The sequence below is a fragment of the Hesperophylax consimilis genome, chromosome 20, assembly GCF_061612785.1.
Source record: "Hesperophylax consimilis isolate HC1 chromosome 20, BYU_Hcon_1.0, whole genome shotgun sequence".
Lineage (NCBI taxonomy): Eukaryota > Metazoa > Arthropoda > Insecta > Trichoptera > Limnephilidae > Hesperophylax > Hesperophylax consimilis.
In genome coordinates, this window is record NC_142855.1 from 22,439,527 (window position 1) to 22,580,580 (window position 141,054).

At 37.2% G+C, this 141,054-nt stretch overlaps 7 protein-coding genes across 7 annotated transcripts; 2 read left to right on the forward strand and 5 right to left on the reverse strand.

Annotated features, from left to right (window-relative positions):
• Positions 1–58,928: 58,928 nt before the first annotated feature.
• On the reverse strand, positions 58,929–82,530 carry LOC149414351 (uncharacterized). Its single transcript, XM_089644145.1, has 11 exons — positions 82,483–82,530; positions 79,479–79,655; positions 77,577–79,012; positions 74,240–74,305; positions 70,866–70,974; positions 65,345–65,469; positions 64,839–64,932; positions 63,422–63,510; positions 61,373–61,541; positions 60,750–60,926; positions 58,929–59,129 (listed from the first exon to the last, which is right to left on the reverse strand). The coding sequence occupies exons 2-11, from the start codon at positions 79,635–79,637 to the stop codon at positions 58,929–58,931; spliced, it is 2,625 nt and encodes an 874-aa protein (XP_089500271.1). The 5' UTR covers positions 79,638–79,655; positions 82,483–82,530.
• A 477-nt stretch (positions 82,531–83,007) lies between these two features.
• On the forward strand, positions 83,008–87,694 carry LOC149414352 (uncharacterized). The gene is made up of 3 exons (XM_089643658.1): positions 83,008–83,039; positions 83,166–83,284; positions 84,348–87,694. Exons 2-3 carry the CDS (start codon positions 83,171–83,173, stop codon positions 84,447–84,449), a joined length of 216 nt encoding a protein of 71 aa, XP_089499784.1. The 5' UTR covers positions 83,008–83,039; positions 83,166–83,170; the 3' UTR covers positions 84,450–87,694.
• A 2,553-nt stretch (positions 87,695–90,247) lies between these two features.
• On the reverse strand, positions 90,248–91,569 carry LOC149414353 (uncharacterized). The gene is made up of 2 exons (XM_089643697.1): positions 91,486–91,569; positions 90,248–90,726 (listed from the first exon to the last, which is right to left on the reverse strand). The coding sequence occupies exons 1-2, from the start codon at positions 91,561–91,563 to the stop codon at positions 90,286–90,288; spliced, it is 519 nt and encodes a 172-aa protein (XP_089499823.1). The 5' UTR covers positions 91,564–91,569; the 3' UTR covers positions 90,248–90,285.
• Positions 91,570–92,693: 1,124 nt separating this feature from the next.
• LOC149414354 (uncharacterized) lies at positions 92,694–108,742 on the reverse strand. Its single transcript, XM_089644146.1, has 10 exons — positions 108,495–108,742; positions 106,758–107,557; positions 105,275–105,470; positions 102,204–102,335; positions 100,611–101,433; positions 100,354–100,402; positions 99,812–99,895; positions 97,321–97,449; positions 95,463–95,534; positions 92,694–92,919 (listed from the first exon to the last, which is right to left on the reverse strand). Exons 1-10 carry the CDS (start codon positions 108,630–108,632, stop codon positions 92,694–92,696), a joined length of 2,649 nt encoding a protein of 882 aa, XP_089500272.1. The 5' UTR covers positions 108,633–108,742.
• Positions 108,743–109,669: 927 nt separating this feature from the next.
• Positions 109,670–111,338, forward strand: LOC149414355 (transcription initiation factor TFIID subunit 10-like). Its single transcript, XM_089643707.1, has 2 exons — positions 109,670–109,969; positions 110,259–111,338. Exons 1-2 carry the CDS (start codon positions 109,778–109,780, stop codon positions 110,472–110,474), a joined length of 408 nt encoding a protein of 135 aa, XP_089499833.1. The 5' UTR covers positions 109,670–109,777; the 3' UTR covers positions 110,475–111,338.
• A 4,365-nt stretch (positions 111,339–115,703) lies between these two features.
• LOC149414356 (histone H2A-like) lies at positions 115,704–116,940 on the reverse strand. The gene has a single exon (XM_089644245.1). The coding sequence runs from the start codon at positions 116,352–116,354 to the stop codon at positions 116,001–116,003; it is 354 nt and encodes a 117-aa protein (XP_089500371.1). The 5' UTR covers positions 116,355–116,940; the 3' UTR covers positions 115,704–116,000.
• Positions 116,941–122,961: 6,021 nt separating this feature from the next.
• Positions 122,962–139,785, reverse strand: LOC149414357 (thioredoxin-related transmembrane protein 2 homolog). The gene is made up of 4 exons (XM_089644303.1): positions 139,394–139,785; positions 134,410–134,673; positions 131,476–131,610; positions 122,962–124,633 (listed from the first exon to the last, which is right to left on the reverse strand). Exons 1-4 carry the CDS (start codon positions 139,684–139,686, stop codon positions 124,501–124,503), a joined length of 825 nt encoding a protein of 274 aa, XP_089500429.1. The 5' UTR covers positions 139,687–139,785; the 3' UTR covers positions 122,962–124,500.
• Between the last annotated feature and the right edge of the window lie 1,269 nt (positions 139,786–141,054).

Below are 141,054 nucleotides of genomic sequence, written 5' to 3' on the forward strand. Positions count from 1 at the left end.
GGGTTTGGAGAGATTGGGTTAAGATTGGCATGAACTGAACGATGTCGTATATCATCAAAAACTCTAATTACTAGCTAATTTTAGTTTGCTTTTGTTTAACAGTTATGTACCAAAAAGACAACAAAATACCTGAAATATTTTTCAAAATAGATTCCGAGCATTCTTCCATTTTAAAAGGATGGTCTATATCGATTTCCGTATACGTCACAGCGATATTCTCTTCCGCACTTGTGCCTAGTTCTAACTTGATGATGGTGAAATCCATGCTTTGACGTAAGGACCTAGTATGTCTGTATTACTTAAACTTTATGACGAGGTTGAAGGATTTATTGAGAGAAAGTGGAAATATTTTCGCAGAAGATTTACAAAAAACCAAAATATCATAACCATCAAAATAGGTGGCTTCGAGCAGGGGAAAGATTTTTTCATAGAAACTACAGAATTAAGATAACAATTGTGGTATTTGTGACCAAATCTCAGTGTTGCCATTTCATTTTTTCCAGAGCACGCCTGGGAAAACATAGGGGGCCGTTTTCGCAAGATTTTGGTCGCTAGAGGCGCTATTGTTCTTTTTTTTTTCGATTATTTCTGGCTTTCACCCTTCAAGGGTGTTCTTGGCCATCATTTAAAATTATTGAGAAATGAAAGGTGAATTTAAATATTAATTTTATTTAAATAGGCAAATTTCAAAATTATAATGAAAATTGGAGTCGAGTTCAGACTTAGAAGAGATAAGATGTTGAATGGAGGGGAGGCAATTTTAGATAAGGCTTGATAGAAGAGAGGATATTTGTTTAGAGAGGGACAACCAAAAAATATGTGGTCTAAAGTTCCCACTTCTAGACCACAGAATGTACAATCTGGGGAGTCAACGATGTGAATTTTAAAAAGATGGGAAGGAACGGAACAATGTCCGATCCTCATTCGAATGAGTGAAGAAATTTCTTTTTTGGAAAAATGAAGGAATTGCTGAAACCACGGTTTTGATGGAATAGTCCTTTGTATTGAGGCATAGCAGGCTCCCTTGGATTGACTAGCAATGTGCCAATACTCTGCCCAAACATTGCGGGATCTATCTTTGATGATTGAAAAAATGTCAGATAGGGGAATGTGGTTTACGAGGGTAACAACAGGGTTGGACGCTCCTTGTTTTGCCAAGGCATCCGCAATATCATTACCCATGACACCAACATGTCCAGGAATCCAAATCAGAGTTACAGTTTTACCAGAGCTTTGAATGGAGGCTATCATCTCTCGAATAAGGCATACAAAGTGATCATCAGGATGAAGAAGAGGACTGGATTTAAGTTTTTGGAGGGAACTGAGAGAGTCAGAGAGAACGAGGGAATGTTCGAAATTATTTTTGATTATATATTTGAGAGATTCTATTATTGCGATGCACTCGGCTGAATATATTGAAAATTGATTTGAAATTGAATGAAATATTCTGTCATTAGAATTATTGTGGTAAACGTTAATACCTATACCACAGTTAGGAGAGTCGGGAGATTTGGATCCATCAGTAAATAAAAGAGAAAAGTTGGGCCATTTAGATAAAATAATGTCATTGAACATATTATTGACAGTTCGGGCCGGGAGATTGGAATGACTTTAAAAGGCTCGTTCGCATTGGTCGAGTAGTTTAGTCAAGTAGCTCGCTACTCGCCATTTGACTGACCAAAAAGCGTTCGCATTGGTCGAGTAGATTTCACGAGTGAAGTGTCAAATTGTAAGATGAACGGGCTGCAACGCAACAAAGTAAATAGGCTAATTAAGCTGATTGTAATGGATATTTTAGAAGAGGTGGAGGAAGAAATTAGTGAGACGAAAGTGTAAAAACTATGGATACGAAAATGGATTAATAGAAGAGATGCATTAGGAGCTACAAATTCTCTTCTGAAGGAAATGGCATTTGAAGATCCGAAAGAATACTTCGCGACTTTGAGAATGACTGAAAGCTGTTTTAATTTCCTTCTAATGAAAGTGCAGTCACAAATTCAACGCACGGATACCCTTTTCAGAAGTGCAATTCCCGCAAAAACCAAATTACAGGCAGTTCTCTACTTTTTTGCTACAGGATGTAGTTTAAGGACAATCACACATCTCTTTCGACTTGGAAAATCAACTGTTTCGGAATTCATTATAGAAGTTTGTGAAGCTATCTATGAATCATTAAAGGAATTTATCAAGGTAAGATTAAGAGCTGTTTCACACAGCTACAAATATAGTAGATGGCTTATTTCAGCATATCATTCGCCATAAATTCCCAATGGAACGACCACTGAAATAGCCACTAAAATAGGCCATCCCGCTATAATTATAGCTGTATCTAAAACGGTTCTAAATAAATTATAAATATAATTTGAGAAACATTTATTAATTTTCACATGGTTTAAATATTAAAATTTACATTAAAGTTATTCGATGTCATGGTTTTCATGTGTTTCAATTTCATATGTGTCTTCTGGGGGCTCATCTAAATAAATTACATCATCATAATACGAAGTATTACTACATGGAGAGTCTTGCGAATCATTTGATACTGGTGTGACTATCCTGGTGAATCTATTTTGCTCAGTTGAATTTTGAAGGTGTTGGCGTCGAATTCTGTTCATGTACAGTTGAATATATTCCTGGGTTTCAAGTGCCAATAGCAAGGGCAAAGATTTCAGTTGTAAGCCGACGTGTCTGCCGAAGACCTCAAACTCGTCTTCTTCTGTAGAGTTGGTAACCTCAGCTATCTCCTTTAGTTGACTCACCATACTCGAAAGTTGGGAAAGCCGCTTTTTTTGTAGGGGGTTTAGATACGGGTTCACGAAAAGAATTCATAGTAATTCTGCTTTCCTCAGTATCTGTATCCGTGTGTATAATGTCTTCCTGAAAATAAAGTAGAATGTTGTTTATATCGAATGTATACATTATTATAAATCTTTTTTCAGGTTCCCGCCACCACAGACTGGAATATCATTGAGAACGGATTTCGAAAAGAATGGAACTTTCCTGGATGCTGTGGAGCAATCGACGGCAAACATGTCGTCATTAAAGCACCTCCTGAATCAGGAAGTTTATACTACAATTATAAAGAGACAAACAGCATTGTCTTAATGGCAGTTGTAGATCATAAATATTGCTTCAGTTATATAGACATTGGATGTAATGGGCGGGTTTCTGATGGAGGCGTATTTCGAAACTGTAGTTTGTATCAAGCATTAGAAAACGGTATTCTGCCAGAAGGGCATGTACTAGTTGGAGATAATGCATTTCCCTTGAAAGAATACCTTTTAAAACCTTTCCCAGGAAATCGATTAACATCAAAGCAAAAAATTTTTAATTATCGATTGTCTCGGGCCAGAAGAATAGTTGAAAATGCTTTCGGTATACTAGCTGCCAGATTCAGAGTGTTTGAGAAACCGATGCCCTACAGTCCTGAGAAGGTTGTTTGCATTGTAAAGGCGTGTTGCGCTTTACATAATTGGCTCAGAGAGACAAAATTACAGAACAAGCAGTTGGAATATACAGTAGACAAAGACAATTTTGATTCAGGAACTGTTATCCCTGGTAATTGGAGGGTGGAGCCAGAGCCTCAAGGATTGGAACCACTACAAAGTTGTCTGTCCAATCGTTCATCCCGAAGGTCTACAGATCTTCGAGAAAGATATGCAGATTACTTTGTGAACGATGGATCGGTACCTTGGCAGACAAGAATGGTACATTAAAAACTGATGTATAAACGATAGAATAGAATTGAAATGTACTTGCCAAGTTGCTTTCACTTTCTGTTAACATTGTATTAATGTTTCTGAGGGATCCATCTAATAGATTGAACCATTTGACTGATGGTGAATATACTGCGTCAGTTCCGGCACCGGAGGGTTTTGACTCCTTTATTTTTTTTAACTCCTGTGAGTAGGTAGATCTGAAAAGAAATTATTAATGATTAATGACTCTGCTACTACTTTAACATAAATTTATAATAATACAGGCACTTGTAATATACCATATAAATAAAAAAAACTTCACTAACCTGATGCTTTTAATTTTCGCTCTTATCTCCCTATCACCAAATCCAGGAATATTCATCCCTTTTTCTAATTCAGCGTATGCTGATTCCCTGATTTGTTTGATCTTATATCGGGGCGACTTTATATTCCACAAGCATTCGTGTTGTAAATACAACGTCACGAATTTGACAGTAGCGTTTTCGCTCCAACGACAAGACATTTTGGCGTGTTTTGACGGCTACTAATGCTATACTCGCTATACCACTGCCATCTGTACACAGGCCGTGCTGTAGAAAACCAACTGACATTCAAAGAGTCCTGTTTTTCGGCCTTCGTGGTAGCTTTTTTCTATGCGCCAGTATGGATTTTGTAGGCGTCTGGAAAGTGTGTGCAACTGATTTAAGCAGTTATTTTACATTTTACATCACGTTTCTGCAATATTTATACTTCATTTTTGTAAAACAATAGGTTGGTGGTTATATACGATGGTCAAGGTAAGAAATTTTAAATATATTTACAATTTTAACGTAGTAAATAATGTTTTCAACAACTTACATAATGGCGGATGACGCTTAGCTTTGGATCTGTACAGATTATCATTAGAAATGGTGTAATTTACTAGATAATATAATATAATCTACATAATATAATATAATCTTCATAATAGTACTATGTAATAACATGTGTAGAGCTTTCTGAGAGAATAATAGGGTAATTCATAAGCCGCCACGTTTTTAGTAGGCACTTGGAATTGATACTTCGTTTCAACTCGATTGTTGATTTGTTTTCAAAGTGAAATTTGATTTGTTTTGAAAATACGTAATATATTTATTAGTGGATATTATTTTCAGATGCCTCATAAGTGCTGTGTTCCCGGATGCAAAGCAAATTACACCAGTTCTCTGAAGAAGGAAGGAGCGGTTACCATCTTCAAATTTCCAGCGGAGGAAGAACGCAGACAGTCATGGATCAGGGCCATTCCTCGCAAAAATTGGATTCCAGGTGCTTTCGCTGCCGTTTGCATCAATCATTTTGACAAAAAGGATATTATATCGCACCCTAAAAAACCAAAATTGGCCATCGGAGCTACACCAAGTATTTTTAAAGGTTTGCCAAGTTATTTAACAAAGAAAAAGGCACTGGATAGAGTGAATCCCGAAAATAGGAAGTTAAAAATAAAACACCGACACGAGGAACAAGTTGAACTTTTCTTTCAAAGTGACACAATAGTGAATTATAGTGATTTTGTTAGAAATATGCAAATAAAAATTAAACTCGGTGAGTGGAATGTAAAAACTATAAATGACATAACATATTTATACACCACAAACTTTGACAATGTAGATAAACATTTATATTTAAGTTCTCAAGTTGTAGTTGACCATAATCTGAATATCAAAGTATTTGTCGGAACAAATGAACTTTCTCATAGTGAATTGAAGTGGTTATTCCCCAAAACTATGATATTGAGTTTATGGTCACAATTAGAAAATTTGTTGGTACGATATCATAATATTAATATAGATGACAATGTTAATTATGAAGACAAGAGTCAGAATACTGTAAATAATCATTTATTAAAAGCTCATATTTATTTAAAGTCCGCACTAGACGCTGCCAGTAGTCTTGAATATGAATTTAAAAACTCTTTAGAACTACTTTTAGATCAGGTTAGTTTATTAACATCAAAAAGGAGACGATATAGTACTACCACTTTAATCTTTGCTTTCATGATTTACTCGAGGTCTCCTACATGTTACAGATTAATTAAAGATTTTTTTATTTTGCCACATAAAAGGTATTTACAAAGCATTTTTTCGTCGTTTGATGTTTCACCTGATTCTTCAAATAATTTATATTTTAAAAATATAGTAAAGGAGCTTTCGGAGCGTGAAAAGTTTGTTTCCTTATTGATTGATGAAATTTACATAAGTAGTTGTATTACTTATAAATCCAATAAACTTACAGGTTATGCATCAAATGATTCCTCAAAAATAGCAAAAACAGTGCAATGTTTTATGATCACTTCATGTTTTGGTGGTTTAAAAGAAGTCGTTCGACTGATGCCAGTTAGTTCTATTTCTGGCAGTGATTTGAAAACAATCACCTTAAATGTTTTAAATTTTGTTCAAAAACTTGGTTTTACGGTCACTTGCATTATTACTGACAATAATCGGGTGAACCAAAATATGTTCAAACAAATATCTCCCTTGGATAATTTTGTTAATCCTTTACACACTAATCTGCCAATTTTTATGTTTTATGATTTTGTGCACATATTTAAAAATATTAGAAATAATTGGATCAATTTAAAAGATTTTAAGAAATCATTCTCATATCCAGATTTTGACGACAACTCAATAATAAGACATGCCCAATTTCAAGATCTGAGAGATATATATACCATAGAAAGCAACAGTACAATTAAAAAGGCATTCAAATTAAATTATAAATCTCTTTATCCAACATGCTTCGAAAGGCAGAAGGTGATTTTAGTTGATAATATATTTCATTGTACCACTATTGCTGCTTTGCATAATATTGACGAATTTAAAGAAACGGCTATGTTTTTACAAATAATAAGAAATTGGTGGGACATTTTGAATGTTAAAACTACAATGAAGGGTAAAATAAAACGAAATGAATTTTGTACACCCATACTGGGGGTAAATGATGAGAAACTGTTGCATTTAAAAAAATTTGCTGTTTGGTTAGATAAATGGAACAATTTGCCAGGTGGTACTTTATTTTCAAGGGACACTTTTAATGCCTTATATGGCAGTGTTTTAACTTTCATAAAATTAATAGAATTTTCGTTTGCCAATTTTCCAATTTCCTATGTTTTGTCAGGAAAATTTCAAACCGACAAGCTCGAAGAGCGATTTAGTTTGTATAGAAGATTATCGGGTACAAATTACCATATTTCATATTCACAAATTGTAGAGTCAGAGAAAAAAATTAGAGTCAGAAAATTGTTTAGGTTTAAAAATATATCTGAGACGTTAACCGATATTAAAAACTCGCTTACACCTTTGGAAAAAGAAACTAATTTAGAAATAGATGTAACTGAATTTATACATATATTGAAATCTAATTACCTTGAAACATACGAAAATGACGAATCGTCACAGATTTATGTTTGTGGTTATGCAGCCCTTGGTGTTAGAAAAAAGATAGCGAGTAATTGTAACGCATGTATGAATTTGGTGTCCGATAGCAAAGGAACTAAAATTAACGATAAATATTTTGATTTTTTACAAAGAGGAGGTTTGATTGTCCCATCTGAGTCTGTAAGGTTTGTATATTTTCATTTATGTTCCATATTTGAATTCATTGTCAATGAAAAAGAGTTACATCATAAATTTTTGGAACATGGACACCAAAAGGACATATTATTAACATTAACATTTTTAAGCCTAAGATCTGGTTCTTTTTATGTAGATTTAGATTCAAAATGTATTTGTGGGATGACAAATCACAGAATTTACACTATGATTGTGAAAACTCTATCAAATATTTTGCTTAATAATTATAGCAAAATGCAAAACAATCGTATCTCTTCAAATAAAAAAAGTAATACAAGAAAACTTAAAACATATTGTAATTAGTTAATATTATAGTTAGTGTTCATCTTTATTTTTTATCAATATTATTGTTGATTTGAAGGATATTAGCAGTTTATCTATTTTACTTAATAAGTTATATTCTACGTTGCCTACTTTTGTAACATTTTATGTAACCTGTGTTTTGTTTCTTTATTTTTATGGACTCGGATATTTGTATGGTGGGTCCCCTCCAATGTTCCTATCCATATATTATAATACAAATATTGAAAATAATTGTATTCTGTATAGTGTAATAAAATATATACTTGTACGAAAAATTCTTTTCCTATTTATCCATGAAAAATTGTATTGTATTATGTATAATGTAATAAAATATATACTTGTACGAAAAATTCTTTTCCTATTTATCCATGAAAAATTGTATTGTATTATGTATAATGTAATAAAATATATACTTGTACAAAAAATTATTTTCCTATTTATCCATGAAAAATTGTATTGTATTGTGTATAATGTAATAAAATATATACTTGTACAAAAAATTATTTTACTATTTATCCATGAAAAATTGTATTGTATTGTGTATAATGTAATAAAATATATACTTGTACAAAAAATTCTTTTACTATTTATCCATCAAAAATTGTATTGTATTGTGTATAATGTAATAAAATATATACTTGTACAAAAAAATCTTTTACTATTTATCCATGAAATTCTAAAATATCTACTTCCCACAAAAAAAATATATTTTTTTACCCATAGGATTTAGGTGAGTATGTATTCATTAATATGAATCAAAACGATTTGCATAGGTAAAATAGGTAAGTATTTATAAATATGAAATATCCATGCCTTCACTTTAAATTAAATTCATTAGAACCTTTAAAATCAGAGCTGGAATGATGTTTTTGCTTCTTGGGGAAATAGGCCTCTTTACTTTGAAATTTGACTTCCCGCCAAATCTACAGCACGGCTTGTAATAGAGACGGCAGTGGCTATACTGATCACTGACTAATGCAGCCAGTGACAATAGACCATCGATAAACTCTATAAATCTGCCATAGACACATGATAAGGGACGCTACTCGCCCGAAAAAATAGAACAGAATGGATTGACTTGACTAAATCGCTGACTAAACTACTCTACTAAATTTATGGTGTTCGCACGTGTCCAGTTACTAAATTACTCGCTACTTGACTAAACTACTCGACCAATGCGAACGGGCCTTAAGAGAAGTCGTTCAAATATTCTAGCGATGGCCGTGACGCTTGATATCGGTCTGTAGTTTTCCTGTAAAGTTATGTCTGCCAGTTTTGATTTTATTATCGGGATGATAATTGTCTTTGTCATGACTTTGGGTACGTAGCCACTCTTTATGATGTCGGTGAACAGTGTTGCCAGAAGTTCCATAATCGCTGCCCCTGCATGTTTGACGTGTTCGGTGCTTAAACCATCATGCCCAGCAGACGTTCCAGATTTCATGTTACTAATGGCCGATTTTATCATGTTAGTTGTGACGATGGGATCGATATCGTCATAAGCAGTGAAATGTGAAACATTTGAGTCAATAGTCGGCGTGATAGTTGAGAAATGTTTTATAAAAATGTTTGCAATTAATTCTGGATTCGTCTCTCCGTGTATGTTGCACGAGATTTTACAACGCATGTTAAACAATTTATTTGACTTATTCCAAAATTTATTTATTAATTAAGTCACGATTATCTAGGTCCCCTGCTTTTTTGTCCATCTGGAGTTGAGTCGAGTTATTTTGTCACTGTTTTAGTGCTGTTTTAAAGGCAGCACGCTTTGCCCTTCTATCCTCTGCGACAGGACCCTCGCGCCGTCTCCCATTTATTATCCAAGTGAGCATCGCTTGTCTGGATTCATCGTATTTATCCGCTACACATTCATTCCACCCACATTCTTGCTTTTGTTTTTGTATAGTACACTTAGTAAACACAAAAATGGCACTGCTTCGTATAGCATTTACTATACTGCAGTAGAAGTATTTTATTTTGGCGTGTATAGGATTGCCACCATCCTCAACAAATGTTTTATTTGACTTGATTTTGACGAGATAGGTTTGCGAGTAAGAGTTATATTTTCCGATATCAAGTAGGTATATTATTCGGATTCCATAGTACTGGATCCCTCAACACAGATGTAAACACTTCCGTTGTTGCTATTCCATCTGTTTGTAAGATCAGCTCGAGAGGTCGGTGTTCTGTCCAATCAATATCGTAGTATATTTTCATATCAACAATTTGCTTCAAAAATTTTTTCGTAACTAGACAATGGTCTAACCACCTGGTAGAGCTGTGTGCGTCACTGATATTAGTGTAAGATTCCACAGGTAATAATTCTATGTCGGCCCATACATATTCAAATTCTTGACAAAAAGAGATTAGCTCTATTCCAATGAGTATATCGGGATTAGTGTTGAAGTCTCCGATAATAATTGTGTTAATGTAATTAAAAAAATTAATGTAATTAAAAGAGTCTTCGTCAGCAATTTATTAATTTCCTTTGATGTTGATCTTTCGGGGTGAAATTGGCGCTAAAATGTGATTTTTTATGACTTGAATTCTTTAAAATTATGTTGCTTTATTGATTATTAAAAAAAATGAATTACTAAAATTCGAAATGTTCAGGACTGGAACACAGGTGTGGACACAACTCGGTGAATTGTGACCAATACTGATGCATTCACTATTATTTAAAAAAAATGTAAGTAAAAAAAACTGAAAGATTATTAGTGCATACAACAAGATATTATAAGATAAATATTGTTCCAGAATCATCGCAAAGGGAAGTGCCTAAACAATTTTTGTATATTTATTTCGTAACGTCACCCAAGATATTGAATGAACAATTATTTAGGATAAAGTAAAAGGACAATTAAGTTAAGAATTAGAATTAAGAATGGTATTTAGCCTGGATTTAAACTAACACTCAACCTTATACACTTTATTTTAACAAATGTTTAAAAATATTGCGTTTGTAACTAAGTAACTTCTTTATTTTACTCGTCCCTCCTTAAATTTTACATGCATAGTGTTAATATTAAACTCCCCCACGTAAAGTTATAACATGCTTTTTCCCATTTTACCTCATTCCATAACCACTGGAGCGACAGAGAGAATAATGAAAAATAGCTTCAGTTGCTCGCCACCTTTGAAAGTTAATTTGGAAAAATTTCCGACCACATTAAAAAAATCATTACTCCATATTTGTATATGTAAACATATAAAAAAAATATACTGCTATGTAGCCAATAAACTCACCTATATTTCATAATTATTTTGTATTTGTATAATTGAAAGAGAGAAAAATTATAAAAAAATCGTAAACTTTGTAAATGCGCGAATTTTGTGCGTGAGTATATTTGAAATTGCCGCCAGTGAATATTTTGAATATTCACATTGAATATTTTCTACGTTTTATGTTCTCTATGACCTGTTCTACAACCACAGATCCAAATATATACTAGAAAATCATTTTTTTATATGCTGACATCAAGATAAAAATAATGCGTGAAAATTATTTTGTGTTATTTGGTACGTGAACCTGTTAAATTTGAATGAACTAAATTATGATATTTTATACATTTACCACAAAGAAGTGGTACTACATTAGGAAGATACATTAACTGTTTACAATTACCAATAAGAATAACAGCCCTAATTGCTTTATTTAAATCATTTGATCGTTTTATACAGATAGCCTATTTCACGATGTCAAAATCAGAGTGCTGCTTTTTAAATAATTGTGACTGAGAACTTGAGATTTTTATCCATGTTTTTGTGTTTCTTGATAGAACAAGAAACAAAGATTTTAAAAAAGCCCATATCATAGCAATGAGCTTTGCCAATCTTTCAGGATATACTTTGTAATTTGATAAAATCCTGTGGAATTCTGCCATTTTGTTTGGGAAAATACGAGATGACAGCTAGTTTAAGGTCAATACACACCGGATAAATTATAATAGCTAAAATGATGGTGATGATTAAACCTTATATATCAAACCTGTTGTATCAGCGTCGATCGGCTAATTAAATCTTAGTGATATTTTTTTTATCTAAAAGTTGGAAATCTAAAGAAAAATAGTGGAGAGGAAAATAATTGAGGGAACAAATAATTGATTTATTTATTTATTTACGCCCTAATGGACTTTTACATTAATTAAATTAAAATTACAGATGTATAATTACAATGGTAGTTATGTTGGTTTTTGTCAGTAAATCAATACATTTAGCCTCGCTCTAGAGTGATACTCTCAGTATCGCTCTGGTGAGAGACCACCATTCAGTTTTAAACATTGCTTGAAATGGCTTAGTTTTGTTAAGTGACTAGATCTAAAAAAGCCTCTTTACAGAAAAATTAACAAAATATATAATTAACACATAAAAATAAAACTAGTGTGATTTGAGATTTTCATGGCCAAAAGTATTAACATGATTTGTTTTTGGGGTGTTATGCCGTGTCGCGCTACCTCCTTCTATAACTAACGCTTCCCAAAACGTTACAGATACAAAAGGTACAGCGAGACGGCATTACACCTCAAAACCAAATCATGTTGATAAAACAAGTTATTTAATGTGTACAATAGCAGGAAAGAATGAGAATACCTATGCATTTTTTAATATGTATATTTTAATGATCAGAATTGAAATATACATATTAAATGTCCACCAAACCTTATCAGATAGAACTCGTACCTTTGGGTCCTTTGTCGTTATAACATTTTTATGAGATGTAAAAAGAAATGACTTGGTCCTGACATCCAGGCCATCGTTATTGATGTCCAAAGAAAGTTCATTAAATTTATAAATTATAATTTCACAACTAAAAACAAGAAAAGAAAAATAAAATTAAAAAAACCCTCAGTTATTCAATATGGAGAGTGGGGTGGTGTGATATGGTACCATACAATCATTGCATAATCCCATATCACACACGTCACATTTTTTTGTAGTTCGTTTGGTAATTTTTTAATTGAACACCACACACAATTCAACGTTCGCCCGCTATGGACCGAGAAGTGGTTGCCTTCCAGGACAGTACGCAGAATCTTTCCTTGAGCTATTTGGCCAATGATCACAGTCGGAGTCGGGTTAATTTCCCTGTGACAGAACAGCTGAAGGAGATTCCTCGCAACCTCATTCCTAAATGTTCGATTCAAAATGCATTTATTTTCCTTGCGGAGCTTTGAACTGTACAATATATACGCATTCTGCACCGAAACACTTAGTAGTCTCCTGAAAAGCTTCTTGTACCAGACCAGGTTTCGCTGTCGTTCAACGGGGTAGCCTGCCAAAAGCTGATCCTTTCTGTCAACTTCCCCCATTACCTTGTTATAGTCTAGTACAATTTGGGGTTTGTATTTCCAAGCACCAAACTTTTCAACTGCCCCGATTTCTGCTTTATGGTAGGTGGACAACATACTTACCAAGCTTTTGTCCAACCAAACCATAACATTGAGGTCCCCGCAGTTCGAGTATACGAGCTCACCTTCCCTCAGTTTTGATTTGAGATTGGACTTAAATATACTGGGCACAAATTCTCGGTTCAACCGCAATGTGCCCATGCAATCCATCCCACTTCTTTTGAGGCATCGCGCTAATAATGGACTATTGTAAAAATTGTCCATTATTAGCGTGTACCCTTTGTTAAACAGAGGGCTGGCCAAATCGTATACTATCTTTGCAGTGGCCCCAACTGGGCAGATATTGTGAGCACCAGAAAAGTTGGCCTGTGTCATGTCTTCCGTTATGTCGTCTTCCGTTATGTCGTCTTCCGTCATGTCTTCCTGGTCTGGATTTGTCGATTCAGTCTGACTGGAAATGGTCTTCCCCGTATAAATTTGGAATTTCCAAAGATAGCCAGACTTGGACTCACAAAGCTCGTAAGACTTTATACCCGAGCCTGCCGCTTTTATTTATTTATTTATTGCATCTCACTATACATAAAACACTTTTTTTTCACATAAAAATCAACCTCACTAGGACTAAGCCTGTATCGAGGTTAACAATTTACATTTTAGTGAAGCAAACATAAAAGTATCACAAACATGAAGTAATTTTACATAAATACACAAAATATTTCAAAATTATAGAAAAAATGAGTATTAGATGTGTTACCAGATGGGTAATTTGACAGTATATTGTAACAATATTTGAACCATAACTAATCATTATTCAAAATAAGAAGCAAAGTAGATAATATATCAGAATAGATAGAAAAACTGACATTAACACAACAAAATTTTTTGATGTCTTAGAGTGCTACGGATGTAGGCAATGGGTAGATATTCCGACTCATGACGCAGGCGGAATACTTGATATTTTTGTATCTAGGAATACTGACCCACCGCTAATAACCGAAGTAATAGACGTGGGTCTCTCAGATCACAGGCTTGTGCGTACCGAGGTAGACTTTAATCCTTCCAAACCTGTCTACAAAACGAAGACGACCAGAGCGTGGCGAAAGTTTGACTTTGCCCTCTTTGAGGAAGAACTGAAGACTTCCATCCTTGCAAAATACGACATAAATAGTAATGTAAATTCGACATCTGGCCTAGTAGAAGTCTATAATGATATTTTGACTTCACTAATAAACAAACATGCCCCCTTTTCGACCAAAACCTGTGCTGTCCGCAAGTCTGATTCCTGGTTTGACGCAGAATGCCGGGAAAAGAAGAGGGCTATGCGCCGACTTGAGAGGACATACAGGAGCGGAAAACTAGCCAGCCAAAGGGAAGCGTGGGTCAGTGTGCAAACTGAATATAGGGAAACAATTCGGAGAAAAAGAGCCGATTACTGGATTACAAAGATTGAGAGTGAAGATTCGGACCCCCAGCGACTTTGGAATTCGCTTAAAACTGTCAGAGGTGAGTCTGAAAACTCAACCACGGCACCGCTCAGTCCGAAAGATTTTTCCGACTTTTTCCAAGAAAAAATCGACAATATTCGGGCCACAACAGCATCTGCACCTCCACCTACGTTCACAACCTACAACGGCGAATCCTTTACTAAGTTCACACACACTACATCGGAAGAAGTCACCAAAATTGTGTCCAGTTCACTAAACAAACAATGTGCTTTAGACCCAATCCCAACGTGGCTTCTGAAAAAGTGTTTGAAACATATAGTACCATTCCTAGTTTACTTATATAACAAAACTTTTGACTTAGGCGAGGTACCACAACTGCTTAAGAAGGCCCTTGTCTCACCAATTCTAAAGAAACCCCAACTAGATTCTGAGGATTTAAGTAATTATCGTCCTGTGTCAAATCTACCGTTCATCTCAAAAATCCTAGAAAAAATTGTGATCAGGCAGATAACCGCCCATCTGGCGAAAAATGAACTGCTGTCAAAGTACCAATCAGCTTATAGGAGGTACCATTCTACAGAGACTGGATTACTGCGCGTGTTGTCAGATTTGATGCTTGCAAATGAGTCAGGTAAGCTAGCTTTGCTATCACTATTAGATCTGAGTGCAGCATTTGACACCATCGACCACAATTTCTTGATCGACAGACTGGAAAAAACTTTTGGACTGGGTGGTGAAATTATTAAGTGGATAAAATCATACCTCTGTGGCCGAACCCAATCTGTACAAGCGGGCGTTAAAAACTCTCCCTACGTGACCCTGACTTCTGGAGTCCCCCAGGGTTCAGTCTTGGGGCCCCTACTTTTCATTCTGTTCATCAACGATGTTGCCAAAATTATAGATTCATTCGGACTTCTTTCCCATTGCTATGCTGACGATCAGCAAATCTATTTCTACTGTGCACCGAATGAGAAAGACAAATTAAAAGATATTACTGTTAAATGCATTGGTGCCATAACAGAGTGGATGTCTTCGAACAAACTTAGACTAAATCCATCCAAAACAGAATTTCTCTGGACAGCAACAAAAAAGCGCCAGTCAATGTTAGACAAAACTCCTCTCATCACTTCTGGCTGCAACATCATCCCTAAAAATGGCATTAAACTCCTAGGTGTTCATCTAGATGAAGATCTTTCACTCAAATCCCAAATTAACAAAACAGTAAGCGCAGGTTTCTTTCACCTGCGTCAAATCAAATCTATAAAAAGAAATATTCCGGCTAGCGCCACAAAGATGTTAGTAAACTCCTATGTTGTATCACGACTCGACTATTGCAATGGCATATACGCAAGTCTCCCTAAAATATACACTGACAGACTTCAGTCAGTTTTCAATGCTGCAGCAAGGCTGATAACTGGTGTTTCCAAATATTCCCACATCTCACAACATTTGCGGAACCTTCATTGGCTTAAGTGCCCTGAGAGAATCCAATTCAAACTCTGCTGGATGGTTTTTAAAGCCGTACATAATATGGCGCCACCCTACTTGTCGGAACTCTGCATTCCAAACGATGTTAATGTTAGGCAAGCAACGCTTCGATCAGCATCTTCAACAGCCATAGGTAGACTTTCAGTACCTATGCGCAATCACAATACCAATTTTGGAGACCGAGCTTTTGCAGTAGCAGGCCCAACAGCTTGGAACAAACTCCCTTCATATTTGCGAAAGATCGACAGCTCATCTGAGTTCAGAGCAAAACTAAAGACTCACCTTTTCAACTTGTCGTATCCAGAATGATGACCTTTTTTTATTGTTTTATTCATCAGTAGTATTTCATTGCTCAGTCCAGGGGATTTTCTATTTGACTTTTTTTTTCACCGCTATTAACCGTTTATTACGCGTAAACAATTTTTTTTAAAATATTTTATAACTGACACCACGCGCAGAAATCATAACAATCGGTATTTGTAAATATAAATTAAATATGTATGTTAGTCGTAAATCTCTAGTTTAAGCCGTAGTTGTAAGTCGTTTTGTAGCGGTATTGTGTAAAAATTCCCACTTGGTCATAAAAATATGTATAGCTTAAGTCATTAGTTAAATGTCTTAGTTGTAAATCACTCGACATTAGTCTTAGTTATAAGTCTCTCTCTATCTATGAAACTTAGTTATAAACCAAAAGTAACGAAGTCTAAGTGATTAATACGTAAATTAAGTTGTTAAGCGCCCTTGAGGTGATTTTCTCACGAAAACGGCGCTATATAAATAATCCAATCATTATTAATAAAGACAGATAGGGTGACATTTGGTTTTTAGTAAATGGGACTTATATAAAATCTTATTATTTAAGAAAGGACAAGGATGAAAAAATATTAAGACAATCGTCTGTCAATACATAAACCTTAAGTAACTTTTTAAATTTAACTAAGGAATTGGGAGACTTAATATGATTTGGAAGAATATTAAACATAAGTGGTGCCTGATATAAATAATTTCTTTGACCAAAAGAAGTTTTAGTATGTACCGCCACAAAGTTCAATGTAGAGCTAATTCTAGTTGTACGCATTTGTTGTGTTCTTTCAGCAAATTTAATATTGATAAAAAATCGACAAAGTATTTGAGTGATATATAGCTGTTTTATGCACATAACATTACATTCCTTATAAAGTAGGTTGGATGGATAACAGAATTTTTTTTTGTACATCACTTTAAGGATCAATTTTTGAGTAATATTTAGTGGTTCAACATTGGACTTTAGACATGATCCCCAGCATACTATGTTATAAGAAAGTCGAGATTGGACTAAGGCAAAATAGTCAGTTTTTAATTTCTCTTTGTCCAATATGTGTCGAAGTTCTTTAAAAATAAATGTAAGTCTCCTGATATTCTTTGTTAACATATCGATATGATCATTCCATCTTAAAAAATTTATCAATCTTTACACCTAGATACATGATACAATCTACACTTTCCAAGGGGTGGCAATTACAATTTAGCAGACAATTATGTATAATTAGATTATGAGTGTCAGAAGGCTGACTTTTTGATGATATACTAAATGTCACATATTTAGTTTTTATTGTATTCAAAGTTAAGATGTTATTATTCAGCCAACTCTTTACTGCTCTTAATCCTAAGTCACATTTGTTAAAAGCATCTCTCCAGGTTTTACCCTCAAATATTAAAGCAGTATCGTCTGCGAAACTAACAATGTTACCTGGAATATATAAATTACACAAATCATTAATGTAGATTAAAAACAATATTGGTCCAAGCACACTACCTTGCGGAACCCCAAAAGAGATTGGTTTGCTATTGCTTAAATGATTATTTATCTCTACTTGTTGCGTTCTATCACTTAGATAGGATGTGAACCAGCCTAGTGCTGTACTATGAATGCCAAGAGAAGATAATTTTTTGAGGAGTAATCCATGGGACACCGTATCAAATGCCTTTGATAGATCTAAAAACACAGCCAAAGCTTTGTTTCCATAGTCTAACGCACTAGTGACTTTGGACAATACCCTCAACACTGCATCACTTGTTCCTATATTCTCTCTGAAACCAAACTGATTGCTAGAGAGTATTTTATATGTTTCTAAGAATGATACCAATCTCGACTTAGCCAATCTCTCTATTACTTTTGAAAGAGTATTGAGTAAGGATATAGGTCTGTAATTATTGACATCTAGACGATCTCCACCTTTAAAAAGGGGAAATACTTTTGCTTTCTTACAATGAGAAGGGAACATCCCGCTCTCGAAGCTAATATTTACAAGGTGAGATATGGGACCAGCTAATTCAGATACATGCATTTTATACACCATAACACTTAAAGAATTCCTTAACTGTTCACCGGTCCCTTTCATAAAGTTCACCAGGGTTGTCATTGGATATGTGGCTATATCTTCTGGTTTTACAATGTGTCATCCTACATCTCATCTCTCCTCTTCAATCCCTTTTGGTTCCCTGAAGGAACCACAAGGGAAGAGAGCCTCATCTCCCCTCTCCATTCCTCTTTGGTTGCGTGAAGGCCCCACAAAGGAAGAGTTTGCGAAGGTGGCTTCATATCTTCTCTCCACTCCTTTTTGGTTCCGTAAAAGTCCTACGAGGGAAGATGGCCTCATTTCTCCTCTCCACTCCTCCTTCGTTCTCCGAAGACCCCGTGGGGGAAGAGTCTACTCCCCGTTGGTTCCCCGAAGGCCCCACGACGAAATAGTCAACTCCCTCTTGGTTCCCTGAGGGCCCCACGAGGGAAGACGGCCTCATCTCTCCTCTCTACTCCTCCTTGGTTTCTTAAAGGCCCCATGAAGGAAGTTGAGTATGTTAGTATTTCGCAAATCTTTATAATGCCAGATTGGGTATTATACAGAACATAGCTTTAGTATAGGAATTAACAAGAACGGTTTGTTATAAAGCAAATTTGTGATTTGTCAATCATTTAATAATTTGAAACAACATAACTGTAAAAGTAATTATACAAATAATCGCATTCCTGACTTAGCTGTAAGCAATATACTATTGAAAATTACGCATAAAAATATTTCATTAGTACCAGAAGATGTTTATCGTAAAACACTGCTAATCTCGATTCTTACCAAAAAAAATAAATAACTTAAATCTAACACAAAGCAAATATTACAATTCAGAAAAGCGGATTATTCAGTTATAAACACAAAACTTAACGAAATTGATTGGGATCATAAACTGAACCATTTGAATACTCAACACGCAAGTGACGTATTCTACAACATTTTGAACAATATTAAAATAAATTATGTACCAACTAAACCGGCAAAAAGTTGTAATTATCCACCATAGTATACATCATCTCTGTTATAAATTAGGGTCCTTGGAATTAAACTCCGATATTGAGAGCAAACTGAATCACTTTATTTATCAATAAATATCCACTATCACATGATATGACTAGGCACTTTTTACAGTAAATTCTCTGGATACAGGCTAGTTCCTGTGGTTCTTTAGGAAAGGTGAAACATTTGGTTGTTTTTGAGCAAAAGAGCGTTTTTAAGGAAACCCAACCTTATACGACAAAAGACTGTTGACAACCTTCAAATTCAAAAGGGCCGCAAAACAGGGATCGTCTTTGCGGACACAATTTAATCACAAACAAATAGCAGAGGCGAGAACCTTTCAGAAACAATATAATCTAACCTTCATAGGAGTCACTAGTGGTACATAATGACTCTGAAAATTATACAATCTCTTATAAAAATAATTAAAGAAAAAAATAAATATCATAAAAAATTTCAAAATACACGTGACTACCAAACGTTTTCACTCTTAAGATCTAGACTGAAACGAATTGCACAACAACTCTACATTAATTATATACATACTGTTGAAAGTAACGTGAATGGTAATCCTAAACTCTTCTGGAATCATTTCAATAACATAAAAAAAAAACACAATCGTCTCTTCCAAAGACGATGCACCTATATGATAAAAAAGCAGAAAATGGCCAAGACATATGTAATATTTTCATGGAATATTTCCAATCAGTTTACATTAACGATAATAACCTACCTACATTCGACATACCAGAAAACACAAATAACATAAATATAACCATGGTTGTTTCTGCTATCGTGGTACGAGAACACGCCGTCAGATGGAATGCAGGAAAACACTTCTTCTTCTTGACATATGTGCCAGACGTAATGTGTGACACACAAGACTGTAAACAGGGCGGTGATCCCAATCCGTGGAGGCGTATGATGCCTTCCTTCAGTGGCGTGGAGGGGTAGAACGGGGCGTCTCTGTAGCCGTTGTAGCTGGTCCGATGCTAGTACTCGTCCTTGCTGTAGAGTCCGGGTCTTTCGTAGGGGCAGAGAGGTCCGGGGTGAGGCGAGGGTCAGAAGAAGAAGAGAAGGCGAGTAGAGTCAGAAGTCGGAGCGAGGTAGAAGGCAGAGCAGAGAGAAGTGTAGAGCTGGTGGAGGTTTTTTTTTGTTATTTGTTTTTGGGGTATTATGCCGTGTTGCGCTAACTCCTTCTTTAGCCAACGTTTCGGACAGCATTGCAGTGTCCATCATCAGGGCAGATGTCTTATTTGAGGTTGTGTTAAAATGTGAGCTTAAGTATGAGGTTGTGATACCTTAAGCTTAAGCTCACATTTTAACACAACCTCAAATAAGACATCTGCCCTGATGATGGACACTGCAATGCTGTCCGAAACGTTGGCTAAAGAAGGAGTTAGCGCAACACGGCATAATACCCCAAAAACAAATAACAAAAATACTTTTGGCCGTGAAAATCTTAAATCATACTGGTGGAGGTTGCTGGATATCTAATTTTTCAAGGGACTGTTGCCCGTTTTATAGGACCCCGGCGGCCTTCGCTGGCTGAGCGACGCTCACACGGGCCCGCTTTCTCTTTGATTCCTGGAATCGAAGCCCGTGTTTTGTGGCGCGCCCGCGGCTCGCCGCCGGGTTGGCTACCGCCTCTCGGCCGGTAATTTTGGGCTCGTGGTCGAACGCGACCACGGCCTCTCTTTGTTCAGACACGATCTTCAGAATCGCGCTTGGGGAACGTTCTGACGGCGAAGCACCTCGCACGCCACGACGGCGCACGGCCCCTTGCTTCGGGCCGGGGCCGAACGTTCCCTCTCGTATAAGCACGACTCTAATAATCGTGCCCGAATTAAATGATCTCATGATTGTACCAGCTCTAACAATACTTCTCTGCCCGTATACCTCTATCCAAGCTCCGACGTTTCATTTATTGATAACATTTTCATTTTACATTGCTTCATACATTTACATCTTTACATTATTACATACATTTTATACAATTTTATTTCTTTAGGACAGTTAGGATTCATTTAATTTTATTCCACAATTCTATATTTATCTTATTATCCTAATCGTGGGTGACCGCGGCCGAGCCCGGAGCAGTACGTCCGTCACAACATATAAATTTATTAATTCAAAATATATTTGCAGAGGATCTTATTTTCCTCTGCTCAAACTTAAACTGAAAGAAATAAAGGTCTAGTTTCCTTTATTCTTCAGTTTTCTCTAGGCTTACTTAAACCTAGTAATTATCTCACGACTGACTGGGTAGGTACGCATGTACCTACCAGTTATTTCAATACTGCCTCTTTTCTGGGAGGTATCTGTATTTAAACTAAATTCTGAAGGACATATTACAAAAATGAAGTTGTTCCACCCGCTCGTCGGCAACCAACATTCTTAAACATAAAATGTAATGCACTTAACTATCCTAAATAATACAGACGTGACTCAAACAATACAAATATTTTAAAGGGATTATTTTAAGGGAGATGAAACTTTATTTGGGGTTTTTATTAATATGGGACAGGGGTGTGAAAGGTATTGGCAAATATTTTTAGGCATAATGGTTTAACTAGGTTGATCATAAAATGGGGCGAACAGCTCTTGGGTGAAAGCCGCCGCCGATTGAAGTAAAATGCCACGAATTCTTAAATCATAAATGATACACAAACAAGACAATATTTTTATAAATATACCAGGCCAATGAATTGTTTTATTGTAGGGTCAAATGTGCAAATGTGGGAAACTACGCTAACTTAAAATACGAACTGTGGGAACGGGCCTGAAGGCTAAATTTTATTGAGCAATATGTAAAAGTCGCATTCTGGAAGATCCAATGGTTAAATTCACACGAGAACTAGTCTTAGAAGAAATAAATGCTCTTGACATAAACACGAGCGCGAGGTGTGATGACATTCCATCATGCTTTGTAGCTAATTGTGCCGAAACACTCGCAAAACCTCTCTGCATTATACACGGTGTCCGGAAATTCGTAGTACAAGCAGGAAACTAGTGAATCTACATCACATTTGGAGTCGATTTTGTAGTATAATTTTTTTTGATTTGTGATTTCGTTTTCGAGTAAATCGAGTCAGAAGTTGAATTTTTTTTGATCAAATTCTTATAAATTATTACTGAAGATCAAAGTACTTATGAACTTATGTATGTACCTGAATTTTATATGTATCAAAAATTTTATTAATAAAAAAAAAAAATTAAAACTATTTAAAAGTAAAATAAAAAAAGAAACCCGGATTTAAAGCATTATTTTGAAATCACCCTTCATTTAATGCGGTGTAACCATAAAATGTTTCTGCTATGCAGGGTTAAAACATCTGTTGTTTTAATCTCTGACATAATAACGTAATAACACTTGTACCTACTCATTTTAAATATATGCTCTCATAATGCTATGTTATTACTGTTATGTCTGCTTTAAATGTATCTAATGTAAAAAATAATGTAAATAATGTTATGTAAATGTAAATATTCGCAAAATATAGCTTTCTCTAGTATGCTGAGTTCAACTAACATATGAAGGAAAGAGACGCACGATAAGCAGATGTCCCATTTCTGTTAAATCGTAAGTAGGTCAGTTTTGGTTTATGGGTCGCCGCAGGTGGCCGATTATATGTGATTGTTTATACATTTGTTGAGGGTTTCTATGTTGCAGGAGTCGTGGTTCGCCAGAATACTTACACGGTGCTGCGGGGTCATTGATTCGGAGGTCTTCTAGATTCGCCGGCAGGACGTACGTGTTTTTCGCCGCGCGCCGTAATTTTAATTTATTAAATAATTTACAAGTTTACAAGTTTATCCTAATGGATATCAACGAGGAAACGAATGCGCTTCGTTTGCTAACGATGGCCATCGAAGTTCTCTCTGTTAAAGTGGACAATTTAACTAGTGAGTTGAATGTTGTTAAAAATATTCTAAAAACGTCACCACTAATTGTCGGTAGTTTGTACAATAGTGAAACTGCGGTTGCAGGTACATGTGTGCACACGATTCCCGTTCACGCTACAGGCGACACACTCGGCCCGCCAGCGCCCCTCGTCACCGCCACCTCACCGCCCCCGCTCGCTACTACCGCAGACAATACAACTGCAACTGCCGGGACCGGTGTCTCCGTTCCGTTCCCCCCGCACGTCGCCCCGTCTACTAAGCCGACTCGTACCTCAGATGACGCTACAAGTTTGGCCGTTGGAAAAATAATAACCCGCTCGCAGGCTGCAAAAGCCTCCCAAAGAGGGAAAAAAACGAGTAACGCTTCAGACAAGGGACAATCTTCTTCCGCTTATGCTTCATCCCGAGGTACTCCTGATGTGACACCCGTTGCGTCTACCTCCACAGCGCCTACCTCCACGCCATCTGATAGTGATGCGCTGCCCCCGGCCGGCGGAACTGATGTGGATGCACCGCCTCCGCCCGATGGAGCTAAAGCAGATGCACCGCCCTTACGTCAAACTCCAGGAAGTCAACCTTGGACTTTGATTAATCGTAATCGTAAACGGCGTCCCATCACCGTACGAGGTAGTCAAAAGGACCAGGAGGAAGTGAAATACTTCCATCTTTACCCCTTGCATCCAGAGACTACAGTAGATGACTTAACATCGCACCTCAAAACAATAAGTAAATCTGTCAGTATCTCCTCATTTAAGATAACAAAAATCAAAACGAGGGGAGAATATGCGTCATTTAAAATCGGTGTACCCGGGTCAGCGGTGGCAGAATTACTGCAATCTAAGCATTGGCCTAAGCATTCGTTCAAAGAATGGGTCAATAAGGTAATTACACCACGGCTACCAAATTTTAAACCTAGTTGACAGTACAATAGTTTTCATTTCTTTTACCAAAACGTTAGGGGACTGAAAACTAAATGTTCTCTATTTTATTCTAACGTTTTGGTAAACAATTACGATGTAATAGGGCTCACTGAGACTTGGCTGAACTCCAGTGTGTGCAACCAGGAGTTATTCGATGACAGCTTTCAAGTGTACAGAAAAGACAGAGATAGTGGTAGTGGCCACAGACAAGGCGGAGGCTGCCTTTTGGCTGTCAAAACTAAGTTTAAGGCCGAACACATGCCTGATCTGGAAGCTGACATCGAAGACTTGTGGATAAAAATTACAATCGATTTGTTTGTTACTTTTATATGTGTAATATATTTTCCACCGGCATCAACTCTGGAAACATATCAACTATTCTTCGACAAGTTTCACGAAAACGTGGATCTTCTCGGAGGAAGGAATATTATTGTTTTGGGAGATTTCAACATCCATTCAGCGCGTAGCGGCAAGGATGTTGAAAATGACCTCAATTTTTTATGCGAAGTGTTTGGGCTCACCCAGAATAATGGTATTCCCAATTCTGAGTTGAGGATGTTGGATCTCGTTTTGTGTAACATTGAATTAAATGTCATACATAGCGATTCTCCCCTCGTATATGAGGACAAATATCACCCCGCATTAGAGTTCCGGTATTCTTGTAAAAAGCCTCCGAAGACTACCAAATTACCTAAAACTACAGACGGCACTTTGCGGGGATGGATTTTTGGTAGGGGTGATTTTGTCAAACTTTATCAGATGATGAGCCAATTGGATTGGCATGAACTTTCTAAATTCGATACCGTTAATGAGACGCTACACCATTTTTATTCATGTATATATAATGTATTTGACGCTTGCTTCCCTAGGAAACCTCCCAACAGAGGTGGACGTAGATATCCGAAGTGGTTCACTAGAGATACCATCAGGAGCATTGAGAAAAAACATGCTCACCATAAAAAATGGAAAGCTACTGGTGACCAAAATGAGTATGAAATGTTCAGTAATCTCAGAGCAGTTGTTAGAAGAAATGTTCATATAGCATTCCGAACGTATGTCGACTCAATAGAGAGTGATATCAAGCATGATCCCAAGGCATTTTGGGACTACGTAAAATCACTGCGCAAGGATGGTGGTATAACAGACATCATGATGCATGGTGATCGGGAAGTTAGAGGAGCGGATGTAGCCAATGCATTTGCAACCCATTTCCAATCAGTGTACAGTAATGAGCCTCCATTACTAAATCCCATTTCTGCTTCCAAGTTGAATGTGAAGGGAGCCCAAAACATTGATATAAGTCATATAGACGAATCAGATGTTAAATCTTCAATTAATAACATGAAACATACACATTCACTTGGGCCAGACTTTCTTCCAGTATTTTTTTTAAAAGGATGTGTTGAATTTTTAAAAATGCCACTAAGTTTTATATTCAACCTATCTTTAGATACTGGTATATTTCCTGATTCCTGGAAAGTCTCAAAAATTTGTCCCATTTTCAAAAGTGGATCAAAGACATCTGTCGAAAATTTCAGGCCAGTGGCAATACTTTCCGCCCCGGCTAAGTTATTCGAATCGATAATTCATAAACATGTGCTGTTTCAAGTAGAGCCTTTCTTAATATCGGAACAGCATGGGTTTAGAAAAGGTCGATCAACAGATACTAACCTACTGGTACTCACAGATTATGTTTCCAAATCTTTAGATAAGGGCTACCAAGTAGATTGCTCATATAATGATTTCTCGAAGGCATTTGATACCGTAAACCATGACATATTATTAAATAAATTGTCAACTATAGGTTTTTCTTTACGGTTTCTCATATTCTTTGCAAGCTATTTTACTGGAAGAAAGCAATTTGTATCTCATGGAATATTCATGTCAAAATTATTCCTTGTCCTCTCAGGCGTTCCACAGGGCTCTAATTTAGGACCGCTCCTCTTTCTAATTTTTATTAACGATATTACAGAAAACATTCTGCATTCCAGGTCACTTCTTTTTGCTGATGACCTAAAACTATTCTTGGAAATTAAAACTTTAGAAGACTGCATTCGACTCCAATCGGACATTAATAGAATTGTTGACTGGAGTAAACGGAATCGGATCGAATTCAATATTTCTAAATGTTTCATTCTTTCTTTCACAAGGGCACGTCATACTTGGTTTTACCGGTATACCATGAATGCCCGAAGTTTAAAACGTGTCTCCACTATGAAAGATCTTGGCATCATGTTTGATAGTAGGCTGACATTTCATGCTCATATCGAAATGACGTGTAGTGCTTCACTGAAAATGCTGGGCTTCGTCCTACGCACTGCGATGAATTTTAGAGACACCCGGGTTCTCCAAGTGCTATACATTGCGTTGGTTAGGAGTAGGCTTGAGAGTGGGTCGGTGGTTTGGAGCCCACATCAGGTGAAGTATTCCCTCATGTTGGAGAGAGTGCAGAAGAAATTTCTGAGATTCCTCTACCTGAGGGAGTATGGCTACTACCCGTGGCTCTATCCTACTGACTTTCTCTTGGGCATGCTCGGTATGAACCATCTACGGGTCAGAAGAGATGTGCATATTGTATCACACTTCTTCAAACTGATTCGTGGATGGTTAGTAAATCCGACTATCATGGAGAGTATTAGTCTCTATGTTCCTGATGGTTATCTCCGTCACCGACAGCATAGACTGTTTTATCTCCCGGCCTGCAGGACTAACTTGCCAATGGTCATGCCGGTGGGGAGAGCAGTCTTGCTGTTGAACAGAATTAATTCGGATATCGACATATTTAGCATCGGTGAAGCTGCCTTTAAAAGGCAAGCTCTATTGATGCTGGTATAGTTTATACACCGCTAACTATTATGTAATACCATTTTACAAATATACTTAAAAACGAAATAAAATGTAATTTTGTAATGTTTTTAAAGGAATAAACAAATTGAATTGAAAAATGAAAGAAATTTCCACGTTTAATAATTTATTAATCAGAAGGTTACGAATAACATTTTAGAGCGAAAGTGACTTGAATGGATAACAACGTGTTGGTTATACGACGCTCAAGAACAGAATGGCGCTTCGGTCGCCGGCGTATCCGCTGGGACCCTCGGTGACTCGAGCGGCCGGTGTTGTCATTTTGTAACGGGTGACCATCTTCTGAATAATTAGCAATATATTGGGGTGCTTTACTAGATCATGACAGCCTCCCCTCCAGTGTCCACGACATACTACAGGAGTTGAGATATATATATATATATATATATCTCAACTCCTAAGTATATATATATATATATTGGTCATATCCTGACTGAGGCACCTTCAGTCAGAATGTGAACAGCCTCCAATGTGTCCAGGAGAGTAAGAAATGTTCAGAGAAGTTATGATTGGACTTGGTGAGATGACAAATTGTTTTTTAAGCGTTTAAAGTTACAACGTTTTCGGGAACACATTGGAAGGCATTGTTGGCTTAACAATTATTAGAAGATAGATGGTCAGCAAGAGTACTTAATTCTAATACAATATTTATAATATGTGATGAAATGGAAACATAACGTTTTGTTTACTAGTATTAGCTTTCTTATAACAACTTTAGGTATTATTGCTAAGTTTAATTATAATAAGTTGTTTGTAGTTTTAAATTATTTACAAAATAGCTTCAAGCTAAAAGTTTGCTAATATTCCGCGTTTGCGGTGTCAGGTGCATCGACGAACTAATTGCTCGAAGCATTTGTTTATTATTTTGTGGTGCATGGAAATCAAAGTTTGATTCCAGTTTGTACATGATTTCTCCTAAGCATGAGTGCGAATTTGTAACAATAAGCTATCCGGATATCTGTGAACATGAATGATCGCAGTATGAACATGAGAATGGGTTTTGCTTAGTATGAGTGCGAATGTATCTTGTTAAGCTTGACTTTTGTGAACGTGAATAGTTACACTAAGAATATGAGAATGGTTTATCCTAAATATGAGTGATAATATGTGTAATAAATACAGTAAGAATGGTTTTTCTTAAGCATTAGAGTGCTATTCTGTCTCATTAAACGTGACTTTTGTGAACATGAATTATCGCAGTAAGAACATGAAAATGGTTTATCCTTAGTGTGAATGCAAATGTGAGTGATTAAATTTGTCTTTTGTGAATTTGAATAAGTACAGTAAGAACATCAGAATGGTTTTTCCTTAGTATGAATGCGAATTTTTGCCATTAAGCTTGACTTCTGCGAACATGGATGGTTACAGAAATTTAATTTCAGTTATAATATATGAATTAGAATAGGTTTTATTTAATTTCATTGGGGGTTCATATGTTTACAAAATATTACAATATGATTTGAAAGTTTATCTGCTGTTTAGTTAAAAAAGATGCCGGTGGGGCATCTGACTTTTGAAAAGAATACGGTGGGGCATGGCATAAAGAAGGCTGGGAAACACTGGTTTAGAGAAATATTTGTTTGACATAAAATATAAATGTATAGTGAGCTATAACTAGACTATGAAATGTTTAGAGCAATATAAGCATAAATAATACATTATTATTTTTTTGATAAATTAATGTTATAAAAAAAGTTGGTTGTTCTCAGGTGAAAAAAAAATGTAACCAGCAGTAATTGTTGAATGAAACACTAGCATATATTGAATAATTTCGCGGGTAAGAAATAAGCCTCCATAGCTCAGTGGTCAGAGCTTTCGACCGGAAATCGAATGGACACGGGTTCGAGTCCCGTTGGCGTAATGTATTTTTTATCAGGAGATTTTTTCAATGTGGATGAGTGTTTCAGGCGAACAATTATTGCTTATAAAAATAATTAATAATACAGTTATCTTAATTAAATAAGAACATGTATAAGGTAATCTAAGTAAGGTGTTCATTATGGTATTAGAAATATAATGTGTTACGCTAATCTGTAGCGGTGAATTGGTAATTTTAAATTAACTATGCAACACGTCTGTCATCGGTATGTAAATATGTGTTTTTTGGAGACAAAAAGTCGAATAACCTTGTTTATTTACATACGTATGACAAAGTGGGTGGTGTTCCTTAGTTAGGAAAGTGATACATCAGCTGTTTACTGTTATTGCATGAAAAAAATAATAAAGAGATATTAAATAACAGAAATTTTCAATTATATGGTTCTCTAGAAGTATATAGTGCATTATACGTCCAGAGAATCATATTTGAAAGTACACAAAAGTACCTTGGTACGTGTTTAAAAAAAAAAAAAAACTATGCTCATTACATTGGTTGTCGATCACACTTGTGATGACGGTTGATGCTATTAATCGAGTAGAAATGCATATATAAATGCTATAAAGCGGTGAAAAGTTTTCATCCGAACGTAGAGTTATTTTATAATTGTTATACGTTTTAAGGTGCATGAATTATGCGGTTTACGTGATGATTTGTGTTCATCGAATAGAAAATGTTTCACACTCGTGAATACATAATAATTATCTAAGTTTTAGATTCTATCATTTGATAACAAACAATATTAAAGTCAAATTTCCATCAAAAATGTGTAAATTTAATAATGTTTGATTTGCAGTATTTTTTAAGAAAAAAAGATATATACTTTAAGAATACGGTTTGCAAGAGAAAGCTAGAAGAAATTTAGAAATTAATTTCTATCATGAGTTATAGAAAAAATGCCAAATGGAAATGTCTTTTCGTGCTTATTCCGATCAAAATCGCTTTGGAAAATGTACTTGCTGACCTGAGCGAGTTGTCGTCTTGGTAACAGGTGTGACAGCGACAGGTGTGTCCATAGTGACATTTTCTTCGACCGGAACGAAAGCAGGCTTGAGTCTGTCTATGGAGACGCGTTTAGGTCTGCCTCTTATTGAAATGACAAATGTTTTGTCGTTGCGCTCTTCTACCTTGTAAGGACCTTCATATGGATTCTGTAGAGGTTTTCTTACACTATCCGTTCTCAGGAATGCGTGCGTGGTGAAAAGTTGGTCTTTGTGTACGAACAAAATTCTAGTACTGTGTTTGCTGGCAAGAGTCGATTTAATATGCTCTAACTTCCTTTGTAGACGTCCTACGTACGTGTCGGGTTCCTCACGGGGGGTTTCAGTGAAAAAATCGCAAGGTAGCCTTAGTGTTCCGCCATAGGTGAGTTCAGCAGGCGAACCTTTTTAGTTCTTCACGAACAGTCGCTCTCAACCCGAGCAATATGAGGGTGAGATTTTGGATCCAGTTCCGGTCACCACATGTCATGAGGGATGCCTTGAGTGTGCGATGCCATCTCTCTATTATCCCGTTCGCCTGTAGGTGATACGAAGTAGTTCTGTTGTGTTTGATGCCAAACTTTTCTGCAAGTTTTTTGAAGAGACAACTCTCGAACTGACGACCATGGTCCGTGGTGATGCTGCCCGGGGTTCCGTGACGAGAGATCAAATTTAATTGTAAGTCAGCATGTGGCTCGTCACAAAAGATAATTATTATATTCACTCGAGACGAGACAAAGGTTGTCTTTAACGGTGGGTCAGCATGTGTCTTGTCAGATAACTCTTCCGAGAAAATGTATATTTGCACTCGGAACATGAAAAAGGTTTTTCTCCAATGTGAGTAAGCAAGTGCCTGTTTAGATGGTCCTTCCTAGAAAATGAATAGTTGCACTCAGAACATGAAAAAGGTTTTTCACCACTGTGAGTCAGCATGTGGATCGTCAGTTGGCCCTTTCGAGAGCATGAATAGTTGCACTCAGAACATGAAAAAGGTTTTTCTCCACTGTGAGTCAGCATGTGGCTTGTCAGATGGTTTTTTCGAGAACATGAATAGTTGCACTCGGAACATGAAAAAGGTTTTTCACCACTGTGAGTCAGCATGTGGTTCATCAGAGTGGCCCTTTGAGAAAATGCAAAGTTGCACTCAGAACATGAAAAAGGTTTTTTTCCACGGTGAGTCAGCATGTGGATCGTCAGTTGTCCCTTTCGAGAACATGAATAGTTGCACTCAGAACATGAAAAAGGTTTTTCTCCACTGTGAGTCAGCATGTGGCTTGTCAGATTAGTCTTTCGAGAACATGAATAGTTGCACTCGTAACATGAAAAAGGTTTTTCACCACTGTGAGTCAGCATGTGTTTCGTCATATCGCCCCTTCGAGAACATGAATAATTGCACTCGGAACATGAAAAAGGTTTTTGACCACTGTGAGTCAGCATGTGGATCGTCAAATCGCCCTTTCGAGAACATGAATAGTTGCACTCGGAACATGAAAAAGGTTTTACTGCACTGTGAGTTAGCATGTGGCTTGTCAGATTGGTCTTTAGAGAACATGAATAGTTGCACTCGGAACATGAAAAAGGTTTTTCACCACTGTGAGTCAGCATGTGGATCGTCAGTTGGCCCTTTCGAGAACATGAATAGTTGCACTCAGAACATGAAAAAGGTTTTTCTCCACTGTGAGTCCGCATGTGGCTCGTCAGATTCCACCTCTGATTGCATGAATAATTGCACTCAGGACATAAAAAAGGTTTTTCTCCACTGTGAGTCAGCATGTGTCTCGTCAGTTTGCTTTTTTTAGAACATGAATAGTTGCACTCAGAACATGAAAAAGGTTTTTCTCCACTGTGAGTCAGCATGTGGCTTGTCAGATGGTTTTTTCGAGAACATGAATAGTTGCACTCGGAACATGAAAAAGGTTTTTCTCCTCTGTGAGTTAGCATGTGGCTTGTCAGATTAGTCTTTCGAGAACATGAATAGTTGCACTCGTAACATGAAAAAGGTTTTTCACCACTGTGAGTCAGCATGTGTTTCGTCATATCGCCCCTTCGAGAACATGAATAATTGCACTCGGAACATGAAAAAGGTTTTTGACCACTGTGAGTCAGCATGTGGATCGTCAAATCGCCCTTTCGAGAACATGAATAGTTGCACTCGGAACATGAAAAAGGTTTTACTGCACTGTGAGTTAGCATGTGGCTTGTCAGATTGGTCTTTAGAGAACATGAATAGTTGCACTCGGAACATGAAAAAGGTTTTTCACCACTGTGAGTCAGCATGTGGATCGTCAGTTGGCCCTTTCGAGAACATGAATAGTTGCACTCAGAACATGAAAAAGGTTTTTCTCCACTGTGAGTCCGCATGTGGCTCGTCAGATTCCACCTCTGATTGCATGAATAATTGCACTCAGGACATAAAAAAGGTTTTTCTCCACTGTGAGTCAGCATGTGTCTCGTCAGTTTGCTTTTTTTAGAACATGAATAATTGCACTCGGCACATGAAAAAGGGTTTTCTCGTATGTGAGTCAGCATGTGTTTCATCAGATTGCCCTTTCGAGAATATAAATTGTTGCACACCGAACATGACAAATGTTTTTTTCCTGTATGGGTGCTTAAATGCCTTTTGAAAATCGACTTATGAGAATTGGAATAGGTGCAATGAGGACAAAGTAATTGTTTTTCCATAGGATGCGTATTCAGATCTGTAGATAAAAATAAAGAAATACGATTATAAAGACTCAACACGACTTAATATCAACACTTAGCATAAGGAAGCACAGAAAATTGATAAAAACGTATAAAAAAATAAGAAGGCAGACATTATAAACAATAATAAATTATTTTTACCGGACTGGTCAATTCTTTCAAAGTGTTCTAAGCATTCCTTTTTTACATCCTGCAGGTCAATGTCAATTTCCATACAAGAGAATCCACCATCATTATCTTCTCGGCGTCCGAGTTCCTCTTTGACGGTAATAGTCTCCACATTAATGCAAGCTATAAAACAACATGTACCTACATTGATCATCGATGTAAAACACATTTAAAAGAAGCTTAAAATAGAAAAGATAAAATACATAATTGATCAACCCTGCAGAAGTGATAAATAGGTGAAGAGAGTTCAACGTTGATTTAAGAAAAATAATGAGAACGACCCCAGATGTCCGCTTCAGAAGGAAAAAGCATTTGCTCTTGAGCACCTTCAGTATGGAGTTGTTGTTTTAATTTAAGGGAGTTTTATTCCATCAATATGTATTTTTAACCTATGAGGATGAGGTGAAAACTTGAGGAATCGAGCACTTATTGTAAGCACGGTTTCTGTGATCGTAGGGTATGGTCACATCAAACCAATCACAAATAAACTCCTCAAAACAATACACTTTTACTAAACATGAAAAAAAATATATAAAATAAAACAATTGAAAAAAATAAACTTTGCACTTTGCCAATGATTTATAGAATATGGAATTATTGCTTGGGGAGGAGCAACAAACTCGGCCATCGATTCGTTAGAAATCGCACGGAAAAAGATCTTAAAGGTTATAGTAAAAAAACATAGATTGACTGATACAGACCAAATATTCAACAGTTGTCACAACGTACTAGATAAACGCCTACGTTAAAACAGTACTAAACTACATTTTTGACGAGAACGAAGAAAACACAAGAACTCCTACGGTAAATAAAAATTTGGACAAATACACTATCAATACCATGCTATAAAATCTTTCAACAGTCTAAAACTTAAAAATAAATTTGAGGTAAACAAAAATAAATTCAGACACAAAATTAAAAAAATGGATTTCAGAACAAAAAAGACATAATTACCAAAATTTCATAACATAAAATAATAAAAACTGTACCTAACAAACAGAACTAACATTAAACACACATCACTCACAAACACACAACATATAATATAAATAAACCAATTTTTTTACTTTATTTCATTTAAATTTACTTGAATATTAAATCAATTTTTTTTAGTTTAAATTTATCTTATCTTATGTTTTTTTTTTCTTCACCAACATTTTATACATTTTCCTTAAATGTATTATGAATATTATTTTGTATTATAAAATGGAGGCCTCAGCACGGGTTAGCCACCCAGTGAGGCCATCATTACTAAATTGTATTAAGAAATGTAAGATATTGTGCCAAATAATAAAATAAAAGTAAAAATAAATGGTTCTCGACTAGAAATTTGGAGGTCCCGGGATAAAATCCCAGCGTGCCCAAGCAAATTTTATTAAATTGATTCATGGTAATTCACAATATATTCTTATGGCACGTCCCTGAGTGGGAGATACTCTCTGTTTCAACTTGGTGTAATATGAAGAATTCATCATTTAAACATTGATTGAAATGACGAGATTTGAACAGCCGGGCACTTCCACTAACCTTTCACCTCCCTATATCCATCCCGTCCTTTATACTTCAGCCACACAACATAAATTTACGCCAAGAGGTTGAGAGTTCAAGAGTTGGGACACGTGTGGGGTATTCACAAAAGTAAATAAAAATTATTAAGTTTATCTAATGTTATAGTTTGGCTGTTTCCGGCAAAGATATATAATGATGAAAACTAAAATAACTACCGCTAAAGAGGACAGCGTTAATAAACACATGGCGACAGCGTTAATAAACACTGTCGCCATGGCAATCCAAAATGGACTTGGATTAACATACAATTTATTTAACATAAGCAATGCAACTAACTGGCTGTCTGAGTACTCTCCGCATATTGCAAACATTCCTTCTTTACATCTGGGTGGTCGGAATCCATATACGTGTACGGCATTTCACCTCCGCCTTCTTCCTGGGGACCTGGTTCCTGGTTTTTGATAGAAACAGTTTCTGGATTTACTAGATCCATGGCACCGCTGTCGCAGGGTTTGGTAATTGGTGAACGACCAAACAAATATATATACCTGAAACAAACATAGTTGTGACGTAATCCAATGAGCTAAATATTTTGTTTGCTTGGAATATTCTGTCAAAACAATGATATCTTATATGAAACTGACATTTGAAATAAGTGATACATATTGTGACTATCTTGACCTTGAAGTTGACACTTCATTTCTGTTGATTTATACGATAATTTAAATGCTTTCGTAAAACTATTTTGAAAAAGGTTGAGGTCTAACTGATAGTTCAAACATTCCTCAAACAAAATGCCAATGGAGTCCATAACATAGATGCACCGATGGGCGTATGTTAAGATTGCTCGCATTCGATAGCCAAATCCCGTAGCCAAAGTTAAAGAACAGTGTTTGATTTGGAATAACGGCCGCTATCAAAATGATTATAGGAATTAATATAAGCATCAGTTCTTACCAGTAACTATCACAAGCCTTTCATGATAAATTTAACTGCGTGGGTAAAACAGTTAAAGGAATATTAAGTAGAAACAAGTTGAAACGGCTGGCGATGAAAAAGTCAAAAGGCGATGTGTCAAAAAAATATTAAGTAGTTTAGTTTTACATAGACAATAATAATGTCGTAGACAAGTACTGTTCCATCTGCAGAATTGCATTAATTAATTTTTACCATAAGCCAATGGATGAAAAAAATTACCCACGGGTTCATTCATTATTCCTCTTTGGCGGCTAATAAATGCATTCATTATGCAATTAAGTGAGGGTGGTTGGTTCCAGCCATTGCCTGTCGTAATAGGAAAATTTGTATGAAAGAAACGCGATTCCGTTATGTAGGGGCAACTGCTGTACCTGTGGACAAAATCCCGATTTTTCAATAAAACAATATTTTTAATTTTTTAGGTATAACATTTTAATTAGATTATTTTTTTATTTGGAAAAGAAATACTTAAGACACAATAATTACTATTAATAATTTATTTTAACCACTTCAGTGTCGAGTTATTAACATTTATAAAAAAAACGGCATATTTGTCCATAGGTACAACTACCCAATGTACCTATGGACACACATCATTGTACCTGTGGACGAGTTTGTACTTGTGGACAGTAATAATATAAATAAACAAAAAATAAAGAAATATAAGGATGAAACCGTCTTAACTTAACAAGTAATAATAATAACATTTTAATGGTGTGCATTCAGTTAAATAGTCTTATTTATTAGCATCACACGCAGCTCTGTATAACTCTTCCGAATCAATACTATCCTGATCTCCAGTATCTTCAGATAGTATATAGAATCTCTGGCATATGAAAGAATTCTCGTCATCTGAATCTGAATAATTCTCTTTGTGGGCACTTAGAGTGAAACACACTTAGAGTGATAATAACCTTGGCATAAGTTACATGTCAGGATGTTAATTTTGTTTTCATATTGTCTACAAACTGTGCATATAACAAGCGTAACATCGCTTGTTATTTTAATCTTGCTGGTGCTGGGCTTGTCTAAATCAATTAATGTTTTATCTTTGATGCTGGGACCTTTTGAACCCTTTAAGCTTTATTTTTTCCTCCCCTTACATTAGCCTTTATTTTGTTGTGATTTCTTTTTAAAGATGCGTTCATTATCTCATTTTTTTCGGGGTCGTCTGTCAGTATTCTAGTCCTACCAGGTTTTCTTTCTCGTTTTTCTGTCTTCTTGGATGGTGCTTTAGGGAATGTACATACACGCTTTATATAACTATATATGCACTTGAAATAGAAACAAAATAAATTCTTAAACTCTAAAAGATATATTGATTGTACCTGTAATTTAGATAAAATAATCCTTCAACATATGGGAAATCAAGGAGACACAAAATTTTTATGCGATAAATTTGCTACAACATTCGTAAATGAAATAAAAGACATTAGACACAATTGTACTACAAAATTTTTAGATCGTAACATGTATACAACTCCTGCTATTATGTCAATGAGATTTAGACCTGTAACAGAAAAAGATATAAAAAAAATAATTAATGATATGGATGTTAAAAAGTCAGAAGGCAACGACCAAATAAGAATTAAAGACCTGAAGTTAATTGCTGATAATATAATTCCAGTCCTTACTAAATTAATTAACCTTTGTGTAAATAAAAGCATCATGCCTGACGAACTTAAAACATCCATCATCAGACCTATTTATAAATCAGGAAATCACAAAGATTTCACAAACTATCGACCAATTGCGATTCTCTCGTGTATTGATAAAATTATTGAAAGAGCTATTTTTAACCAAATACAATTTTTTATAGAAAAAAACAGAATCATAAATCCCATACAGTACGGATTTCAAAAAGAAAAAAGTACTACACAATTACTTTCTAATTTCACTGACCACATAAATTGTCATTTAAATGAAAAATATTACGTTGGAATAATTTTTATAGACTTTAAAAAGGCCTTTGACACATTGGACCATCAAACATTATTAAAGGCAATGGAAGAATGTGGTATTAGAGGTCCTTTAAATAAAATGTTTAAAAATTATCTGTTAAATAGAAAAATTAAAGTTAAAATTGACGGAATTTACAGTGATGAAATGTTAACAGACACTGGAGTAGCAACAGGGTCGATATCGGGACCTACGTGTTATTTAATGCAAGTAAACAGTTTACCTAACGTAATAAAACGTTGTAAATGTTACATGTTTGCAGATGATACTTGCATCATATGTGCTGACAGAAATCTACAAAAAATTGAGGAATTTTTACAAACAGACCTAAATAACATAATTAAATGGTCCCACGACAATGGAATTATTATTAACGCAAAAAAAACAAAATATATGCTTATACACTCTCCATATGCAAGTTGTCAGGATAAAGAACTGCATATAAAAAGTCATTCATACGATTGTTTTCACACAAAAAACCAATCTCTGCCATGTAAATGCCCAAACATAGAAAAAGTTTACCAATATACATACCTTGGTCTTACAATAGATGTCAATTTTAACTGGTCAAATCACATTGAAAATGTATGTAATAGATTAAGATCCATATTAGGGAAATTTTATCACCTAAAAAACTTTGTCAATAAAAATATATTATACTGTATATATAATGCATTAGCGGAATCAATTATAGGATACGGAGTAAATAGTTACGGATTAACGTATAAAACGTACTTAAATAAAATAGAACAATTACAAATCCGTTTCCTAAAATTGATATCGGGCAAAAAAAAAATACAATTATGTGTAGGCGATTATAAAAAAATGTTTTCTTTGTGTAATGTGCTCTCTATACATAGTAGGATAGATTACCAACTAACGCTAGATGAATTCTGGAATACAGAATTCAAAAAACCTGTAAACCATAACTACCCTACTAGGCATAGAGAAGCACAAATGTTTATTATTAAAATATCGCAAAATGTATACGGAGATAGAACAAAAAGACATAAAATTCCGGAATTGTTTAACTCATTACCAGAAGATATTAAAAATGAGACATGTCATTCAAAAATAAAAACGAAAATTAGATCGTTCTACCTCCGTCAAACATAAAAACAATTAATATTGTGGTACCAAGATATCAAGTTGAAATTAAATATATTGCTATAAGCTAATAAATAGAAAAAGTGAGAGATTTCTTACAATTAAACTGATTGATCAGTTTTGTAAGATCTAAGTAAGAGAAAATAATGTACAAATAAAAAAAAACTGAATAAACACATATAAAAAAAATAAAAAAAAAATCATCGTGTTGTCCACAGGTACAATTTTGACATTATACGCTAAAATTGTTATAATGGCTAAGATAATCTACTAAGAAGGTGTAAATATCGTCAATGGGTATATGATATGTTATTTCTCAAGTAAAACTAAATACATATCGAAATTTGTGATTCGGGTATTAGGAAAAACCGTTTCAATATGGTAATTGACTAACTTTTTATTAAAAAAATATTGTAGTTTGCTGCGCTTTCCAAGTTGGGACAGAAGAGAAATGGCCGTTAGTCAGTGTTGCCATATAACAAAATTACTACATGTTAATATTTTTTTTGTAATTTTAGGTTGTACAGTTTGTGAAATATGCAGTGTCCATAGGTAAAACCGTCCACAGGTACAGCAGTTGCCCCTACCTGATAAATATAATAAGAATTGGAAGATTCGAAACTTTGGTTACAGGTTAATAAAACAAATAAATTGTTTTCTAATCGGGCGGGTAAACTTACCACTTTATGACAGTATAGCACCAATTCACTTTCACGGGGAAAATAATATTTTGGCCCTATCGCATTCAATCTGCCAACATTAATATTTTTTTTTTTTTTTTTTTTTCTTAGGTTTGTCAACAGTGATTCATATCAAAGCTCTTGAAATACAATTACATTAATTAAACTTGGTTGATACTATCACTAATTACAGACAAACACAACATTGCTGAACACAACACTGTAAGTAAAGAATAATGTACATGTATGCACCTACATACATACATGTATACACACATACATACACTTACATATACATTTCATAACAGCAACAGTAATTATTTTTTAGATCAACACGATAGGTAGCTTTAAGTCTTGTTTACGTTTGATTTGAAGGTGGCCAATGATGACATTGACAAATCAATGGAATGACTTTTATATGTCTCGTTAAAATAACGGCACATTCTCGGTAAAGGTGAGTCATACCCCAGCTTAGTTTTATATTTTTTAATATGTAAAGGAATATAATGTATAAGTCGGGAACCAATTCTAGGAACGTTGAACATAATTTCCTTTACGTGAACGTTGGTTAATTAATTGAAATTGCAACACTGAGATTTCATCTCAAACACAAAATTATTACCTTAATTCTGTAATTTCTTTGGTAAAGCCTGTCGCCAGCTAGTTGTCACTAATTTGTTGGTTGTGAGATTTTGCGTTTACTAGTTTCGTCTTTTTGTAAATCTTCGGAGAAAACATTTACACCTCTCGAGGAATCCATCAACCTCGAAAGTTGAAGTAAAACAGAGATCCCCATAAATATACCACTCTCTAGATCGATATCTTCGGGCTTTTTGTATCCAACAGAATTATACAGTACTTAACCACAGATATACAAGCAGTACTTACCGTGCGGAGCGGAGCACTAGACAAGGTAGAAAAAACTCAAGGTCATCTAAAAGTAAGATGCAACCATAGACAATATAATTGCTATTTATTTTTCGGAATAACTTTATTGAGTAAAACCACAAATTGTAATATTAAATATTGAAGACAATATTAGTAGAAACGGTCCCAGATGTGACCGTTTCCTTTTCTGATTTTTCTGTTTCAGATTTTCGTTTAGAAATCACTAATATTGTCTTCAATATTTAATATAATTGCTCTTGGCCTACTCTATTCGTTCCATTCATTCAGTCCAAAAAACTATTTTAAAAATAAAAATGTCCTTGAAGCAGAAAAATGTCGAAATGTTTTCCAAGGGCAAGGTTCATCTGACTAAGAAAATAAACTTTTACAGTGCATTTCCTTAAGATGAAACTTGTAAATCTGAAAAGAAGAAACCCAAAATGACAAGAAATTTGCAAAAACACTGAAGAAAATTTCCAAAATATTCCGAAACAACAGATTGTCCAACAGTACGACGATGAATTCCGACATTTTTCTGACTATTTTGAACTCATGGTTACATATGTTTTAAAAATCTTTAATTTCACCAAAACAATAAGATAAAACAGGATAACACTAATCAATAACATGAATAAGTTGGTCGATATAATAAATAACATTTATACGTTGTGGAGGAAGACATATCGCTGCCTTAGTTCTTGTATGTTCAATAGACCATTTAGCAAATTTTACAGGAGACGTTCTTTTTTGTTTTTACAGGCAAATTCTAAAAAATTCTCGATTTAGGTCATTTCATTTAATACATATGTGTAATAGGAAATTATTAAAGATCATTTTTCGAAGATTGAAGCAATAATATGCCCATATTATGACTTTAAAGATGGACGTTGAACATGGCTTGAAAATGATGAATGATTATTTTGGATATTGAACATATCGTCTGGAGATTGAAAAATTCGGCTCCCATAAGTTTGAGGTATTTTTTGTTCAATTAGCCAATTAGTGGTAAATTGTATATACAGGATGATTTTCAGATTTCAAATATTTTACTTTTATCTTGGTTAGTAGTTGACTTAAAGTATTACTTTAAAATATACAAACAGAGTCCTTGAGTTGATTTTTCACAAAAACTGCTCTGTATAAATCATCCAATATTTTGGAAGTTTGAAAACATTGCACAAGTACAAAGGTACCTACCGCTAATATACTACTATCGGTTGTTGGTGCATGCGTGATGTGAAATATTCTTACATCGTACGTATTACGGCCTCCGTGGTCTAGGGGTACTCTTGACTAGAAATCCGGAGGTCGCGGATTCAAATGCGGCGTGCGCAAGTAAATTTGATTTGATTCATTTATGTTATTTGACAAATTATTCATTTAAAATAACATATAGTCTATTTGCGGCATGTTCCAGAGAGGAAGATATGGTGTAAAGACCACCATAAGAATTGAAATGGCTTTAGCCGTGTTTGGTGATCAGGTCTAAATAGAAACTCACATACCACCTCTCTTCTCCTTCATCCCCCCTCCTCTCTTTCTCATCTCCACCTCCTTCTCCTCCACACTACCTTCAGATTCACAATATACTAATATACCCCAATTGGGGATTCCATAGTCTCACTGGCTCCCGATGGTTGGGAGCAGTTGAGACTATGTGCGGTATTCCATAAAAAAAATTCCCGAGTGATGCGTAAAATTATTGAAGTTCAGTTTTCAGTTGAAAATTCGTTTTTTTTATTGTTTCATTACCTATATTTGATAAATCTAATTTTTAAGGTTAACTCACTTTAGAACGATTGTTTTTTCTTTCGGAAGGTCTTATTTGCTGTGAGCTTATTATTTATATTGATTATCGTGACTAAAATATTATTTTTTTAAATACTTTAAGCTCTTAAAATCCTAAAATTATAATATCCCACGATTTGGGTTATGGGTGTGCGCTATTTAACATTACATTTATTGTTGTTAGTCGTTTGCCTAGTTGGTTTTATTGTATTTCCTACATAAGAATATGGTTATTGTTTTTTATGTGACTAAAAAAAACAAAATATCAGAAACTTTTAATTGAATGAATTCAAAATTGAAATATTTTGACTTCGTTTTCATCAGCGATCTCAGCAGTGATAACGGACAAAATATGTGTCGTAGATGTCTTTCAATCAGACTATGAGGACATTCGACTTTTTGCACATTCCTGGCTCTTTTGTTGTATTTCTTGAATAAAAATAAGTGTTAATGCACTAATATAATTTATTAATACTCATTTAAGGTAAAAGTCCTAAATTTTTAAATAAATAATTGAATAAATAAATAATAAATGAAGCATTCTGTATATTTGCCTAGCAAATTCAAGAAGTACATGTAAAATATGGTGAAAAAGCCTATAAATGACATAATTTTAAGACTTACCTTTCTATTTGAGCTACTGTTCTAAGGTTTATTGATTCTGGAGTCGGCGAAGTCATTTTTTAGTTCAATAACATTATACATATATTCGAAATTAAACGTATTTTTAGTGGAACAATTTCGTTGTTAGAAAACAACTAAAAATCAACATGGCCGCACATTTTAACTAGCCGACTCCTGATTGGTTGACAGTGGAGATTGAACATTCAAGACGTCAACCTTCTGCGGGATGTTGAACAAATATCTATGAACTTTAAAAAAAAATATTATGTTCATAAATTGAGTGTTTGAATGTTCAATATCCAGGAGATTGAACAAATAAGAACTGAAACATTATTCCGTGAGTAGATATTGGCACTGGAAAAATGCTTAAAATGTCACTTAAAAACCAAAAAATATGTTTTTTTAGCTTCATTAATAGGCTAGTGAACATATTGGCATTCATAACTAAGTTTTGCAAAAAAAGGTCTATTGAACATACAAGAACTAGGACAGCGATATGCAAGTATGAAGCATTCAAAAACCCGAACGAATAACCTAAAAACTGTCAATTCACTTTAAACTTGAACTTACGTAGGTAGGTTGAATATAATGTTTGTAACTCGCTAACACTATACTGGCTTATATTGTATTTTAATCACGAACAAATTTAACACGCAATATTTTCGACGCGAAATGATAGTATTTCGGCAGCAAATGACAACCCGCGTGTATAAATAAACCACTCTCATTTTGTTTGAATGATTTGAAAAAAGTCTAACGACAAAATTCCGTAATCTCTCTCTGTTACACGAGTCACTATGGTAGAGCGCGAGAGATCAAACCAATCCTTCTGCTCAAACCAATGAGATCTGAGCTTTTAGCCATATTATTCGTTTTCTATAAGAATAATGAGGTGGGCGTGGCGGTTTCAAATGAGTTTCAAGGCCAAAGCTGAGAGAAATGCCCCTGGTGACAACTAGCTAGCTACAGGCTTTTCCATCGAAACTACAGAATTAAGATAAAAAAATTTAAATTGAAATGACATCTCAGTGTTGCCATTTCAATTATTGAACTAGCGTACACAGAGAGAATGCGCTAGAGCTTAGTTAATAAATATATCACAGAAAACATTTTTTATGAAGCTGACTTGTTTCTAATTTAGTGATGGGAATGATCGAAATATTTATATAATCGATTTTTTTTAACCGAAACATCAAAATAATCGAATGATCCATTCGAATGAATCGCTCGGAGTGCGGGAGCAATAGCTACGGACAGGGGCAAAAAATTTTCCGTCGGGGGGGGGGGGGGTAGGATTCGAAAATAGAAACTCGAATATCAAGACTATTCCTACCGTAAAAAAAATTGTTTGCATATTCCGGTTGTAATTTATTTTCATTAGTATGGCAATATTTTTGGTAAGCAGGTACTAGCGAAATTTCAATCACTAATTTTCATTCCTGGCAATGATTCCCTTGTTGTCTGCTAGCAACATTAGTATTATTCTTGTTAGCCAAGAAATTCAAATATGAATGCATATGCAATTAACATTTTTATAAATAATATCCGAATATCTACATACGTACAATTAAAATAAATTATTATACAAGTTTTTTAAGTAAAAAGAAAAATATTTTTATGTACATTATTATTGTGCTGTAATTTTCATTTGCTGTACTTTGATATCTGTTTTATATAATATTGTAAGCTCCTGCTGAATAGCTACTTAGTGTAGCCAGTTGGTACAAATTCCCATTAATAATATTTATAATGTACCTCTTAATAATAAGATAATAATTTGTAATAATAAGAATAATAATAATATGCCGTTTTGTTAAAAATAACCTCTAAATCTCATGTACGTTGTAGGCGCCTACTAGAACCCAAAACAAACCATTCATTCATTTGTAATTTGTATGCAATTCACAAATTATTATTAAGTAAATAAAGTTATTTTACAACAGAAAGCGTTTCATTTTAATTACTAACTAAGAGACACCGATGTTAGTTTCATTCATGTTAATTTCAAATAAATTAAATATATTTGTTCGTAGCATAGGTAGCAGATATATTATGTTTATATAAACGAACACATGTCACTTGATGAGTTTATTATATACTGAATATTGTATACTGCCCGAAGAAGCTACGGTTGTAGTGAAACCCGATCAGCATTAAATATAAAAATGGTGTTTGTTAAGTTATTGGTTTATTTTATTTTAAATATACACTACCCGAATGTCCCGAATAGATGATACATAACCTTAAAATAACATAAGTAGGTATTAAACCTTCAATTGTGAAAAACTATCACCATGAAAATCTTTTACACATAAACTATACCTACTGGAAACGTAAATCGTCACCTAAAAGTATTAATTCATAATTTACAATTCTTACACGAGGTTGATTATAACATCAACATGCTTCAGTAGGCAGCCAACAATGTACTTCGTTTGTCAAGCAATCTGAGATATTTTGACATCTCGAAATATAACCTCTCGAATGTGAGAATCGATTTGCGTTTTCGAACGAATTCTGACAGTTTGAAAACGATTATCTCGGACTGAACATTCGAATGATTTCTGACATTTCAGAGCGATTGTCTCGATTCAACTTTCGATGACATTTGAAAACGATTATTCGGACCGTGCATTCGAATTAATTCTGACCAATCACAACGCTTGGATGGCATCGATTATTTCTGACCAATCACAGCGACGAATTTCGATGACGTTTCAAAACGATTGTCTCGGAGTTGCATTCGAATTAATTCTGACCAATCACAACGCTTGGCTGGCATCGATTATTTCTGACCAATCACAGCGACGACTTTCGATGACGTTTCAAAACGATTGTCTCGGAGTTGCATTCGAATTAATTCTGACAATTAATCGAGATATTTCGAATGGTAAAAAAGATCGAGTAAACCATCGATGATTCATCGATTCCGCCCATCGCTAGTTTCTATACAGTCATAAAATAGTAATCTTACCCGCCCCATCAGACAATAACCTCTATGTTATATAAATCTGTAACTAGAGTTTCTCATCTTCTTATACTAATTATATTCATCGTAACAGAATTGCGTTTTTTTATATAAATTTTCCTTTTTATGCAGATTAGATCATGCCTGGTCTGTTGTAACTTACAAGAATCTATGGCCAAAGCCAACCACCTTTGTTCTAAATGCAAAATCAATCCACATTTTAGCCGCCAGAGAGCAATAATTATAAATGAACACGTGGATATTTTCTTGCATCTATCGGTTTTTTTTTAAATATACCATTTTTTTTTTTTTTCATTTTCTAGATTCTTATATTCCATGAAGTGGTGAATCATTTAAATTTACTGAATTTAAAGTTAATGTTCTTTATACAAATAGAACGGCGTCATATGCGCCTCACAATTTTTACCTCATATGGGTTTATTCAAATATTACCTGGCTTTTATAGACTTAGAGGCCTTGTATTTTCTCGGTAGGGAAAAAATTTGTTACCTAAAAACCCTACTAAAATTGCATGTATCATCATCCAGCATCAGCACCAGCAGCGACCTACAGCGGCCATATACTACATACGTGTCTGTTTGTGTTGTGTTGGGAAGGGGGAGGAAATTTTGGCTGCGCCCTTTTGTTGGAATCCTTCCGCATTTGCCGTTGGGAGTAAGGAAAATCGCAGAAAACCTTACCCAGGAAGGAGCGGCCGAACGTCAACTTGAAACGTTTGCGGCCTTCAGTAACATCGGTATATGATGTCCTGCATTTTTGAGATGTGTGTGTGTGTGTCTGTTTTTATGTAAATATATACTTATGGGAAGATAGAAAATAAACATACATATACATACAAATTATAAAATATTATATAAATATATAAATAGATATATAAACGTTATATATTTAGGAAGGGAGTCGGGAGTTCAGGAAATACCTACTGCTCGCTATTCGTCCGCGTCTAATTCTGGTATGTGCCATATGTGGTCATGGTCCATGAGGATGTGTTTCGGTAGTCTATGTGTGTATCTGAATGTCAAGTCGCTCGGAGCATTGTATTGTCCTATGTCTCGTATAAGTTGATTTTTACTAAGTGTGAGTGATTTGTAAAAGCGTTCAGTCAGTCTGTGTGTGAATTCGTATAGAGTTGGAATTTGTTCTCGTTCGTGTAATCTCTTCAAGTTTGTTCTGAGTCTTGTGTTGTATGTGATTTTAATGCAGAGATTTTGAAGTGTCTGTAGATTCTTGTGGTCTGAGTGTGAGATGCTGCTCCATACGGGAATCGCATAAGAGAGTACTGGACGAATGAGCGAGTAGTAGACGAGGAGTTTGGTTTTGGGAAGTAGCGGACTCCGTCTATTGAAAATTGGCTTCATCATGCCGATCGCTTGTCGCGTGCGCGTGTGTATCTTCGCTTGGTGAGATTTCCAGTTGAGGCGGGAGTCCATGGTCAGGCCCAGATATGTCACTTCATCTTTCCATTCTATGCTGTGTCCTCCCATTTCGATGTTAAAGTCAGGTGTTCTGTTTACACGTTTTCTCGTGAACATGATGGCTTCAGTTTTCGCCTCGTTCAGTTTCAGGCGCCATTTTTTGTAGTATTCTACGAGCGCATCGAGCGCCCTCTGTAGGTAAATAGCGGCCATATTCGCTTTCAGCGAGGAAACGTATAGTTTGACGTCATCAGCGTAGATAGACAGATTGCATCTCTCGTCTCGGGGGATGTCGAAGGTAAACAGAATGAAGAGAAATGGTCCAAGTAAACTTCCTTGCGGCACGCCTTTTGGAATCTCACGCATTGAAGATAGCACGTTCCTTATGAACACTCTGAACGATCTATTCTTTAGGTATTCCTGTATCAGTCTCGTTAGGTATATGGGCGTGTTAGTGCGGTGCAGTTTATGCACGAGCCCGTCAATCCATACTGTGTCGAATGCCTTCTCTAGGTCGATGAGCGCAGCGGCGGTGAAGCGATGTTCGTTAAATTTTCTTGCGATAAATTCCGCTACTCTGGTGAGTTGATGGGTCGTGGAGTGCCTCTTTCTGAAGCCGAACTGCTCGTCTGGCAACGTTTTGTTGTCGTCGTGGTGTGGTACAAGCCTGTTGAGTATAATTTGTTCAAATACCTTGCTCAGCGTAGATAATAGGCTAATCGGCCGGTAACTTGTCGGCTGCGTTCTATCTTTATTCGGCTTTGCGAAAGGCAGCACGGTCGCCGATTTCCAGATCTGGGGGAAATGCCCGGTCATGAGGCAGGCATTGAACAATTTTGTTGTGTAGATGATGGCTTTTTGAGGGAGATGTTTGAGTAAAATGTTATGAATTTGATCGCTTCCCGGCGCCTTGTTTGTTCTCAATCGCCTGATTGTGACTGCAATCTCGCTTGGCGTAGCAAAGTGAATATCTTCAGCGTTTGTTTGCTCTGCTTCCCTCAAGTCTCGTAGAGAGTCTTCTACGATCCGGTCTGTAGCCGGGTCGGAAAGGCCGTCTGTAGCGGCGTAGGCTCTCTCGAACCCGTCGGCGAGTGTTTCAGCTTTTTCTTGTAGCGAAAGCGCCGTCCCGGGGCCGTTCAATTTCTGTAGCGGGGGGATTGTGAAGTCTTTATGTCGCAGCGCGCTTGCCATTTTCCATAGGGAATTATCCTTCGGCGTGAGTGATGCGACTTTTTTGTCCCAAAGTTCGCGCTTGAGTTCTGCGATTTCGGTCTTGATTTCCCTCTGCAGGCAGTTATACGCTGTCTTGAAATATTCGTCGCGTGTGCGGTGAAACATGCGTCGCAGGCGATTTTTCTCCTTGATGAGCGATAGAACGTACTCGGGAAGCTTGATCGTGTATGGGTGTATTTCTTTGAGAGGAATGTGTGTATCTTGTGCTGTTTGAAGAATCTCTGTGAGAGTGCTTGTAGCTGCGTCGATTTCTTGTGGCGTGCGCAGAGTTCCCGAAGTGAGATGAATTCGTTCGTTGACTTCTTTTTTGAATCCTTCCCAGTTCGCATCCTTGTAATTGCGCTGTTTTCTGGGGGTCCTTGAAGTTGTGCCGCCTATAGTAAAGCTCACGGGCAGGTGGTCCGAAGACAGTTCGTCTAGTGTGCGCAGTGGAGATATTGTCTTGACATTTTTCTCGAGTACTATGTCCAGTGTACTCGGATATCTAGATCGTTGCGAGTAGTACGTAGGTCTGTCGGGCGCCATTATCGAATAGGTATTTGTCTGCATGTGTGTAAAGAGCGTATTTCCGTTCGCATTTCCTCTGTAGTTATTCCAATAGTTGTGTTTGGCGTTCAAGTCGCCTCCCATCACAACAATCGGTCCCAGATTGAGCAATTTATTGAGATCTTCTCTCACTAGGTTACTTTGGGTGCAGTATACGGAGATGATGGTATGCGCTCTACCCTCTATGGTGACTTCGATAATCGTGGCTTCAGCGTGCTTCAACTTCGGAGTAGGTATTCTTGTGGACGTCATAGATTGCCGAACGAATATTGCGGTTCCTCCGCCTGATCTTCCTTGTCGATCGTCACGATAAATCTCGAAACCTTGCACTCTCAGCGGTACGCTTGGATTCAAGTGAGATTCTGATAGGAGAATAATGTCGGTGTGTAATTCGTTTGCCAAAGCGAGCAGTTCGTCTGTCTTGTTGCGCACGCTAAATGCGTTCCATACGAGGACTTTCACCGTCTCGGTATTAGGCATCGAGGGTGTCTAGGAGCTCAATCAGGATGACGAGCTTGTCTGCTCTTGTTGCGCAGCGGGCGAGCTGTGATCGCATCCTCAGGAGGCCTTGGAGTAGGGCCATCAAGTCCAGGTTATCTTCAGAAGAGGTGGACGCGCGCACGGGCTCCTGCTGTGGGCGGGGTTGTGGGGGCGGCGCGGTCTCGCGCTGCTCTTGGGCGGGGGCGGTGCCTCCGGCTACGTTGGCCCATGTGCGTCCATCCGTCCTCGGCTGAGGAGGTGGCCTGCTCGGGTTCTGTTCTGCCGGCGGTCGTTGGGCCCTTCTGGCAGGTCGCTGCTGTATTGAGGCGACGTACGCTACCCGCTTGGGGCAGCCTCTGTAGTTGGCGGGATGCGGGCCTGAGCAGTTGCAGCATGCGGCGGGCTCATCTCTCGTCTTCTTGGGGCATTCTGCCGAAGCATGCTCCAGTAAGCATTTTACGCACCTTGCTGTGTGCGAGCAGTTTCGGGACCCATGCCCGAAGTCTTGGCACCTGTAGCACTGGGTGCCGTGCTGTAAATGGTTGCTCCTGTGCTTCTGGAGGCGAATGCGGCAGTGGCACAGGTATTTGACGGCCGCGCGCAGCTGTCCCATGTTAACTTCCTTGTTGAAGTGTGCTAAGTATAAGGGATACTCGATTGAGGCTGTCATCTTGACCACCTTCACAGCTGGGAATCCCTGCGACTCCAGATCCGCCGCGATGTCTTCCACTTCGACGAGCGGCAGGCCCTTGATGACGGCCTTTTTCATCTTTTCTGCTTCGGCCGTGAATGTATGGAAGCCGCGAGCCTCCGCCCGCAGTCCATTGGTGAGGGCGCGATGGTCCTCCATCGTGCGCACGAAGATGTTGGCCGTGCCGCCCCTGTTATACCTGAAAGTAAAATGCTTACCAGCCCCCAGATGTCCTTGCACCGCAGCTGTGATCTGCGCGTGCGTCATGTTCCCCAGGGTCATCACAACCGGGGGAACGCGGTCTCTCCTGCCGGTACCTGCGGGAGAGAAATTATTATTAGTATTGGCACGCTTTATACGCGGCGCGCCGGCGCCTTCGCTTACCTCGGGCAACTCATTAAATCGGTTGCCACACTGGAGCGGTTGTGGTCCCCGTGGGGACATGGGCCTCTTCACGGGGTTGGACGGCCTCGTCCAGCCTCCATCCTGGGGGGCAGCCGTCTCCATCGGCTGCTGCGGTCTCGGGGGCGCCACGTAGGCCGACGCTGGGCCTATCGGGGGGCGCGTGGGGGCAGGACTGGGTCCTGCTGCCCTAGAGGGGCCTGCTACGGGCTCCGTCATCTCCGTTTCATCGGGCGTGGTGGCAGTCGTGGTGGTGGATGGTCTCCGGGTCCTTGGGTCCTCGGGGCGGGGCTGTGGTGCGGGGACCGTATAGCGCACGGTCCCGGTCTTCTTACGCAGCGCAATTTGATGGGCGCCGGGCGGTACCACGACCGGGGAGTCCTCGTGGTCAGCGGGGAGCATCCTCGTCGGGAACATCTTGATTGGTGGTAGTCGGTGCCTCCTTTTAAAAAGGGAGCACGTCTCGGGTGCTTGCGGGCGGTTTGCGGGGGCCAGCGTGGATCTGCGTTGGTTGAGTGTTTTTTGCGTGAAAAGTGTTGCCTTGAAAAAGGCAGTTGGGGGCGCGAGCGCCTGCTCGGGGGGGCCGGCGGGATTCCTCCGGCCGGCAAAAGTAGCGGGGCCTGGCTGTGAGCTCACAAGCCAGACAAAAAGACTTTCGTGGTTATGTCACAAACCACAAAAAACTCGGATCTCTCTATCTATCTATCTATCTCTTTTAAATATACCAAATGCCGATGTCATAATGCTTGTCTATGACATTATTATTGTTATATAAAACTAATCTACCTTTTTGACACATTTGACTTTCTTCGTCGCCAGCCGTTTCACACTCTCTAATTATACTTTGTATCCCTTACACTGCGTGGGTTACGTAGTTGAATTTATCATCCCATTCTTGTGATAGTTTCTGGTGAGTACTTATGCTTTAATCAATCACCCTTATCATTTTCGCAACGGCAGTTATTACAAAATCAGATTGGTCGACCACTGTTCTTTAATATTGGCTATGAGATGCTCAAATGCACAACTGCACTGTCTCTAACGCAACCTAGCTTAACTTTCGCGATTCGGTACACCTTAGTTGGGGAATCCATTGGCGTTTTGTTTGAAGAACGATTAACCCTTAGAAGACTAGCAGATTTTGCATGAATTGACCGCCTGAAACGGCTAGATCTTCGTCAATTACATTTTATTCTCACTCCAGGTTTGAAATATTATTTTGCTGTACCTAAAGATTGTTTTTATTTATTTTACCGTATTCTTTAATATTGTAAAATTAGTTTGGTTCACTTAATATTATATTTTTACTGGGTTATTTTGTGTTAGATGGAATGTTAATATTACCTTCAAATGACAAAATCCCGGAATGGAACACTCACAGATTGTTTATTTATTGTCAAGTCGTAAAAATTCCCTTTTCCACACAAAAAAAAAAAAAAAAAAAAAAAAATGAACCTTTGGAAATCAAGTTATTAAATTTTACGATGAGTTTTATCTACACAGTAATTATAATAAATGTTTTCGTACAATGCAGAAAAATATTTTGCCAACACGCATACACTTGCGCAAGGCCACTTGTCGGCATTAGAAAGGGTGACCACAAGATTGTACAGCGCGACAGGCTCTTTTAATTATTACATAAACATTTTTCCATCTGTGCAACTTAGAATTTGGAGCAAATGTTTTTTGAGATTTCACAGTATCAAAATATCGGTTTGTTTCGATTACAACACTGCTCACGACATATATCTGAAATAAAAAAAATAGCTCAAAATAATCAGCCTCACAACTCTCTTGGTTAATTTAACAATCTCCTAATCCTGATTGTTGATTTAAACTATGCACATTTGGCTGAAAGTTAATGCCACATCCCCACGTTGGAGAGAAATTTGTAAAATTTATATTATTGGAGGGATCTTCATCTAAGCGTTCAAAATCTCCAATTTCACTATCTCCATTTTGTTCTGAAGCTTCCTCTAAGCTCTCCAAATGTTCAGGAATATAATCTTCATCATCACTCATCGAAAAATCAGAATCGCAATCTATCACAAAGTTTTCAATGACGTCTTCATTCATTTTAAGGATTAGAAATCAAATTTAAATAGTTACAACAAACACTCAAATATACAAAACAATAAAATGATCTTAAATTCACAAATAATACGCACAATATAATAATAAATACGAACGAAACACTTCATAAAAGTAAATATTAACACAGAAACACTCCAAGAGTAATAAAAAAACGGACACCCTAATATAACAATAAACAGTGTCCAGCAGAACGCCCAGAAACGCGGCACTCACACAGCGAAAGGAAAACTAAGACTGCTAGAGAAGAAAAAATAAAATTATTTTGTGGTTTTTATATTTTTTTTTATTGGTAAAATTTTTTGATACATACAGATATAATTATACAAAATATAAGACAGTAACAAAAACAAATCCCACAAAGGAGAAACCTATGTGTGCGCATTATAATTTTTTGTATACAAAACAGTGGTGGTTAAATAAAGAAAAAAAATTTGTACCTATTGATAGATGAATCAGATTTTACTGGAGTTTCTGCAAATTCAATAAAAACAGTAAAAGTAATTTTGTAATTTTTCAATGGTAATGGCATATTTTATGCAGTGGAGCACTGTGTACACGCATATGTTGTGTCTCTGGCTAGAATGATTTGGGTTTTTACAGAAATTACAAGGACGAGTGTATATAAATTTAAGACATTGGACACAGTAGATCCGCCTTAGTTCCATAATGTCAGTTTCCTGAAACAATTGATCGGTGGGATATGTATGCATATATATGTCTTCTGAACAATTTCTTGAAGTTTCACATGGTTATTGTATGTTAATGTTAATTTATAGATTTGAATATTAAGTGTGGTGTTTTCTCTTTCTAACACCATTTAGATCATATTGGCCACCATGACGGAAAGGGAGACAAAACGATTTCTATGAGACCGTGTGCGGTCCAAAAGTAAATAAATTAGCCCATAATAGTAATCGAAACGGCCAGCGTAATAAGGTTTAACAATGTGCAATGATAACAGGATAAAGGAGAACATTAAATTATAGGTTAGGTTGGATGACCGCCTCCGTGATTGACTGACTAGCCAACCGGAGGTCGTAAACATTATTTGGTTGATTTGTGTCATTTCACAGTTATCATTTAAAATGATATAAGGTGTCACTTCTTCTAACACAGCAAACTTATTTTGTGGCATCATTTTAATTGAAATTAATAAAATACTTCGTTTTAACCACTTTTATTGTTTATTACTTTCTTTTTTTTTATTTTATATATTTACTCCACACAGGAGGCCCTGAAGAAAATAATTTCCCTCAGGGCCTATGTCATCTTTGGGGATGCTGTGTGGAGGGTCTTTTTGTGGAGAGGAAGGAGTGAACATGGGTCTTGAAGAGTCCCATGTTGTAGGAGGGAGGAAACACAGTAGGAAACACAGTAGGAAACCCATGCTGTAGGAGGGAGGAAACACAGAGGCCGGCAGTTCGTTCCACAGCCGAGCTGTTGAACTTAAGAACGAATCGTAGAAGCGACCCGTTCTCATGTGACAAGTGTCAACTGTGTACAAATGTTGGACGCGCGTTTGGCGTGTATCCCGACTACGCACCGGTGCCGAAGGGATCAATGACGCTAGTTCCTCAGAGCATCTTCCATTGTAATACCGATAGAACAAGGACAGCATACCTACCTGACGCCTGTGCTCTTAAGATTGCAGTCCGTTTGTTAAGATTGGGGAATCTATCAAACGGACCGCCCGTTTCTGCACAGAGTCAAGGGTTTTTTTCAGGTATTTTGGGGCTCCAGACCAGAGATGGCTGCCAAATTCGACAGTAGGGCGCACTTGCGATTTGTACAGGGTGAGCAGTTGTGTACTATTAAAGTATCTGCGGGCCCTGTACAGTACGCCCAGCTTCTGAGAGGCCAACTTTACTCTAGCTTCGATGGAGCCCCCGTACCTGAGCTGGTCACTTATAGTTACACCAAGCATATCAATGGAAGGCCTGTTCGGAAGATTGCTTCCGTTGAAGCAGACTAGATTATCATTTGGATCCCTTTTAGACGTAATCAGGATTGGGTCTTTGAAACATTAAATTCGACGAGATTATTTTTACCCCAGGAGGAAATACTCTCGAGATAACCGTCCATTCTCTGCTTCAAAGCCCTCCGAGCCGTTGGAGTTTGTGTGCCCTTTGGGGGCACTAACATGTTTCATGAGCAACGCTCACTTCTTCAGGGTTTTTAATAAAACGAATTATAAATAATAGACACAAACAATGGTGTCTATAGAGAAATAATAGACATACACAATTGTGTCATTAAAAAATAATAGACAAAGACAATGACAACAATGGAAAGATAAAACGGATAGGGGAAAGAGAGGCAATATGGAACAATTTACAAAGGGAATAGGTTTAATATTGGGTCATTTAAAAATAATTTTTGATTGTTAATAATATTCATTTTATGCAAATAATAAACTTAAAAATTACATAGTAAATAATAAAGATAGAGATTCAAAAATGAAAAAATCTGGAATATATAAATTGATTGTGGTTTCTTTTATATAGGAAAAACTTGGAGAAACTTTGAAATAAGGATTAAAGAACATATTAAATCTTTAAATAATAACAGTTTCTCGGAGTTTGCCAACCATTTGTTGGAAACTAGTCATACTTTTAACTTCAATACTGGAATAGAATTAATACATTGTAATGTCAATGGCATCCAGTTGGATAAACTAGAAATTTTAGAGATTAGAAAGAGTGTGAATGCAAAATTGAATATTATTAACAATCAAAAATTATTTTTAAATGACCCAATATTAAACCTATTCCCTTTGTAAATTGTTCCATATTGTCTCTCTTCCCCCTATCCGTTTTATCTTTCCATTGTTGTCATTGTCTTTGTCTATTATTTTTTAATGACACAATTGTCTATGTCTATTATTTCTCTATTGACACCATTGTTTATGTTTATTATTTATAATTCGTTTTATTAAAAACCCTGAAGAAGTGAGCGTTGCTCATGAAACATGTTGGTAATGAACAATAAAAGTGGTTAAAACGAAGTATTTTATTAATTTCGATATAAGGTGTATTTGAGGCACGTTTCAGAGTGGAAGATACTCTCGGTATCGCCCTGTTGTTGGAGGATCATTAAGAAATGAAACGTAGCTTGAAATGGCTTCCCCACTATCTACAACATACCCCGATTAAGGATGCCAGAGACTCACTGGCTGTCGGGAGCAGTCCTGGGGACGCTGTGTGGGGGCTCTTTCAAGGAAAGGAAGGAGGAGTTTTTTTTTGTTTTCCATTATTTCTGGATTTCACCCTTCAAGGGTGTTCTTGCCCATCATTTAAAATTATTGAGAAATGAAAGGTGAATTTAAATATTAATTTTATTTAAATAGGCAAATTTCAAAATTATAATGAAAATTGGAGTCGAGTTCAGACTTAGAAGAGATGAGATGTTGAATGGAGGGGAGGCAATTTTAGATAAGGCTTGATAGAAGAGAGGATATTTGTTTAGAGAGGGACAACCAAAAAATATGTGATCTAAAGTTCCCACTTCTAGACCACAGAATGTACAATCTGGGGAGTCAACGACGTGAATTTTAAAAAGGTGGGAAGGAACGGAACAATGTCCGATCCTCATTCGAATGAGTGAATAAATTTCTTTTTTGGAAAAATGAGGGAATAAATTATAATTCTAATGACAGAATAAACAATAATTCTAATGACAGAATATTTCATTGAATTTCAAATCAATTTTCAATATTTTCAGCCGAGTGCATTGCAATAATAGAATCTCTCAAATATATAATCAAAAATAATTTTGAACATTCCCTCGTTCTCTCTGACTCTCTCAGTTCCCTCCACAAACTAAAATCCAGTCCTCTGCTTCATCCTGATGATCACTTTGTATGCCTTATTCGAGAGATGATAGCCTCCATTCAAAGCTCTGGTAAAACTGTAACTCTGATTTGGATTCCTGGACATGTTGGTGTCATGGGTAATGATATTGCGGATGCCTTGGCAAAACAAGGAACGTCCAACCCTGTTGTTACCCTCGTAAACCACATTCCCCTATCTGACATTTTTTCCATCATCATAGATAGATCCCGCAATGTTTGGTCGGAGTATTGGCGCATTGTTAGCCAATCCAAAGGAGCCTGCTATGCCTCAATACAAAGGACTATTCCATCAAAACCGTGGTTTCAGGAGGAGGAGTTCTAGGAAGGAAAGAGGGTTGGAGGTAAGTATGTCCGGGGGTGATGCACATATGTGCATACATCTGGGCTTTGTTCTACGCACTGCAAAGAATTTTAGAGATAACCGGGTGCTTATAGTTTTATTTAATTCCATAGTAAGGAGTAGACTTGAAAGTGGGTCGGTGATTTGGAGTCCACACCAGGTAAAGTATTCTCTCGTGTTGGAGAGAGTTCAGAAGAAATTCTTGACATTTCTCTACATGAGGGAGTATGGCTACTACCCGTGGCTCTGGGTATGCTCGGAATGAACTATCTACGGGTCAGGAGAGATGTGCGCATTGCTACACATTTCTTTAGACTGATTCGTGGATGGTTTGAAAACTCGGTCATCATGGATAGCATTCATTTCTATGTTCCCGATGGTTATCTACGTCACCGACAACATAGACTATTCTATCTCCCGGCCTGCAGAACTAATATGCCAATGGTCTTGCCTGTGGGGAGAGCAATCTTGCTGTTGAACAGAATTAATGAAGCTTCCTTTAAAAGGCAAGCTCTATTATCACTGGTATAGTTTATATTCAATACATATATTTTATATTTAATACTGTTACAAAGGATACTACATTTTAAAATTGACTGTCCCGAATTACTTCAATGTATCAATATCCATGTTCCCAAAAAATCATGCCGACATTTCTTACCTTTTTACTTCAATAACACCAGGACAATAGCTTACCAAAATTCTCCGATTCCGACACTTCACAGTCTTTCTGATCTGGATGATATATTTCATTTGAAAACTAATCAGTATAAATGTTGTATATTCTATCACTTTTATTCTTCTAGACACAAATAGACCTATGTACCCATATAACTTCTCCACTTCTACTATTTTGTTTTGTTGAATCTTTTAAATTCAATTATATGCGTGAGGATTCATTTTTGCCATTTTGTTTTCATTCTGTGTTTACTCTGATACAAAATGCTTGTATTTTTTTTTTAAAGAAAAGCCCACTAGGGCGTGTAATAAATAAATAAATATTCGCACTGTTAATATTAATCTAAGAATTCTTATTCCAAAAATATTTTAAAAACGCTTTGAAATTAACAATTTTGTAATGTTTTTGAAATAAATAAAAAAAATTGAATTGAATTGCATTGAATATGAATCTATCCTTCCCACTGTAAGGCGATGGGTCGAGAAAGTCTTGATAGATAGGTAAAAATGTCTCCCTAAAACCATTGATGTGATGTCCAATTCCCCACCAAGACATTTTTTAAATTTTTTTTTTTTATATTAACTCCACACAGGAGGCCCTGAAGAAAATAATTTCCCTCAGGGCCTATGTCATCTTTGGGGATGCTGTGTGGAGGGTCTTTTTGTGGAGAGGAAGGAGTGAACATGGGTCTTGAAGAGTCCCATGTTGTAGGAGGGAGGAAACACAGAGGCCGGCAGTTCGTTCCACAGCCGAGCTGTTGAACTTAAGAACGAATCGTAGAAGCGACCCGTTCTCATGTGACAAATGTCAACCGTGTACAAATGTTGGGCGCGCGTTTGGCGTGTATCCCGACTACGCACCGGTGCCGAAGGGATCAATGACGCTAGTTCCTCAGAGCATCTTCCATTGTAATACCGATAGAACAAGGACAGCATACCTACCTGACGCCTGTGCTCTAAAGATTGCAGTCCGTTTGTTAAGATTGGGGAATCTATCAAACGGACCGCCCGTTTTTGCACAGAGTCAAGGGTTTTTTTCAGGTATTTAGGGGCTCCGGACCAGAGATGGCTGCCAAATTCGACAGTAGGGCGCACTTGCGATTTGTACAGGGTCAGCAGTTGTGTACTATTAAAGTATCTGCGGGCCCTGTACAGTACGCCCAGCTTCTGAGAGGCCAACTTTACTCTGGCTTCGATGGAGCCCCCGTACCTGAGCTGGTCACTTATAGTTACACCAAGCATATCAATGGAAGGCCTGTTCGGAAGATTGCTTCATAGACATTTAAGACATAGACAAACCTCGCCCTTGAATCATCAAACATATTGAACCACTTGCGATGACCTATGGCAGAGGTCTTGGCTATCCAATGAATGGTTCCCGGGGCGGCGTTACCCAAATTAACACATTTCTGGTGGGTATTTTTTGCGCTGGCGCTACGCTGTCTCCGGGCGAAAATAAAGGTACCACGCTAATTTGTTTTACATCGCTATAACTCAGTATACCCAAGCTATAAAAGTAATAAACAAAGATCGAATATTATTTAAAATGTAACTCAATTAACCTTGTAATATGTTTATTACAATCCGCCTATCGGTATTTGCTCATACCTGCTTTCTTTAAATATGCCCAACATCTCTCACTCGCTTGCACATAGGAGTTGAGTGGGGTGGAACAGAGATAGAGATTCAAATCAGGTTTCACTGTCATAAAAACCCTCATTCCAGGAATTGAATTATTACAATAACAAATAATATACTATCCTTTTGTTACACGGATGTAAACGAAAGGCACGAAGATAAATATAAAAAGAAGACTTGCATTACGATTGGATAATTATGTACATATAGTTGGGACCTTTACAAAGAGATTGGTATATAATATAGAATAATTCCGTCTTTTCTGCCATTGAAATCTGGCCGGCGCAAAAGGTAGAATTACCCTTCCCAGCGTTAAGCATCAATCGACCGAACGGGTAGAACTACCTTTCCCGCCCGAAGTGTGTTAGGTTAGGTTAGGGTTAGCTCTTTTGTCGTCACTTTTCTTCAATGTTCTGTTATGACGGAACCTGTATTTGTTGGACTAGTCAGTTGAGAAATTGGAGTCGAGGTCTTGTTGGCTTCACGCGGGCAATCTGCTCGGGGGCTGCATGGGGCCGTAGGAGGGGGCTTTCTCAGGGCGCACTTGTTGCGGCGGTGCTTCAAGAGGCTAGAGTGGCAAGTGTAGGACTTGCAGCACGGTTCACACTGGAAATATACACATTCATTAGTGAGTAACGAGATAATTGACACATTTAGCGATAGCCCTCCCATTGCGTTGCTGCATTTACATCCGTTTACGTACTATTGTAGTTTACGGACGTGCACATGAAGCGACACAAAGGATATATTATTTATAATTTGTTTTGATTTTCGTGTGCGCTGGAATTATTTTCTCTAATAGATTGTTGTACATTGTTAACGGACGATTGGTGTTCATTCTTTTATTTCATTTAAAATCGATGTTTTGTAGATTCACCCGTTTCCCGCTTGTACTGCGAGTTTCCTGACACCGTGTATGCAATGTGTCCCGAAATTCAACGCCAACCTTTCAAGGGGTAATTGGCCAAATGAAGACAATTCAAATGGGCCAATAATTTTGGCCTTTCAACACGCCTTTTCCAATGATTTATTTTAAAGCGATCCTGTGATCTTTCTTCTCGTATCAAATGAGCACTTTCGAGTGCATAACAATGAAGTTTGTGCATAAGAGCTACTCTATCTAAAACCCTCTTTAATTGCAACAATTCTAAGACTGAACATTTCAAACACTCGCTTGTACCTAGATTACATGAAATTAGTAATAGGTACGCAGATGTAGCGGATCTGTTTAACTGCACAGAAGCTAGGTACAAAAAGGCTTTAATATCATATCTTTTAAATCATTACCAATAAAATGTAAGTCTACTCATACTTACGTAAAAAGTCAAATACATAGAAAATTGGTATGTTTGTGAACTCTTTGCTTTTTATATCCTCTTTTGTTTTCTATTTGTCATAAATATGAAACCTCTATCATATACTCCAATTATCCAACTAAAAAATTTCAATTTTTTAAAACATTTTTTCTGCAAATTATGATAATATTCATATATTGATGTATAATTGTTTTAGAGAAATTCGCAGAAAAACATTTAAAATCACTATTTTACTATATCTGTGGTTGAGTGGCTTAATCCTAGGCTCTGGCCCTAGAGGTACTGCTTTCGAAACCAATTATAAATCAATGTATTTATCAGTCAACGACATAATGTAGAATGACCTTCGTACCATTGACCTAATATAAATTTAATGTACCTACATTATCGTACTCCTGAACAACTTACCTACAATAATGTTTGCATGTAAAAGCCTTAGATGTGAATAAATAAATAAATATTTAATGAAGAATTAAAATTCTCCAACTTAATATTTATGTTCAAAATCGTAATTGGTAGTATAGACAGCCCTAATTTACTTAACCTCAATGAATTTCCTGTACTTGCGCAAGCTACTCATTCAAAAATAATGTTTAAATGTATCAATACCAGGGTTGAGCATTGAAAATACTCACTTATACCTAAATTACATGAAGTTAGTAATAGATAAGCAGATGTGGCGGATCTATTTAACTGCAAGAAGGCTATAATATCATATATTTTCAATAAATAAAGAGTTAAATTCAAACATATTTTTTTTTAAAGTTAAACCATCAATCTTATACCATTTTGAAAACAGCATAAAACGGGCTGTTTTTTGCAATAAGATGCCTTGTCAGAGAGGTACACTTTTTTACAGTATGAAGAGTCAATATTAGTTGTCAATATGTTTTTTTCTTTTAATTTATACCTTGTAGGGGCGTTGTCCCGAGTGTGTGCGCATGTGGCTGGCCACGTCGCCCGAGCGTTTGAACGCCTTGTGGCACAGCGGGCAAGGGAAGTCGCGCGCGTCCGAGTGCACGCGCCGGTGACGCAGCAGGTCCGAGGACTTAGTGAAGGAGCGGCCGCACGTCTCGCACACGAAGGGCTGCAACCGACACGCATTGAAACATTTGAGGGTGGGTGCGAAAACGAACAATCTAAAAGATTTTTTATGTGAATACCGCCCAACTGATGTCAACTGGCAGGAGCCAGTGAGACTATTGCATCAAGCTGGTGAAAGACAACGATTCAGAATAAGAAATAAAGTAAAAGAATAGGTTTTAGACATAGAATAAAGAAGAACATAAGAAATGCCACGTGGATGTGTTTCGTGATCTAAATTTCGTGGCCAATCAAGCCTTAAATTTCCGATACAAAACTGTGTTTCACCATGATTACGAAATTCAAATGAGACAAAGCACGTGTAAAATGTTCTAATTTTCTTCTTTATTCTACGATTTTAGGTGAGTTGAAGTTAAGTTTTGTTTCTACAATGTTCTGTTTTGTCATGGAGCCGTATGAGACGAAGTATGAATAAGGTGATTGGCGTACCTTGACATTGTTGTGTATGCGCATGTGCACATGCACGTGAGCGCCGCGCGTGAAGGTCTTGGGGCACAGCGGACACGTGAACAGCTTAAGGCCTGAGTGAGTGCCCATATGCTGCAACAACACGGTGCGCTGCTTAAAGGTCCGTCCGCACACCTCACACATGTGTTCCCTGACAACAATAAAACACATTATTTAGATATCGGTTGATTCCCGTGGTGTTCGTCCCAAAGGGTTCACTACGGACGGTGCATGCACGACAAAGCGGAGGTGCCCGGGTTCATGAGATGAAGTTTGTCAGCTGTGTAGTGGACTGGTCGAGGGAGTCCCTTTGACCTCTCCAGTCTCTTTGAAGTCCGTCACTCCTGGACACACTTTTCCTCCTAAAAACATGCTCTCCGCCACAGACATAGGAATTAATAGACGAGGAGATGATGGCGAGGGGTAAAATCAACTGTTGAAGAACGAAGGGAGTGAAGCTGACTGTGATTCGTCAATAAATCAATCTGACAGTAAATAGGCATCTCGCATTATAATATCACCATTTACTTCTTAAAAGTAAAATCTGCTTTTGAGTGAATAGACATTTTTACATGGGAGCGCAAATTACTCGCCACGTTATGAACTAATTTGCGAAGTCCAAATTCGGAAAAGTAAATTTCTTCTGTTTGCAGAGTCGTAGTTAGTTTCAGAGTATTTAGTTAAGACACTTTTACAAATGTTTCATAATTTACTTACCCCAGTAAACAACGATGAGCACACTTGAGAATCGCTACATTGTGATGTGATAGTATATGTTTCTAAAACTGATCCATATAATACGGTGTGAATAAGCTTAAAATAAAGTAAAATAATGCTTACTTATGGAATGTAATACGACAATTGGGTTTATTCTCTTTTTCACATCTATTTTTACAAGTTTTCATAGTACAAGTCAACATTTTGCCGTGTTATTTCGTAAAATGAACCGATGATGCCTCGACCATAGTTCGCACAAGAATGATGACGTCACGTTTTCAAATTTCACTTGAAGCCATACGCGAGCACAGCCGGCTCCAATGGGGAGTGGGGATAATACGCTTTTAATCACTTAGGGCAGGTCTACTAATATTCATATGTCTATACTCTCCGCCCTTTGCTTAAAAAGACTCTCACTGGTCACACGCGCGCGCACTGCACTCTGCCCAGGTGTTGATGCAATCATCTACTCTTCCATCTGGAACTTTCCAGCAACCGATAAGAAATTAACTACACAGCATTATAACCAGATATGTGCTTTATTTCAAATAAATCCATTTCAAATGGAAATGCAAAATGCAAAATGGGTATTTTCCATTTTAAATGCTTTTCTCATTGCATTTTCCATTTTAAATGCTTTTTTGCAACATTCTTCCTATTATCTCCACTCATCTTTTTTTCATAAGCCCCAAATATCAGTCGGTCCTCAACCTCCCTATGAGAGATACATTTAGTTACATTTTTCAAGTTGCTCCCTGGTAGGAGCAATTGAGTGATACCATTACAAAAAATACTGATTCAAATACTCAACATGGGGCCGCTGTAATATATGTTAGATAGCAGTTTCTATGTTTTTACGTTCACAATATTAGTCCTGCGCAAATTTTTTGTGGTTTCATAATCTGTAGTCGTGGTGTTTTTGGATTTACCATCATGTATATGTTTGTTCTACATTGATGTCCATTATTAAATGACAAAATTGTTTAAAAATTCTATAATTATTTTAATTGTTTGACCTGAGAAACCATTTTGCATTTTCAATGCTTTTGTAAAAACCATTTTGCATTTTGAAATGGAAAAGTTTGGACCCATTTCCATTTTGCATTTCAAATGGTTTTGGGTACCCATTTTGCACATCTCTGATTATAACCAGATTGCCTGCGATTTTTTCTCGAGGTGCTGATAAGTTTAATCAGCACTTCTCGAGTTACGTATTGTCTGGATCGATTGTTCTCGTGGATAATGTCAGGGTCTCCTGTGTGCAGTTAATGTAAAAGAGGAACGATACTGAGAGTGTGAGAAAGGGGAGCTCACCTGAGGGCAGCAGGGGGCGCTGAGGGGGCGCAGGTAGAGCGACGGTGCACCAAAAGTTGGTAGCGCCCACTGAATACGTCGCCGCAAACCTACAAACAAACAAACCACTAACTAACAAACAATCGCTTCATTTCTCCGTAGGAATAAGCAAAGAGACAGGAGGGACAGTGTCCGGAAAATCGCAGTACAAATCCGCATCACATTTCGACTCCATGTTGCGATATGATTTCAAATTTTATCATTAGTAAAAAACATATAATTTTTGACAGATTAAAATTTTGAAATCAAACAAAATTTAAAAAATGGATCACCTTACGTTTTTTCTACGTAACACTAACTAAAATTACTGATAACGAAAAAATTACGTATTGTATTTATCAAATGTATTATAAACTTTGTTGTCACCTGACTTTTTGTCGTTTCATATAAAAATAATTGATTAAAAATTCATAAATATTTCTCAAATTGCGGAAATTTTTCTTCGAAAACTTTGGTTTCAAAGAGGTAACATTTTAATTCTTCTGTGCTTACTTTGTAGATTTGAATATAACGCGTGGTGTTTTCTCTCTCTAACACCGTTTAAATCATATTTCTAACCATGCGAAGAAGATTCCTATGAGACCATATGAACTGTTCCTAAAAGTGAACAAATTGACTCTACGGTAATAGCTGTTTAAGAAGTGTATACCCGGCTCTAAAAGTTTGAAAAAAAACCTAACCTCAATACGGGCTTGTCCCAGTGAGGTTAAAAATTCTAACGTGAAAGAAAAAAATTAAAATAAAAAAATTAAAATAAAAAAATTAAAAATTAAAAAAATTAAAAACTCCAAAACCTAAATATTCCGATTGAATTATTTTTTAATCTAAATTCACCAGATTTCCGCTTGCTTGAATTTCCGGACACCACTATATACAACTAAAATTACAGGATATTATGATTGTATGATTTGTGAGCTGAAAGTAAAAAAAAAAAAAAAAAATTGTCATACTTGAAAAATTACGACATCTGTCTTAAATTTAAACAAAAGAAATATAGAATATTTAACTATGTGATTAATTTTGGTACCTAGTTATCGCTTGCCTGAATGAACAATCAGTTCCAATGTCCATCATCAGGGCAGATGTGACACTTCAGGACACATCTGCCCTGACGATGGGTAACTGTAACGTTGTCCGAAACGTTGGCTAAAGAATTAGTTAGCGCAACACGGCATAACACCCCAAAAACAAATAACAAAAATACTTTTGGTTGTGAAAATCTTAAATCATGTTTAATCAGTTCCAATTTTGAAAACCAAAGCAAATTCTAGTTCTAGAGTTCATTAAACCGGAGTTACACACAGACACAGAGATAGATACACCATCAAAATTATTATTTTTAATACATAATATTATATATTTGTGGAAAAATAATTACCTTGCACTTGCGGTCTTTTTTACGCTTTGTCTTTTCCTTTTTCTGCGTCGCGCCGCGCAGTTCCTTGTGCGAATCACGCGGCAAAGTGACTCCGCTGAAATTGACGCATAAAAAATATTAATTTATTGATCTTGCGTGTTTTATGCACAAACTGACAGAGGAAGGATGAAAATAGACTGATTTCTGTAGAAGTGAGATCCCTGAGGCGTATGTGTGGTAAAACCATGTACGAACATATTGATCACGTCCAAATAATGTGTAATGGATAAAATTAAGAAGTCGCACAGGTAGAGCGGATGAACGAAGAAGGGAGCGTAAGGAGAATGTATCATGCGGAAGTGAACGGTTTAAGAAGTCGGTGACGCTCGAGGAAGACATGGCACGATCAAGAATCAGAATATATATCACAAATAAATTTGATCTAGATTCACCGTTTTTACCGCTAGTTTCCGAACACCATGTATAAATGACGATTTTTGGCGTTTGTTTGTATAAAAGAATCTCACCTGTCGTCTTGTTGCTTGTTCGTCCCTTGCTCTTTCTCATCTCCCTTCCCGTCGCCAATCTGTAACCAGCAGGTGGAGAGGTGTTTCTTCAATAGAGACTTTGCACCAAATGATTCACTACATAACTGCAAATGAAAAAAAAATCACATAAAAATAACTGACTTTGTTTGTACGTTCCGTTTTCGTTTAAAAATAGTGACCGTGTTAGATAATTTATCCTGCCAGAGTTCGCATCAGCGTGGGCCTGAGAAACATAATTTCCGTCATCATCTTTGGGGATGCTGTGCACAGGTTCTTTTTAAGAAAAGGAAGGAGAGTAACGGCCGTTGTTCCCAAGTTTTCGAACGCTCAATCTCAGGCTCCGATCAGCCAAGTGATTTGTTTGTAACGTTCGATTTGCCTGTTTCCAAACTTCTTTACCGTTGATTATCTTAAGTGGCCCCGCCCACTTTCATAGACAATAAAATGACATCAAAGTAAAAACTTTCAATGTCAAATTAATATTGACGAATTAATAATTGTATTTATTATTAATGCATATGTTTTTTTTAAATACTGTAACACATAAACCGATATTTTATATTTTTTTAAACAAACGTATGAAATTTGTTAAAAATAAAGTGTAACCTTGACTTTTCACTCTGACGACATTTTTTATAACTAGTCATTTACTGAGGCAAGTTTAATCCAGTAGTTTGGCTTCCTTAAATTGGTTAATCGCTCAGTCGTCACCTTCCCGTTGGAAAGAGGCAAGTTGTGCGTTTGAGCAGTGTTGAGCCGAAAATTCGGCTGAACAGTTAATCAGTAGGATTAGGAACAACAGCCGTTAGTTTTGGGAAGGAAAAATGTATAAGGGATGGGTAGGAATCTAGGGATTAGTGTGTTCAAGAGTTACGGACGTATGATTTATCCTTACCGCTGGGGTGCAAGGCGATGGTTTGAGAGTGATCAGTTGGAGAGATCAAAGGACCCCAAACCAGCCTCTCACGATCCAGAACGACACGCAGCTGGTAGGCAGACCTGAACACACCTCACCCGAAGAACCTGGCCACCCCTACTTAATTACCAAACGTAGCGAAACACTTGGGGTGATGTAACGTTAAAGAATTGTGCAAGTTTGGATTGCCAGGGTAGTGCCCGATTATTGTTTTATTGAGAGTTTTTTCGGGTGGCTGCCCTGCGATCGGTTGGACGGGCGGGCAAAGTAACGCGGGTAGGAAGATCGGGGACAATACGGGAGAGGACGAGCCGCGGTGTGCGTTGCGTTTTGCGGGACAAATTAATATTGAAAAAAAATGGAAAAGATCACGCGAATACCATGAACCGATCCTTCGGAGACTTTCCGTGTAAATTAACCAAACATAAAACAGAAGTTTTGACTCCTGCGCGAGATAAGCCGGTTCTTTGTTCGAGTGGTATTGTTCGAAGAGATTAAAATATACAATCAGTTATTTGGATTAAACAATGGTTTTATTTGTGTTTTTGAAGTGTAATTCCTTGGAGACTACACTGGATTACCAAGCATGCTGTCGAGGTGACACAAAGATGAATCATCATTGTTCCGTTAAACGTTCAATGGATACTGATTAATTGAGGATGGCCTCGCGCACTCCTTCCCCCCGAATCTCTACCTGGCGGACTCTCAAAACACCTTCAGACCTGACAACATGATCAAGGTTCTTCAATGCTTTTACACATTATGCCTCCTTGCCTTAGCCCCATCATAGCCCTGGTGATTGACAAGGGTCCAAGCTCATCAGACGTGACAGTGACCTACGGCAGAGGTGTTGGTTATCCAACAAATGGTTGCCGGGGCGGCAATAACCAAACCCGCCTCCCAAATCAGAAACCTACCTACCGACCTGAAGAAACTTTCAATAAAAATTGTCATTTAGATAGAGACGTTTCTTGCCACGAATTGTATAATCCTTGTTAAATGCAATTTGAAAATTCAAAACAATTAATCTGAATACGCGCTTTGTATCCACTCTATTTACAATGTAAGTAATCTTGATGAAAGTTTTTCAAAACACATAAATGTCTTTTTCTTAAAACTGCACTTAACACACTTACGGCCGGGAAAGGTAGTTTATATATCGGCAGTGGCGAAACTATACCATCGGGGGCCTGTGGCAATGAATGGGGCCCCCAGTAAAAATCACAGTCGCGTTGTAATTGATTTTTAATTTCTAAACTTCCGATTTTATGTCCGGGTTAAATCTTCCCCATAGGTAAAACTAAACCCTTCCACACACTTTTCCACAAATGATCATCTAGTCAATCAACATTATGCAAGTGCATTATATAAACAAAATAAATACAAAACAATACAAGAACAACACGCCAAATCACCAGAGATCAAATGGGAAAATAATTCACCAACTCCGGATATTTTCATATCAGAGCGTTCGGCTCGGTAGAACTTCTAACAGGGCCTATAAATCCTACTGATCCCTCAACATAAATATTTAAAAAATATTTCGTTATCCTACATGTATTCAAAATGACCGACTTTTGCATCTTTATATATAAATTTTTTGATAGATCTAATACGCCTAAATTTTGAATGAGAGAGCTAGGTATAATGCCAGTAGCCGAAATAACGAATGGTAATATTTTTATAGTCTGAGAATGCCAAATTCTTTTTATTTCATTTCCTAAATCTGTGTATTTTCTTATTTTCACATTATTACTAATGTGTGCATTTTTATTTTCAAAATCATACATATTACAGATGTAGGTGTAATGGAAAAAAACAATTTAGTATTTACAAGATATTTATGAATAAAATTCTTTTCTCCGAGCTTTCTGTTCAGCAAAAGTATCAATAACGTCATCAAAGTTTAAAGATCGGGCCATTGAATTTTCAATAGACAGAATAGCCAAGTTACGTAGCCTCTCTTGTCCCATTGATTTTCTTAAATATGTTTTTATTAATTTTAGTTTCGAAAATGACCTTTCGGCACTAGCTGCAGTCACAGAAATTGTAACAAATAACATTAATGCAGTACATACTTCAGGAAAGCTGCACGATATAAAATGATTCTTTATTATTAATAAATCAGCAAGTTCTCTAATAGACAAAGCCTTTTCTATTTCGTCTCTGAAGGTGGACCGAAAACTGAGAATTTCCCTGGCAAATGATTCAGATATGTCTTTTTTTATAAATATAACAAATTGTAGAGCTTTTTTTAAGAGATTAGTGTCTTTTAAATTTTGCAAAGTGGCAGGTTGAAAAACACTGACATTGGAAACAATTTCATTCATTGGAAGGAAACACGATTTCAGTTGATTAATAATGATGTCCAATACTCGATAAAATATGTTCTTTATGGCCTTTAGTTGTGTCTAACTTTAGTTGATTTTATGTACTTAAATAAAATTTATATTTTTTACTAAATTTTGTTAAAAATGTTAGGTTACTTCTGAGTTCTGAGCTCGCGGCTCTGCCACCCTATAGTTTCGCCACTGTATACCGGATATTATATACCAATCTTTTTGTAAAGGTCCCAACTATATGTACATAATTATCCAATCGTAATACAAGTCTTCTTTTTATATTTATCTTCGTGCCTTTCGTTTACATCCGTGTAACAAAAGGATAGTATATTATTTGTTATTGTAATAATTCAATTCCTGGAATGAGGGTTTTTATGGCCGTGAAACCTGATTCGAATCTCTCTGTCTGTTCCGCCCCACTCAACTCCTATGTGCAAGCGAGTGAGAGATGTCGGGGTTATTTAACCCTAGATAACTAAAAGCTCGGCAAAATTCGAAATCACCTACTTCTCCCCGCTCCCCGACCTTGACTCTTTCGTTACCTTCCTAATTTGAGTAAACAGTGCAGCACGTGACGCGATTGCGGCCACACGCATACTAGGACGTGTCCTATGACCATCTCGTCGTCTGCTGGACGAAACTTTTATTGTTAAGGTACGTACATTAATATATTCTTATATTTATTGTTAATGTTGGCTAATCTTCTACAATAGAAGCTCCAGTTCCATCTACGTCAAACGTGCATAAAATTAGCTACCTGTGTCCATCCAAGGATGACCAAACACCGTTGCACCAGATGTAGAAAGGCTATTTGTGGTCCACATAATGTTGACATGTGTGGTCACTGTGTAGACTGATATTAATTTGTTCATTATAAACCTTACTTTTGTGCCATGTAACAAGTTCCTATCTTAATTAAATGATTTATTTCTAGTGTTTTATTGCGTAGTCCACTCGACGAAAGTGTAGTTACAATGAAACAATGAAAACGGTTTAGTTATCTAGGGTTAAAGAATGCAGGAATGAGCAAATACCGATAGGCGGATTGTAATAAACATATTACAAGGTTAATTGAGTTGTATTTCAAATAATGTGCTAATAATAACGTGGTCTCACGTCTCGATTACTGCAACGGCATTTATGCCAGCCTTCCAAAATATCAAATTGCCAAACTTCAATCAGTGTTTAATGCAGCAGCACGGCTCATAACTTCACTGGCTCAAGTGCCCTGAAAGAATCCAGTACAAACTGTGCTGGATGGTGTTTAAATCCATCAATGAAATGGCCCCACCCTACATCTCTGAACTATGCGTCCCGGAAAACACTCTACGCTTAAACAGTCAACTCTTAGATCAGCAACATCATCAGCTGTAGGCAGACTGATGGAACCTAAGCGCAAGCCAAATACTAAGTTTGGTGATCGCGCTTTCGAAGCATCTGGCCCGAAGGCTTGGAATAAACTTCCTCCGAAACTAAGATACATAACAAGTCCTAAAGAATTCAGGTCTAAACTAAAAACTTACCTTTTTAAGCTGTCGTACCCTTAAATTAAATATACCATTCCTGAGAGAAAGTCCAATTATATCCAATTTTACAATTATGTCCTAAATCCTGTATCAAAATTTCGCTAATAAATAATTAATTAATGTTAATTAAATGTTAATCTCAAGTGACCTACCAGGTAAGTATTGTCTTGCATATTATCTCCATATATAGTTAGTAATAACATAGATCATTGTAGAAATGTATTATATATATTTGTACAGCGCCCTTGAGGTGATTTTGCACAAAAACGGCGCTATACAAATCATAAAAATATCATTATTATTATTGAATTGACCTTCGCCTCGCCTTGAATCCTGCAATCACACATAAAGATAGCGGCCACTAAAAATGTGCGTTGAGAAAATGAAGATAATGTTGTTAGTTCTTATTCAAAGTATGATACAGTTGAATATTACTGAAGGAAATGGGGTCCCATTAGCTCAATTGGTAGAGCAGCGCCTTGGCAAGGAAAGGATCCAGATTTTTCCATTTCAAATTTTGTTTTAAATATCGTTAATATTGTCTTGAATAATTACATATTATTTTTTTCCCTTATCCTTATCGGGTTGGGGACCTAACGCTTCAATGCAGGGCCACCTGTCCTCCCCGTTCCGTCCTCAGCAGGCCCAACCTTCTCCAACAGTTGTCTTGCCTCTAGAAATGCCAACGGTTTTTTAATCTTATTTTGCTTATCTACCTGGCACTGGTAAGATTTTATTTTTTCCGCAACTTCCTTCTCTTCGGCGACCAGATCTGAACTGACTGGAGCCCCCGGGCTGTCCGCATAGAGGTCGTCGCGAACTTTTCTAAAAATAAAAATGATCACTGTCAATAACAATTATCATCATCAAACATATCAATTTGGATTGTGGGTCTGTCTGTGAGTGATTGTTTCAACTCGGATTTGTTTTGAATTTAAGTGTCATTTTCAAAATTAGAACTGATTGTTTTTGTTCGGTTTTATGAACAGCACATATTTATTTATTTATTTATTTTTTCATGTTCTCCATAAAACGGTTATACACCAATATATCATGGAGAAGATTGCAAATTAAAAAGTTTACAGAGGCAGTTTTACTATTTTGTGACATGTGTTAAAAGATAGTTACTGAATTGTCTGTAGGTGACATTGAAAATGTCGATGGCTAATGCAGAATCGTTAAGCAGTTGAGTCGCTCTGTTTATTGGCGCGTTCTGATAGGCAGAAGTCCTCGCTTTCGGAGCATATAAGAGTGCATGGGATCTCCCTCGAGTATAATTGTTGGGGACATAAAAGTTAACCTCTTGCAACATAGGCGGATTGTGTATTGTACCAGAGATTAACTTCAAAAAGTGTTTGCCTAAAAATATTTTTCTGCGGGCTTCTAATGTATTGAAATCGAGCATTCCTGTTAAGAACAAGGATGGATACAGGAATGGATAGTATGTATATTCCCTCATATACAGGTAACGCATAAACCTTTTTTGTACTTTTTCTATTTCTAAGATATATGGTTTTGTTCAGAAGGGGCCCAAATAATGGAGCTGTATTCCAGGATGCTGCGGACAAGTGCTTCATATGTTCTCCGTATTGCAATTCCATTAGTAAATGATCTCGCATTACGAAGAACAAATCCAATCCATATGGTCTCATAAAAATCGTTGTCTGCCTTACCGTCATAGTTAGAAATATGACCTAACGGTGATAGAAAGAGAAAACACCAGGCTTTATATTCAAATCTAAGTTAAGCACAGAATAATTAAAATGTTCACCTCTATGAAGCCAAAGGTTAAGACAGCAAGAATTGATGAAATTTTGTGATTTTTTAGGAATAGATTTTGTATAAAAAGAAATAAAAGTGAGGTGACAGTAATGTTTACAATACATTTGTCTAATAAAAGTGAGGTGATGGTAATGTTTACAATACATTTGTCTAATAAAAGTGAGGTGATGGTAATGTTTACAATACATTAGTCTAATAAAAGTGAGGTGATGGTAATGTTTACAATACATTTGTCTAATAAAAGTGAGGTGATGGTAATGTTTACAATACATTTGTCTAATAAAAGTGAGGTGATGGTAATGTTTACAATACATTTGTCTAATAAAAGTGAGGTGATGGTAATGTTTACAATACATTTGTCTAATAAAAGTGAGGTGATGGTAATGTTTACAATACATTTGTCTAATAAAAGTGAGGTGATGGTAATGTTTACAATACATTTGTCTAATAAAAGTGAGGTGATGGTAATGTTTACAATACATTTGTCTAATAAAAGTGAGGTGACAGTAATGTTTACAATACATTTGTCTAATAAAAGTGAGGTGATGGTAATGTTTACAATACATTTGTCTAATAAAAGTGAGGTGATGGTAATGTTTACAATACATTTGTCTAATAAAAGTGAGGTGATGGTAATGTTTACAATACATTTGTCTAATAAAAGTGAGGTGATGGTAATGTTTACAATACATTTGTCTAATAAAAGTGAGGTGATGGTAATGTTTACAATACATTTGTCTAATAAAAGTGAGGTGATGGTAATGTTTACAATACATTTGTCTAATAAAAGTGAGGTGATGGTAATGTTTACAATACATTTGTCTAATAAAAGTGAGGCGACAGTAATGTTTACAATACATTTGTCTAATAAAAGTGAGGTGACACTAATGTTTACAATACATTTGTCTAATAAAAGTGAGGTGACACTAATGTTTACAATACATTTGTCTAATAAAAGTGTGGCGACAGTAATGTTTACAATACATTTGTCTAATAAAAGTGAGGTGACACTAATGTTTACAATACATTTGTCTAATAAAAGTGTGGCGACAGTAATGTTTACAATACATTTGTCTAATAAAAGTGAGGTGACACTAATGTTTACAATACATTTGTCTAATAAAAGTGTGGCGACAGTAATGTTTACAATACATTTGTCTAATAAAAGTGAGGTGACACTAATGTTTACAACACATTTGTCTAATAAAAGTGAGGTGACAGTAATGTTTACAATACATTTGTCTAATAAAAGTGAGGTGACAGTAATGTTTTGAACACATTTGTCTAATAAAAGTGTGGCGACAGTAATGTTTACAATACATTTGTCTAATAAAAGTGAGGTGACACTAATGTTTACAATACATTTGTCTAATAAAAGTGAGGTGACACTAATGTTTACAATACATTTGTCTAATAAAAGTGAGGTGACACTAATGTTTACAATACATTTGTCTAATAAAAGTGTGGCGACAGTAATGTTTACAATACATTTGTCTAATAAAAGTGAGGTGACACTAATGTTTACAATACATTTGTCTAATAAAAGTGTGGCGACAGTAATGTTTACAATACATTTGTCTAATAAAAGTGAGGTGACACTAATGTTTACAACACATTTGTCTAATAAAAGTGAGGTGACACTAATGTTTACAATACATTTGTCTAATAAAAGTGTGGCGACAGTAATGTTTACAATACATTTGTCTAATAAAAGTGAGGTGACACTAATGTTTACAACACATTTGTCTAATAAAAGTGAGGTGACAGTAATGTTTACAATACATTTGTCTAATAAAATGATTTGAGATTTTCACGGCCTATGTTTTTGTATTATAGAGATTTATTTTTGGGTTATTATGCCACGTTGCGCTACCTTCTTCTTTATTGAACGTTTTGGACTGCATTACAGTTTACATCATCAGTGCAGATGTGATACAGTGTCTGAAACGTTGGATAAAGAAGGAGGTAGGGCAACACGGCATAATACCCCAAAAATAAATAACATTAAAGCTTAGGGTGAGCCATAATTAAAGTTAATTTTTTAAAAACCTTTCAAAAACATTATTTATTTTTTGGATACGTTCAGAAATAATCCACTTATTTGGATTTTATTGCAAACGGAGGTACTCTGATCTTCTGACAAAATATGCCAAAGGCCTGAGAGATTAAGCGATAAATAAAAAAATGTCAAAATAGAGCTGCGTATTGTTGATTTCTGAGCCGATTTGTTGAGCGTTGTAAGGGTTAAGTTGATTGGTGGAAATGACATAGGGGAGGGGACGGAGAATAACAAAATTAAGCAACTTACAATTTGAGTTGAGTTGCATTAGCAGTCATGGTGTTAAGCGCCAACGCGGAAGTGTCCATTAATTCTCTGGAAAAATTAACAAAATCTTAGCTTGTGCACAGGAGAACATACATATCGGGTACAGGAATACGAACATAGGCATATCCTCCGATAGCCAGGCAGGCCTAATGGCACTGGAAAGTAACCGATGCGACTCCAGACTGGTGATGGAATGCAAAACAATTCTTGAAGAACTTGCCACCATCAATAAAATAACTAATCTGGGTACCAGGACATGCAAGGAAAGGGGCAAAAGCACCACTTGCAGGATCCAAGCCGGCCGTAGGAGTAGCAGCTTGCCACACCAAAATACATATTGAAATTTGCGTCAAATCCCGGCACTGGGAGGAATGGGAAAGTGCACCCGGAATGGGGCAATCCAAAGTACTCATAAATGGACCAGACCCAAGGCGAACCATACAACTACTGAGGGAACTGGTAGGACTACTAACGGGACACTGCCATCTCAGGAGACACATGCAGTTGTTGGGAGTGGAAAACACCAACAGATGCAGGAAATGTGAAGAGGATGAAGAGACTCCAATTCACCTTTGGTGCCAATGTACCGCTCTGTTGGGAACAAGGCTCAGATACCTGGGAAGACACATTGTAGAACCAGAAGACATAGCCACATATCCAATGACAACCCTGGTGAACTTCATTAAAGGAACCGGGTGACTGTTAGAGGAATGAGGTAAAATGGGAGATAGAACAATGGGCCTATGGCCTAAGTGCTCACGGGAACTATGTGTAAACCGTCTCCTAAAATTAAAAAAACAAAACATGACACAAATGTAATATTGCATAGGCTTCTTTACGCTTGAAGCTGACAGATTTGAACTTAAAGGGAACGTTTAACCAGTCGAGCGACTGGTTATAGATTTACTATATTATTTAATTATTACAGTTGGCCTTAAGTTGGCCTCTCAGAAGCTGGGCGTACTGTACAGGGCCCGCAGATACTTTAATAGTACACAACTGCTGACCCTGTACAAATCGCAAGTGCGCCCTACTCTCAAATTTGGTAGCCATCTCTGGTCCGGAGCCCCTAAATACCTGAAAAAAACCCTTGACTCTGTGCAAAAACGGGCGGTCCGTTTGATAGATTCCCTAATCTTAACAAACGGACTGCAATCTTTAGAGCACAGGCGTCAGGTAGGTATGCTGTCCTTGTTCTATCGGTATTACAATGGAAGATGCTCTGAGGAACTAGCGTCATTGATCCCTTCGGCACCGGTGCGTAGTCGGGATACACGCCAAACGCGCCCCCAACATTTGTATACGGTTGACATTTGTCACATGAGAACGGGTCGCTTCTACGATTCGTTCTTAAGTTCAACAGCTCGGCTGTGGAACGAACTGCCGGCCTCTGTGTTTCCTCCCTCCTACAACATGGGACTCTTCAAGAACCATGTTCACTCCTTCCTCTCCACAAAAAGACCCTCCACACAGCATCCCCAAAGATGACATAGGCCCTGAGGGAAATTATTTTCTTCAGGGCCTCCTGTGTGGAGTTAATATAAAAAAAAAAAAAACAATTCCTCAAAATATTAATATGAAAACATGTAAAACTGCTTACTGCGGTTTAAAGTCAGCGAATCTACCAAAATTTTGCCGCTTATCCTATATTTTTAGGTTATATAAATAAGGCAAACTGTGACAAAGCGATCGCTCAAAATGTTTTTGCAAACTTGAAATAATATGACAAAAATCTCTTCATTGACTTATCTATTGATCAAAAAACCTAAAATGTATATCTATACTAGCTAAAGTGTACCCGGGGATGCTGGGGGTTATCTTTAGGACATAGACAACATTGCAGACTTTTCTGTAGGCCTTTTTAAGATATACAATTCCATAGTAAATTATTTTGATGTATCTCATAAGGTTTAGCCAGCGTTAACAATGTAGTGCCCGAATATATATTTATACGACTTGATTACAAAACATCGACTTTTCTCTACTTTCTATAAATATAATATGCATGTATTATATATGTAAACCTTCCGGAAGAAATTCTCTAAAGGATTGTGAAAACCATTTCGAAATCCATTGCGTAGTTTTTAAGAAATAAGCGCACAAACAGACAGACGCGGATAGCAACTTTATTTTATACTATTTAGAAATATATACAGGGTGTATCGGCACGTACCCGACAAACTTTAACCAGCTATTCCTTAGCACATTTGGAGTAAAAAATGTTATGGGCACTTTGCTGTCCGGTAACATTTTTTTTTCAATTAAAAACAAAAAACTAAAAAATTTCCACACTCCCTCACTGTCATTGGCATTGCTTCTCGTGTTCAACAGCTGTTATTAGCAAGTATGTCGAAAAGCGTCTTCGCTCTTTCGTACACATTAAATAATAATAGTTAAAAATGAGACGAATGGTGCCGTGCCATTTCGTTGTGATTGTAAAAGCGCGCCAATATAGGTATATACGTACATTATTCAACGAAACTCAAATAAAATATTGCCAGATGGGTTTTCAAAATTTGACAAAGGATAAAACAGTGATGACATGTGGTGAAAATATGAATAATAATTTTTTTATTAAAAAAAAAAAGTTACCAAACAGCAAAGTGGCCATAACATTTTTTACTCCATATATGCTCAGGAATCGCTGGTTAAAATTTGTCGGGTACGTGCCGATACACCCTGTATATAGAAAGAAAAGTGTCCTTTGGTGTGGCTTTGATTTTTATACAAATCTACAGTTTTATTTCGAGATTGTTCACTTGACCTTTGGCAAGAGGAAACACACTGTCGACATAATATTTAGAAAAACCACTCGCATCACCTTTTGCGACCCTTTAATTTCTTGAGTGCCGCAGTAACCAAATGACGCAATCAAAAAAATCATTTCTCCGACCTATTCTGGGGAAACTACTTACGGTAAATAATTTTAAATAAAGAAATACAAACATTCCCCGGTTACAAATAACCTGACAATATTTGAAAATCTCCTACTACCACCACAGTAAGTGGAAAATGTTGCTCGTGTTGTGATGGAGGACTTAGCCAGCCGAGGAATTGAACACACTACGCCTGGGTGGGACCCAAACGCGATGTCAATTCAGTTTCCGACCGGTCGAATTAGATACAATTTTTTTAAGAAAGATATAAACATCATAGCGGCACACCAGAGTTGAAGCTAATTTTGGTACATATATCATGATGAAATTTTGCACACTTGACATTCAAAATAAGAGGAAAATTACTGTCTGCATCTGATTTCATAAAACTCTATGCAAAGCCCGGGCAACGGGCTAATAAATAATAAAAGTAAGTATCTTACATATTGCAAACTTCCGTTTCTCTTTTGATCTCCCAGTCCTGACTGTGTCTGACGATGCTCATCTTAAGTGCCGTGTGGAGGAGTTTCTCTTCATCGGACTCGCACCAGGAAACTCCCAGATCCACTGCCCCTTCCGAATCTCCCGTCTTATTACAACTCCTTTGTGCTTTGACTTCAAAGTCATTAGCCAATTGATGAACCGATTCATTACTGCCGATAACATCTTCATTGATGTCAGTTTCTTTCGTAAGGCTCTTTATAAAATCTTTAACGTCGTTATCTTTACTTTGACGACTCATTACGATAGAGCAGACATCCTTTTCGTCGATATCGATACGAAATGCAGCATCATTATACATATCTCGCTCGCAAATGTAATTAGTGCCGTCCAAATTTTTGTTTTTCTCAATCTTACACGGTTTTGTAAGTGAAGCTTTAAATAATATATCAGAAGAGACGTAATTTGTGCCATTTTCGCCAGACTCACTTTTGTAATCGAGTTTTGTGTCCAATAATAACTCATTGATGTCGTTTTCGAGAAATTCATTTAAGACAACTTTATTTATTGCTGTATCGATTGTCTCTTTATTTTTCTTTAATTTTGAGTTGTATTTATGTTCGAAATTTAAACATTTTCTTTTGCTTTTTTTACAATTAGAATCGGATATATTCCTTTTATTTACTTTGCGATTCTCATTTCTACTGTCAGTGCAGCACTTATCCTTTTTACGTGAACTCTCATGGCTACTTTTATCCTTTTTATCTGAACTCTCATGGCAGCTTTTATCATTTTTATGTGAACTCTCGTGGCAGCTTTTATCATTTTTATGTGAACTCTCAAAGCAGCTTTTATCATTTTTATGTGACCTCTCATGGCAGCTTTTATCATTTTTATGTGAACTCTCGTGGCAGCTTTTATCGTTTTTATGTGAACTCTCGTGACAGCTTTTATCATTTTTATGTGAACTTTCAGAGCAGTTTTTATCCTTAATATTTGAACTCTCAGAGTGACTGTTATCATTTTTAGAGTATACTGCTTCATTAGTTTTACTGCCACAATAATTATCAAAAGTATTGTTTTTAGGACTAGAATTGGAAGAACCTTGATCATTTAAACTTAATTTATTACTATCAGACAAATGTTTATCGCACGCTTCGGGTATGATTTTATAGCAACCGAGTCCATCGATGCGTGTATTCTCAGCATCACAATCATCATCAGAGACTTCGCAGTTTCCTGCAGGTGTACTTTGGGTGTAGCTGTTTCCACCGTCGGAATCAGGTTCACAAATCGGCGTAGTGTCAGCGGAGCGGGTCGATCTGGTGCGCAAACGACGTTGCGCACGGCGCGCTCTCTGACGGAACATGTAGCAGCGCGAAAGCCGTGCGGCGCATGCACGGCACGCTACTTGTGGCAGGCCGTCTTCTGGAACAATCTGCAAACAAAACAAGATGGTATTTATTTAACTCTCTTAACTTTTTGATATTAGTGAAAAAACTTAATAAAATTTGAATTTAAAAAAATAGCAAATATATTTAAAACAGTTATAAAACTTAATTAGTTACCCTTGATCTTTTCAATCAATATTTTGGACTTGAGGGACACTACTTGGTCATCACTGCACAAGCATCCGTAATAGACTCGAATTAAATGCACTGAAGAAACATGTTCACTGCACCGGTTTTCTTAACAGACTAATAAATTGTTGCAAATGTCACTGATGTAGGTACTCCACACCATCAGACAGGGGCAGGTAATTGTGTAACAGAGAGAAGCATATATTTTCGTCAATAGAACCATTAAAAGAACATATAAACTAATTTACATCCAGACAAAATGCAAAATGGTCGAGTTAAAATCGGAATTCGCTATGCTCAGTCAATAAATTTAATAATGCTTACCTTTAGCGAGGCCACCAGCATTGCTTGCTGACTTAGCGAGATGTCACCGCGATGCTGTGAGAAGATGCAGATGTCTCCCGTGCGCCGCGCACACAGCCGACACAGTTCGCACTTCGGGGACACGGCAGGCACTGGCGGAGCCATCTTCGCTTCCAACATTTTCAATTTCGGAGAAGTCTGTGATGCCAGAAGTTCAGAGAAAAAAAATAACATTTAAAAAATACATATTTATTTATTACAAGCAATAATTATTACTAGCCTGAAACACTCATAATACAGATTGATCTTCCGAGAAAAATAAATGCCGCCGACGGAAATTGAACCCACAGCTTTCTAATTGCCGGTCAGCTAATTCTAAACCTGCCAAATAATTCAATAAGTACCAGTATTTTTCATTCAACAATTATTGCTTATTAGATTTTTCACCTGAAAACAACCACCTTCATTTTTGTAGGAAATATTTTGTTAGTGCTAAATTTTCCACTAGATGGCTTCAAGACATATTATATCTTCATTTATTGGTGAAATATTTTGACTTGTCAACAAATCATATCTCTTTAAGGCGATGCCATACGTAGTAATGCAAAATCATGTGTTTTTGGTTTGAAAATTTGGTCGCCTAGAAATGTTTCAGATGCTTCAATTAAATACTGCGAGTAGAATACACCTTGGCCTTTGAAATAATGGAGTATTTTTTAGATAAGTCTTTTTATAAGCCCAGAAAAAAATAATGTAAAGGCCTATGAAATCTGCTTTAAAGTTCAAAATCTCCTACTTACGAACCCATTTTCGGTTATGATTTTATAGTATAATGTGGCAAATTAAGTTATTTATAAAATGATCGGCAAAAAATTAAATATTTACGCCTGAACATCCACAAAATAAAATAAAAGGTACTTTTTGGCCATGTTTTTTTCTTGCATAAATCAAAACAGGCGGATGGTGTTAAGCGGGAATTTAAACCTTATTGCCATCTCAAAAGGGTTGTTATTGATAGCGGCTCAATTTAAAATATTACACGACGTAGTGCATCGCCTTAAGCTATCATACCCTTAAACTAAATATTAACGTGCCTGAGAGAAGCATTCTTGTATTGCCTATAATACATCCTAATCACAGTTTTCTCTCTGGATTTACATTATTCAAAATCTGTCTTATACCGAGAGACTAATCACATTTAGGAAGATGAATTCTGATCAAAACCTTGTACTGTAGTACCGCTCAGCATAAATTTTGCTTTTCTTTTCCTAAACACTCTCATTAAAGAACATAAATGTACAGGGTGTATCGGCACGTACCCGACAAACTGTCTATTTCTTAGCACATTTGGAGTAAAAAATGTTATGAGCACTTTGCTGTCCGGTAACATGTTTTTTCAATTAAAACAATAAAAAAATCCACACTTCGTCACTGTCATTGGCATTGTTTCTCGTGTTCAACAGCTGTTATTAGCAAGTGTGTCAAAAAGCGTCCTCGCTCTTTCATACACACTAAATAATAATAGTTAAAAATGAGACGAATGGTGCCGTGCCATTTCGTTGTGATTGTAAGTGCGTCAATGTAGATACGTACGTACATTATTCAACGAAACTCGAATAAAATATTGCCAGATAATAATAATAACGTATGTACATTCTAGCATTACGTTCATCAATCAAATGCATTGTACATATAGCTTTGTATTAGTGATGGACGAACGCGGATGCAATCTGTTAGTCATAAATTGATAATAGTTTGACTAGGATATAAGTAGTAATTAGATAGATAACTGTAAAATGTATCATATATTTGTACAGCGCCCTTGAGGTGATTTTGCACAAAAACGGCGCTACATACAATCATCCAATCATTATTAAAAAAGTGGAACCTAGTTTTTTCACTTCCATGTCTCATCTAAATATAATATCGTACAATACGTACGATAACGTGGCTAGTTGTACAGCAGTTGAGACTGTAACAACTCGATTCAAGACACATCAAGGGTTAGAATAGTTTTAACTCTTTGCACGCGGCTGTATCAACTGTTCTTACAGCAAAAAGTCTATACCCACACGCGGCTGTATCAACAGTTGATACAGAAACCTTGACGGCTGATATTCCAGCGCTCTTTCGTCATAAATGTATTTCTTGCTCACTTGGACATTCGTAGAACTATCACGATGCTGACATCTACAAGAATTTCTCAAAAATAAAATTGTATTTCATAAAAAAAGATCGATAATCAAGTGCGCCTCTTTGCGCCTTTTAGTCCTTTAGTTTACATTTTTTTCAACGGATGGCGTTAGTACTAGTATGTCATTCACTACTTTTCATAACTAAAAATGATAAGTGCTCATGGTGTCCCACTTGTGTCTATCAACGCAGTGGCCTAAGTACACACACGCCGAGTGAATGGCGGGACCACATTCAAAAGATACGGTACGTCTTTGTATGAAATTTCGAGTTTTTGTTTTTATAAACATCTAAGAGTGTTGACACACGAGGATTTGTTTTCATATTGTGGAGAATAATCTGTTCTGTCTATATAGTCCAATAAATCATGCCAGAATGCTATAATTTGACATTTAATTGCGTGCATACGTATTTGAAAATATGTACCGCGTACGGGTATAGATAACACGGAGCAAATTAACGCGTTCAAAAGGTTAATATTTCGAGTAAGTCAAGAGACAGTATGTAAGAGACGGTGAACGAGTGTGAATGAAACAACAAGAGGTGTGCGACAAGGCAGAGTAATGTGGCAGTCTACCTTCCCTGATGATTAGTTAATTATAATGTAAACAAACGGCGACAAGTTATTTATTAGCCTAATATCTAAAATAGTAATGTTATAATTGATATAAAAATAAATAAAAATTGATAGAGGCTGGACTTGCTAGTATTTTCTTGAAATAATACCTCGATTCAATGTAATTAATATAAAATACAATTATTTACGGCGGAGGAGATGAAAAATGCTGCATTTTGATATGTTACCTTTACCGAATTTATTATAAAGACTTACTTTTGGTTTATTTTGGAAACTCTTCAGTCATTTGCATCACAATTTTCTCTTCCATGTTGTTTTATGGAGACAGTTTTGACATGAAAATGCATCCGATTTGACGTTTGATGATTTTTTTATTATGTGGCTGTAAAATGGTGTAGTACAGCTACAAGATGTCGGCTTAAGCGGGGCTATTATTGAACACATCACAAATATAACATGAAATGAAAAAAATGATTTTGTTGATCCAATGACATAACAAAAAAGTAATAAACCTTACCATTTATGTTATTATAATCTATTTTCTCCGGTTACCAATTCTAAGCAAACATTCATTTTTTATTATTATTTGCCAATAATAGTGATTAAAACATTGCCCCATAAAAATGGGGCGTAAAATAACTCATTAATAGCTCCAATACAACATAATGTTTCCCTATTGGTAAGAGAGAGAAACAAAAATAATATTAAAAATAACATTCGATCATAAAAAATTTTGTTTTTCCCATCCCTACGAAACGTCAAAAGTCACTGAAATTCTAACCTAAAACTTCGCAACTAAAATTTTAAATTAGGTACTTAATTTTTTTCATAAATTGCACAAATAACGGAGATTTGTCAATTACTAGAAATTGAAATAATTTCTGCAGTTCTGATATAATTTTCCTGTTTCTTTTACATTCGTATTTGCAATTTGCCAGTTGAAATGACAAAGCCGGAGGAAGTGCCCCAGGCCCTGATGCAGGATGAAGAGGATCTGGATCCGGTAGAAAAGTTGCTGAAGAAGTCTGGCTGTTTAGAGCTTCACTATAAAGTCCAGGTTGGTTTGGAGAACGCAAAACAATTGAATTAAAGTTGGTAAAATTTCAGAATCGCTGGACCTGCTTAACCTTTCCTCATCTGTGGTGTGTATTTACTAAACATTTCGGTAATTATTTACCTACGACTACCGTTTGAGAAAATATTCCGTACGAGACACTATTTTGACACACCGAGTTCTCGCATACTTATATAAATATAAATATATAAATATAAATCTCGCATACTTATATAAATATAAATATAAAAATACATGACGCCAACGTCCCGTTGGCGTCATGTATTTTTTATCAGGAGATTTTTTCAATGTGGATGAGTGTTTCAGGCGAACAATTATTGCTTATAAAAATAATATATTACATATTTTTCAAATTCAATTGAAAATCAGAGTTTTTTGTTAAAAATCGGGAATAAATACACCAATACAATCAACCGTGTGATACTAAATACGCGAAGAGTGTGAGAGGAAATGACACGCTATTGATGTTCCGCTTTAATTCGCTATGCGGGAACATGAGACATCCACACTTCTGCAGTTGTAGTTTTGATTTAGACTATCGATACCTACGACCGCACAGCTGTGTTTGTGCCAGCTGCCAGCCGCTCCGCTAGGCAGTTGGCCGCGAACCGTCGTTAGATGTGGACCCCTCGCACGTTTCTTTAGCATCTGCCGATGGTTTTTTCATGTTTTCAGCAATTAAATTACAATTATTATCACTTTTGATATAAAATATAATAAACATAATCGATTAGCTATGAATATTCATATTTTTCCGATATTAAATCGCTTATTTTGAGATGTGTATTGCCTACACAGCACCGTAACGCGTGTATTTTTTTAGCACAGTAAGGGAAAGGTTAATACTAGTCTCACATGTGCGCTATACTCTCATAATATATGTGGGCTTGGTCTCTTTCGTATTATATCGTAAGTGTAAATCCTTTTTCTGCACAGAGTCAAGGGCTTTTTGCTTACTACTGGTTGGCTAACTTGACTCTGGCTTAAATTTTCTGTTGTGCAAAACAAAACCTTACGCAAACAAATAAATAGATTGTTTTTCCAGGAATGCATAGCAGACACCAAGGATTGGAGGCGCTGTCAGGAACCAGTCAACCTTTTCCGCAAATGCATCGAAGACAGCAAGAAGAAGGATTCAGGATCGTGATCACCTCCCTTTTGCCGTAAAATGGGCACCCAATTTTCCGGTTCAAATAGCTGCCATATGTAGATTGGGTGTTTCACAAAAATCTAATTAAAATATAACATTGTTCTCAAATTGCCAATCAGTGCTATATTGATTTTTACATTTCAAAGCATCCCAATTTTGAACCCATTTGAACAATTTTTGATCAGCAGAAAAGCACAACTATCATGTTGGTATGCTTATCAGCTGATCACAACTTGATAGAAAGCTGAAACGGACGTAGAATCGGAGTTTAACGGGGACCTTTTAAATGTCAAAAAAAAAAACAAAATGGCACTGATTGACAATTTGATCCCAATGTTACATTAGAATTTTTGTGACACCTCTGAAAGTGTTATTTGAACAGCTATTTGAGCTGTGTTATTAATTTTTTTAGATGGATCAATCCTTAAATACGGGCATTCCTCGTGTTACGACTCCTGTTTCAGTATTTTTGTCATAAGTTGAATTTTATACAGGGTGTATAGGCACGTACCCGACAAACTTTAACCAGCTATTCCTTAGCATATTTGGAGTAAAAAATGTTATGGGCACTTTGCTGTCCGGTAACATTTTTTTTTAATAAAAAATTAACTATTCATATTTTCACCACATGTCAGCACTGTTTTATCCTTTGTCAAAGTTTGAAAACCCACCTGGCAATATTTTATTCGAGTTTCGTTGAATAATATACGTACGCACCTACATTAGCGCGCTTTTACGATCACAACGAAATGGCATGGCACCATTCGTCTCATTTTTAGCTATTATTATTTAGTGTGTATGAAAGAGTGAACACGCTTTTTGACACACTTGCTAATAACAGCTGTTGAACACGAGAAACAATGCTAATGACAGTGACGGAGTGTGGATTTTTTTATCATTTTTCGTTTTTAATTGAAAAAAAATGTTACCGGACAGCAAAGTGCCCATAACATTTTTTACTCCAAATGTGCTAAGGAAAAGCTGGTTAAAGTTTGTCGAGTACGTGCCGATACACCCTGTATGCTTATATCAAAATATAACTAGCTGTAGAAATAACAGTTCGATGCTGTCAACACCCAAATATAATTGACAATATCAGTAACTACACAAATCGAGAATAACTTCTCGGGTATATCTATATGTGGATGCATGAAACTTATCCGAGGTTCATGCACTATATCGACTTATTTTTTAATGATAAATTAAAGTTTATAAGACAAGGTTTTATGCATAGCATAAAGGAGAACAAATAATTTTAAGCAATAATTAGTCTCCTGAAATACCAATACAAATTGAAAATATCTCCCTCAGTAAAAATACAGAAGGCACGGGTTCAATTCCCGTTGGCGTCATTTATTTTTCCTCGGGAGATATTTTCAATTTGTATTGGTATTTCATGAGACTAATTATTGCTTATAATGACTTAATTTTTAGCCCAGAAACCGGACGTTATGCAAATCTTGCAATACATTTTAACTAACTGACGTGTACTCGGCGTTGCTCCACTTTTCTCTACTTTCTATAAATATAATATGCGTGTATTATATATATTAACCTTTCGGAAGAAACTCTCTAAAAGATAGTGAAAACCTTATGAAAATCCGTTGCGTAGTTTCGAATAACTAACCGCACAGACAGACGCGGATAGCGAATTTATTTTATTATAACAGAGATATACAGGGTGTCCGGGGTCAAAGTGCAGTAACTTCGGGAGGTGATTCTACATGATGGTAGGAGCAAAAAAGATAAATAACTTTTTCCGAAATTCCAACTTTTTTTTTCCATTCAAAAAGACATGCCTACTAAAAATCCTTAGTAAAGGTACACACTTACCCGATAAATTCGCTGTGTGCTTGTCGAGCGCGAGACTGGTGACGTTGTTTATTTATTTATTTTTTTTTTGTATTTCTTTGGCATTCACTATGTAACAATTTCTAGACATTTTCTAGACGTTGTTTATTATTTGCCAGTGACGCGTAAACCGAGAGTTTGAAGTTATAACAATACGCATCAAAATCGTCTGTTTTATGATGTTTAAAACCAAATTCAAAGAACAAAGAGAACTGCACTAAAATAATAATACGAATTTACACTTTTAACGATAAAAATATTAATAACTTATTAAACACTTAACTAACGTCATCGCTTTTTTACTAATTTAACAGATTTTCAAAATGTCCACCTTCAGCTTGCATGCAAGTATGTAAACGTAAAGTGATATTATTTACAACGCGTACGTTGTTGCATATTTCATCTGCAACTGTTGTTGGTGTCCAAATGTAGGCATTCGTTGAAGTTTCCGTCGTTGAGAGGTATGTTGTCGTAAATGTGATTAAAAATCCTTATCTTTCTCACGGCATGAAACGATCATTGAAGTAATCAGCTTTCAGAAGAATTAATGAATGAATCTCTTGTTACGTAACGGGCGGCCTTCAGGCCCTCTAACCCATTATCGAGTTATGTTACCCACATGTATAGTGAGTACATGTGACGTATTTGTTTATAATATTTCTTTAAAGTAAACAAATCACAGCTGTTCTGTTACCAGTTGTAAAGCGCTAGAGGGGGGGGTAGCGGGTGTTAGTTCTAGCATCGGCCGGTCCATTTCAAATGATCCAAAAGCAATAATAATGCAGTACACACACGCCGGCGCAATTTTTCGTTTGTACCTGAAAAGTACATCTAAAAGTTGAAATTTAAAAAAAAAGTTATTTTTCTTTTTTACTTCTACCATCATGTAGAATCACCTCCCGAAGTTACTGCACTTTCACCCCGGACATCCTGTATTTAGTGCATAGCCCATTCCTATTGGAATGCTATGGCTTATACATCCCTGAAAACTTCAGCTGTACTCATCGCCACGACTTGTCCAAGATACCACATGGCCGAACAGATGTTCTAGCACAGCATACAAAAAAATATATATATCGACGGTTACGAAGAACAATGACGGATGTGAAAATTTGTAGTTTTGCAGTAGAGCTGTTTAAAGTTTAGTTTTTTTAATTAAACCACAAACAAATTAAACACCAAATAAAAAGTTGTAACAGTTTATACTTTGTGAAAGATGTTATGCGTAATTTGGATAGACCTTTTGGTTATGTGCCTTCCTACTAGGCAACGTGTTTGTGGATTTCCTTTTTCGATCAGTAGCACTAGCGTCTAGTGATTCTGCCAGTGGCAAGTAAAATTTAGTTGTTGTATAATAAATGTAATTTAAGGATGATATTGTTATGTATATATTATAGTAGAAAATATGTTTTTATTAACTTTTTTGAATAAAGTGTTGATTTTGAAGATTACTTTTGTTTTAACACTGTGCATGACATTGATTGCTAGATACTCTCGGTATTACCCTGATGAAATATTGAGAGTACCATTCAATAAAAAAATTTTGCTTGAAATGGATTTAGCCGTGCGTTTTGATACAAGATTTAAAAACCCAGGCACTTCCTTTTTCCACTTCCTTCAGCTTAACAACATTTGTTTGTGGATGCCGTAGTCCTACTGGCTCCAGACTATTGGGAATAGATGTGACTCTTGTCAAGTCTTGTCACAAAATATATATGTAGATGTAATAATAAATATATGACAATAAAATGACAAAAGGAAACAATATATAAAGTTATTTTTTATTCAACAATAAATTTCTATGAATAATTTATCTCAAAAATAAATAAGTATAAGATTATTTGGTAAACAAAACTACTGCTAGCTTACCACATTCTTCAGCTTACCATTTCCACTCCCACCAGCTTACCACATTCCCTCCCACCACCTTACCATTTCCACTCCCACCAGCTTACCACATTCCCTCCCACCACCTTACTACTTTCACTCCCACCAACTCACTTTCACTCTCTTCAGCTTACTGCTTTCACTCCCAACTGCTTACTACTTTCACTCCCACCAACTCACTTTCACTCTCTTCAGCTTACTGCTTTCACTCTCAACTGCTTACTACTTTCACTCCCACCAACTCACTTTCACTCTCTTCAGCTTACTGCTTTCACTCTCAACTGCTTACTACTTTCACTCCCACCAACTCACTTTCACTCTCTTCAGCTTACTGCTTTCACTCTCAACTGCTTACTACTTTCACTCCCACCAACTCACTTTCACTCTCTTCAGCTTACTGCTTTCACTCTCAACTGCTTACTACTTTCACTCCCACCAACTCACTTTCACTCTCTTCAGCTTACTGCTTTCACTCCCAACTGCTTACTACTTTCACTCCCACCAACTCACTTTCACTCTCTTCAGCTTACTGCTTTCACTCTCAACTGCTTACTACTTTCACTCCCACCAACTCACTTTCACTCTCTTCAGCTTACTGCTTTCACTCCCAACTGCTTACTACTTTCACTCCCACCAACTCACTTTCACTCTCTTCAGCTTACTGCTTTCACTCTCAACTGCTTACTACTTTCACTCTCTTCAGCTTACTGCTTCCTACTCAACTGCTTACTACTTTCACTCTCTTCAGCTTACTGCTTTCACTCCCAACTGCTTACTACTTTCACTCTCACCAACTCACTTTCACTCTCTTCAGCTTACTGCTTTCACTCCCAACTGCTTACTACTTTCACTCCCACCAACTCACTTTCACTCTCTTCAGCTTACTGCTTTCACTCTCAACTGCTTACTACTTTCACTCCCACCAACTCACTTTCACTCTCTTCAGCTTACTGCTTTCACTCTCAACTGCTTACTACTTTCACTCCCACCAACTCACTTTCACTCTCTTCAGCTTACTGCTTTCACTCCCAACTGCTTACTACTTTCACTCCCACCAACTCACTTTCACTCTCTTCAGCTTACTGCTTTCACTCTCAACTGCTTACTACTTTCACTCCCACCAACTCACTTTCACTCTCTTCAGCTTACTGCTTTCACTCCCAACTGCTTACTACTTTCACTCCCACCAACTCACTTTCACTCTCTTCAGCTTACTGCTTTCACTCTCAACTGCTTACTACTTTCACTCTCTTCAGCTTACTGCTTCCTACTCAACTGCTTACTACTTTCACTCTCTTCAGCTTACTGCTTTCACTCCCAACTGCTTACTACTTTCACTCTCACCAACTCACTTTCACTCTCTTCAGCTTACTGCTTTCACTCCCAACTGCTTACTACTTTCACTCCCACCAACTCACTTTCACTCTCTTCAGCTTACTGCTTTCACTCTCAACTGCTTACTACTTTCACTCCCACCAGCTTACCACTTACACTCACACCACCTCACCATTTCCACTCTCACCAGCTTACCACATTTACTCCCACCACCTCACTATTTCCACTCCCACCAGCTTCCCGCTTTCACTCTCTTCAGCTTAACGCTTTCACTTCCAACAGCTTACTACATTCACATCCACCAGCTTATCACTTTCACTCCCACCAGCTCACCATTTCCACTCTCACCAGCTTACCACTTACACTCACTCCATCTCATCACTTCCACTCCCACCAGCTTACCACTCCTACCGGCTTACCACTTTCACTCCCTCCTACAAACCTCTCTCAATCCTACTTGCTTCGCCATATTCACTCCAACCTGTTTACCCTCAAACTCGCTTAAAACTTTCACTCCCATCTGGTGACTACTTGCTTTGTTGCTTTTACTCTGACCAGTTCACCACTTGCACTCCCACGTACTGATCACATGCACTCATACATACCTACGCTCCATCCCCACCCACTCACCCCTTTAATCACCACCTTCACATACTCGGCAAATCACTCAACTCACCACTTTCACTACCGCATAATCCTAACTCACCACAACTCAATCAAAAATGCCCCGTTCTCACAGTATGTACTCACGTTAATACCCTCACCAGTCCCCCAAAGCATCTCCCATTTCTTCTTCACCCACAATCACCACTTTAACTCCATCGCCCAGATCTTCAATGACCACCTTATCGCCTTGAAACTGCTCCAGACCGTCTTCTTCCTCCAATTGGCAATCATTCTCCATATCCTCACCACCAATAGTCACCACATCCCCTTCCTCGATAGCCACCATGTCCCCATTTCCAATGGTGACCATCTGACCGTCAATAGTGATGGTGTTCTCTTGGTCATTTCTATTATTTTGCTGCCTGCTTTTGTTCCTCGGCGTGTCAGAGATGGTTTGATGGTCTCTGATGAAATATGGCATTTGCAAAGTTTCGGGAACGGGGTTGCCCTCTTCCTCGAGAAGTTTGCGGTACATTTCTTCTTCGGCGAGGTGTTTCTGATGCTGTTGCTCCCAGTGATTACGACGGAGATGCTTCTGCGAAGAAGAAAAACCTTTTAAGCTCTAAATAACGATTCGGATGAATTGGGTATTTTTGTACCTTTTATTGCATAGTGCATCGACAGTAGTAGAGTCTTTTTGTGCCCTTTATGGCACAAACTGAGACAGATTCATAAAAGTTGTTCTATCTCCTTTTGTATTACGGTGAGAATATGATTTAACCTTTAGGATGCCGGGAGTAAAAAGCCAATAGCCTGCCGTATACCGACTTATACTATTTTTGTAATAACATGGTTTTTTTGCCGAATTATGTTTTTGTAAATTGTAACGTGTTACCAGGTTAACAAATTATACAAATTGAAAATATCTCCCGAGTAAATATAAATGCCGCCGACGGGAATTGAACCCGCACCTTCTGATATCCGGTCAGGTGCTCTGACGCCGATAATAATAGCGCCATTCAAATTATTCTTATTGCTCACACGCTCCGAGCTCATGGCTCTCGTTCAATTGAGTTGACTCAATTTGATCCGTACGAAAATACTGAGCTGATACTGTGGCTCACTAAACGATAAACTAAAATAATGTTACGACACATTATTTCATTGCCGAATAAAAAATGAAGTAGTATTCTAGAAGCATTTTTAAAGGTTCTAAATATCAATAAGATCGAGGCAAGTGCGTTGAGTTCTAGCAAAACCACATTGGATAGAAAGAGCAACAGCGCGCTTTGTATTTGCATATAAAAGTTTACAATTAACGCTTGTGATATTTTCCAAAAAGACATGGACTTACGGCGAGGGAGCAGCTTGCAGTGTACTGGTTGGGGCAGTGGGGGCAGGAGTGCGGCTTGACGCCGGTGTGGACCCACATGTGTTGCCGCACGTGCGAGCTCTGCAGGAAGGTCTTGCCGCACATGCGACACGCATGCTCTCGCGACTGGAACATAAAACAATAACAACTTGAAAACATTTTATTTATATTTACGTACATAACATTTCATTATCAGAGGTGGCTGCTCCGTTGGGTCAATTGGACGTTGATCTCCAAATGTTATATACATAAATATGGTTCCATGATAACTCAACACAGTGACAATTCAACACAATTTCAAAAAGTGATATAAAGTTATTAGAAACGATGAAAAAAAAATTTTTTTTAACCTAACCTAACCTAACCTACTTAACCCAGTTAAAAAAGTTTTTGTTTCATCACTATCCATGACTTTATATAACTTTTTAAAGATGTGATGAATTATCATTGTGATGATTTATCCGGTCACCCATAGATATATACGGTGTTTGGAAGCTCGTAATACAAGCGGGAAACTAGTGAACCTACATCACATAGAGAACCAAAACAAAACAAAAAAACATTAATAACTTTTGATCTGCGCTTCTACGCATTGTAAAATACATTAACCGTTTGGGTGCCAATCGTCGATTTTCGTCGATTCGTGTTTTAACGAAGATTGCCGATCGTCGATTTCCGTCCATTGCGTCAGTCGTGTTCTGATTCGCGCGTACGTCTGTACGTAAAATTCTCATTTTTTCGAAACGCCTGGACTTCGGGATCCTCCTCCGCGTGATTCTAAACCAATATTCTTTAATATAACACCGAAAAAATCATCGAAATCCTTGAAAATTCAAAGAATTTATGGGGTTTTAAAAAAATATATAGTTTCATAAAAAATAATGTTTTTTGGTGGCATTTTACAAGCAACTGTATGAATTTTTTTGGCAGTCAAACGGTTAAACAGCTGATATCAACCCCTTAGCAACCATTTCTTTTTCAACGCACACACACTCCTTGCCTCATTCACATTCATACATCGTCTCATACATACTCTTCTATTATTCTGACTCTTGACATGTCCTGATTGAAGCATCTGATTCACTTACCATGTCTTCGTCAGGCGTCTCTGACTTCTGATACAATTGACAAAAAAACATGACCAAACCATCTAAGCGTCCCGTTCTTAATCTTGATCACGGCTCATCTCCCTATTTTCTATTATCCATGATATATACCTTGTGGTGCGTGCTGCGAGCGTGCTTGCGTAGATGGTCGGCAGTAGCAAAGCGGCGCGCGCACGAGACGCAGCGGTGAGGGCGCGCAGCCGAGTGCACGGCGCGGCAGTGCGCACGCAGGCCCGACAGCGCCAGGAAGCGTCGACCGCACGCGGGGCACGCATGTCGGCGCAGGGCCGAGTGCGTCTGCACGTGGTACCTGCAACCAAGGGCATAAAAACTTATGATACAGTTTAACCAATTAAGGTTAGCATAAATATTCTTCTAAATGGGTTCTGTATAATTATAGTGAATTATAGTGGTCTCCTCATATGACATCTACCAAGCTCCCAGACTCTCCACTCATTTACGGCTCCAAAGACTAAGATGGGCTGGACATGTGCACCGAATGCCAAGCACACGTGTACCAAAGAAGGTTCTAACAGGACACCCGGGAGGCAAACGAAAGGCGGGCAGACCTAGGCTGAGATGGGAGGACGATGTCAGGAAAGATGCCAGAGGACTACTCCATGTTGCAGATTGGAAGACGACGGCCGAGGACAGAGGGCGGTGGAGGCTCATGTTAAAGGAGGCCAAGGCTCGAAATGGGCTGTAGCGCCATTGAAGAAGAAGAAGATAGTGGTCTCCTCAGGACTTCAGGAACAAATCCAAAGTAATCCAAAACTTATAGAGCATGACTGATTACGGAGGTAATTGTAAGTCACAAAAATTCGAGCTAAACTCAGTAGTTCTTGGTATCCGGTAATTGATGACTACATCAGAACTAAACGCAGAAAACCATTTAAAAAATATGTGTTAATGTCAGCTCTTAGAGGGTTGGAGCTGGCAACACGGTATCGCATCTTCATACATAAGCACACATTCACCACGACCTTAGATTACACATCTGCCCTGATGATGGACACTGCAATGCTGTCCGAAACGTTGGCTAAAGAAGGAGGTAGCGCAATATGGCATAATACCCCAAAAACAAATCACTATAATACTTTTGGCCGTGAAAATCTCAAATCATACGGGGTTCTATATAATTTTAAATGAAAATTTTGATTACTATTCCATTGTTTACATCAGAGGTTCCCAAAGTGGTCTATATGGACCCCCAGGGGTCGATATCGGCTTGCTGGGGGTCTATGTCAGGGAGAAAAAAATTTTGGGATCCACAAATGGGGGTACATAAGAGCGGACCCCCATTTACCTCAAGTCAACATTTAGGAGTTCCGTAAATGACACAATAGACCTAACACAAATATAATAGACTGAGAAATTACTTATTCGATATTTTTATATTTCGTAAAGTTGTTACTTGAGTCAACGTTCAATAAATAGAGTCTACGTTCCTTTTCTCGTCATAATTAATATATTCAAGCAAAACATTGCACATTCGAAGCGGCGAATTTTCCTAGTTCCCCAACTTGTTTTTGAAAAACGTCCAGGGTAATAATGACGTTCAACATTTAAATGCACTTCACACAGACTTCAAAACTAAGTTTGAGGACATTTTGACTATGGAAATGAAACGTTGAAGAATCGGATATCATGTGACAAGAAGAATTGATCGGAATAAGCGCTGACAAAGAACTTAAGGGGCAGTTCTGTAGGGCCAGCTACAGAAAGAAATTCCCGTTGCTTATCCTGCTTCATTTTCATTTGGTGTAATACCTCACAAGGGTGCCCCTGTCTGCACAGTGTAAAGACAGAGCAACTATACCGCCACCCGGTTGTTGGGCAGGCAAGGGAAGGGAATATTTTTACTAAAAAAATAAATGATTATCACATGGGATGTTAAAAGTTTTAGGAAAATTTAATATTCAGCAGGCAGGGGGTCTACGGAAAAAAAATATATTTGGCAAGTGGTCTACGGGGCAAAAAAGTTTGGGAACCTCTGGTTTACATGTTTGTAAAAGCCCATACGGGCATATAATATATAAATAAATTTTGGTAACATATTTATAGAATTCATGCTTTTATAATTTTTTTCATATAATACAGGGTTTTCCAATAAGAGGTGTTATTTTGATATTCAAAGAGCTATCGAGAGATGATTAATGATTTTTTTATGGCCGGAATTGGATGGTATTGATCTGGACAACGTTTAGTTTCAACAAGACGGCGCTACGTGCCACACAAGCAACGAAACCATTGATCTTTTACGGGAAAAGTTTCCGGACTGTGTTATCTCTCGAAGAGGTGATCACAATTGGCCACCGAGATCTTGTGATTTAACACCTTGCGACTTCTTCCTTTGGGGCCACGTGAAAGAGAAGGTCTACGCCAACAGCCCAGCGTCGATTCAAGACCTCAAAGATGGAATTCGTGAGGCTATCGAGGACATAAGGCAGCCACTTTGCGATTTGGTTATGGAAAATTTCATGAAAAGGATATGGTCCTTTAGGCGTGCTCGTGGTTGTCATTTGATGATGTTATTTTTCACTATTAACGACATACCTTTCTCTTTATAATGAAATAAAAATTCGATCGTTTATATTAAAAAATGGCATTTTTCTTTGAATATCAAAATAAAACCTCTTATTGGAAAACCCTGTATATTGAAATCCATGTTGATTGATCAGTTTTAAACCACAGAAAGCATTAATATTCTTAAGAATTGTGACTTTTGGAATGAGTGCGGCCGAATCCAAAACCAAACGCCCAGAAATCTGTCTCTCAAGTGGTTAATGTAATTTTTTTTAATGCTGCTGTACATAAAAATGTAAATTGTAATAACATTGAAACAATGCGTACCTCAGTCCCGCTGCGGTGGTCAGCTTCTTGCCGCAGGTTGGGCATGCCAGCCGTTGTGCCGTCTGCGAGGCCCTGCACACAAAGCGTAATGAGAAAGTTAACACTGTTATTGTGGCAAAAAACATGCCGAAAAATGGCTGACACGCAAAGATGGCAACCTATTAAAAATATGGAAAAATAATTGAGGATAACAATTCAATCTTTAACGAGGAACTTTTCAATCCACGATACAATATTTACAGACGAAATACATATTATAATCAGAATTACGGTGATAGAGTTCTTGTCGCAGTCAAAAATAAACTAATTTCGGATCAAACGATAGAATGGTGCACTAAAGCGGAAGAAATTTGGGTTAACATTTTACTTCAAACTTCGATAAATCTTTTGCAAACATCCAAATTTATTTATTTATTACAATTATTACATGCTTTGGAAGTATGCTGTAAACTTTTAGATAAAAATACAAAGCGTGGTTTTGTCTCTTTCTAACAGTGCTTAACATCTCAAGCTTCAAAAGTACACATTTGATATGAAAAATTTGCATCCGTTGAGCGCCAGCATTTCTAAATAGTAATTTAAAATTAATACATTTTGTTTGTGGGATTTTTACCGTTGGCTCACTGCCGAGGTATTAGTTTGCAGGAGATCGGCGTTCCAAAGGTTAAATCATATATCTCCCGTAATTCAAAAAGTACAAGTACTCGAGATTCAAATGGGAGTACATACGAGCGGCCCCCCATTTACCTCAAGTCCACATTTAGGAGTTCCGTAAATGACACAATAGACCTAACACAAATATAATAGACTGAGAAATTACTTATTTGATATTTGCATTTTTATGTTTCGTAAAGTTGTTAATTGAGGTATATAAATAGAGTCTATGTTCCTTTTCTCGTCAGAATTAATATATTCAAGCAAAACATTGCACATTGGAAGCCGCGAATTTTCCTAGTTCCCCAACTTGTTTTTGAAAAACGTCCAGGGTAATAATGACGTTCAACATTTAAATGTACTCTACACAGACTTCAAAACTAAGTTTGAGGACATTTTGACTATCGAAAAGGAACGTTGAAGAATCGGAAAACATGTGACAAGAAGAAATGACCGGAATAAGCACTGACAAAGAACTTAAGGGGCAGTTCTGTAAGGCTAGCTACAGAAAGAAATTCCCGTTGCTTATCCTGCTTCATTTTCATTTGGTGTAATACCTCACAAGGGTGCCCCTGTCTGCACAATGTAAAGACAGAGGAACTATACCGCCACCCGGTTGTTGGACAGGCAAGGGAAGGGAATCTTTTTACTAAAAAAATAAATGATTATCACATGGGACGGTAATAGTTTTAGGATAATTCAATATTCGGCAGGCGGTCTACGGAAAAAAAAATATTTGGCAAGTGGTCTACGGGGCAAAAAAGTTAGGTAATCTCTGATCTAAACTGTATTAGAAAGAGAAAACACCACACTTTATGTTCAAATCTAAATATTATAAAACAGAAGAATGAAAATGTACACATGCATATATGAAACCAAAGTTTCCGACAGCAGTTTATGAAACTTTTTGAATTTTTTTTTTACTTGAAACGACTTTCTATCTAATTTTAGTTGGAAAAAACATAACTTTTTTATGTTTGTGTTAAAAAAAATTATTTTTATTTCTAATAATAAATTTTAAAATGTATTTCATTACCTATCAAAACAGTTTTTAGTTTTCGGATACATTCAGAAATATTCCATTTGTTTGGATTTTATTGCAAAGCGGAAATAACAGAATATGCCAGAGGCCTGGGGGTTTAAATAAATTAGGTTAAACTTAAAATAAATCAATCTAATAATTAATTGGCATGTTTTAACTGACCTGCAGGCCTTGAGATGTGAAGCCAAGTCCATTCCATCAGTGGCCTGATAAGAACAAATGACGCAGGCCAGCGCAGAAACTCCCATGTGCTGGCCAACATGCTTCTCCAGGTTTATTAAACGCAAGAAACTGCAACAAATACACACATTAACCGTGTTATTGGGATGGCGGAATAATAGTCAACGAACCAACTAACACTTGTCTTGTACAGGCCTGCTAGATTCTTCAATAGTGACCAGCTACTGAGCCTGTACAAATCTCAAGTACTTTTGAGTATGCGCCCCAACGTTCTGTCTGATTGACAATCTGTTGTCAACAAAATGATTGCCATCTCTAATGCACAGATGCAATGTAGGCATGCTGAGTCTGTTCTACGTGTATTTTAATGGAACCTGCTCAAATGAGCTAGAAGCATTGATGTCCTGTGCACCGGTGCACATGCGCGAAACTCAACGGACACAAACGAAACACCTGTTCACAGTTAATGTTGGCTTCATGATAACGTGTCGGCTGGTAACTTGAGTTGCCATATTGTTTCTATGTGGAAAGTACAAAGGGGGGTGTGGCAGCTGTTGATGTCGCCCGAAACCTTCTGACCGCGAACGAACTCAACGAACAGTACGACTTGTACAATATCTCAGCGTGTCGGCATATTGAAGTTATCGCCGGAGACCTGTGCCCGGCGAGTGCTGGTAACCGACTGATGCCCGAGATAGCTCACATCGGACAACGATCCGATATGCGTGGCCCATACTCCGAACGCCAAAGCTGGCTCTATCTATATACATCGAAGCAATCTTCCGAACAGGCCTTCCATTGATATGCTTGGTGTAACTATAAGTGACCAGCTCAGGTACGGGGGCTCCATCGAAGCCAGAGTAAAGCTGGCCTCTCAGAAGCTGGGCGTACTGTACAGGGCCCGCAGATACTTTAATAGTACACAACTGCTGACCCTGTACAAATCGCAAGTGCGCCCTACTGTCGAATTTGGCAGCCATCTCTGGTCCGGAGCCCCTAAATACCTGAAAAAAAACCTTGACTCTGTGCAGAAACGGGCGGTCCGTTTGATAGATTCCCCAATCTTAACAAACGGACTGCAATCTTTAGAGCACAGGCGTCAGGTAGGTATGCTGTCCTTGTTCTATCGGTATTACAATGGAAGATGCTCTGAGGAACTAGCGTCATTGATCCCTACGGCACCGGTGCGTAGTCGGGATACACGCCAAACGCGCGCCCAACATTTGTACACGGTTGACATTTGTCACATGAGAACGGGTCGCTTCTACGATTCGTTCTTAAGTTCAACAGCTCGGCTGTGGAACGAACTGCCGGCCTCTGTGTTTCCTCCCTCCTACAACATGGGACTCTTCAAGACCCATGTTCACTCCTTCCTCTCCACAAAAAGACCCTCCACACAGCATCCCCAAAGATGACATAGGCCCTGAGGGAAATTATTTTCTTCAGGGCCTCTTGTGTGGAGTTAATATAAAAAAAAAATTTAAAAAAATCATTGAGTGATGATATTTTTTATACTAAAATCTGAATTTCATCTGTTTTGAAAAGTAATGTTTTATTTTGAAATACATTAAAAAACATTCACATTTTAATAAAATGTGAAAATATTTTCTGACAGCTCATATGAGAAGTATATTTCAGTTTTCAATTTGTCCGCCCCGGGAACCATTTATTATATAACCAACACCACTGCAATATGTCACAACAAGTGGTTCGCTACGTTTGGTGATACAGCAGGGGTGCCCGGGTTCATCGGGGGAGGTGTGTTCAAGATGCGCCTGCCCGCCAGCTGCGTGGCGTGCCAGATCGGAAGAGGCTAGTTTGGGGGGACCCTTTGAGCTCTCAAACTCATCTCTCGACCATCCATTGCGCGACAGTGAGAGTGATATATTCATATGTCCGTCAATCCTGGACATAATGATACCTAGATTCTTACCCAATCCTTATACTTTTTAACCTCCTCTCCTTCCTTTTCTTAATACTGATTGTAAAATGTCAGAGGTTTTAGTGGTTGTTAAGAATTGTTTGAGCTTGATGAAATCTTCAATAACCGACGCATGGTTTTTTTGTTTTCACTGCACATAACTGCATTTCACTTTATTTAATGTTACAACGAGTTAAATTATTCCCGACCCGGGCAAAACACTTTTACTAAAGGTCTGTCGACCATAATGACTGCTTGTTACTATTTTATAGGAGAGAAGAAGTAAAAAATCCACTCGGCGAGGCTTTTTATAATCTAATCAAGTAACACACACTGACAAGCTAATTGTCAAAACAAACACTATCAAAGAAAGCCAAATGATAAACAAAACATCTGTTTTATCTGTTAGCCCTAGTTTTACTTCTGACCGCTAGGTGCTAGACAGGAGCCTGTAAAGTAACTGGTGGTGAACTTTGCTAATAGTTTGTACATTTTTAACAGTGGTTAAAACGCTCGAAATAACAATAAATAAAGTAATATTATAATACATACCTCTTGTCGCATATTTGACACGTATAGGCCGGATCTGCATTCCTTTCACAGTCAGGCATACCTTCTGTATCTACATCATTCTTCCTGGAGAAAAGAAATAAAGACGATAAATTTATTTATTTATTTGAAGACTGATTAATCATCCTTCAGACTCTTATTCCACAGGAATACGCAGGTATCCGGTAAGGATGCTTTAGTCAAAGTGTTATTATGCTGTCGTAAGTAAAAATATACAGCATCACAAAAAACACAAAAAAGGCCGTACAAAAAATACAAATCGTAGAGGGCAAAATGAAAAATTTCAGATCCACGGCAAAACGGTTGATAACTCCTCAAAATGACAATTCAAGACACCTTTAAAAGGCGATATAAAGTCATTAAAAGTGATGAAACAAAAACAAGGTTAAATAGTCTCATATGTAACCTATTCATCACTTTTCATAACTTTATAACATGTTTTGAAAGTTTTTTGTTTTTGTTTTTTTTTTTTGTTGCTGATAAGCTCTTCCCGCACTCAAAGAATTAATAACATAATTTCATACCTCTTTCCGCGAAACTTAGCAGGGGTGGTCAAACTTGTTTTCAGGAAACCTGCAACAGGTAAATTGTTTGTTATACAGAGTCCCATCTGTTCCCAACTGTCAGTTCGACTATACCATCCCCAATAGTGGAATATTGTGAGGCTGAAGTGAGTGCCACCTTGTTTTTATTAAATCCTAACTAATTTTGTAAAAATGGGTCTTAGTTTAGGTTTGATTAAAAAAGAATAAAAACCTATTTAGTATAAATATATACTAACTGTTCAGATTAGGCAGCAATTCTCTGTCTGGCGTATGCGCTCGGTTCACCTCTCTACCATCACTGTCTTTGCAACACACCTTGCCTGTAGACCCGTCCACGGTGATAGCGATCACGCCTTCCACCCCCATCTCCGCTCCCTTTAAAGCCTTGACCCCAGACCCCTCAGTTACAGCTTCCGTACTATCTTCAGGATCACTTCTTAAACTGTCTTCGATCTGCCTAAAACTATCTCCCATCTCACCCTGATCTTTAGAGAGACCTCTCTCTCTAAAACTATCTCCTTGATTGTCGCTCTCATCTTTAGAGAGACTTCTCTCCCTAAAACTATCTCCTTGATTGTCGCTCCCATCTTTAGAGAGACCTCTCTCGCTAAAACTGTTGTCTATCTCCCTAAAACTATCTCTCTGAGTGTCGCTCCCATCTTTAGAGAGATCTATCTCCCTAAAATCGGCGACATTTTCACTAATCTCAGCTTCAGAATGTCCTACAACGCTATCGATGTCACCTGACTGTCCTGCATCCGTAATTCTATCTCGAATCTCTCTCAAATTGGCATTAGAACCATCTTTATCCCAGATCACTACATTGTCTTGTGTGTCGTTTTGTTCTCCGTCCATGTCTGTGTTCCCGATATTCTCCCGGATACCGCTCACGGCTCCCTCCCATCCCCCATCGAGACAGATAACCTTTTCAACCCAAACAGAGGACGGGTCGTATTTCATCTCAACTTCTTGTTGCTCATTCTCTTCTTTGACGGCGTAGTATGTAATAACGTAAGGAAGTTCGTTTTCTGGACTCGGTTCCGATTCTTCTGCCAAATTCTGAAAAAAAAAATCATTTAGTGTTTTTTTTTCCAAACTGTCATGGTGATAAACATGATCTAAAAGTTGTTAGAAAGAGAAAACACCACGCTTTATATTCAAATTTAAAAGTTAACCACAGAAGAATTGAAATGTACCCATCTACGAAATGAAAGGTACCGAACGCAATTAAAGAAAAATTCATGAAACTTGTCTGTCAGTCTGTCTGTCTGTTTGTGTGCTTAGTTCTCCTTAACTACACAACGAATTTTGATAGGGTTTTCACTATCATTTAGAGAATTTCTTCCGGAAGGTTTATACAGGGTGTATCGGCACGTACCCGACAAACTTTAACCAGCTATTCCTTAGCACATTTGGAGTAAAAAATGTTATGGTCACTTTGCTGTCCGGTAACATTTGTTTTTAATAAAAAATTTACTATTCATATTTTCACCACATGTCACCAATGTTTTATCCTTTGTCAAAGTTTGAAAACTCATCCGGCAATATTTTGTTCGAGTTTCGTTGAATAATGTAATACATGTCTAATAAAAAATAAAAAATTTCGTTCAGTTATTTTAGTCCAGTGTTTAGACGAAAAAACGTAAGGTGAGCAATTTTTTAAAACTTTTTCATGTTGCATTTATTTGGATTTAATATGCCAGAGGCCTGAGGGGTTAGCAGAAAATTTTTTTAATTGTTATTTTAAAAACTGATTTTTCACGAATTCCGACCATCTCGTGATATTTCACGGGTCTGCAATAGTCAATACTAATTGTAGTACATAGTACCTGGTGTTCCTTTTTGAGGTGTTCCGTGAGTCTATCGGCGGACAAGAAGCCAAAGTCCTTGGAGTCGCAGTGTCCACAGAGCAGAACCTCACGAGAAGTGCCGTGGCGGGAACGTTGGTGGCGCAGCAGAACCTATTAAATAAAAAAATGGGCTTATACTAATAGAGAAAGTGCAGAGACGATTTTAAAAAATACCAAGAACTCTGAAAGAGCGGCAATATTTTTTTGTTTTGTTTTTTTTTATTACCTCTACACAGGAGGCCCTGAAGAAAATAATTTCACTCAGGGCCTATGTCATCTTTGGGGATGCTGTTTGGAGGGTCTTTTTGTGGAGAGGAAGGAGTGAACATGGGTCTTGAAGAGTCCCATGTTGTAGGAGGGAGGAAACACAGAGGCCGGCAGTTCGTTCCACAGCCGAGCTGTTGAACTTAAGAACGAATCGTAGAAGCGACCCGTTCTCATGTGACAAATGTCAACCGTGTACAAATGTTGGGCGCGCGTTTGGCGTGAATCCCGACTACGCACCGGTGCCGAAGGGATCAATGACGCTAGTTCCTCAGAGCATCTTCCATTGTAATACCGATAGAACAAGGACAGCATACCTACCTGACGCCTGTGCTCTAAAGATTGCAGTCCGTTTGTTAAGATTGGGGAATCTATCAAATGGACCGCCCGTTTCTGCACAGAGTCAAGGGTTTTTTTCAGGTATTTAGGGGCTCCGGACCAGAGATGGCTGCCAAATTCGACAGTAGGGCGCACTTGCGATTTGTACAGGGTCAGCAGTTGTGTACTATTAAAGTATCTGCGGGCCCTGTACAGTACGCCCAGCTTCTGAGAGGCCAGCTTTACTCTGGCTTCGATGGAGCCCCCGTACCTGAGCTGGTCACTTATAGTTACACCGAGCATATCAATGGAAGGCCTGTTCGGAAGATTGCTTCCATTGAAGGAGATATGAATAGGCTCAAGGAACTAAGATTACAAACGTGAAATGGGGTGACAGATTACGCTATAAGTTCAAAGCGTTTTATATAACTCTCTCCATACGATCCCATACATACCTGTCACACCTAAAAAGATGATGTATTATAAGTGAGGGCTAGGCGACGATATGCACCGTTATCTGCTAGCCCAGATATATTTGAAAATTATGCGACCCCCTCTCCTACCTACGGCAGGAGTCTGTCAAAGTGACAGATCCCATACAAAGAAATGATATTTCGCGGCAGTCCCCCAATTGATCGGACCCGCTCTCCTAAGAAAGATTATTTATTTATTTTATTTATTTATATATACGCCTAAAAAGGCTTTTACATAGAAGTGATACATGATGCAGTACAATAAGAGAATATGTATTATACAGAAGATATTGACTGTAAATAGATGTAATCCATTTTAAAGAAGGTACAAAATACACACTTGAAAAATTGTGATTACAAGTATAATGAGAAAATGTTAAAAAATATGAAGCAATATTAGTAAAACGTAAGAGTAACATAAAGTAAAAAAGAAATTACAACAACACTACATATAAGACAAATCATTGAAACTAATTTACCAATGCTACTCTAATTTGTAGGATTCAATAAAGTGTTTGTATAGATTATGCTTAGTTATGGAGTCAATCAATAATTCAATAGCACCCCCATACTTGTTGCCCAGATCATGCATCCTATTGGTCAGTGAGTGTGTCTGATAGTTGGTCGTGTATGTATTACAGAAGAATGTTATATTTTGTCTTGTATTCCTAGTCGGCACATGTTGTTTAATAGTGGCAAGGATGGCAGGACTATCAATTAAGTTGTTAATGAATCTGTGTAACACAACCAGGTCTGAAATAATTCTCCTGTCAGACAGTGTTATTAGATGCAATTGATTCATCAAACTGACATAATTAATGTAATCAATAGGAATTCCGAGCTTAAAATTTACGTACTTAAGAAATTTGTGCTGAACTCTTTCTATATTATAATAGAGTAGTGTGCCAGCCAAACATATTTATTTGTTAAAAAAATTGTTTTTAACATAAAAAACAATCTGCACATCTCACTAGGGCATTCTTGTGTCAAGATGTGCAGCTATAATACGTACATGCCATGCGCAATTTATGGGCGCATAAAATAGCGTAATGTGTCTTAAAAGAAAGAAGAAAAATGGGTGACTTGATCAAGTGTTTCAAAATTTTATCTGGACATTATAGTTGCCAAGAAGTCCTCACCAACAACAAAAATATAAACCTCCGGGGACACTCATCAAAAATCAATAAAAAACTTTTTGCATCCAATCCTAGGAAACACTTCCTTGCAAATAGAGTAGTGGAAGCATGGAACTAACTTCCACAACATGTCATCCATTCTACTAATATAGAGTAATGGAAGCATGGAACTAACTTCCACAACATGTCATCCATTCTACTAACATAGAGTAGTGGAAGCATGGAACTAACTTCCACAACGTGTCATCCATTCTACTAACATAGAGTAGTGGAAGCATGGAACTAACTTCCACAACGTGTCATCCATTCTACTAACATAGAGTAATGGAAGCATGGAACTAACTTCCACAACATGTCATCCATTCTACTAACATAGAGTAATGGAAGCATGGAACTAACTTCCACAACATGTCATCCATTCTACTAACATAGAGTAATGGAAGCATGGAACTAACTTCCACAACATGTCATCCATTCTACTAACATAGAGTAATGGAAGCATGGAACTAACTTCCACAACATGTCATCCATTCTACTAACATAGAGTAATGGAAGCATGGAACTAACTTCCACAACATGTCATCCATTCTACTAATATAAACCAATTTAAAGCTCAGTTGGATTCTTTTGGAGAGAAGAAACGATCAACTTATTTTAAATTAGAAAAACTCAATTACTGTTAAACTTATTGTGCTCATTAAATAATAATACATTCTTAGAAAATATATGTGATTGCTACGTAATAACACAGTATACATTTCAACACTGCAATGCGCAATTTAAATTTTAATATATACGCGATTAGCACGCATCTCTGCATTCTAACAGTGTATACATTCTAAATACACTTCCGACCTACCTTCTTAGCGGAGAATCTCTTGGGGCAGAAGTTACAAGTGTAGGGCCTATCCAGGGGCGGTGCGTGGCTCAGGGCCTGGTGGATGCGCAGCGCCCCACGAGACGCAAAGCCTTGTGCGCAGTAGCGGCACGGTGAACAGCCGCGACGGCAACACTGCCGCTGGTGCGACTGCAGGCCGGCCGCCGACGAGTATAGCCTGGGATGGCGGAATATTAGTCAATTAATACAATGTATATATTCGCTACATTTGGTGACTTAGCAAGGATGCCCGGAATTCATGGATAGAGGCTTGTAAAGATCTATATGGCAGATGCATCTGGCCAACAGCTGCGTGGCAGGCCGGATCAGGTGAGGCCAGGTGAGGAAGAACCTTTGACCTCTCCAGCCAGACTTTCTTGACTCATCGCCTTGCCCGCAGTGAGAGGGATGAATTCCTACCCTACCTTTTTGCCAAAAAAAATGCAATTTATATATTAACTAACTAACTAACTAACTAACCATCACGCCGTTTCCCCGCAGGGGTAGGCAGAGAGGACGGACCGCCAAACAACTCGGTCACACCACACACTTCTTGCCTCATTCACATTCATACATCGTCTCATACATACTCTTCTATTATTCTGACTCTTGATATGGCCCGACTCGAGTATCTGATTCACTTGATCGTGCCATGTCTTCCTCGGGCGTCCCCGACTTCTGCTACCATTCGCATTTGCATCATATATCCTCCTTACACTCCTATCTTCGCTCATTCGCTCTACATGCCCAAACCATCTAAGCGTCCCTTTCTTAATCTTACTCATTACGCTTACATCCGCCTTGCACTCTTTGCGGATCTCCACATTCCTCACACGATCAAACATGGTTTTACCACACCTACGCCTCAGGGATCTCGTTTCAACAGCATTCAATCTACTTTCATCCTTTCTTTGCCAGTTCCATGCCTCACTTCCATACATCAAGGTAGGTACCAGCACTCCGTTGTGGACTGCTAACTTCGCTTCTTTGGACAATTTTTTGTTAGCGCCAACGGCGTTCAGTCCTCCATTAACGGAATTACCTGCATTTCCCCTTGTTTCAATATCTCTGTCAGCCTTCCCATCTCTCTAGAACATACTTCCTAAATACACAAACTCATCCACCTGCTCCAAGTATTCCTCAGCAACAACTATATTGCACACTGTTTTCGTACTCTCTCTTTCAAACACCATTACGTTAGACTTACTTACATTCATCATTAACTCATTCTTCATGCATACTTCGTTCATCCTAGACACGAGAGACTCTAGATCTTCTATACTTCTTTATATTATCTTTAATAAATTATTTCTGAAACTATACAAATTAATAAAATAAAATTTACAAGTGCACGCTTGGATCACGCAGCCGTCTATACATGTGCGACACCCGCCTACGGGGATAACCGCAGATGGATCACATATGTATGTGACAATCTACAAATAGTAAAAAAAACACTTCTAACCTTCCACAACCCTCGCAACATAGACTGCTGCTACCGGGAACGTGCATTTTTTTCTTATGCCGTACCATCAGATATTTATTCCGATATTCCTTATTGCAAATCTCACAAACGCTGCGATTGGCCGATGGAAAATGAATCTCTAGATTGTGATTCGTCAATTCTTCGGGCGAATCAAATCTCACGTTGCAAATGCTGCAATCAGAACTCAGTTTCAACTCCAAATGATATTGCTCTAAATGCTTCTGTAAATGTATTTCAGATATGAATTTTTTCGTACATTTCGTACACGGATGTGCAATCATTTGTCGTCCATTTAAACTATCCGACGTAAAGTTATTCAGAAGATCTTTGCTTTCGTTTTGATTATTGTTTGCTATTAAAACATTGCCCGTTTTAAACATGTCCAATAATTCAAATTGCTGATTATTTGACAAATTAAAAATATTATCCGTTAATATTTTCGGCAAGATGCGAACTTGTTTTAAATTTGTATCGTTACCATAATCATTTTTTGATTTTGTATTAAGTGAATCAATTGTGTCTGCTTTTTTACTGATAATATTTCTTTCTGTTTGTATGTTATCGTTAATCTTCTTTTTCAGGATGGATTTGGTTCCTTTTTGATTGATTGTGATGGTTTTTATCGCGATTGGCTTGATCGTGGCAGTTTTTTCTTTGACGAGCAAGTGGATGAGTGCATTTTGCGCTTGAAGCGATGTCTTGTTGAAGATATAAGCGCATCGCAGATGCTCTAAACAGCTATTGCAGATTTTTTTCGGAAGAGAATCTTTCGGCATTATCTGAAATATTTAAATAAAAATGGAAGATGTAACTGATTTTATTTTTTTTTATATTATCTTTAGGGATGCTGTGTTGCGGGGATTTGAAGGAGAGATAGGAATAAGCCATGTTGTAGGAGGGAGGAAGCATAGACGCCAGCAAAACAATTCACAGACAAGCAACAAGAAGACTTGTTTCTGACTTATGTTTTATTTCTTTAAATTATTAATGGAATTATAGACAGCCCTGATTGACTGAGCCTAATCATCTTAACTACTTGAACTACTCGATCGAAATATTTTTTTAATATTTTTTATATTTTATGGTCCGGCGGAGTCATTGGACCTTACTTTTTCGAAAATGAGGCTGGAGCAACAGTTACGGTGAATGGATTGCGCTATCGAGAGATGATTAAAGAATTTTTATGGCCGGAATTGGATGGTATTGATCTGGACAACGTTTACTATCAACAAGACGGCGCTACGTGCCAACCATTGATCTTTTACGATTGAATATCAAAATAACACCTCTTATAGGAAAACCCTGTAGTTGTTTCTTGTAGCAATTAAGTTGAATCACGCTGTAATTTCCATAATTATTGCCTATTAAAAGTGCAGCGGTTAGGTAAATATTTACCGGTAATAATAATCACATAAAATGATGGTTCCCCTATCTGTATAAAAAAAGTCAGGGGTATAGAAAAGTTAAATTTAAAAAAATATAAATGAAAACCTTTGCTTAAAAAAATTGGAGGGAAATTCAACATTATGCATGTACCAAACTTTGCAAAAAATGTTGTCAATATGTACCCATTATATTCCTGCTGACAAACTACAAAAGTAGCGAAAAGTAGTTTGTCAGCAGCATAAATAAACCACTCAAGTCAGCAGGTACATTTTGCAGGTTTGAATAATTTTAAATAAACTTAAAGTTGTTACAAATATAATTAATTCCTACCTGCAATTCCGTACACAGAGTCAAAACATCTTGTAGTTTAGTATTGTCACCGTCTATTTGCAGCTCAGCGAAGATGTCATTGGTGACAAATCCTTTAAAAAGACATGTTCTGCAAATTTCTACGCGGGGTTCTTCCATTATCTAATAAAATTGTCAATTACTCTTTTTCCAATATTGCTGATTTGAATTTGGCTGGCGGAAACAAGAAACTAGTAAAGTAAAAGCGAACGAAGCTGATTGTTGATTCTTGTATGTTGGGCAAAGCGAAAAATCCAATGTGACAGTTTTGACAGATCTATTTTTAAATCATAGACAAAGTAAAAAATTTTATCTAGCCATATAAAATAGTAAATAGTTACCTTTATTGTTTATCTTTACAGTATAACGCAAACCGACACGCTAGCAAATTTAACGCTGCCAAGCTATAATTCTGCTATTTGAAAGCGCTTAACCTCAAAATATTACACGGATCTACTTATTTTTTTTACAGGTGCTGTAAAGATGAACTCAAAACACTTTTTTTTTGTTTTATGTTAAAAATTAGGAAAAACTTGGGAGCCTTTATGATCTTTGGGAATGCTGTGTGGAGAGCCTTTTTAGGGAAAGGAAGAAGAGGAAGTACTGGGAAGGAAAAATGTGTGAGAGGAAGGAAGGAATTTGGGGGTCAATGTATTCATTTGACAGACGTATGAATTCATCCCTCTGCACTGTGGTGCAAGGCCAAGAGAGTCCGGCTGGAGAGATCAAAAGTCTCCCTCAACCAGTCTTTCCCGATCCGGCCCACCACGCAGTAAGCGGGCAAACGCATCCACGCCAAGACCTAGACAAACCTCACCCCACGATCCATTCAAACCCGGAAAACACTAATCGTAGCAAACGGTGACCTATTGTAGGGGTGATAGTTTTCCAATAAATGATTCCCGGGGCGGCGGTACCCATGTACGCCTTCCAAATTTAAAAGCATTGTAAGCGATTTTCTGACTGGACAGTTGAGTGTTTTGAATCAATGCATATTATTTCATTGGTTGATAAAAAAAAATGTTTGTGAGATTTTTTCCTTCAACGAAAAAGTTCATACAGAGCAATAGCTACAGTCATATGATAAATCTACTCTGCGGAAGACGCGACACCAAATATCCATGAACATAAGAACCATAAATAAATAAGAACACAGAAAACTACTAAACTAAAACTGCTGTCATTGAATTGCCCGTCACTCCTGTCAGTCAAAACATAACTGAGAACCGCGAACAATCATACCAGCAAAACACAAAACAGTCGCGATGAACAGTAATAACATTAACAGCGGCGCCGGTTCTCCCATGGCTCCCTGCCCCTCGGACGACGAGTCGAGAGCCGGCCATGCGCTCAGCGACTTTCTGCTGCAACTGGAGGACTACAGCCCCACTGTCCCGGACTCTGTTGTGTCGCATTACCTCAATATGTCTGGATTTGAAGCGCAGGACCCTAGACTGGTAAAAATACTACCTTTTTTTGTGGAATATGACTTCAAGTCCGCTTGACAAAGCTAGGAAATAACACAATATTACTTTGTAAATACTGATTGCGTATTAACACACTCCCGGCGGGAAAGGTAGTTCTACTTTTTACGCCGGTCCTACTTGATTGGCGGGAAAGTCATTGCTGTCCGTTAATTTTATATCAATCTCTTTGTAAGGGTCCCAACATAAGTCTTTCCCATCTTCAAGTGGAAGAATATTTGTATAATTTGGTGACATTAAATCAAACTCTGCAACATTCCAGGTCCGCCTGATCGCCGTGGCGGCCCAAAAGTTCCTGTCGGACGTGGCTAATGACGCCCTCCAGCACTGCAAGACGAGGTCCAGCAACGTAGCCGGGCACGCCAGCGCCAAGAACCCCAAACTCAAGGACAAGAAGTACGTCATGACCATGGAGGACCTGGTCCCCGCGCTGCAGGAGTATGGCATCACGGCGCGCAAGCCGCACTACTTCGTTTAGACACATTAAAGTTTGGAATGCTAAAACAAAAGCAATTATTCCTGACAAACCGACTCCTGAACTTATTGGAATATAAAATAAATATTAGATAGCATTTTGGTCTAAGTCATTTCGGTGATTTTTTTTTGTTCTCTCGAGTACAGTAGTACAAAACAAGCATTTCGTAAAAATAAACAAACGATCGATCTTTTGTAAAACTTGTATTTTCTTGTTTATAGTTTAGGTGTCATGTTTACGCTTGCGAATAGACTGTATTTTATTAACTTATTTAAACAAAAAACGTGGCAGAACGAAATGAACAGAAGCGCACGCAACAGTTGCTAGAATACATGGAGGACTATGAGAAATGTCCTAAAGCTAAAATGGTATCCAAAGTTTTTACTCCAAATAAGCTCAGTTTTGTCGGTTAAAATTTGTTAGGTAAGTCCTTTTGACATTATTACACCCTTCTGATGCCACACAAGAGTCCCAACTGCCTGTGGTATTCCCAATTCAGGGTATATTGTGAGGGTAAGGAGATGGGAGGGATGTATTTGGCTATTTAAACCTGGTCACTTAACACGACCATAACCACTTGTTACAAGAGCGATTCTCGTAGTATCAACCAGTGGGATCTCCGGCAATGATTTTGGGTTGGAGAGGGTACAGAACGGGAAGGAGACAGTAAAGAGAACCTCCAGATAATTTCTCCGCTCCCGCCAGAAAATCTCCGCTGTGTTCTTCTATTTCGTTATGTCCATTATACTAATAATTATTTCATTTGTAAAGGCTTGTCTCATTGTTAAATCTCAACGTCAGATATTATTTATAACAATATTATATTGTAACAATTTTATTAAATTTCAAATTTTCTTAACACTTTAATGTTTATTTATTTATTCACTAGCCGTACCCTGCCACGCGTTACTGCAGCTCGTTCTGTTTGTGCAGATAGAGAAACAATCGCATGTGTCGCTTTTACGTACAACAGATGGCACTGTTTTTTTTTTAAAAAAGCTTGCTTTTACAAGTCACAGGTGACATGTATAAACTAACTAACTAACTAACCATCACGCCGTTTCTCCGCAGGGGTAGGCAGAGAGGACGGACCGCCAAACAACTTGGTCACACCACACACTTCTTGCCTCATTCACATTCATACATCGTCTCATACATACTCTTCTATTGTTCTGACTCTTGACATGGCCCGACTCGAGTATCTGATTCACTTGATCGTGCCATGTCTTCCTCGGGCGTCCCCGACTTCTGCTACCATTCGCATTTGCATCATATATCCTCCTTACACTCCTATCTTCGCTCATTCGCTCTACATGCCCAAACCATCTAAGCTTCTCTTTCTTAATCTTACTCATTACGCTTACATCAGCCTTGCACTCTTTGCAGATCTCCACATTCCTCACACGATCAAACATGGTTTTACCACACATACGCCTCAGGGATCTCATTTCAACAGCATTTAATCTACTTTCATCCTTTCTTTGCCAGTTCCATGCCTCACTTCCATACATCAAGGTAGATACCAGCACTCTGTTATGGACTGCTAACTTCGCTTCTTTGGATAATTTTTTGTTAGCGCCAACGGCGTTCAGTCCTCCATTAACGGAATTACCTGCATTTACCCGTCTTTCAATATCTCTGTCAGCCTTCCCATCTCTCTAGAACATACTTCCTAAATACACAAACTCATCCACCTGCTCCAAGTATTCCTCAGCAACAACTATATTGCACACTGTTTTCGTACTCTCTCTTTCAAACACCGTGACTTTATACTTACTTACATTCATCATTAACTCATTCTTCATGCATACTTCGTTCATCCTAGACACGAGAGACTGTAGATCTTCTATACTATTAGCAATCAGCACCGCATCATCAGCATACAACAGGCAACATACATTCAAATTATTCAAATTGGCGCCCAATCCCACCTCTTTCAATTCTTGCATACAATTATCCATGTATAGATTGAATAACCACAGTGACATTACGCAGCCTTGTTTAACACCTTTTGTGATATCAAACCACCCCGTAAAACCACCGTTTACCCTAACACATGCAACGCTTCCCTCATACAGAGACGCATGTGTATCATGTCTTAGTATATAAAAATCACGTGTCACTTTGTTCATACACGCTAATCTCCGAAACACCGATGTCAATGAAATTTTGTACATGTGTATCGTTGGTTCCAGCTTGAAATATAGGATAGTTTAGAACCTGATGGGTGGCGCTGTTTTCGAGATCTAAAAGAAAAAAAATATTTCTCATCCAAAAATACATACAACCTCAAATTTTAACTTCCCTACATAGAAGGTGGTCTGTGGCAGGACAACTTCTGCTCGCGCTCGCTCTTAGGTATATAAAAACACGCGTATTTGAATCCAACGTTGTGTCAAAATTTCAAAGCAATCGAAGAAGAACTTTCGGAGATTTAAGATTTTGAACAAACATTATTATTATTAAAATATTGAAGACAATATTAGAGATTTTCGTTTAGAAATCACTAATATTGTCTTCAATATTTAAATATTACAATTTGAGGTTTTACTCAATAAAGTTATTCCGAAAAATAAATATTTATTCTAGACTTGCAGAAAAGTCAACAGATGTCGCACATTAAAAATAAAAAAATAAGATAGGTTTATCTAAAAAGACGCTGTCTGGATTGCATTTAGTTCGGGTTGAATCTTGCGATCATACATAAAGATAGTTGCCAATAAAAATGTGCGGTGAAAAAATGAAGACTATGTTGGTGGTTCTTATTCGAAGTATGATACAGTTAAAAGTGACCGAGGGGATTAGGGTCCCATTAGCTCAGTCGGTAGAGCATTGTCCCGGAAAGACAACGGTCCTGGGTTCGAGTCCCAGATGTGACCGTTTCCTTTTCTGATTTTTCTGTTTCAGATTTTCGTTTAGAAATCACTAATATTGTCTTCAATATTTAAATATTACAATTTGAGGTTTTACTCAATAAAGTTATTCCGAAAAATAAATATTATTGTGATTATTATGTGCAGAGCAGGCAGCATTCTGCCGATGCGCTCATATCTGATTTCACAACAAGTTTGCCAGTAATTGAGTTGTTTTAAGTTTGAACTAAGTCCTTTCTTCTCTCCAAATGTGAATCCAATAGAGCTTTGACTTGATTTATATTTGTTGCATGGATGACATGTTGTGGGAGTTTGTTCCAAGCATCCACTACTCTATTTGCAAGGAAGTGTTTTCTAGGATTAGATGCAGAAGGCGTTTTGGTAATAGTGTCCACGGAGATTTATATTTATATAGCGAAAGAAAATTATGAAAAACATAAATAACATTTTTAAAAGTCGTTAGAATAATATATCATTGTAAGCATTAGCTTGTATTAACAAATGAATTGTTTCAGTGCGCCAACTCTTCAGAAAGTTCACCAATTGTTTGTTTTGGGCACAGTTTTTAATTTCAGCAGGTAACATATTAAAACAACTGGGAATAATATAGTTTAAGGCGATGCACTACGTCGTGTAATATTTTAAATAGAGCCGCTATCAATAACAACCTTTACGTAGATGGCGATAAGGTTTAAATTCCCGCTTAACACCATCCGCCTGTTTTGATTTATGCAAGAAAAAAACATGGCCAAAAAGTGCCTTTTATTTTATTGTGTGGAAGTTCAGGCATAAATATTCAAAAAATTTTCAATCACTTTATAAAAAAATTAATTTGCCACATTATACAATAAAATCATAACCGAAAATGGGTTCGTAATTAGGACATTTTGAACTTTAAAGCAGTTTTCATAGGCCTTTACATTATTTTTTTCTGGGCTTATAAAAAGACTTATATAAAAAATACTCGATTATTTCAAAGGCCAAGATGTATTCTACTCGTAGTATTTAATTAAAGCATCTGAAACATTTCTAGGCGACCAAATTTTCAAACCAAAAACACATGATTTTGAATTACTACGTATGGCATCGCCTTAAAGTTCTTTGTCCATATTTATTTGTATGCTTAGGTACAATAAGTCCTTCATTAAAGTTAAAATGAGTATTATGATTGTGTTCTAGCCTAACAAATAATTATAAGCAATAATTAGTTGCCTGAAATATCAATACAAATTGAAAATATCTCCCGAGTAAAAATAAATGACGCCAACGGGAATTGAACCCATGCCTTCTGCATGTTCATGTCCGGTCAGATGCTCTGAAACCACTAAGCTATGTCGGCTTATTTCCAACCCGCCAAATGATTCAATATGTATTAGTACCTCAATCAACAATTACTGCTTATCATATTTTTTTCCACCTGTAAACAACCAACTTTATATTTGTAGGAAAGGCTTTGTTAGTGCTAAATTTCTCACTAGATGGCGTCGAGACATATTATATCTTCATTTGTTGGTGAAATATTTTTGACTTGTTGTTATTCTTTATGCAATGCATTAAACCTTGTCTTATAAACATCAGTTTATCATTAAAAAATAATAATTTTCTAGCCTGTTTATGTACAGGGTGTCCGGAAACTCGTAGTACAAGCGGGAAACTGGTGAATCTACATCACATTTGGAGTCGATTTTGTAGTATATATTTTTTTTATTTGAGCTTTCGTTATCGAGTAAATCGAGTTTGAAGTTGATTTTTTTTTTTTTTTTTTTTTTTTTAATCAAATTCTTATAAATTATTACTGAAGATCAAAGTACCCAACTAATTAAAACTATTTGAAAGTAAAACAAATGAAGAAACTCGGATTTGAAGCATTATTTTGAAATCACCCTTCATTTAACCCGGTGTAATCATAAAATATTTCTGCTCTGCAGGGTTAAAACATCTGTTATTCAACCCTAAACACCAGAAAAAACTTTAACCCTAAAATAGCCGAAAAATATTTTTTTTTGGTTTTTTTTTTTTTTTTGAAAATGCTCAAATCAAAAAACTTTATGTTTTTTTGGGTTCCCCATGTGGTGTAGATTCTCCAGTTTCCCGCTTGTACTACGAGTTTCCGGACACCGTGTATAAAGGGTTATTTACGTGTTAAAATGTAATTTTGTACCACAGAATTGCTCTTATGTATGGAATATTATTTCTACCGTTCTTTGTATAAATTTTTTTCAGTTAATAATTTAACCAGTGAATTATTATTTTATAAATGTGTATATTTCGTAGAAGCAACCCTTTCTCGTGTGGCGGATGCTGGGAATGTTGGGTCCGTGTTTGGCGCGTGTCCTAACTAAGTGTACATAATTTGGGTGCATGTTTGGCATGTCCCGGCTAAGCATGTGTACAAAATTTTGTTGTGTGTCCCGGCTATGCACCGTGGGATTAATGACGCTAGTTCCTCGGAGCATCTTCGACTGAAATATCGGTAGAACAAGCAAGAACAGCAATTCCACCTGACGTTAACCTGACTGCAATCCGTTTAAGATAGGAGAATCTATCGAACGTTCTGCCCGTTTCTGAGTCAAGTGTTTTGTCAGATTTTTTGGGTTTCCAGATCAGAGGCAGCTGCGAAATGCAACAATGTTAGTATAGTTTGTCGCTGTCAAAATTACGCCTTCTTTTCTGTCTTCTTGGGCAAGAGAACAGCCTGGATGTTGGGCAGAACACCTTCCTGAGCAATGGTCACGCTGGAGAGCAGCTTGTTGAGCTCCTCGTCGTTTCGGATAGCCAACTGCAGATGGCGGGGGATGATCCTGGTCTTCTTGTTGTCCCTGGCGGCGTTGCCGGCCAGCTCGAGAACCTCGGCGGCCAGGTAGACGGGGGCACTGGCGCCCACCCTCTCGGCGTAGTTGCCCTTCCTCAGCAGGCGCTGGATACGTCCGACGGGGAATCGCAGTCCGGCGCGGTTAGAGCGGGATTTTGCCTTTCCCTTCACTTTGCCTCCTTTGCCGCGACCTGACATGATAGGAGTGCTGGGTGCTTGCGAACTGCTTCGATAGCGGAATAGCAGACTCGGTTAGGCGAGTCTGTGAGTACTTTGGCCTTTTTTCTTTCACGGGACGGTGTATTTACATTCTCGGTGAGCTCGCTAACAACGGCCGCTATCGGCTCCCCCCTTCTACAGGCGATGCTTATGGGGGCACACTTTCAATTTGTGCAGGTAAAAGGGATGTAAAATGTCTAGGGAAAGAAAAAATCTATATTTTCAAAACAATTTATTAACAATCTATAAAAACATTAATTAAATCACAAAGCCATACATATACTTCACGCAATACAACTTTATATCAACAAATCATCCAACAAAAATACATTCGTACACTTAATTCTGTTTTTACACAGGCGATTAGTTCTACAGAATACTGTGGAAAAAATACAGTACATAATGTACAGGCAATCAGAGATAAATACAGTACATAATGTACAGGCAATCAGAGATAAATACAGTACATAATGTACAGGCAATCAGAGATAAATACAGTACATAATGTACAGGCAATCAGAGATAAATACAGTACATAATGTACAGGCAATCAGAGATAAATACAGTACATAATGTACAGGCAATCAGAGATAAATACAGTACATAATGTACAGGCAATCAGAGATAAATACAGTACATAATGTACAGGCAATCAGAGATAAATACAGTACATAATGTACAGGCAATCAGAGATAAATACAGTACATAATGTACAGGCAATCAGAGATAAATACAGTACATAATGTACAGGCAATCAGAGATAAATACAGTACATAATGTACAGGCAATCAGAGATAAATATAATTTTTTTTAAATTGATTATTGAATCTTCCTCCCCAGGGACTGACTAAAATAAGTGAACCTGCTCTATCACTTAAGTGAAATCCTAATCGGACGATACATAGACTTATTTTGTATATTAACTGCTGTAAATTTTTATAATATTATGGGCAGTCACCACGCGCGCGCATTCAGTAGCCACAGAATATATTTTCTCCTATGGTATCCCAGCGAAGGTATAACAGCGCACTACTTACCTACTGAGTCCCCTACTGTCCGCTGGGTACTTATTATTGGATAATTTGTATAGCGCCGCTTTTGTGAGATATCACCTCAGGGGCGCTTTACAGTTGATGCAGGTATTACAGAAAATATAAATATTACAAAAATAGAGTGAAGTTAAGTTAAGTAAAATGAAGTAAAGGAACAGGTGACACGAAGATAGAAGATGGAGACTCTGCAGCAAGAATCCCAGGTGGTGAAGAAACTGGTCCAGCTGCTGCAGCGAAAGAGTCCACCGCGTCCACCAACAGTGCCAGCACGAGGTTCGTCATCCGTCCAGGTATGTGTCTGCTGCTAATAAAGCGCTGACACACTATCCTCTCACAGATACCAGACCTTGGCAGCACCGCTGTGACGTTCTACGAAGATAGAAGATGGAGAGTCTGCAGCAAGAATCCTAAGTGGTGAAGGAACTGGACCAGCTGCTGCAGTAAGAGAGTCCACCGCGTCCAACAACAGCGTCCAGGTATGTATCTGCTGCTAATAAAGCGCTGACACCTCACATAGATAAGAGACCCTGGCAGCACCGCTGTGACGTTTGGCAAGTCCATAATTTATCTCCATGTCATCCTGTTCCTGGTAATTGTTGAAGTGGTGCATTCTGTCCGCAATAAAAAGCGACGGTTGGGTAATAAATTGCCCTGGGCTTAGTAAAAAAACTTGCCAGTGTCCAAGCTTGCCCAGTTTCCGAGAATTTTATTGATAACATCTGGAGTGCATTTACCGGTCGCCGTTCGTTTCGAAAGTCCGATATTTTTGAGCAAATTTCAGAATATTCACTTTAAAACACTGCACTCAAATCACATATTATAAAGTTCTAATAATTATTAAGTTTATTTTTATTTAAGTTCAAATGTTGATGGATTGATTTTAAAAATAATTTCAAAGGGATGTTGCCTCATTTCCCTTGAAAATACTAAAAAAACACAAAGCGGTTGGAGGAAGCGTTAGGACGCGTCCTGCTGCCACGAAGGGCGCTACTACTACTTACTGGTTCGGGCTAGCTGCTCGCGTGTGTAATTCGCCTATGTATCTTCTGATTTAGTGTCGTGTGAATATATTTATGTTAACCTCTCAGACAAAGACTTTTATTTACAATGTGTTCCTTTGAGAACTGTCAAAACGTGATAATTTTTGTGTTATTTACGAGTTTTGCTAAAAGCTTCATAACTCACGTTTTGGGAAACGTAGCCTCATTCTAAAAAATGTTTTGGAAAGATTATGAAATCCACTATCGCATTGTGTTGTTATACGTAAATATTTGCGTTTCTAAATATACATTTTATGAAAACATCAAAAATATGTAAAAATCGCTTACCATTATATCAAAGCCGTGAAAAATGTACTTTTTTCTGAGTATCATAAAGAAATAACACTTTATATATTGAAGAAATATAATTAAAAACTATTAGTCACCTCAAAATATTAACCGTCCAAACTAAAATATTTTTAATAAATTATTTAGAAACGCAATAAATTATGAACGAACAAGATGACAGATCCAATCGGCTTAGATAATGCACCTCTACGTTCCATAGATATTCTTGAATACAGACGCGTAGCGTTATTCATTATCGATACTCTGTTTTTTAAATCATGGCAATCCGTATACTAGTGATGGAAATAAATCGATTTTTGTAAAATCTCGCGCGTTTACGTGAAAAGACGTTCTAATGTCTTGACCGCTATTATCATATTTACGTCTTTTGACGTTCTAATGTTCTGAGTGGTTAATTCAATAACATAAATTCAGTGAAATATAACCATCTTTATTGTGAGATTGTAGAGAAATGCGTGTGTGCATGAGAGCAACGAAAAGTCGATAGAAAGCATTGTCATCAACGAGTCTGTCTCCAGAGTTTCATCGTGATCGGCTGTCGGGAAGTGGGTTAATTTCTACTTACATGATACCGCTTCATTCAATTAAGAAAACAAATGTGAATTTTAAAAATGCGTACATAAACAGACTCTTCATCACAATCTGCCCTGATGATGGACACTGTTATGCTGTCCGAAATGTTGGCCAAAGGAGGAAGGACAATTCGGCATAATAACGAACACGATAGAATTGGAAGATCGTATTTGAGAAAAAAAAATAATAATAATTATTCTTAGATTTTTATTACGGATATTAATTGTCTTAAATAAAATAAAATAATACACATTAACAGTACACACATTTTTTATTTGCAATATCGATAGATTATTGCTGTCGGTAAATAAATATATTATATATTGCATAATTTGCAAATGGTAGATGTTTAATTGATTTCAAACATATTTCTGTGTGGTAAAAATGTTGTTTTTTACTTTATTTTTAAATGTCTTTTAAAATATTTGGTTTGACAGAGGATTGAACCTTGCTACTCGGAAACTGGAGTCGAAAACTCTACCAACCTCGCCAAATGCCAATCGGGTAGGACTGAGATATATTTTGTATGCTGTAATTTCATCCGATTTTAGAGAAATGCGTCTACGTCAGATTGTGTGTACGCGGTTGTCGCCAAAAGTTGATAGAACGCATTGTCATCGACAGCGGGTCTATCTGGCGAGTTTCAGCTCGATCGGATGTCGGGAAGTGGGTTAATTTCCGCTTCCAAGATTTGCATTCATTCATTATTAACTCAGATTAAACATAATATGATTCAATTTTGCAAAAATGGCAGAGAAAGGATGGAAGTAGACTAAAGGTACGTAAAGTAGACGTAAGGCTGTAAAAATGAGGCGACCCAGAAAGAATGCAAGCATAAAGGATAAGATTAAGAAACGGACACTTTGAAGGTTTGGGCATGTAGAGAGGATGAAGTTAAGGAGAACATATGACCGGTCAGTGGTTGAGTGGGCATAGCGCTTGGGTCTCACCCGAGCGTCGCGTGTTCGATTCCTCGGCTGGCTAAGTCCTCCATCACAACACAAGCAACATTTACCATGTTAAGATGTCATATTTACATATCCTCTTCGGTTCGTCATTAGGACATGCCAGCAGTTCAATAACCAAGATGCTATGTTAGCATTGTTCGATGGCATACTGAGAAGCAAGCTGGAGTATGCGAGCGATGTTTGGGCACCGTACCACCAGAAGTACATTGAAATGATAGAGCAAATCCCGAAGAAATTCCTCAGGTATGTCTATATGCGGACGCATGGAACCTAACCTAGGTTCATGCACCATATCGACTTACTTGAGGAAACTAATTCTGTGAGTCTGGAAACTAGGCGGAAAGCAAGTCTAGCCCATTCCTATTGGGATGCTATGATTTATATGTACCAGAACACTACAGCCGAAGTCAATACCATGACTTATTCAGAGTACCAAAAGGCAAAACCGACGTCCTGGCAAAGCATAGCATGACGAGGGGAGTGGTGCTGTTGAACGAACCAGCAAAGAATTTGAATGTAAGTGACTGTTTTCTAAATGACCTAAAACAATTATTGAAGAGTCACTTAGCTAAATGCCGATGTGATGTAAAATTGTACTGTAACAGGAATGAATGTTCTGTTGTACAATAAATTTTTTTTTTAAAAAGGACTCCATTTTGTAAACTTATTCAAACAAAAAACGTGGCAGGACGAAACCAACAGAAATACGCGCAACAGTTGCTGGAATACACGGAGGACTAACAGAAATGTCGTAAAACAACAATAATGAATAATGAACCCTGGTGGCAAGCTAGACGGCAGTATAGTACGAGTGCGTCAGAATAAGATAACTCAACACGTCCGTGTACTTGGTGCTCAAGTCTAGGCACGCCAAGGACTACTGATTTTGAAACACGAATACCGGCGAAGCGTAATGCTTGAATTTGTGCTATCGACCGGTAAAGACAATGCCGAATTATTGAGAGAGTGCCGTACCTACGTTTCTATATCACGAGTTAAAATTATATACCAGAAGAGTATGTTTGAATGCGAACAAAGCAAGGAGTGTGCGCCGAGAGTAGTGTGGCGGTCTACAATTAAACCACAATTTTTTATATGAAAAACACAGCAAGACTAAAAAACGGGCGAACTAATTTAGGTCATGATTGAAACATAGAAAACTCTAATTTAAGGGTATACATTATAATCTACACGTTCATAGATGGCGTCGATTCGATTATTTTATGAAAATACACTTTTTGCAAGTTATGCTTTACAATATTAACACATTCTTTGCGGGAAACGAGAAAACTCGTCATACGCCTTTTTACAGTAAGACGCGGGAGACGAGTTTACTTGTTTTGTTGCTCAAAGCAAGGAGCGGGAAACTTGTAAACAAGGGGTTCTAAATGGGTGCGGGGTCATGTGTTTTCTATTGTCGGCGGTACCCGATCTATCTACCTGTCAATACAATGAGTTTGAAACACAACAAAAAAATAAAATCGTTGTCGCGTATGTTCCGCTCACAAACTACGCAGTGAAACGCGGTACATGTGCAAGTTTTGCAAAGTGCCCCTGCATAAAGGAAAGTGTTTCGAACGCTATCACACATTGAAGCACTATTAGGTTATAGTTTTTTTTTATACGTATTGAAAATTTCTAAATAATCTTGTAATTTTGTATGAATACAGTTATTTCGATTGTGAAATACTGTTTTTTCTATGATTCCCAAGAAAGTAGAAAGTTTTTGTTCATAAAAAAAGGAATTACACATACATTGCTAAGTAAATAAATAGAGATATCTTTTTAAAGTAAAACACTCAAAATTTCATCAAAAAATATCAGATAGATCATAAGATATGAATATTTTGCAGAAAGTCTAATTTTGGCGCTAAAATTTAAAAAAACATCCGCGCTACGCCGTGATTTGGCGGTAAAATGCCCGACCATATAGTGTTAAGACAAATTATTTGTTGCAACTATTGTACGTACATACGCAATATGAATATGAATAAACAGTTTTACATATCAATTCTTTCAAGAAAGACATACAAATACAATATTATACAGGTGATTCAATCTAACGCCATCTTTGTGCGCGTAGATTTAAAATAAAACTTCAATCTTAAGATTATTGGTAACTGTGTTTTAACGCGGAAAAAAGCAGTACATATTTTAAAAAATACCCAAAACCAAAAAAAATTTATATATATATATATGTTTAAAGATATCAAACATACTAATTTCGTGCTGCGAATTTTTTAGTCCTGATTCAATGAACTCAAATATTTGTTTTTAATTTAAGCGTCATTTTCAAAATTAGAACTGATTGTGTGAAGAATTCAGACAATCAATAAAGTAGGTACCTACCTACAATACATACTATTTGAACAAAATATTATTTTAATTGTCATTTTCAAAATTGGAACTGATTGTGTGAAAAATTCAGATAATCGATAAAGTAGGTACCTACCTACCTGTAATATTTTAACAGAAAATTATTTTAATTGTCGTTTTCAAAATTGGAACTGATTGTGTGAAAAATTCAGACAAACGATAAAGTAGGTACCTACCTACAATACATAATGTTTGAACAGAATATTATTTTAATTGTCATTTTCAAAATTGGAACTGATAGTGAAAAATTCAGACAATCGATAAATAGGTACCTACCTACAATACATAATATTTGAACAGAAAATTATTTTAATTGTCATTTTCAAAATTGGAACTGATTGTGTGAAGAATTCAGACAATCGATAAAGTAGGTACCTACCTACAATACATAATATTTGAACAGAAAATTATTTTAATTGTCATTTTCAAAATTGGAACTGATTGTGTGTAGAATTCAGACAATCGAAAAAGTAGGTACCTACCTACCTGTAATATTTTAACAGAATATTATTTTAATTGTCATTTTCAAAATTGGAACTGACTGTGTGAAAAATTCAGACAATCGATAAAGTAGGTACCTACCTACAATACATAATATTTTAACAGAATATTATTTTAATTGCCATTTAAAAAATTGGAACTGATTGTGTGTCAAGAATTCATACTATCCCGTGATTTGTAACAGGTCAGTTATAAATAATAATTAAATAAATATTACGCTAATAAATGTATTGCTGGCGAAAAGTATGCATAATGCAATATAATATTTGCAATCATTGCACGCACTGAAGAGAAAAACTGATAGAAGTGTATTGTGGGTATGCCTCAAGTATGGTCAAATTTACCTTACTCTTGTTGAAATTGATACATTTTCATATATATAAAAATTTTCTTGAACAATTTTGTTGGCGAAACGTCTTATGTAAAACGGTGACATCAGTTTTCTTTCAAATCGCTATTTATTACGCTTCTAGAGATTATCGGTTCAGTGTTTGCATTACTAATTATTTTATAGAAATCCTAATATTATTAATTAATTTAATAACAACTAACTCACACAACATAAAGAGATCCAACGTGAAAAGTTTAATCATATTGTTCTGACTTGACTACTGTCAGGTTAGGTTACGTTTGTAAAATGATACCTTAACCTTCCATTTCCTTCCTTTCGTTACCATTGGGGTAACAAAGATACCCCATGCATGTTATCATTATTTATTATGGATAAGTTTTGTACGAATACAAAAAAATACCGATGCAATAACAAAATATTCGATTTTGGAAATTAGCCTGAAATTTTTTAACCCGATTTGGGATTTGCAGTTAAGGTTTTTAAACAGCAAACAATTTGCGCGTCATTGTGAAAAGGGTGGCCGATCGTGACCATTGAGTGTGATAGACTTCCAAGTTAAAAAGGACCAGTCATTCGTAGTCAGATTTTATTTTCGAAGACAAATAGGACAATGTGAGTTGCCTGTGTGCTGTCAGATTCATTTATTGACCAATCACTTAAACTTGAGGTGATTTTGCACAAAAATGGCGCTATAAAAATCAAAGGGAGACGGAAACGCCAACTCCCCTCTCAGTGCAACTTAGTTTGTTCTCCTTTCGCTCATGGGCATGTCTATTGTTTTCTTATGTCTATGTAGGGTAGTAATTTTCATATTTTGGTTACCCCTGTTGGCAACGGGAAGGTTAAGTTGGATTAGGTTAGGTTTCGTACAATGATTCTTTGAGACCTCTCCTTGCGTAGTGAGCCTAGACTAGTATGCCTGCAGTAAGCAGGGTGTGGCGCATGGCGCGGCGGTTAGTCTGCCTTAGCCTTGGAACCGGTGACCCCCTTCGTCTTGGCAGGTTCCTTGGCCAGCTTCTCCCGACAGTCTTTGTGCAGACCGACCAGGTCGAAGGTAGCCTTCACGTTATCTTCAGAGAAGAAAAACCTGGAAGAAAAGCATTATAAGCTGTACATTTGGTAGAAAGAATGAGCGGTATTGAGATAGTGAAATAAGATAGGACCAAGATGGGATCCTTGAATGTACTGAGTTTTGAGGAAAAAGAAGGTCCATTTTTACGTGAATTTTGTAATGTTCATTCAATTTATACAAATTTTTTATAACATTACAGATTGGGGTCTAGGCTATTATACTTGTACCATTTATACGATGTATTTGCAGTGACAAAAACCTCTCAAGTGCGTTGTAGGACATGAAAAACACGGTATACGCTGACTACGAGTGCCCAATAAAATTTAACACTTTCCTGACATAATTACTAATTCCTGATGATCTCAAACTGTGCCCGTGGTATTGTTCTCAGGTGCAAAGCTTTCACTTAGAACACTTTCACTTCGTTTCATTTTTACATTAAAAATAAATATGACATATTTATCAAAATATCCCACTTCGCGGCCATTTTACATCGCACTTTTTGCTGGGAACTTGATCGCTGCCAACTACCAACCTCTCCACAATAAACCCAAGATGTTTGCGCTCGGTGCTAGGCTGCTCTGTGCAGTCTGCACATGCGCGTTTTCACAGGCGCGTTTTCAAAAAACGTTTCTCTGCTATATCCCTACTCTGTGGTTTCTCACGTGTAGTCAATCAAGACAGATCTGACAAATCTGAGAATGTCAATTACTACATTGCGGCCTTTTCCGTCACTTTTATTAATTCACAAGTTTGTTAAAGATGAAACCATTAGGTATTTGCAACAGTTAAATGTCCTTCCGAAAACTAAATTGTGTCCTTCATGTGGGGCCGAAATGGTTCTACAGAAAAGACAAGGTGTTGGGGTGGACCAAAACCAGCTATTTCATTGGCGATGTCGGAAGATGGTGAAAAAAATTAAAAAAGCATCTAAAGTGTGTGACACTCGTATCACAATGCGCCAAAACACCTGGTTTGACAACACAAAGATGCCAATAGGTACAATGATAAAGCTTACGTACATGCTTGTACGTTGCAAAGAGGATCTCCAAGACATTGCCCATGAGCTAACTCTGGACCGTAACACGGTCGGCTTATGGATGAAGTTTGTTCGGCAAGTTATGGAGGAGTGGGCCATGACTGACATGGAACCAGTGGGGGGTCCAGGAAGAACAGTCGAAATAGACGAATCCAAATTTGGAAAACGAAAGTATCACCGTGGTCATCGCGTGGAGGGCCAATGGGTGTTTGGCGGCATCGAACGAGAAACAGGAAGGGTGTTTCTAGTTCCCGTTGAAACACGGGACCGTAATACGTTACTGGCGGTGATCAAGCAATGGATATTACCGGGTACTACTATTATTTCAGGTGGGTGAGGTCTCTAGTAGCATCCTCGTATCCCCTTTAAGCTGCGGACGCTGCGTGCACCGGCCGTGTTGTGTGTTGTGTTGTTCCCGATGCGTGGCTGGGGGTAGCACCCTCGTACCCCCTTTAAGCTGCGGCACATCACACAACACGGACGGTGCGTGCACCGCCCAGGTGCGCGCACAGTGCAGGTGTGCGCACCAATGCCATCGAGTCCACCTGGCGGCATACCAAGCGATTCCTACCTCACTACCACAGGAGGAAAGGAGATTACAACAAATATTTATCTCATTATATGTTCTTGAAGCATTGTGCGCTGCAAAATAAGTGCTCATTCACATCATTTTTCGAAGCAGTAAGCAAAGTCAATTTTTCTGATGTTGAAAATGACGACGCAAGTGAACATTCCAGTTCTGAATAGTTTTTTAAATTCACCGCGTTTTATTAGTATTTTTTCTGTTTTAATGTTGGCAAACTTGTAAAAATAATTACATCATTAGAAATCAATATGGCCGCTTATAATTTGTTAATAAATGTCTATCTCAAGCTATTTTCTGTTTTTTTCCATGTTTTTCCTTTATTATTTCAACTAAAATGAAGCATAATACGTTTGCCCCAAGGTAAGTTCATAATTACTTCTCATACCGTCGAGATTTGGCTTAATTTGACAATTTTAGCGCAAAAACAGTGAGGGCACTGCTAGACGGCAAGTTCCAAAAACACTTTGATTAACTACATTTAGGAAGAACGTGGCTCACCCCACAGGTGAGTTCATGAACAAATTGGCGCGGCTCGCTCTACAATAAAGGAGGTTATAACTGTTGCGTGTCGTATCTTGTGATTGTCCTTTTTTATTTAACTTTATTCAAGCCTAAACTCTTTCACTTTTTCATTTTATAATCTCGATGTGTAGAGCCTTTTACATTATCTTTTTCTGTCTGTGCCACCTTTTATATTAAATCTTTTTGTCTATGGCACGTCATAGTGTAATATTGTCATTAATTTCGCATCTATAATATTTTGTGTCTGTATTCACGTCAAACATTGGTGTTTTGTTTTATATAGTTTGTTGTGATCGAGATCTTTTGTTTTATTCTGATTAGCATTGAATTTTACATTACCAGTATCAACCAACTCTCGCTTCTCTCTCTCGGTTTAATGTCTACCCTCTTCTGTGTAACATATTAAACATATCAACAAAAACACAAGTGTTTTTAATGAGAAGCGAACCTCCATCTATCTCAACGGCAAGCCAATCCTTGTCGTGATACGAAAGAAGCCTACACAACCCGATCAGCCTTACAAACTGACTGGAGGCTTCTGGACTCCACACGAGGACGCTGCTCATGGTCCTTCGAGCCGGATTGCACCAGCAATCATCACCCAAGCCACCACAGGAGAAATCAGCAATCATCACAGCAAGCACCAAATTAAGTCAATCCTTTCAACTTTCCCTCTTTACTGTGTTAATATTTTTGCTGTTTCTCAATCATAACAGGCACGGATCTCTAGTCATCTGACAATGGCGGACAACCTGAAGGCTTTCATAGCCAGAAGAGGTCAGATCAAAGGGCTGATAACGAAGTTTCAGTCATTGTTAGATGAAGACCGAACGGATCCGTCAATCATCCAAGTCCGATTGGCAAAAATCGAACCTTTGCATGACTTATTCATGGAAATTCAACTTAAAATCAGTATGTGTGATGAAAGTTTGAATTTCGATTCGGATGATGAAACCGATCGCTTTGAAACAATGTATTTCAAGGCCATCTCCGAAGCAAAATCGCGTCTGACGAGCGATTCCAAACTTAATTCACATCAATCACAATCAAATATAAATTCCAAAATTCAATTACCAATTTTGAGACTACCTACTTTCTCCGGAACATTCTCTGAGTGGACTTGTTTCGAAGAATCTTTTCAATCATTAATTGAAACAAATCAGGAATTATCTGCAATTCAGAAATTTCACTATCTTAAATCGTGCTTAACCGGAAACGCTTCCAAATTATTAACATCTCTGGAAATCTCATCAAATAATTATCAAATTGCATGGAATTTATTAACAGATCGATACGCAAATAAACGCTTAATAATTCAAAACCACATCCAAGCTATATACAATATTGCAAACATTAAATTTGAATCTTCCAAAGAAATTCAAGCCTTTTTAGATCAAATTTTAATTAATTTACGGGCTTTGAAAAATTTAAACCTACCTACAGAACATTGGGATGCCTTACTAATTCATCATTTATCAAAAAAACTTGATCCAATAACATCTCGCGAGTGGGAACGAATTCCCATTCCTGAACCAAATACTTACGTTCATTCTATGGAAACATTCATAAAGTTTTTAACCGATAAATCTATTATGCTTCAATCTATTCCAAAGTCATCTGCAACAGCTCATAAATCTGATAACATTAATAGCAAAAAACCAAATTTCACTTTTGTAACATCTCCAAATTATTGTTGCAATGTCTGTTCTGAAAATCATTCTATCTATCAATGCCCTAAACTTCAGAAAATGACTCTTCAAGACAGAATAAATGCATCTAAGACTTTTAAATTATGTTACAACTGTCTAGGAAAGGGTCATTCTTATGAACAATGTCAAAGCAAATTCCGTTGCAAAACATGTAACAAAAAACATCACACTCTGTTTCACAAAGAAGTTCAAACTGAATCTGAACAAGGTCCAATCATCTCCGCTACATCCATGGCGAACGAATCTCATGCCTTACTATCTACTGTTATTCTCAATGTGAAGAATGCGCAAGGACATTTCATCCAGGCCAGAGCTTTACTCGATTCTGGCAGTCAAAGCAACTTCATTACCACAAAATTAGCTACGCATCTAGGTGTTCAGCTAATAAAGTCAGATAGCCCAATTACTGGAATAACCGGCGCATCATTCAACAGTAATTTCAAAACTAATATAACCATTGCTTCACAATATAAAAAGCGTTTTGTAAAACAATTATCTTGCATCTGTTTAAATGAAATTACTCCAAACATTCCAGTACACAAAATCACTATCAACGCAACAGCTACGATCCCATCACACATGAAGCTAGCAGACCCAACCTATCATGAACCTGCATCAATCGACATCCTTCTTGGCTGCGACATGTTCTGGAGTTGCCTAGAACAAAGGCGAACAAACATCTCAGGAATGCAACTTCAACAAACCGCTTTCGGCTGGGTAATTACACACACCGACACACCAGCTGACGAAGGTATTTCTTTATTTTCCATTAAAGACAACAATGCCCTTCATGATCTCATGACTAAATTCTGGCATATGGAAGAAAACCTTTCTCATCCACCTCAGTCCTTGGAAGAAAAGGCTGTCGAATCACACTTCATTGACACACATTACAGAAATGAAGATGGTAGATTCATCGTGGAGCTTCCGCTCAAGGGAAACCCACAAGACTTGGGTTCTTCGCTAAACACAGCTACAAAACGATGGCTCTCCGTTGAACGGAAACTCTCACCTCCACTACAATTGCAATACTCTGAATTCATGAATGAATATATTCACCTAAACCATATGTCTGAAATATCTATTAAGGACAACACTTCATCCTCTAACCATCATTTCTACTTACCTCACCATTCTATTCTACGTGAATCCAGCGAAACCACCAAACTGAGGGTCGTGTTTGATGGATCTGCGAAAACCTCCTCAGGGCTCTCTCTAAATGACATCCTCATGGTTGGACCGACCGTTCAAGATGATCTCCTTTCAATAATCCTACGTTTCAGAACTTACAGATATGTAATATCTGCGGACATAGAAAAAATGTACCGTCAGATCTTAATAACTCCCAAACATCGTGATTTACAAAGAATTGTTTGGTCAAACCCATCTTCAAACAAATTGTCTCATTTCAGACTCAACACAGTTACGTACGGTACGGCATCTGCTCCGTATTTAGCGACACGATGTCTACGGCAACTAGCACTGGATTCACAAGAATCGTCGCCAGACGCAAGTCAGCGCATTCTACATGACTTTTACGTCGACGATCTCCTTACAGGAAGTAATGATTTTGAGACAACGCTAAAACTCAAGTATAGTATAAATTCTATATTAAGTTCTGCCTGTATGAATCTACGAAAATGGAAATCCAATGACGACAATCTCATCGCAGACGAAAAATCCCTCAATCAGTCTGTCGATTCGACATTACTGGGAAAATCTGAAACCTCCAAAACACTCGGTCTGAGTTGGAATTCTACTCTGGATACACTTAGATATCAACCTGCTACGTCATCTGTAAATTCATCTATAACTAAAAGAAATCTTTTGTCACAAATCGGAAAACTATTCGACCCTCTCGGTCTAATTGCTCCAATAAATATCACTGCAAAATTATTCATCCAGGATTTATGGCAATTAAAAATTGACTGGGATTCAGACGTTCCAAGTCATATTCAAACTTCATGGCTCAACTTTCAAATGATTTATAATTAGGTTAGTAAACTGGTGATTGGAAGGTAAAACTACAGGATGTTTTTGATTATAGGTGAGGTTTGCATTTGATAGACGTCCGCCAACGCGCAGTACGTTCTGCGAGTCTAAAAATGGGTTCAATGAGAGAAGTTTACTATTTGACAAAAGACATTTTGATTTTGACTGTAATGCCTTTATATCTGATGCAAAGCATTGCCTTTGAACTATTTTAACAAGCGTTGTCATTGCAGTAGTTAGTTCAAGTACAGTTAGTGCAGTTGTTTGAGATTCAAACTTGCGGAGAGCATTAGTTTTGAAACGAATACAATAAGCTACTACTCTTTGCAATTTATGTAAAGTAGAATAACGATCAAAGATGTCAGTGTTATGTATTTGTGTTATGAATGCTTGAGTAGTGGTTTTCTGTTCCGGAAGTTCTGGTGAATCTGGGATGACGGTAGTTGGCCAATGTGTTTCATTTTGAGATAGCCATAGAGGACCATTCAATTCATTTCATTCCGTTCAACGGAGAGCCATCGTTTTGTAGCTGTGTTTAGCGAAGAACCCAAGTCTTGTGGGTTTCCCTTGAGCGGAAGCTCCACGATGAATCTACCATCTTCATTTCTGTAATGTGTGTCAATGAAGTGTGATTCGACAGCCTTTTCTTCCAAGGACTGAGGTGGATGAGAAAGGTTTTCTTCCATATGCCAGAATTTAGTCATGAGATCATGAAGGGCATTGTTGTCTTTAATGGAAAATAAAGAAATACCTTCGTCAGCTGGTGTGTCGGTGTGTGTAATTACCCAGCCGAAAGCGGTTTGTTGAAGTTGCATTCCTGAGATGTTTGTTCGCCTTTGTTCTAGGCAACTCCAGAACATGTCGCAGCCAAGAAGGATGTCGATTGATGCAGGTTCATGATAGGTTGGGTCTGCTTATCTTATCTCTTATCTCTCAACGTCCTCAAGAGTGAGTCTCTGGTACAAAGAAATTTATTCAGATTCATAATGCTGAGAAGAACTGTACTAACTTCTGTAGTTTATTGCGGGAGTCAGGTTCGGGTCGCCGCATGGCCTCTTTGCCCTCCCGGAACAGCACCAGGGACGGCAACTGCCGGCTCAGCGAGCTGTCCAGGATACCGAACTTGGCTGCCGCCTCTGGATACCTGGAACACAACGGAAAAACAGCTCACAACTTCGTCATATCAGGGGCGCTACAACCCTTAGAGAGTCGTGACTACCTTCACTATTAACCCCTCGACAAAATAATATCGTGTCATCGAAAATTCCCGCTTTAAATTCAAATAGATTCGTTGTTTTGGGATGTATTTTAAATTGAAAACAGATAAAATCAGATTTTAGTACTAGAAATCGACTTTTGTTTATTAAAAAAATAATATTGTATTATTTACAGAAAATATGTCAAAATGTACATAGTAAATCATAATGTTACTGGCTGACGTGAACCCGGCATTGCTGGGGGTTTGTTTTAGGAGATAGACATATACCATCGCAGACTTTTCTGTAGGCCTTTTTAAGATATACAATTCCGTAGTACATGTAGATACAGATCACAAGGTTTAGAAGAACTAAGCGCACAAACAGACAGACACAGATAGCGACATTATTTATTACTACAGGGTTTTCCAATAAGAGGTGTTATTTTGATATTCTATCGTAAAAAAATCAATGGTTTCGTTGCTTGTGTGGCACGTAGCGCCGTCTTGTTGAAAGTAAACGTTGTCCAGATCAATACCGTCCAATTCCGGCCATGAAAAATCATTAATCATCTCTCGATAGCGCAATCCATTCACCGTAACTGTTGCTCCAGCCTCATTTTCGAAAAAGTAAGGTCCAATGACTCCGCCGGACCATAAATCTTATAGTATAAAAATAAGGTCACTATCCGTGTCTGTCTCTTTGTGCGCTTAGTTCTTCTAAACTACGCAACGGATTTTTATACGGTTTTCACTATCATTTAGAGAATTTCTTCCGGAAGGTTTATGTATATAATACATCCATATTATATTTATAGAAAGAACAGAAAAGTAGATGATTGTAATCAAGTCTAAAAAAAAAATCGGGTGCTTACATTACTAACGCTGGCTAAACCTTATGAGATACATCAAAATAATGTACTACGGAATTGTATATCTTAAAAAGGCCTACAGAAAAGTCCTTAATGGTATATGTCTATATCCTAAGGATAATCTACAGCAACGACGGGTACACGTCAGCTAATTGTATATAAACAGAAAATGGGTTATTTTTAAGAGAAATTCATGTGGAAAGAGTTTTTTGTTTTGTTTTGATTTTGTAATTGATGCTTCAGTGTGAAGATGAAATATAAAATCTTTATTATTATTTATAATTCTGATACTTTCTGGTAATGTATTTAAAGATATTTAAAGTTGAATTGCTGCATTGTTTTTTTTTTGCATTTTGTTATTGGGAGAAATGATTTTTAGTTTTCTATTATATACAGGGTGTATCGGCACGTACCCGACAAACTTTAACCAGCTTTTCCTTAGCACATTTGGTCTAAAAAATGTTATGGGCGCTTTGCTGTCTGGTAACATTTTTTTTTTTCAATTAATAACAAAAAAATAAAAAATTTCCACACTCCGTCACTGTCATTGGCATTGTTTCTCGTATTCAACAGCTGTTATTAGCAAATGTGTCAAAAAGCGTCTTCGCTCTTTCGTACACACTAAATAATAATACATAGTAAACACTACCTTTGGACAAAGACACCATAAATACCACGCTATTAAAGCATTCAACAGTCTTCCACTTGAAACAAAAATTGAGGAAAATAAAAATAAATTCAAACACAAAATAAAAAAATGGATTAAAGAACAAAAAAGACAATATTTCCAAAATTCTATAACATAAGAGAATAAAACATATACACGCAACACAAAAAAATGTATAAGGCAAGCGGCACGCACAAGCACATAGATCATTGGAAGTGCCGATTTCCATTCCCTTCTAATGTTTTTATTTTGGTGTGAGAATTGGATTTTGATTTCTAATCTTTATTATTGGTGTAAATTTATCTTTATTTTAATGTTGTTTTTTGTTTTTGTTTAAATGTATAAATTCGTATATTTTAAAATGGGGGCCTCAGCACGGGTGAACAACCCATTGAGGCCAACGTTGCTGAATTGAAATGTGAAGTACTGTAGAGTAATGTATCAATAAATAAATAAATAAATAGTTAAAAATGAGACGAATGGTGCTGTGCCATTTCGTTGTGATTGTAAAAGCGCGCCAATGTAGGTACATACGTACATTATTCAATGAAACTCTAATAAAATATTGCCAGATGGGTTTTCAAACTTTGACAAAGGATAAAACAGTGGTGACATGTGGTGAAAATATGAATAGTAAATTTTTTATTAAAAAAAAACGTTACCAAACAGCAAAGTGGCCATAACATTTTTTACTCCATATATGCTCAGGAATCGCTGGTTAAAATTTGTCGGGTACGTGCCGATACACCCTGTATAACTATGCATACGCAAATAAAAATATTAAAATTTTGAACGCAAACATAGTTTTTAAAGTTGCTTACTGTTTGTTTTTACCTTCTGGAATCAATGAGACTCTAGCATCACCAATCCCCAATACGTCCTGCTGAAGGTAGTGGGATGGGAAGGATATGGGAAAGAGGAAGGTGGGGAAGTCCTGGCTATTCATATCTGGTCACCAAACACGGCTATAGCCATTTCAAGCAAAGTTTAGATTCTGAATGATAAATATATATAATTTATGGAATTTTCGACAACTTTCTTTAATGAATTTCAACAGATTTGAAACACGCTGGTGGTTTCATGATATCGGTTTCTCTCGATGTTTGCCATATGATTATGTTAGGTTAGGTTAATTTTACCTCACGATGTGCACCTTCCCAAAGCACAGGTTAGGTTATGTCACAAAAAATTATTCAAGGTAAGCCTTACCTCCCGACGTCCACCTTCCCAAAGCGCAGGTTGGGCAGCGCGAAATCCGCCGACAGCTGCGAGAAGACGGGCGCAAAGTGCACGCAGGCCGGGTGCCACGCCGTGTAGAACTCCACCAGCCACAGAGCGTTGGGCGTGGCGGCTAGTTCCTCGGACATGTTGGCGGCGCCGCGGAAGTAAATCACATTCTCCGGGCCCGAATAAGTGGGCTCCGGTAGCACCAGGCCGCAGAGGACAAACACTATGCCGAAGACGAGACCAAGCCTGGAAGAAGGAAAATATTTACATTTTATCTTAGGAAGCAATTACTTTGTGGTTAGACTTTCTATATTTCATTAAATAAAACACTTCACAGTGTATCTTTAAATACAACTAAAGCAATTGTCGAGAGATTTTTGCTCTATTTTAAACGAGTCGCGTTTTATTAAATATTTTCACCATTTTCGCTTAATTATTATCGTTTTTTTAACCTTTCCCTTACTGTGCTAAAAAAATACACGCGTTCCTGTGCTGTGTAGTCAATACACATCTCAAAATAAGCGATTTAATATTGGAAAAATATGAATATTCATAGCTAATCGCTTATATTTATTATATTTTATATCAAAAGTGATAATAATTGTAATTTAATTGCTGAAAACATGAAAAAACCATCGGCAGATGCTAAACAAACGTGCCAGGAGTCCACATCTAACGACGGTTCGCAGCCAACTGGCTAGCGGCTGGCGGCTGGCACAAACACAGCTGTGCGGTCGTAGGTATCGATGGTCTAAATCAGAGGTTCCCAAAGTGGTCTATATGGACCCCCAGGGGTCGATATCGGCTTGCTGGGGGTCTATGTCAGCGAGAAAAAAATTTAGGGGTCCAAGAGATTCAAATGGGGGTACATACGAGCGGACCCCCATTTACCTCACGTCAACATTTAGGAGTTCCGTAAAGGATACAATACAACACAAATAACACAGTTTACGTAATACTAATAATAGACTCAGAAATTACTTATTTAATATTTGTATGTTTATATATCGTAAAGTTGTTTAAATAGAGTCTACGTTCCTTTTATCGTCAGAATTAATATATTGAACCAAAACATTGCACATTGGAAGCCACGAATTTTCCTAGTTTCACAACTTGTTTTTGAAAAACGTCCACGGTAATAATGACGTTCAACATTTAGATGTACTTCACACAGACTTCAAAACTAAGTTTGAGGACATTTTGACTATGGAAATGCTACGTTGAAGAATCGGATATCGTATGACAAGAATAACTGACCGGAATAAGCGCTGACAAAGAACTTAAGGGGCAGTTCTGTAGGGCCAGCTACAGAAAGAAATTCCCGTTGCTTATCCTGCTCCATTTTCATTTGGTGTAATACCTCACAAGGGTGCCCCTGTCTGCACAATGCAAAAATAGAGGAACTATATCGCCACCCGGTTGTAGGGCAGGCAAGGGAAGGGAATCTTTTTACGGAAAAAATAAATGATTATCACATGAGACGTTAATAGTTTTAGGAAAATTCAATATTCGGAAGGCAGGGGGTCTACGGAAAAAATAAATATTTGGCAAGTGGTCTATGGGGAAAAAAAGTTTGGGAACCTCTGGTCTAAATCAAAAACTACAACTGCAGAAGTGTGGATGTCTCATGTTCCCGCATTGCAAATTAAAGCGGGACATCAATAGCGTGTCATTTCCTCGCACACTCTTCGCGTATTTACTATCACACGGTTGATTGTATTGATGTATTTGATCCCGATTTTTAACAAAAAACTCTGATTTTTAATTGAATTTGAAAACTATGTAATATATTATTTTTTTTAATTCAGTGCATAAATGTATGACGGAGGAATACCTAAAATCTGAACCCAGAATTTATTATATTTATAGAGTTATTAAAGTTATTAGAAGCAATGTGTAGTAAATACACACCAGAGATAAGGAAAGGTTAATATAAGCACGGTCCCTGTAACATTCGTATTTACATATCTCCCTTTCAAACCATCTTTGAACGCTTACTACCGAGCCTAAAACGAAGAAACAGTATTCTGTTGAACATTTCTCCGGGTAAATAATAAATATTTATATTGTATATTTGCTTCGTTTAACAGAATACAATCTCAGGTAAAATATTCACAAAGGCTTAAAGGCCAAAGAATTAAGTTGTTTTCAAGGAGATATTTCATAAATAAACATGTCAATGTGATAATCTGTTAAGTTGCTATTCGGTTGCGTTCAGTTTAAACTAGTTACAGCCATTAACGACAAATTAGCTGAAGCTACGTTATAGTGTAATCCCTGAATAAATTAACCAAGCACCAACGAAATGAATTGTGCAAAAATAAATTATAACTTTTTGGTTAATTCCACAGACATAGGAATTAATAGACGCGAAGATAATGGCGAGGGGTAAAATCAACTGTTGAAGAACGAAGGGGGTGAAGCTGACTGTGATTCGTCAATAAATCAATCTGACAGTAAATAGGCATCTCGCATTATAATATCACCATTTACTTCTTAAAAGTAAAATCTACTTTTGAATGAATAGACATTTTTACATGGGAGCGCAAATTACTCGCCACGTTATGAACAATTTGCGAAGTCCAAATTCGGCAAAAAAATTCGGTTCTATTTTCAGAGTCGTAGTTAGTTTCAGAGTATTTAGTTAAGACACTTTTACAAATGTTTCATAATTTACTTTACCCCAGTAAACAACGATGAGCACACTTGAGAATCGCTACATTGTGATGTGATAGTATATGTTTCTAAAACTGATCCATATAATACGGTGTGACTAAGCTTAAAATAAAGTAAAATAATGCTTACTTATGGAATGTAATACGACAATTGGGTTTATTCTCTTTTTCACATCTATTTTTACAAGTTTTCATATCACAAGTCAACATTTTGCCGTGTTATTTCGTAAAATGAACCGATGATGCCTCGACCATAGTTCGCACAAGAATGATGACGTCACGTTTTCAAATTTCACTTGAGGCCATACGCGAGCCCAGCCGGCTCCAATGGAACCGGTATGGGGAGTGGCGATAATACGCTTTTAATCACTTAGGGCAGGTCTACTAATATTCATATGTCTATGGTTAATTCATTAAAAATATTTCAAAATATAACCTAAAATTATTATAAATGTGCAAAAAAGTAGGACAAGGTTAATAGGTTCATTTTATATTTATTATTAATAAGAAAAAAGTATTTTATGAACTGTAAATGGACAGTTATTTATTTATTTACTAGCTGCATCCCGCCACGCATTGCTGTGGCTCTGTATGTCTGTCTAGATAGAGAAACAATAGTGTGTTGCTATTACGTCCAACAGATAGCGCTGTTTTTCAAAAAAGCACGTTTTTGCCTGTCACAGGTGACATCTATATAATATGGGTATATAAAAACACACGCGTGTTCGAATGCAACGTTGTGTCAAAATTTCAAAGCAATCAGTGAAGAACTTTTGGAGATTTAAGATTTTGAACAGACAAACATTTTTTATTTATATTGAAGATAGATTGATTTATATTGAATTTCACACCTAGCTGGACTTTTACGTTTATATTTTAAATGTAAGGCGATGCACTACGTCGTGTAATATTTTAAATTGAGCCGCTATCAATAACAACCCTTACGTAGATGGCAATAAGATTTTAATTCCCGCTTAACACCATCCGCCTGTTTTGATTTATGCAAGAAAAAAACAAGGCCAAAAAGTGCCTTTTATTTTATTTTGTGGATGTTCAGGCATAAATATTTAATTTTTTTCCCATCATTTTATAAATAACTTAATTTGCCACATTATACAATTAAATCATAACCGAAAATGAGTTCGTAAGTAGGAGATTTTGAACTTTAAAGCAGTTTTCATAGGCCTATTCATTATTTTTTTCTGGGCTTATAAAAAGACATATAAAAAATAGTCAATTATTTCAAAAGCCAAGATGTATTCTACTCGCAGTATTTAATTAAAGCATCTGAAACATTTCAAGGCGACCAAATTTTCAAACCAAAAACACATGATTTTGCATTTCTACGTATGGCATCGCCTTAATACACTTTATATTGTAAAAATTTCTGGTTAGCCTAGTTATAAATCTCAAAATTTTTAAGCCCTTATTAGAGATTTCTGTTATGTGGTTAACAAATACTAGAAGTCAGGATTTATTTCAGTGCAGAAATTCTGGGACTAACTACATTATGTATTCCTATTTATCCAGAATACTAATGGAGGGAAACAATTATATCAAGTCAGTGGACATCTTCAATTTATGTTTAAACAAATATAAAATGTTGTTAATGAAGCAATTCAGTTATGTACAATAAATAATGTATATTTCTTAATGTTCTCACGTAAAAGCCCCGAAAAAGGGCGTTAATAAATAAATAAATACCTTCTTTATACATATAACCTTGCATACAGAGACCTCAAAGATGATATAGGCCCTGAGGTAAATTATTTTTCTCAGACCTGCTGTGTGGAACTAATATAAAAAAAGATAAAGTTGTTGAATTCCGCCTGTCGTTTCTAGTGGTAATCATGTTGAAATCAATTGTTATTTAATAAAGTTACCTCAGGGCCTTTGTCATATTTGGGGATGCCGTGTAGAGGATCTTTTTGAGTAGAGGAATGAGAGAGAACAGGTCTTGAAGAGACCTACGTTGTAAGGGGGAGGAAACACAGAGACCGACAAATCGTTCAACAAGATCGAGTCGTAGAAGCGACCCGTTCTCATGTGACAAATTTCGGCCGTGTATAAAAGTTGATGCTATATCTCGGTACATCTTCCATTGAAATACCGGTAGAAGCATTCCCACCTGACGCATGTGCTCTAATGATTGAATCTATCAAACGGACCACCCGTTTCTGCACAGAGTCAAGAGTTTTTTACAGTTATTTTGTTGCTACAGATCTGAGGCTCTGCGTGCGTGAGGCGGAATTCGGCAACTTTACCAAAATAAATTTGAAAGATGAACTCACCTCACATCCGAGTAGAACCAAAGGATCAAATTAGCAATCTTCGTGTAACTAAACGCAGAAGTCAGGTAATTAATCATGGTAACGCTTCCAGCTTTGCGAGTTCTAATCATGACTACAATAACGAGGAAGAATAAGATTTCCGTCTCTCTCCCATTAAGTTCGCAGTCAGTCTGACTGAATATCACAGAACACAGAAACGGGATCCTTTTTGCCGCAATGTATGAAAAACTTAAAAGGATGTTAAACCAGTAATACGGCTTCAAGAGAAGGAGCAGATCCTTCTTGAATGTCATCTTGAAGGATTCTTTTGTCTCGGATCAGTCAGAATTAGCGATAATTAGAAGAATTGGTTAAACGGTACCCAATGTGAGAGAACGAAAATAAATGTCAAAATTGTGTCAAGAGGTATTACCAGTAAATAATTTAAAGCTGCCCTTATTAAAAAATCAATTAAATTAAATAATCACTTCGTAAAATAATATTTTTTTAAATTTGATTTTATAAATTTTATTCATTAGTGAAATTATCAAATTATTAAACAATCTTTTAAAACCAGACAAATTATGAATTGTCTACCTTTGCTGTATTTTATGAGAATATTATGTTTAATTATTTTATATACGCATATAAATTACTATGTTTGACCGTGTTACGAAATGTAGTTTGCAAAATTGAAATATGTACCTAATGCTTATATGAAGCAAAAGCGAATGGTAGAAGTCAGGGACGCGCGACAAAGACATGGCAAGATGAAGAATTTTAAATTCGTTAAGTTGAGTTAAGATTTACGTACTAGTAACTAAATAACCATCACGCCATTTCTGCAAGGGTAGACAGAGGGGACAGATCGCCAAATATTTCGGTCTTGGCACACACTTCTTGCCTCATTCAAATTCTTACATACTCGTATGTTAATTTGACTCTTCACCGGACTTGACTGGAGTATTTGGTTCACTTGATCGTGCCGTGTCTTCCTCAGGCATTCCCGACTTCTTTTACAATTCACATTCACGTCATATATTCTCCTTACACTTCTTTCTTCGTTCATTTGCTCTACATGCCCAATAAGATGTACATTTCTTAATTTTATTAATTACGCTTACATCAGCTTTGCATTCTTTACGAATCTCCACATTTCTCACACGCTCATACATGGCTTTATACACATACGCCTCAGGGATTTCATTTCCACAACATTCAGTCACAATATTTGAACGAATTAATCAAAAGACAGCGAGGTCGACAGCCGTATACATCAGGCTAGGCTTTCATTCAATAAAAGGTCGAAAATAATAGAATCCAATAATATAGACCTAAAACTGAGAATACTCCTCATCAAGACCTATGTATGGAGTATCTTGATGTACGGCTGCGAAACATGGTGCCTATCCGAAAGAGATAAACGGAGACTAGAGGCTTTTGAGATGTGGTCCTATAGAAGACTGTTAGGAATTTCCTGGAGAGACCATATTACAAATGAGGAGGTTCTCCAAAGAATCGAAGGAGGAAGGCACCTGCTCAGGATCTTGTCCGAAAGGCATGCAAGATGGATCGGCCATGTTATACGACAAGAAGGCCTCTTGCATGTCATAATGGAGGGTATGATCGAGGGGACCAACTCTAGGGGACGCCCACGCCGAGAGTACCTGGAGGACCTGCTG

Bases quoted from the DNA above. Each gene is read 5' to 3' on its own strand.
- LOC149414351 (XM_089644145.1), bottom strand. From the start codon at position 79,637: ATGTTGGAAGCGAAGATGGCTCCGCCAGTGCCTGCCGTGTCCCCGAAG. The intron at 70,975-74,239 runs GTAAGTTGCTTA...TTTTATTTTTAG, and splicing joins AATGCAACTCAACTCAAATT to AAAAGTTCGCGACGACCTCT. The intron at 61,542-63,421 runs GTGAGCTCCCCT...TATTGTTGTCAG, and splicing joins GCGCCCCCTGCTGCCCTCAG to GGAACACATGTGTGAGGTGT.
- LOC149414352 (XM_089643658.1), top strand. From the start codon at position 83,171: ATGACAAAGCCGGAGGAAGTGCCCCAGGCCCTGATGCAGGATGAAGAG. The intron at 83,285-84,347 runs GTTGGTTTGGAG...TTGTTTTTCCAG, and splicing joins AGCTTCACTATAAAGTCCAG to GAATGCATAGCAGACACCAA.
- LOC149414353 (XM_089643697.1), bottom strand. From the start codon at position 91,563: ATGTGGGTCCACACCGGCGTCAAGCCGCACTCCTGCCCCCACTGCCCC. The intron at 90,727-91,485 runs GTAAGTCCATGT...TCTTCTTCGCAG, and splicing joins CTGCAAGCTGCTCCCTCGCC to AAGCATCTCCGTCGTAATCA.
- LOC149414354 (XM_089644146.1), bottom strand. From the start codon at position 108,632: ATGGAAGAACCCCGCGTAGAAATTTGCAGAACATGTCTTTTTAAAGGA. The intron at 100,403-100,610 runs GTTAGTATATAT...TACCTGTTGCAG, and splicing joins ATTGCTGCCTAATCTGAACA to GTTTCCTGAAAACAAGTTTG. The intron at 95,535-97,320 runs GTCAGTTAAAAC...CTTTGTGTGCAG, and splicing joins TCACATCTCAAGGCCTGCAG to GGCCTCGCAGACGGCACAAC.
- LOC149414355 (XM_089643707.1), top strand. From the start codon at position 109,778: ATGAACAGTAATAACATTAACAGCGGCGCCGGTTCTCCCATGGCTCCC. The intron at 109,970-110,258 runs GTAAAAATACTA...GCAACATTCCAG, and splicing joins AAGCGCAGGACCCTAGACTG to GTCCGCCTGATCGCCGTGGC.
- LOC149414356 (XM_089644245.1), bottom strand. From the start codon at position 116,354: ATGTCAGGTCGCGGCAAAGGAGGCAAAGTGAAGGGAAAGGCAAAATCC.
- LOC149414357 (XM_089644303.1), bottom strand. From the start codon at position 139,686: ATGACATTCAAGAAGGATCTGCTCCTTCTCTTGAAGCCGTATTACTGG. The intron at 134,674-139,393 runs GTGAGTTCATCT...TCCTTCTTCCAG, and splicing joins TGGTTCTACTCGGATGTGAG to GCTTGGTCTCGTCTTCGGCA. The intron at 131,611-134,409 runs GTAAGGCTTACC...GTTGTGTTCCAG, and splicing joins GGGAAGGTGGACGTCGGGAG to GTATCCAGAGGCGGCAGCCA.